At 39.0% G+C, this 144,179-nt stretch overlaps 1 protein-coding gene across 1 annotated transcript; it reads right to left on the reverse strand.

Annotated features, from left to right (window-relative positions):
- Positions 1-8,746: 8,746 nt before the first annotated feature.
- Lin28b (lin-28 homolog B) lies at positions 8,747-108,462 on the reverse strand. The gene is made up of 5 exons (XM_040733245.1): positions 108,106-108,462; positions 101,052-101,233; positions 69,133-69,317; positions 67,490-67,561; positions 8,747-13,320 (listed from the first exon to the last, which is right to left on the reverse strand). The coding sequence occupies exons 1-5, from the start codon at positions 108,140-108,142 to the stop codon at positions 12,963-12,965; spliced, it is 834 nt and encodes a 277-aa protein (XP_040589179.1). The 5' UTR covers positions 108,143-108,462; the 3' UTR covers positions 8,747-12,962.
- Between the last annotated feature and the right edge of the window lie 35,717 nt (positions 108,463-144,179).

Raw genomic sequence — 144,179 nt, forward strand, 5'->3', positions numbered from 1 at the left:
AGAAAATCCTCTGTAGAAATTTTATCTATATCCCTGATCTGTTTAAATGTAGTTGTATGACCTAATACAGTATTTATACCAAAGTGTGTTTGTCATTTAGAATATTTTGAAAGTCCTCAGAACTTTCTGTTTATAAAACAGCACAGATATAATGCAGATCCACAGTCCTATTTCTCTATCTTACACTAGTCATAATGGGTGCTATGCTACCTTTCTAGTACTTTCTGAAGTCCCACTTCTCCCTGTCACCTTCTTACACTAACTGTTGGGCACTGCTTGTCCTCAGCTAGTCCCTGTGTGTCAGAGATTCACCAGTGTATTAGAAGAGTTTGTGTTTTTTTCTGTTTGTTTTTTATCTCAGTGCCATCAGGTTCTGCTTCCTGCTCCCTAAACATGCTTTTGGATGCTGGAAAAGTCTTTAGGAAAAGCTGTTGGGACCTGCATATTTCTATGTCCCAGTGTGCCTAGGCTGAGGCATATCCTCTAAGAAAGATCCCAAGCTAGAAGGTGGTGGCTCTCAGCCTCCCAGACCCTCCTTTAGGGTTTGGTGGTCCCACAGACTCCCAGGGTGCTGCTCTTAGGGTTCAATTTTTATTGAAATCCATTTGTTTGGTCATTTCTACAACTGCTCTAAGGAGACCTTTGACCCTGCTGTGTCTGTTTGCTTTCCTTCCCTTTCCTTCCTGGCTCCCTACTTGTCTGTCACCAAACCAGAGTGACTGGAATTTGCACCTATGCATCTCTGTCTCCAGGGTTTTATAGCTCTGCTGCTCCTAGGACAACCCTGTCACTGGCAGAGCCATATTTTATTTCACAGCCGCGCGAAATGCCTTGGGGATGACATAGTGTAGGTGTTATAATGTAAGAAAGCTGATTGTGAGTGCCATTTATAGGTTTTCTGGTAAATCTTCCTGCTAGTTTTAAGCTGAATTTCATGAATGCTTTACACAGACACATTGCAGGGAACTTTTCAGGTGCCATTTTCATTAACATTTACTTTATATTGAAGGTGTATGTCTGAGTGTAGTGTTACTATGCAATTCACTTCATACACTGTCATTCTACCAAATAAATTTCTCCTTAGAAAAATGTGTGTTTTCTGTTTCATGCCTCCTGCACTTAGGGCTTAGTCTTAACTAAATGCCCATAAGCATGAGTTGGCCTGGTTAACTAGGAGGGTAGGGAGCCTCTCTGCTGAGCAGCCTTGAGAGGTAGTGCTATGGTTTGGTTTTGTTAAGGGACCCAGCATCTGCTGTCTTGACTCCCTTTGACCAGGACAAGAGAATGCTTCGAGGCAATGCCAAGAGTTGACTGGACACAACTCCAAAGCTTTTGCAGTTTCCTTTCTAGGACAGAGACTCACATCTGAGCATCCCTTTTAGTTCCAAAAGGTCCAACAATTTAAGGCTCTCTCCAAAGAGTCAGAGGCACCTGCACCTGTCCTGGGACTGTGAGGACATTTTGTTCTCAGAAACCCACAGTTTCACCATGTCTGCATGTGTGTGCACCAAGTGCATGCCTGCTGCCCACGAAGGACAGAAGAGGGTGTTAGATACCTGGAATGGAATTACAGACACTTCTGAGTCTTATGGACACAGAGAACTGAACCCGGGTTCCCTGCAAGAGCAGCCAGTGCTCTTAACTACTGAACCATCTCTCCAGGTCCAATTTTAGTTTTAGTGAAATAATAAATACCCTAATTCTCTGCTCTGCATCTCCTGTATCAGAACAAGCATAGGCTCATGTAGTTAATGTCCATGCTGCTATCCAAATGTGGGGAGCAGATTAAGTACCGAGTGCATGGATATTGTTGACATTCACATAACCATAGCCAGTGCTTCAGGCCCATGGAGATTTGCAAAGCCTTTCTCTGGTACAAGTACAAGTGTTGAGAAAGGATTGACCAGTGTATACGAAACTGTCAATCACAGCCTCCTCCTGGATGACTGCAACCTGCCACTGTTTCCCTAAAGGCACCTCCTGAGGAGACTAGCTAAAGCTGCCTTCTTCTTGTTGAGTGTACACCACAGACCTGCTCCTTGTTCAGCTGACTACAGAAACGAAACTCCTCTACTCAGATATATAAAATAAACGAGATAAACTTCAAGCTTGCTGCTGTTGTGTCTATCACAGCACAGGGACCACCCAAGCTCATCTCCTCTGTACACATGTTGGGTGTCTTTCCTCATCATACCAGTCAGGACAGTCCCTGAGCCTCGAAGACCCTGGCAGCAAAGTAATTGGAAAATTTGCAAGCTGAGATAAAAACTGGTCTGACGAGACCTCTTTACCTGCAGAAAAAGCTAATGGTTTCTTTTTACTTATTTCTTTTGATGTGCACGAGTGTTTTGTCTGCATGTATGACTGTGCACCATGTGCACACCTGGTGCCTGCTGAGAGGTCAGAAGAGGATGTCATGTCCCCTGGGACTGGGGTTACAGATGGTTGTGAGCTGCCATGTGGGTGCTGGGAATTGAACCCAGGTCCTCTGGAAAAGAAGTTAGTGCTTTTAACCTCAAGCTGTCCTTCCAGTCAGTGACCCAAAGCTGGCATTGTTAACCTTCAAGGCCCTTCCTACACCCAGTTACTTCTACCCTATACCTCAGCCAGGGCACAGTAACCACCTCCAGCTGCCATGTCTGTGTTTTGTCTCCAGTGGGTCCCTCACAGTAAGCAGTTACATCTTGCTGCTGCCATTTGTATCCCCTCTGAAGACGAATGTGCTCTTGCTTGTCACCCTTTGCTGTCAAGGGTTCACACACAATGACTGGTTGTAGTTGGCACCGTATCTATGAAGCCAGCCAATTCTGAATCAAAAACATTGAGGCTGGATGTGGTGGCGCATGCCCTCAACCCTTATGCTTGGGAGGCAGAGGCAGGTGGAGACCCTGCCAGTCTGACCTCCATAGTGAGTTCCCAAACCAAACAGAGTCACACAGTGACACTATCAGTTTTCTAAACAGGAGGAAATTATGTCTCTATTAACCTGTGAAGGCTTTCCCACATTTCATCAGCCCCTAAGACACAGTGTAACGGCTTCTTACACAGCATTTGCTTTGTGTTAGGCATTTAATGATGCCCATTAAAGTACCTGGGGGACTACAGAGTTTTGGTGGCTTTTTTTTTTCCATAAGAAACTTGAACATCTGCTGGGGTTCTAGAATCAAAACTTGCCAGATAACAATTAGAAAATGATATAAGCAGGTTTGTTAGAAATATGAAATATTTAGATATTCAAATTGCAGTGAGACTATACACTCACTTCAGAGTGTGGGAAGTGTGCCCTCTGCTGCTGCCACTGAGGTACAGCATGGCCTCCAGTCAGAAAGGCAAGTCTGGCCATGCATTTTTCCCTCCCCCTTCTTCTCTTTTGTTTTGAAACAGGTTTGCTAGTCAATCCAAGTTGGCCTCCAGCCTCCTGCCTCAGCTTCCTGAGTGCTTGGATTGAAGACCTACAGTACCACCCCACATACAGCCTTTTCCAGTTTCTTAAGTCAGTTTTCTTTTTTTTTTAATTTATTTTTCAGTTTAAATTTAGATAAGAAACAAGGTTGCTTCACAAGTCAGTTCCAGGTCCCTCTCCCTTTCCCTCCCCTCCTCCCATGCCCTCCCCCCAACCCCCCCCCCATTATCCCCTCATTTCCCCAGGGAGGGGGAGGCCCTCCATGGGGGTGTCCATAGTCTGTCATTTCATATAGGTCAGGGCCTAGACCCTTCCCCAAGAGTTCAGGGTGAGAGTGCACCTCACATTGTTCTATTGGAGTCCAAAGTCCGTGTGTATACTTGGGATGGGTACTGATCTGCTGCCCAAGGCTCAATAGATTACCTAGGCCTCCTCATTGACACCCAGATTCAGGGGGTCTTGATCAGTCCCATGCTGGATTCCCAGGCTGATGCCTGGGATTCAAGAGTTAACCTTTGTCAGGTCAGCTGTTTATGGGGGTTAAACCAGCCCAGTCTTAATCCCTTTGGTCATCAGTCCTCCCTCTCTGTTACTGGCTTTCTTGAGTTCAGCTCAGTACTTAACCGAGGGAGTCTCCCTCTTCTTCGATCAGCCACTAAATGAAGTTTCTGTTTCCCAGACTCTCTGGCCATGGGATTGTAGGCTGGCACTCCCCAGATCTATGTCTAAAATCCATATATGAGAGAGTACATGCCATGCTTGTCTTTTTGTGACTGGGTTACCTCACTCAGGATGGTTTCTTCTAGTGTCATCCATTTGCCTGAGAATCTCAAGATTCCATTGTTTTTTTCTGCTGAATAGTACTCCATTGTGTAAATGTACCACATTTTCTCTATCCACTCTTCGGGTGAGGGACATCTAGGTTGCTTCCAAGTTCTGGCTATTACAAATAATGCTGCTATGAACATAGTGGAACAGACATCTTTGTTGTATGAATGGGCATCTTTTGGATATATGCCTAAGAGTGGAGTTGCTGGGTCTTGTGGTAGGTTTATTCCCATTTTTCTGAGGAATCTGCATACTGATTTCCAAAGTGGCTGAACCAGTTGGCACTCCCACCAGCAATGGAGGAGTCAGTTTTCTTTTATCTATGTGATCTGTTGTGTGTGTGCATTGTATTAATATTTTAAGTTAGTTTTTAATTAAGTTTTTATTCATCTTATGTGCTGAGGAGTGCAACTGCCCACATGTGGAGGTCAGAGGACAACCTGTGAGTCAGCTCTCTTTCCACCATGTGAGATAGAAGGGTATGGAACTCTGCTCATCAAATTTGCCATCAAGTGTCTTCACCCAATGAGCCATCTGACTAACCTGAAATATATACCTTAAAATTGTTGCCTCTAGGTATCCTGTGGGACAGTGCAGAACTTCTCACTGTTGACTACATATTGTGGACCATCTTCTCCCCATTTCCATACCCTAAAAGGAACTTTTCACTTCCAGAGACCTACAGAAAATGGACTGCTTTAAGACACACTTTTCTGTGTGGCATGATTTAGGTCATATTCCCCATACTTCCTCAAGAAAAGCTTCATGCCGGATAGTAATGGTGCATGCCTTTAATCTCAGCAATAAGGAGGCAGAGGAAGGTGGATCTGTGAGTTTGAGGCCAACCAGGTCTACAAGAGTGAGTTCCAGGACAGCCAGGACTACACATAGAAACCCTGTCTCAAAAAAGCAAAAGAAGAAAAGAAAGAAGCTCCATGGGGAACAGGTTCCATTTTTGAAGAATTCCTAAGTGAAAACAGTGTCGGTTATTAATGTGTGCTTCTAAGAAGTGGGATCTCCAAGTGTGAATGTGGCTCATTGGTGTGGTTTGTTTGCATTAGAGGATGGCTCTGGGGAACTTGCAATGTACCGTATCAAGCATATATGTTTGATGTTTCCCCTTCAGATGGGCCTAGCTTCCTTGATTTCTGTTAGGGCTTGACACAAGAGAGTCCATTTTGGGTCTGACAGTTTCCACAGTGCACTAGAAAGGCAGAGAGGCACATAATGCAGACACAGCTCCAAGGACCGAGGCTTCTGGACTTCCTGTTAGAAAGCAAACACTAATTACAGGGCCGTGCTAGCCTGCCCATTCTAGCAAATTCTCCTGTCACATACACATCACACCATCAAATTTGCCGCAGAGTAGTTCTCTGGAGGGGACAGAGTGGCCATACTTTTCTCCATCAGGTGGGAGGTGCCACAGTCTGGTTGCACATTTCTAGTAAAAGTTCAGACCTTCCCATCACTTTTCAGTCAGGGTCTGGAGAATTTCATTCAGACACCAAAGTTATTTATTTCTATTTCTAGTTATATTTATTTGTGTATCAACATACACAAACCCTGATAGTTCCCTGTGTGTGCCCTCCCACCCCACATGCAGGCTACTGAAGCCAAAGCTGCGAAGCCCCTTCATACTAACTGACCACATACACAGGGCTCTTCCTCTCTCACGGCTTCCTGCTTTCCTTCCCAGGTCTACTCAGGACTAAAGCATGTTCCCTTCTGTGGAGTGTCTATTCTCGTTTGCTCTTGGAGTCACTTGAGTTCCAACGCACAATGAGGATTTGGAAGAGACACCCATACGCAAGAAGAGCCAAGTGCACAGGCCCAGTGAGCTTGTAGCTAACGGCTCAGCCACAAACTATGGGGGAAGTAAACTGGGATGTTATGGAAACACAGCTGGTGCAGCAACTTACTGTTTCCACAGTCATTGGTTCTTTTTCATGCATTTTTTTCCCTAAAGAAATAATAGTAAACAAAAAAGCAAGGGCAGAAGAGGGCCTGGGATGCAGATGGCTGTGAGCCCTGGTGTGGGTGCTGAGAACCGAACTTGAGCCCGTCTTGAGAACTCTTGATGCCTGTTTCCAGTGACTCCACTGTTTTCCTTTGTCCTCCCTTTTCAAGTGAACGCTTGTGTTGGTCTTCCAAGCTCCTGCTAGTGCTTTAATATATACTGCGCCGTTCAACATTCTCTAGCATCTGGATCCATCGTACTCACCCATCTTCCTGTGCCCTTAGTTTTGTTTGTAGCCTGTTAACCTCATCTGTTGAATTATTTTCAGACATGGTAAGTTTTGTGTCATCTCTCTTATGTTTATTACTTAGTGCAATTCTCATTTATTTTAATGTAGCTCACTTTTATTTATAGAGATGTAGGGGTGAAATGGATATCAAATCCCTTGGAGCTAGAGTTCAAATGGTTGAGTCATTTGACCTGGGCAGGAAACCAGAGCCCTCTGAAAGAGCAGCAAGCGTTCCTGACCACTGGCCCATCTTTCTAGTTCTTCTACCAAGTCTTAAGATTCAGTCATTGTCTTAAAAACAAAACCAAACCTTCAAGCTAAACGTGCTTTCATCAACAGTGTATTTCCAAACAATTTACTTAAGTTAAAACAACGTGTACAGGTGTTTTACCTGCATGTGTGTCTGTGTACTACACGTGTGCCTGGTACTTGTACAGGCCAAAACCAAAAGAGAGTATTGGATCCCCTGAAGCTGGACGTGGCTCAGTGGCTAAGAGCACTAGCTGCTCCAACAGAAGACGTAGGTTTGTTTCCCAGCACTCAAGTGGTAGCTCACAACCCATCTATAACTTGAGTTCCAGGGGATCCAGTACCCTCGTTTGTCTTCTGAGGGTGCCAGGCACAAACAAGACATGCATACATACTACGTGCACACAAATATTTTTTTAAAAATCTATAATAAAATGGTTGTGAGCCACCATGTGAATTCTGGTAATCAAACCCAGCTCCTCTGGAAGAACAGCTGGTGTTCTTCACTGTTGAGGCACCCATCTCTCCAGGCCGCTGAAGAACTTTTATTTGTACAACAAAACAATGTATGACAAATGACAAATGAAACTTCCAAACTATAGCTAATGCCAAGTAAATGTCAAATGTCAAGTAAAGCTCCAAACTTACCTAATGTAGATATGTAGGACCCTATGTGTGTGTATGCGTGCACATCTGTCTAACATAAGAACATTAACAAAATGTTAATAGGTTATTTCGTGATCATAGGACTATCTTAGAAATTTGTTCACATTTTAAAATCAAGACAAGTATTATTAGTTATTTGAATGTAACGGTATTATATATTTTATTTCATATTTTTCTATTTAATATTTATTTTTGCATATGAGGATGAGGTTTTTTTTTGCCTTCAGTATGTGTACCTCATTTGTACCTAGCACCCACAGAGGATGGAGGAGGGCACTTGATACCCTCGAACTGGAGTTATAGATGGTTGTAAGCCTCCATGTGGGTGCTGGAAACTAAACCCAGGTCCTCTACAGGAGCAGACAGTGCTCTTAATCACTGATATCTCTCCATTCCCTATATTTTTCTTTTTAAAAAACATTTTTTCAGATTTTCTAAAGTACAATACTACATTTTTAAATAAAAGTTTGTATAACAAAAAGCTCTTCCTAACCCAAAAGAAGTGAATCTATTCACTGATCCATGAGCACATGAGCACATGAGCGGGTTCAAACTGTGGAAGTAGTCACTTAAAACGGCCAAGGTTCATAAACAAACAAAACAAAACCCATGAGCTGGAGAGAAGGTTCACTGGACACTGGGTAAGAATGAGCACTGCTCTTGCAGAGAACCTCAGTTGTTGCCAGCACCCACATCAGGAGTCTCTCAACGCCCTGGAACCCCAGCTCCAAGAGACCCAATGCTTCTGCTCTCCAAGGGTATCTGCACTCACACGCACACAGTCACATACACATATTTAAAAGATGTTCTTAACTACTGAATATAAATAATGTAGGGGTCATAGAACAACAAATAAGGAAGTCAATCATCTAGGAATGGAGTGGAAATGAGTTTAATTATGGGACTGGGCAGTATAGAGAACAGTGTAAGCAATTTATTTTGTCAGTGCATGGCCACTCCACACAGTCTGGTCAATTTACACTAACATTTTAAATATTTGGTACTGGGGTGTCCTAGTTTGTTCCTTCCAAATCCTCCATGATTAGGCAAAACCTGTTAAGAATATTCTAAAATGATTTCTCCAAAAGGTTTTGCAAGTTTCATAACATTCTTTCTGACCACACAAAGGATACGTCTTGATTTAAAAGTTTGTACAGTCTCTTCTGGGTAATACTGGACAACCCTGATGAAGACATGCCCCCAAAGAAAGACTTCCATGTTTACACTACTAACAGACCCCACTGAAACCTTAAATCATCCCCACCTTGGTGTAAATACCTCCTAAAGGGCTCTTTATCCATTTACTTAATTTCTCAATCATACAAAGCAACACAAAAAACCTCCAGACCAATCATAAATGCATTATATCTTTTATTTTCTATCATGTAATTTTAAACCTCAAAACATCAATAGCTAACAGAGTAAGACATCTGGCATGAAAAGCCAATACTAAGCTCATGTCTGCAGAGCAGTCCATTGAGGTGACATTCTAATATCAACTCCTCTTTTGTTCTTTGTAATCACAGTTCAAGTGTATTTTCAAGATTTTTCACTTGTAAACAACATGAATCAAAATGGACTATCAGGTATTCTAAGCACTACAAGATAATTTCAAATTACTAGATAAAACACTGTATTAAAGACATAGAAATCAGGGTTCACTTTGGTCTTTATATGGCTAGAGTTGTTATCGCCACAAAATCAACACATATGAATTAAAGCCAGCTTGATGGTGGGTACCTGTGGTTGATAAACATAGAAGAGGTAGTCAACAGCATCATTTTCAAGCTGGGAACTTACTGATAAGCGGTAAGCCACAGGTGTATTAAGTATTGTAATACTTTCTCACAGTACAGTACTTTGTTCCAAGCATAAGATCCACACCCTCTCACTCTAACTGAACAACTAGGTCACAGCACACACAGGCACATCTCAAGAGGCTGTTGACTGTGTAAGACAGAACTGGATGCTCTCAACAAGTTGTTCTTTCTCTAAGACAAAGAAATCTCATCAAGACATCTAGAAAATTAAAGTCGGTGCAGCTGCACTTGAACAGAATTTCCTAGGTTTTACCACAAAGGTGAATTACATATATATTTTAAGATAAACATTTCTTAGAGAAAACAGATAAATTAATTTAAATTAACTTTAAGACTTAATGAGATTCCCCACATCCTGACTAATTCATCTTACAGTGAATGTTACAAAGTCTATTAACACTTTGGGGCTTCTATTCACAAACTACATACACCCAGCAGCAACTCAGGCGTGCACTGGTGCAAACTAAATCTGAGCCAGAGTATAAAAATAATTGGAATAAAAACCATCCAATATTTGGGAGGTGGACTGATGCTAATAACGCGATGTCTTTTATCTTTTCCTTTAGGTTGCACACGAAAGTTTCTAAGTTATAAGCAGATTAAAAATCCTCCTAAATCTTTCATTTGTAAAAATACATCCAAATACTAGAAATGCAAGTATAAAAATGTCTCCACTATGACCTGCTGTGTAGACAATGAATAGTTCACATGCTAAAAGACTGGTAGAGCATCCTTTTTAGGAATTACATCTGTGTTGATATGAGCGGAAGGTCAAGAGGTGGCTCAATTCATAGACCCTCACCCCACTATTAGGAACCTCTGAAAAAATGGTGCTCCACAGACCCCTTTCCCTCCTGGCTCAGAGTGGCACCACACTTTAAGTCCCTCCATGGCAGGCTGGCACTGGCTAGTTACATGCCTGGGGCTTGTATGCTGCAGTGTGCTTTCCTCAGGACAGTGCAGGGGTAGGAATATTTAATACCACTTGTCAGCAAAGCACAGACACCACTTTTGCTTCTGTTAGCCCTCCTGCCCCCAGCCCTGGGCTACAGAGCTATTTTTGAGATTGTTTCTGTGTTGTTTGCTTAGGATAAAGAGTGCCTATCTTCCCTAAACTCAATACATGATAACTCTGAGGAAATGCTTGGAGACTGCTCTCTAACATGAGAGGTCCTATTATTCGCAGGCATTTCTGGAAACCATCTATGCTACAGATTAAAGTGTCTGTACCACAGAATGAGCAGCAGCTTACAAGGCTGCAGCAGCAGCAAGGTTGTGCTATGTAGTAGCTAGGAGGTAGCTGTTCGCTGTAAACAGAGTGTTTCACTCGTGTGAATCAACAATGTGCTCATATCAGAGACTTCACATCTGCAAGGAGGGGAGGAGTTTGGCTTTACAAGACTTTTCACATGAAATAAAAACAGGAGGACCAATATCTGATATTCAGAATTATGATCAATGTCAAACTCAGAGGTAGTTACCAACAAGGACATGCATGTACAGAAAGACCTAATTTATTTGGCTTGTTTGGAATAAGCTGGACTATAGACGAGTCTGTAAAGAAACAGTAAAAACATTATATTGTATGTTCCCTGAGCAAAGTTCTTTGTCCTGAGCATGTAATAGTGACAATATATTCATATAAAAAATAAACCCCAACTTTTAACCATAAGATAGGTTTGGTATGTGCTCTTAGTAATTCAGTCTGGTCAGATGCGGAAAAATGCCAACTGCATCCATAAGGTTCATAGTTCAAGTGTTTCAGAATTTTCTATTTTTAGTTTTAAAAATGATCTCAGCTCTGAATTTTCATATGTAAACAGAATTTCCAATTTTCAAGTCCTTAATTTCCTATTTCTATAGTCAAGGAACTTTGGTTTGACTTTCAAAGTGACCTACCATATTTTGCTTGTACAACTGTTCCTTTGTTCATTATACTCGGGTGACATTTTGATTTGTCTACATAATTTACATAAGCTTGCCACCCTCATGTAAGGCAAGGCAGTGCTTCTCTATGGCTACATCACATTCAATATCGTCAACAGTAAGCTCTGCATTGCAGCACATGATACGTCAATAAAACACTACGGAAATTCTCATAAATACTGTCAAGAAATTCAAGCTAACCTGGAAAGGACTGGCACACAGGAGGAAGGAACTCCTCAGTAGATTGCATCTCTTTTGAGTCAGGATGCTTTCTTGTTTGATTATCTGAGCTTATACCAACAGGTCCATATAAAATTATATTTATTGCCAAAATGATGCACTGCAATTCTTGGTACCTTGGAGATGTTTCAAAAGTTTGCTCTCATCACATTTAGAACCAGGCTAAATCCATTTTTTTAACATGATGGAAAACAGACCTATACTCTGATCAGTCCCTAAACTATCTGTGAGCAAACTGAGAACCCATCTGAGAAGATTCTCATCAATAGCCCTGAATGCTCACCCTGAATCCATAACTAGGTTATGTCAGCTTCTATACTCAAGATAACTGCCATGGCATCAATGTTATCATAGAAAGTATTTCTAGCTACATGGCAGTAGGGGACTTGGTAACTCAGCTCTAGGCTTGTCATTCTAGCTGCCTGTTACCAAACACTATTCTTTTGAGTATCAATCACGGGCTATATCTGTCAGGCAATTGTGAGCATCTACTTAATTTTCATTCTAAGCCCCACTATTTTCTTCATTCCAATGGTGCTTTGTTTGTTTTAGAAATAGTCTGAGGAGTCTATGGGGGGAATAAAAACAGCCACCAAAATATACTTGAATAATGAGTTTTCTTCTAAGGCTTCAGTAGTAAGTAAGGAGACCTTCCTGTTCTCAGTGATGGCTCAGAAGCTATTTAGTCAAGGGAAGCTTATGCTGCCATAGCCCCTTAAACACATCAGACACTTGTAAAAGGCTGGTATCAAAACACTCCTGGAAAGTGTCACAGCACATATTTATACATTACCCTCCCCTTCTTACTAGGCATGTAAATTACATAAAAAAAAACAGGATAAAAGATACTGAAATATCAGTCCAGAAACTTCACATTCATAGTCTTTTTCTGGAGTTATGTATCCAAAAATTAAAAGCTTACGGCAGTCAGAGGCATTAGAATTAAGTTACCACCTTCAAACAGAAGGCAAATAACAGCAACAGCAAAACACTCCATCAGCACCAGGCCACAGTGATGAATCCAGACTTGGGAGGCACCAAGTAGCCCCAAACCCTTTAGTACCATTTGACTGGCAGTCTGACATCTGAAGCATGCTTTGGTTCACATGAAAGGTAACAGTAGGATGTTACTTTTTACAATATAAAAGAAGTGGTATTTAGGAAAAAATTCAAGGGTTAATTCTGAAACCATCTCAAATGTTTCACATGGACGTTCAATGATTGGAGATGCTCAATTATCTGTGGGATAGTATGTGCTTTTATCTCCATACATACGTGTATAAAGACAGGCATATACATACATATATGTATGTATTGCCTGCACTCCTATGTGAAATCCTCACACATACATGCACTCACATCTTCCCTTTCACTTATACACATACTATATATATAGTATCTCAAGTCTGTAAAACATGACACCCCGCTTAAATGTAATCTGCTTAAGAGTGATTTATCTGATTAAAAATTCCCACTTCCTTGGCAGTAGTTAGAATCCTAGTCAGCTGCTCTCTGTGGAATGCCATTCCCCTGTGCTTGTGTGAGGTAGACTTCCCAACCCGGTGAAGAGAAGGTTGACAAGTATTAGGTTTTCTTCCGCTTTTGAATTGAAGGCCCCTTTTTGTTTTGCTCTTCTGGTGCCTTCACGGAAGAAACTTCCTGGGGTGACCTGTCTGAAAGCTCTGCCAGCTCTGACCTCGCCTCCTGAGGAAATGTTGATGTGCAGCCATGGGCCCCTCCCACTTCTCTCGGCAAAGCAGAAGTGCACGGTTGGGATTCTGCCTCCTGTCTTCCCTGAGAGCTGGCAGGCAGCTGTGCGACATTTCTGTGTGGGCAGTTTGCCACCATGTGCATGATGCTCTGACAGTAATGGCACTTCTTTGGCTGAGGAGGTAGACTACATTCTTTAGCATGATGGTCAAGGCCACCACAGTTGTAGCATCTGCAAATAAATATGAGAAAAATATATTAAAAGCAGGCAAAGTGCATAATTAATGAAAAACAGTGATTATTAAAATAATTTACATAGACATCAATTTTAATTACCAAAGATCAAATTCTCTCAAATAGATCAGTTTATTTGAATGTGACATAATATCTATACTGTTTATACCGATTGCTTCAAGAGTCATCATCACCAAAATGTTCCAGCAACTTTACAAATCAGTTGTGTTAAACACAACAGCCAGCAAAAACAAAGGAACACAGACATGGCAACTATTTCCACACAGAAATGAGTCACTCAAATTTAGTGGGCTATTGTGAAAGAATAGTTTAACCCACTAGATGGCAGTCAACAATAAACCAAAAAACACTAGCTGGCTTTAAAAATGAGTGTAAAAACAGAGCTGTGTGCCATGATAGGAATTAGCTTGCTCAGCATTTAGAAAAATTATAGACTGAATTAAGTTTTATGACTTAAAGACTTCAGTGTTCATTATTTTATTCATAGAAGTTAATAGAGCTGAAATAACTTTTTGCCACTGTGTAAAATTTACAAGGAAATTTGATACCTAAACTAGTAAAAAAAAAAAGTGTTCAGTGAATTATTCAGTGTGAGGTAAGACAGCGAGAGCCCAGACCAGAACAGTGCAGCAAAGAAGCCTCTGATAGAGGAGACAAATCAGTTTGGTCTGATGCTTGTTGGTGACTGGAAAAGTTGACTTTTAACTAATTTTCCTTAGAGTAAACTTTCCTAAATTGAAGTAAGCATAAGCTGTATTTCTATTTGTTATTTAGATCTGAAGGTAAACTGGGGACATGGGCAGGGTTACATATTGGATGCTGGAAAATCCAACACTAAAACTTGAGTAAAGAAATTAATTTGCTCAATTTCAATCATAATTTCCCTTTTAAAAACACAGTTTTAAAATGGAGACAGGGGGCTAGAGATATGTCTTGGTGGTTAAAAGCACTAACTGTTCTTCCAGATTCCCAGCACCCACATGACTGCTCACAACTGTCTGTAACTCTAGTTCCCAGGAATCCAACACCCTCCCACAGACATATACACAAACAAAACACCAATGCACATAAAAAATAAAAAGGAATTAGCAAAAAATGAAGACACTAAGAAGCACTTGTATTTTAAAAAGTTTTTATTTGTGTCTTAAAGATAGAATTTGCTCACTGATTTGTTTCCAAATCAACTGTTTTAAGATTTTTATATTATATTACTTTACAAGTACACTTATAATTCCATAATTCTCATTATAAAATGTGGTAAATATAAAAAGTAGTTTAAGACCATATTACAACAAAAATCATGACTAATTATATTTTTTATGTTTGAGAACATGAAGTTTAGTAACTTAATTATTTTACATTTCAAAGACAAACTAATTACTAGTAAAATAAAAAGCACTGTATGTGTTTTATTTTCTAGAATCAGTTATAAAGAATGAATTTTTTCAATTAGCGGAACTTAAGGTTAACCATCGTCTGCTTCTCCATTCGTCAACATGAGCATTTATTTATTTATTTGATGTATATCCATGCTTTACATGTATGTATGACCTTATGTCAGAAGAGGGCATCAGATCCCACCATAGATGGCTGAGAGTAGCCATGTGGTTGCTGGGGAATTGAACTCAGGTCCTCTGGAAGAGCAACCAGTGCTGAGCCATCTCTTCACCTCCCTGTCAATATTATCTTTCAGAACAAACAAGATGGGATTCTATTCTTTATAATAATCAATAGGCATTTATTTAATAGACTGTACCATATTTCCAAAAAGGGGAAAAGTCAAGAAATAAGTAATCTAGTTACTTGCTGCTCAAATACACATACCATAGTAAATTAACAAGTACTGCAATTCAGATACAAGTACCCCACACATGACCTAAGAGGAAATGATGAAAATTACCAGCCAATCTTGAAATTCAGGCCCTCAAAACAGACTGGAAAAATGTCACCTATAAATATGACCACATTACTTACTGAACTGTTTTCCCATATAGTTTTCTTCTATAAGGAGTAGAGAAATTCTCAAATTAAATTTGCCTTTGCCCACCTGAAAGATTTTTTTCTTTTCATTACATTCATGTCTCTGAGGCCAAAGTACAGCCAGGAGTTCATTTTCAAAGACAAAGAACAGCCCGCCTCCTGCATGCACAGCAGTCTCAGTCACTGTGGTATGCACGCCCTTCTCCAATTCAGGGAGCCATTCTGCCCACTCAATGAACAAGGGCCTGGATGCCACAGAACAGCTGGAGTCTTAGATCATCATGTTTTGTGTGCCTGATTATAACAGTTATTTTGAAGAAAGATACACCGTTTAGTTTCCCTGCATTTCAATGTGCATGTTTACCTGTTGGGTTTTTCAGGTGTGTGTTAACATTAGGCTCCACTGCCTTTCACACTGGTGATGAGCATTCACTGTATATGTGCGTAGCAACAGCAACTGCTCTTACTGAGTGCAGATCACAGCCCATATGAAACCCTTCCATCTCAATGACAACAGAATTAATGCTCAGTTGCCTTTCGGGTCATAGATGGTACCATAGCCAATGTGTGAAACATGCTATATGTGGGTCTAGACCCCCTTGTTCACATTTTATACTTCTCCAAGTCAGTTTGTTTCTGCTAATTAGAATAGATTTTATATTATGATATGGGTATCAAAATAGTTAAGTGTACCACAACAGCTACAAACCTAACAAATACAGGGGCAGAAAGTGTCCTGATCAAAGGCTATACAAAGAAAACTATAGTCATACTTTGTTATAAATTCTAATAGCCTGACCTAAAAACTAAAATGATCTGTTTGTATAGCATGCAGGAGGCTTTGGAGAAGATCCCGAGCAGTGTTAAAAAAGAATTAGGCCAAATAAGTCACCTATGTTCAGTATGTTATAAAATGTTGAGCCAATGGCACCAGGTAGACTTTCTTGTACATTAAGCATCTTTAATCTTCATTAACAAAATTCCAGTTTAATTTTAGAACATTATTCTTTGTGGAATCATTAGGTAGCACACATTTTAGAAGTATTACTGGGCTGGAGAGATGGCTCAGAGGTTAAGAGCACAACCATCTGTAATGGGATCTGGTGTCGGCTTGCAGACAGACATGGAGGCAGGATGTTGTATTCATAATAAATAAATAAATCTTAAAAAAGTATTACTATAGTTTAGAAGATCTTAAAGATGGAAGATAAATAACAGTCAATATTTTTAAGACTGCCAAATTAAGATTAAAATTTCTAATTGAAAGGAGAATTTCATCAGTAGATAGAACAGAAGACCTAACATGGCAAAATTAAACAAACAAAAAATTCACAAATCTCTTAAGACTTTCAAATTATTTAATTTACTGCATTAGGAAATAAGCAATTGCACACAAACACACACACACACATATCTGGTGATTCTGTTTTTTTAAAAATGAAAACATTGATTTGGAAATCAGAATTTAGAAGTAACTTACTCTTAGGGAATCTATCTTAATCAAATAAATGAGACAGTAATTTTTTAAAGAAAAGATTGATTTTTGGGACTGCAGAGATGGGTCAGTGGTTAAGAGCATACTACTCTTGCAGACGATCCAAGTTCAAGCCTGCATAATCATGGTGGGAGGTTCACAGCCTCCTGTTACTCCAGTTCCAGAATGGTGGGACACTTAGACCCACGCATACACACATAACAAGTAATAAAATCTTCAGAAAGATTTGCTTTTATTTATGTGTATGAATGTGTGCCTGCATGAGTTTATATGGACCATGTGTGTGCAGTTGCCCACAAAGGCCAGATGTCAGATCCACTGAGCCAGAGTTGCAGGCAGTCATGAGCCACTTGACGTGGGTACTGAGGACAGAACCTAGGTCCTTTAGAAGGTCAGCAAGCGCTCTTAACTGCTAAACCATCTCTCCAGCCCAATAAATTGTTCTTCCAAATGATATCAGCCATAATGATTAGAACTGAGCTAAACTAGGGGTATTACATTAAAAAGCTCTTTTGTTAATAACACACTGATGCCTATAAAGGCAGTTGTATGTTTTCCTTTGGCTCCTAAATTCATAAAAAAAATCAGGGAGTAGTCATACTGTAGACAACCTGTGACTGTAGAAAAATATTATGGAGAAACCACATTGGAATGGTTCCCAATGTTTGGAAATAAGGATTTACATAGAAATTGAAATCCCTGTTTAAGAATGTTATGAGAGCACAGACAGAGAAGAAGGACAAATGTTTGAAAGAAAGAGGTATAGGAAAGGCATAGATAGGTATAGATAGAACTCCCAGAAAAGGAAGATGAGAAGAACCAATGAACGGCCCCGCTGGCCAGAGAACTTAAGGAAACCAGACTGGAAGGCACTTCAGGGACTCAACTGCAGAAAGCTCTATAAAGGGACCCTTTCCCATTTTCATTTTGATCATAGTTAAATGAGATCCACCAACAGGGTCAGAGGCCCTGAATTCAATTCCCAACAAGCAACACACACACACACACACACACACACACACACACACACACACACGCATGTGCGCACACACACACACACAGGGGGAGAGAGAGAGAGAGACATAGATACACACACACACACATATACACAGAGAAGGGCGGAGGGAGAGAGAGGATACTAACATTTCTCAGCTCTCTTGTTTTCTGTTTAATATGTTAGAACATGGGTTTTAATTCAATTATCTGTTAATCACGTCATCATGGTAGTGGTGAGAAATGGATGGGTTGAAGCCAAGAGAGCTGAGAGGTCAAAGACTGAGAAAGTAGCTTTTGTTCAAGAGAACACTTTCAGAACCTGTCTGTCCCCTGTAAGATGAGAGAGGCAGGCTGTGACAGAAAGTCTCCCAACAGCTTCTGGCTCGTAAGTTGCTGTTCTGGGGCTCACTTATTCTCTACAGGATCTGTCTTGAAAGGTTCTAACAGAGTCATGAAACTTGAGTAAACCACACAGCCAGAGAGGCCCTTTACCAGTGCACTCATTTCCTAACTTCTCTCAAAGCAGCCATAATACAATTGTTTTTGAAATTTCATTAGTTTTTATATCCAAGTTCCTCTTTAAATGTTTATGTATATGAATGTTTTGTCTGCATATATGCCTGTATCACATGTATGAGTAGTGTCCAAAGAGTCCAGAAGAGAGCACCAGATCCCCTGAAACTAGAGTGACAGATAGCTAACAGCCTCCATGTGGCTGCTAGAATCAGACCCAGGCCCTCCCGAAGAACAGTGGGTGCTCTTAACCCCTGAGCCACCTCTCAAGCCCATATCCAAATTTCTAACAATGCATGGTAATTAAGTAAAACATTCTGACAAAGTTCATTTTTAATTTCCAAAAATATTAGTGGTGGTAAAACCTCCTAGAGAACAAATGTACATTTAACACCAGGAAAAAAATTTCATTAGTATCTTATAAATTCAGACATCAGTATCCACCTCCTCTATTACTTATTTAATGTGTGTACTGGTGTGTGCATATGCAAGCAGGCGTGTGTATTTACATGTGTGCAAATAGCTGCAGAGGCAAGAAAAGTCTTTCGAGTCCCTGATGTTGAAAAATGAACTCAACTCCTCTGCAAGAGTAACTGGTACTCTAGTTAGCTCAGCCATCTCTCCAGCCCTTTATTATTTTAACACACACACACACACACACACACACACACACACACACACACACACACACACACGATTTGAAGCCGACCTTCCCTGAGATATGGGCTTCTCTTTATGCTTTTTTCTACAAAATGAAAGGCTGTGTTTCAGTCTAGTCTAGACTTTTCCCTAACAAGGGCAGGCTTTATTTCATATTTCAATATTCACATGTTGACAAAGTTTTTTCATTTGGAATAGAGTTTTTCCATTCACTTTAATCACCTGTTTAAGACTGTAAGTCAAGTAGTCAGTAGTGCTGATGCACGACTTTAACCCCAGCACTCTGGAGGCAGAGGGAGGTGGATTTCTGTGAGTCCACGGAACAGAGGGAGTTCCAGGACAGCCAGGGATGTTACACAGAGAAACCCTGTCTTGGGGATGGGGGATGGGGACTGCAAGTCAGTCAAAAGTTTAGGTAGATGTGCTGCTTGACTGACTCAGCAGTTCTGGTCAGAAGTTAAAAGACAAACATGATTCTGTGATGCCTGCAGGAGCAGCAACTAGATTCTGATGGCTAGAGTGAACAGAAATTGGGATTGACTCTCTTGGAGAGCAATTTGACAGCAAATTTCAAAATTAACACATATACCCTGAGATAGCAGCTGTAGCTGTAGGCACTGACCCCATGTTCACCATGGCATGAGCACAAAGATTATGGGCACAAATAATTGAACTAAAGCTTTATCCACACTGGTAAAAAAATTAGAAAAGTAAACAACAACAAATAATTATAATGCACCTAGGTGGTGTGGCTAGAATCTGTATCTTTACAACTAAGCTATAAATATATAAAACTGAAAAATAAAGCTCACAAATACCAAGAAATATTTTTCAGATATTAATGGGAATAAAGGAAAGAAATATTTAGATACAAAGGTAGATCTAGATACACTAATAAGGAAAAAACTCTGAGATAAATTATTCATTAAAAAGTGTGTGCAAGCCAATAAAATATACTGACCTTTATGCTTCAAGGACACTATACATAGTTAAATAATTTAATATACTTTTAAATGTATGGCAAAGCTGGTGGAGGATAAATGGTTAGCAAATAGTGCTAGAGTCAGTAAACTGGCGTTTCATTCTTCCATAAGACACTACAGCTCCTTCTCAAAATAATCAAAGAATCAATTGCTGTTTATATAGTGAAGAAAGAAAGCAATTGTAACTATAGAAAATTTATTTCCACTCTATAATTTGACTTTCACTGTTATTCCCAGTGGTATGACAGAACTACTGTATAACAGTAATTCTAAAGCACTTCTTAAAACATTAACTTCAGGGTATAGACCTATCACTGTTTTGTGTTCAAAGCTTTCCAGGAGTGCTTAGGTGCACAGTCTCTACTCCGGAGTCTTAGCAAGGGACACTGTCAATGAATGTGCGAGGAGCAGAGCGGATCTCTAAGGACACTGTTTCAACAGCACTGAGGTCTCAGGAGGGAGAGATGGGAGAGACGGGAAAAGAAGAAAGGCAAGAATGAGGGACGTGCTTGTAACTTGGTTCTTTCATGGAACATAACACTGACTCCCTGTTTCTGGTTGTGGTAGTTGAAAAGCTTTTGATTTGTTACCATCACAGATCTTGGCTTACTTAAGAAAGGAAATACTATATAAAACTCCTGAGTTTAACTTTAGAACTGGCTTTTCTGCTCTGAGGCCATTATTCAATTAGAAGTGTATCAATCAGTAATGGATTCAAAGTGTGGGTACTTGGGTCGTCAAAATGGATGAGGGCTTCCTTAATCAATTGCTATTTTTCCTTAAGTTCATCTCCATTACAAATTAACATTTACTGACCTTAATAAGATTTCCTATAGTAACTCTTAATTTGCTATCTTTAGTTGCTTAAATATAATCTTGAAATGCATGTACATTTGTTAGGTGTATGTATCAGTCACTTTTTGTTGCTGTGATAAAACACCTTGACCAAACTGATTTGAGCTTCATGGTTCCAGACGGAGGGTGTGCAGCGGTGAGGGGAGCACAGTGTGGGACGCTCAATCAGGAACTGAAAGGTGGTCTCTCTACACTATGGAAGCAGAGAGAGTGAACTGCAAATGAGACAAGGCTATGAGCTCTCAGTCTCCTCCACATCTGCCCGTAACACACCTCCTCCATCGAAGGTAAAGCTCCTAACCTTCACAATCAGCGCCACCAACCAGATCACCACAGTTTATAGTCTTGCAAACTTGATTGATTTTTAATAGAAAATTTACATTCCAAACTGTTTTTAAAAATGACATTTCTCTAATATTTAAGCTGTATATTTTCTAAAATAATATCTTTAAATAACAATATCCCACTTTTTATTTTTCTTCTTAGGCCACTCATTTAGATTCCCAGCATTATCAAAAACAAAGTGAAGTTCCAACAACATAATTTGCCAGTCAACTCTGCATAATAAAATGTAGGTGTTTAGATGGCTGTGTTTCCTAGTTCTCGGTGGTATGGACACAAAGTGGAATTTGAAACTAAAGCTTCTGGCAGTAGAAATGAATTTTTTTGTCTTCTAATCTCAGTTTCAGACTATTTAAGGTGAGATTTGTAAGAAGTTGAAAGGGGAGTTTCTTACTTGTCAACTACTCTACAGACCTTTTTTATTAGTTGGTTATATGATGAGGAATTATCTCTACCTCTTAGTGGGTTCAATGGTTTATAATACCCATCCAATCACTGCCCTAAAAGAAAGAGAATACTTAAAAATATACACTATGTGCAAAACTTTATACTAGACCCTAAATGACAGGTATGGTGATAATTAGCTGGATAATAAAGTTTACATGTTTATGTTGTCAGCTTATTTAATGTCTTCTATCTTTTGAACTGCCTCAGGTTTATTAGCTTTTTGGATCTGATTAATGATGTGGTCTGGCTTGTAACAGCAACTAAAAATGTACCAAAGTACCTTGGAAACCAGCTAAAACACACCAACAGCTCTTCTCAAAAGCCTTTCATCATCCCTAAAGACAACAAGATGATGGAAAAGGAGGGACAAAAATAAGACAAATGGCAGTTGAGGTCACTGAAAAGTAGAGATGGAAAATGTTGTGGTGGGTTTAAAAGAGAAGGGGAGTGAAACCATCAGAGGCATGGGGGAGGGTAGAGGGGGGCAAAGGGAGCCTTTTTGTGTCAGCACAATTCACTCAGGCACAGTTATAAACCAGGTACTTTGGGGTTTGTCTCATTAAATTTAAAAGCACTTGGTAGATTCTGCAGCAACTGTGTGAAACAATAATCGTTTGTTCAGAGTTATCTATGTTGTATCACACTGGAAGAGCAAAATAATGAATTCTAGGTCACAAGTTCCATCTTCATTTGAAATAAATGTTATCTTTCTTGGTGACAAGCAGCATCTCAGACAGGTACTCTGTTCTGGCTAATGGAAAAGGAAAGATGTGCTCAAACACAGATAACTTAATGCATTCCACTTTCTTGGGAGTAAAAGCAGCTTGTTATTAAATAGGGCCAAATCCCACCCACAGTGGCCCTTCTGCCAGTACCAGACAATGAAGAGATGAAGAGGGAGTGTCTGGGTCAGAAGTGACTTCCGCTCATGCACGCACACAAGCCAGATGCCTTTCTGCAGCAGCCAAACTCTTCAAATGGCACACTTCGATTCTGCTCTGAAGCTTTCAGTTTTTCTTTATTATTTGGTCACATTTATTTTTAGGAATAAAGCATTTTGTTATTTTGTATACAGGAAGGACATACATTGAACTTCGCTCAAAATTGTTAAAATAGGAGGTGTCTGCTTCGATAGATGACCATGAGAGTAATGTTTAGTTACTGATACTGTTTGCTCATTTGCTTATTTCAGTAGCTTGGCTGGAAAGGTAAGTCTCGAAGTGCTTTTCATGGACGCATTCCCAAACCTATAGGGTCAGAGATGCCACATGGCTCTGCTGAAAGGAACAGTTCCACCAGAGCTGTGTCAACTTATTTGTTTTCTCTTTCTCATCACTAATTTCCTTTACGTTTTGGTGTGACTACACTAAAATTGTCTTCAATGAGTAATGAAATTTATTTTAGTATTAAGCACTGTCATGGATGCCAATTATGAAGGCAAATACCTGTAATCCCAGGATTTGTGAGGCAAAGGCAGGAGGATAGTTCATGAGTTCTAGGCCACTCTGGTCCAAATAATGAGTTCCAGGCATGCCAGGACTGCATAGTGAGAACCTGTTTCAAAAGAAGTTTACATAATAAATATATAAACATACTAGACTGGAGCATGAGAACTTTTAAAGTAAGAGTTTCATCATTTTTTGATAAAGTAATAAATTATAATCTACCAAGCAGATGTATACATTAAACAATGTATAAAAGAATTTAAATAACACAATAAAAATACCCTAAAAACATTAGGTATATAAAACAAGAATTTCAAATGTGACCAGGTCACACACTTGAATGCCCCTTAAAATAGAAGCAGACAGCATGAAATTTCTGAGGAAAGAACAATATACAAAAGTCACACAAATCAAGTTTGGTGATACGACTTCATAACTGTGTAGCCTGTCTGCAAGTCAGTGCCCATAGTAAACAAATTAAAGGTTATCATTCTGGGATTCAAAAGTGTACCTGCTGTGTCATGCAGAACTTTGACATCACAATGAAGACAGAGCTACTTTTGATACAAATATAATGTTGAAAAGATCTGAGTTTTATGAAGAAAATATTAACAACCCCTCCCCTACTGTTAAGTTTTATTACAGAATTTGTAAGGATATTCATAAGTTCATTTTACAAAAGCAACATTTATTTATAGAGTGTTAATGGTCTTAGGAACATGTTGCATGGGGTGATTTATTTAAATGTGCCTGTGGGAACAACTTATGTGTGAGATAACTATGTTGCAACCAGAAAAGAGTTTGGGCTAGAGAGATGGCTCAGAGGTTAAGAATGCTTCCTGCTCTTCTAGAATTCCTTAGTTTGGTTCCCAGTACCCAAATCTGGCCACTGTCAACTGCCTATAACTAACTACACCTCTAGAGGAGTCAACATCTTTTGAGCTCTGCTGGCATCTGAATTCACATGGGCACCCTCCATATACACATCTGTACTCATTCACATGGGCACCCTCCATATACACATCTGTACTCATTCACATGGGCACCTTCCATATACACATCTGCACTCATTCACATGGGCACCCTCCAAATACACATCTGCACTCATTCACATGGGCACCCTCCATATACACACAAATAACAAATAAAAACAAACTCTTTGAAAGAAAGAAAAGACAGGATATAAACTGTTTTGGCTTCTAGTGATCAGTGAGTTTAATCTTTCATTCCAGCCCAGTTATTGCCTAGGTAAATAACAAAGAAGAGATCAGAAGTAAATAATCTCTGTTAACTTCTCTTATGACAGATGGATATTATCCTTTGTCAAGAATCAGCATTCTGATCTTTGGGAGCCCATTCCAAATAGTGGGATGCTCTCTCAGCCTGGACACATGGGAAAGGGCCTAGGTCTTGCCCTGGATGAAATGACAAACTTTAGAGATACCCCCAAGGAGGGTGGGGGGCTGGAGGGCTGGTGGAGGGACAAAGGAGGAGGGGTGGGAGAGGGATCTGGGATTGACATGTGAAGAATTCATGTTTCTAATTTAAATAAAAACATTATATATATGTAAATAATCAGCATTCTACAATTCCTCACCATGTAGGCAGGTGAAAATTGAGCAAGTTCACTTCTACAAGATTAAGATAGCCTCTGTATAATGAGCTATTTTCTTCTATGTGGTAGGTCTCATCATAAAAATTAAGAGCTGAAGATGAAGCCATGAACGATTTCTTGCCCACAGCACTTCTCTTTCTTGATCTTGCAGGGATGCTTTATACCAGGAAGGTAAACATGGGAGTAAGCGTGATGTAGCTGAACACACCTGCAATCCTTTCTTTGATCACTCATCACTTAAAGAAATGCGTCTCGTCTCAGGACTTGAACAATAGCTCAGCAGGTTGGAGCAGGTACTAGTCTAGCAGAGGATCTGGGTTCCTTTCCCAGCGCCACACCAGGTGACTCATAACACTCATAACTCCAGTTCCATTGATCTGACATCCTTTTCTGGCCTCTTCAAGCACTGGCATAGGGTGCACATATATACATGTAAGTGCACATGAAGAATTATGTCTCACTATTTGGCCCTGTGAAGACATGGTCACTGATATAAGGAAAAATGGCTTTCTAATGAGGACAGCTACCCAGATATCAGGATGAATTGGGATTCTTTGTTTGTTTTGCAAAACAGGATTTTTTTGTATAGTCCTGTCTGTCCTGGAACTTGCTTTGTAGATCAGGCTAGCCTGGAACTCACAGAGATACACATACCCCTTCCTCTGCCTCCTGAGTGCTGGGACTAAAAGCATCTGCCACCACAGCCAGCTAGATTGAGCTTTTTTGCTGGGATCATTGTATAGATTTGGCTGATGGAAATTTACAAAAAGAAACAAAACCACTACATATATTTAGTTAATCTTGTGGTTGTAATAAAAGAAAGTAAACTTCTTAACACAATACAAATAATATTTATTTCATAAAACAAATATTTTAAAATATGATAGCTATAATATTTACAATACCTAGATTATGGAAACTATGTATGTGTTCAACAACAGAGGCCACAGATAAAGAAAATCAATTTTGTATACATGATAGAATTTTTTAAACATGAAAAGGAGTAACTAAAAATAATCATAATCATATTGAGTTAACACAGCCTCAGAAAGACTAATATTTTGTTTCTCTCATTAGTGGTTTTTACATTTTACATAGATACAGAGAATCATGTATGTACATATGACACAGAAGCAGAAGTGAAACTGTCTAGGGGTTAGTGGGAGAGAGGGAAATCGGTAGGAAAATATGGGAGGAATATGAACAACATGCAGTATGCACCTGTGTGAAAACAGTCTTATGTAACACAGAATCACATGCTAGTTACATATACAATTAAATTTTTAATGTGATAGCTACAGTGTGATGGCTGAATAAGAAATGTCTCCATGTTAGGCATTTGAACACCTGGTCTCTGGTTGGTTGTGCTATTTGGGAAGGTTTAGGTGCTTCAGCCTGGTGGAGGATGTATGTCACTGGGGGCAGGCTTTGAGAGGAAAACAACTTAACTACTTCTAGTTTACTATCTCTATTTTGTGCTTGTGGGTCAGAATGTGAGGCCTCAGTTTCCGCTTCTGCCACCATGCCTGCCACCTGCAGTCACGCTATCCCCACCTTCATGGACTCCAAACCCTCTAGAGCTCTAAGCCCAATCAACTCTTTCTTCGAGAAATTGTCTCAGTCATGGTGTTTTATCATGTGTAGCCAGGTGTGGTGGTGTATATGTTATAATCCCAGGACTGGAAAGGTTGAGACAGGAGGATGGTGATTAAAACAAGATAAGGTACAAGTAACTTTACATAAGAGCAGTAAGAAACAAATAAACCAACTTCAAATGGCAAAGTGTCAGTCCTTTACCATAATGAATGTGAAATTCTCTTCACATAGTTAACTTTTATGATCTGAATGACTATAATGTATGTGCAAGGGAAAAGCTGAGCTTCACTTGGAAGCTGGTCTAGTCTAGGTCTATGGCACATGCCTCTAGATGACCTAGTTCTGATTCCATAAAGTCTATCTTACATGACTTCGCTATTCTGCCTTGGCTAATGGAAGGAAGTTCAATTGATTCCCCTTCCTTACTGCTAGTGTCGCATCTGCATCCACTAGCATATTCACATCAGTACTCCTAGTCTCCAAATGCAGCAGCTGTTTGGAGTCTCCTTTAAACCACTTATAACATCTGCCCAGGTCTCATTTAATTGGGTTAAATGAAATGTTTAATGCTTATTGTTTTGGTATATGTGTAACTCACACTATTGTTGTTTTTAAATTATCTCTTACTATACAATAATTATATTGTATAGTAATAATTACTGTACCATGGAAGGTACTATATGAGATGCAAAAATTGCCTTTGTCAAAGCCTGTATCTCTTTAGCACATCAATGCTAGACACAAGATAAGGCCAACTAACTTTATCTCCTTGGATATTGGACCCAATTTTAGATTTTGTCCCTATGATCCTACTTTTTCAATTTTGAAACACCTTGTTTTTAATATTCCTGTGAATTATTTCCAACATGCTAAAGGAAACTATAAAAATGATTTATGATGTTTATAATGCTAATAAGATATAAATAAAGTTCTTATGATATAATCAAAACACTAATAATGTAAGAAGATGTTAAGGAAAGACAGAAATAAGAAAAGATGATGCAGCCACCTAGAGGGTAACCCAGAAGCAAATCAAGTTTCATTCTCTCATTCATATCTTGAAGCACTCTCTGATTTTCTAAGAATGTGTAAAACCTTCCACTAAACATACTTAAGAATTTAAAATCCTTCAATTTTTGTTCATTAGAGACTTCACTAAAGATGTTCAGAATTGTTAGACAAACAAGAGCAAATGCAAATAGAGAACTGTCCTTCACAATAACAATATGGTGATAATAACTATAAGACAAAAACAATTATATCTTTATGCGTTTTTGGAGGGGGGAGGAGTTCGAGACAGGGTTTCTCTGTAGCTTTAGAGCCTCTTCTGAAACTCACTCTGTAGATCAGGCTGGCCTCACAGAGATTTGCCTGCTTCTGGCTCCTGAGTGCTGGGATTAAAGGTGTGTGTCACCAATGCCCGGCTTTCCAAGAACCGTCATGGTGGAAAGAAAGAACAAACTCCTACGAGCTGACTCTATCCTCTATGTGTGTATGCTGCAAATAAATGAATAAGTAATACATCTTTTCCTAAAGGTGGAGAATAAAAGAAAGAAATATGCGTAAATTACAGTTTTAAGGACAGAGATTTCAGTTCTCCCTTTTTTGTTTTGACTTCTAGGATGCTTTATTATACTGATTTCTTTTCATTTTACTGGTATTTTCTTTTCCCAGATAGAAAACTTACGTTTGTCTATCATCTCCCTTTTGAAAATGCAATGCATCTCCTTCAAACTATCTCCTGCAGGCTACAGAACTAAATAGAGAATTCTCAATAGAGGAGTCTAAAATGGCTGAGAGGCACTTGAGAAAGTGCTCAACATCCTTAGTCATCCCGGAAATGCAAATCAAAACAACTCTGAGATACCATCTCACTCCTGTCAGAATGGCTAAAATCAAAAACACCAACGACAATTTGTGCTGGAGAGGTTGTGGTGAAAGGGGAACACTCTTCCACTGCTGGTGGGAGTGCCAACTTGTACAGCCACTTTGGAAATCAGTATGGAGATTCCTCAGGAAAATGGGAATAAACCTACCACAAGACCCAGCAACACCACTCTTAAAGCATATATCCAAAAGATGCCCATTCATACAATAAGGACATCTGTCCCACTATGTTCATAGCAGCACTATTTGTAATAGCCAGAACTTGGAAGCAACCTAGATGCCACTCAACTGAAGAGTGGATAGAGAAAATGTGGTACATTTACACAATGGAGTACTACTCAGAGGCAAAAAAACAATGGAATCCTGAAATTTGCAGGCAAATGGATGGCACTAGAAGAAACCATCCTGAGTGAGGTAACCCAGTCACAAAAAGAGACATGTCATGTACTCTCTCATATATGGACTTTAGACATAGATCTGGGGAGTGCCAGCCTACAATCCCATGGCCAGAGAGTCTGGGAAACAGAACCTTCATTCAATGGCTGATGGAAGCAAAGGCAGACTCCCACAGCTAAACACTGAGCTGAAATCAAGGAATCCAGTGACAGAGAGGGAGAACTGATGAGCAAAGGGATTAAGACTTGGCTGGTTTAACCCCCATAAACAGCTGACCTGACAAGGGTTAGCTCTTGAATCCCAGACTGATGGCTGGGAATCCAGCATGGGACTGATCAAGACCCCCTGAATGTGGGTGTCAATGAGGAGGCCTAGGTAATCTATTGAGCCTTGGGTAGTAGATCAGTATTCATCCCAGGTATACAAATGGACTTTGGACTCCCATCCAACAATGAGAGATGCACTGTCACCCTGGACTCTTTGGGGAGGGCCTAGGCCCTGGATGAAATGACAGACTATGGACACCCTCATGGAGGGCCTCACCCTCCCTGGGGAAATTAGGGGATATTAGAGGGGTTGGTGGGAGGGCATGGGAGGAGGGGAGGGAAAGGGAGAGAGACCTGGAATTGACATGTGAAGCAACCTTGTTTCTAATTTAAGTTTAAAAATAATATATATGTACATATATATTAAATAAATACATGGCCAGAGTAAAAAAATTATAGAACACAAGAGCTCGGCTGTGTTCTAGTGGATGATCTCACACCCACGAGCATATGGGTGGCAAAAATATTGGACTCAACTAGTTATTGAAAACAAAACAAAAACACAGTTTAAGATGGCAGGAAGGAGTCATGGAAAGAAGTTTAAGGATTAATATGATCAAAATACATTGCATAATATTCTCAAAGAATTACTAAAATATATACAAATTAAAGAGAAACAGAAATAAGATCTCAGTGACATATCGGGCAATCATAAAATAGTCTGATACATGTCATTAGAAATGGGAAAGTGAGCCCCCCGTTGGAGACCCTTAACCGAGGCACGTCGACCTTCTCACGCACTGAATCCCTAGACACATGAGGACAGGCCCAAACCATCCAGCACTGCATCTGCCTCCACCAGACCCTATGCCCTGCCCCCATAGGGAGAGAAAGTCCAGAGACCTGGTGACACCCTCCCCATACCCAAAACCATCCAGCACTGCTAGCACCATTGGACCCTTGGCCCGAACCCCACAGGAAGAGGAAAATTAATCACCTAATCCACGGGCCCCAACTACACCTATTGGAGAAAAAGAGGTCCCTTGAATCACAGGCCCCACCTGCACCCACTGAAGGAAGAGATAGGTAGACTAGAGTATAAGAACACATTCAACGACATAAAGAGTAACATGACACCACCAGAGACTAGGTGTTCTACATCAGCAAGACCTGAACATCCCAACGCAGATGAAGCAGAAGGAAAATGCCTTAAAAATAAATTTATGAAGATGATAGAGGCCCTTAAAGAGGAAATGAGAAACTGGATTAAAGAAAGGGAGTCAAAGACAAACAAAAAACAATGGAAGAAATGGAGGAAAAGACAAACCAAAAAGTGCAAGAAACCAACAAGTCTCTTAAAGACAGCAAGGAAAGCCAAGAAATAATAATCAAAGAGGTGAAGGAAAATTTTCAAACAGTTCAAGACTTGAAAACTGAAATACAGGTAAAAAAGAAAACACAAACTGAGGGAATGCTAAAAATGGAAATCTGGGTAAATGATCAGAAACGACATATACAAGCAAAAGCAACAGAATACAAGAGATGGAAAATAGAATCTGAGGTGTTGAATATACACTAGAGGAAATAGATTCATCGACCAAAGAAAATCTGAAGTCCAATACATGCTTCACACAAAATATCCAGGAAATATGGGACATCATGAAACAAACAAGCCTAAGAGTAATAGGCGAAGAGGCCCAGCTCAAAGGTGCAGAAAACATACTCAACATATCATAGAAGAAAACTTTCCCAACTTAAAGAAGGACATGCCTATGAGAAGCTTACAGAACACCAAACAGAAATCAGAAACACCAATGACAGTTTATGCTGGAGAGGATATGGAGAAAGGGGGACATTCCTCCATTGCTGGTGGGAGTGCAAACTTGTACAGCCACTTTGGAAATCAGTGTGGCCATTTCTCAGGAAAATGGGAATCAGTCTACCTCAAGATCCACCAATTCCACTCTTAGGCATATACCCAAAGGATGTACACTCATACCACAAGGTCATCTGTTCAACTATGTTCATAGCAGCATTATTTGTAATAGCAACCTAGATGCCCCTCAACTGAAGAATGGATAAAGAAAATGTGGTACATTTACACAATGGAGTTCTACTCAGCAGAAAAAAGCAATGACATTTTGAAACTCGAAGGCAAATGGATGGAACTAGAAGAAACCATCCTGAGTTGAGGTAACCCAGTCACAAAAAGACAAACAAGGCATGTACGCACTCATAAAGAGCAAAGGACAACCAGCATACAATCCACAACCCCACAGAAGCTAGGAAACAAGGAGTACCCTAAGAGAGACATAAATGGAACCACAAGAAGGGGAAGGGACAAGATCTCCTGAGTAAAATGGGAGAGTGGAGGGGACAGGAGAGGTAGGAGAGAGAGGAGGTGAGAAGGGGAACTGGGAGGAGAAATTAAGAGATTAGAAAAGCCAAGTTGGGGGAAGAACAGAGGAGAGCAAGCAAAGAGGGAGCCATTATGGGCTTAATGCAAAACATGGCACTAGGGAAATTCCCAGGAATCCACAAGGATGACCCCAACTAAGAATCTAAGCAATAGTGGAGAGGCTACTTTAAATATCCATCCTCTATAATGAGATTGATGACTACCTTATATGCCATCATTGAGCCTTCATCTAGTAGCTGATGGAAACAGAAACAGAAAGATTCACAGTGAACAAACTCCTGAAATCCACCTGTAGAGAGGGAGGAGTGATGAGCAAAGGGGTAAAGACCATGCTAGGGAAACCCACAGAAACAGCTGATCAAAAGTGAGAGTTCATGGACTCCAGACTGATAGCTGAGAAACCAGCATAGGACCGACCCAGACCCCCTGAATGTGGGTGTCAGTTAGGTGGCTTGGGCAATCTATGGGGTCTCTGGTAATCAATCAGTATTTATCCCTAGTATACTAAAGAGGAATATTCCCTCAGGCTAGACACACACACACACAGACACACACACACACACACAGACACAAGGGGGAGGTGAGGGGGATGGAGATGGTGGGAGGTTGGGGGGTAGGGAGGCGTCTAGGCCCTGCTCCAAATGATATGACAGGCTTTCAAGATCCCCATGGAAGGCCTCATCCTCCCAGGGGAGCAGAAAGGGGATGGGATAGGGGTTGGTGGGGGGCAGGGGAGGAGGGGAAGGAGAGGGAACTGGGATTGATATGTAAAACAAGATTGTTTTTAATTTAAATAGAAAAGGGGGGAAATCCTGCATATTATTTTTCTCAGAAGTAATGGGAGCAAGATGACAAGGGAGCAAACACGAAAAAGGGCCAGCAGACAAAAGCATTCCTAACCCGTGCCAGCAGATTTATGTTAATAGAAGCAGTAATCACCTGGGAAGATGGGACCTCAACTAAGAAAGCCTCTCCATAAGACCAGGCAATAGGCAAGCCTGCAGAGCATTGTCTTGATTGACAGTTGATGTCAGAGGGCCCAGCTCACTGTGGTGCTGCCACCCTTCAACTGGGGGCCTGGGTGTTGTAAGACAATAGGCTTAGCAAGCCATAAACAGGGAGCAAGTCAGCAGTAGTTCTGCATGGCTTCTGCCTCATCTCTTGCTGCTCCAAATTCCTGCCCAGACATCCTGCCCTGGATGCTGCACTATAAACTGTAAGATAAAATAAACCCTCTTCTTGCCAAGCTGATTTGGTTATTGTGTTTTAGCATAGCAACAGAAAACCTAACAAATACATAACTTTTTTCAGGGTCAGAGTGGGTGTGTGGACTTGGTTATTTGTCATGTTGCTGGAAAGAAAATCCAGAGAGAGCTTCATAATTGCTGAGCAAAGCAAATACTAAATTAGTTAAAATATCTTTTTGTTTTGTTTTGCTTTTTTTTTTTTTTGAGACAGGGTTTCTCTATGTAACAGCCCTGGCTGTCCCAGAACTCACTTTGTAGATTAGAATGACCTTGAACTCACAGAGATCTGCCTGCCTCAGCCTCCTGAGGGCTGGGATTAAAGGCGTGCACCACCACTGCCCTGAAAAATATCTTTTAAAATAAGGATAAAATATCTCAATGAATTTTTGCCCCAGGAAAAACAAAGATTCAAAAGATGTGTTGCTTCATGAACATTTAGACCTACAGACAGGAGGGATGAATTAGAAGTGACAGATGTGAATACAGGGAGGGGGCTGGCCAAGCACAACATGACATGGGTGAGTAGAACTGTATTTCTGTAAAATTCTCAAACAGAATAATATTAACTAAAATAAGCAGAGAAAATGAGTAAGAGAGGGGAAAAACATCAGAAAAATGTCATCAGTAAAATGATAGATTTGAATCTAACAGTATCAATAACTTATACAGTGGCTTGTCTCTGTACACACTAAATTGAAAGGCAGAGATGGTCAGGTTTTTGGAGTAGAAATTTTAAAAAAGCTAATAATATCTAAGCTATTATCAAAGTTGGTAAACATTAAAGAATACTTAAAAGTAAGATTAATTACCAGGATGTGGGAGACAAAATGTGGGTTGAATATATTCAGGTATCATGAATAAATTAAAATATACTTAAAAGAAATTACAGGAGAAATGAAATATTTCACAAATGTAAAGACCAATCAGCGGAGACATAAAACTCCCAAATATGGAATGCAACAAATGTGCTGTTGATGGAGTGTTCAAACACAAAACAAACACTCTTAGCTCAAAGGAAAGAGCAGTAATCACAGAAGAAAAGAAGTATCCCTTTTTGCTAACTAATAAAAAAGGAGACATAGCACAGTAAGATAGAAATTTGGCTGCACTAAAAAAATATTATCTAACTAACCCCACAAAATAAAACACCCAATATTTGATGAATATGCATTCTTTTCAAGTACACATACAACACTGCCCATGACAGACCACATCTGGAGACAAAAATTAATGTCAACAAATTTCAGAAAAATGAAATCTCACCAGAACATGTTTTCTGACTCCACCAAAATTAAATCATAAATAAACAAGACACACAGAAGTTCCAAAGTATATAAACATTATACATTCTAACAGGTATTAAAAAAGAAAATATAAGAGAAATTAAAATTAAAATTTGTAAGATATTCCTGAAACAGCATGTAGAACCTTAAATGTTTATAACTGAAAAGATCAAAACATTAAAAATCAGTAGTTTAAGTTTTACTTAGAGAAGTTAGAGAGATAATAGCAAAAGAAATTCAAACTAAGTAAAATAAATAAGAACAGAAACAAATGATGTGGAAAAACTAGAAAATTAAAGAAAGGGTCATTAAAGTCCTATGGAAATGGAGTAGAAGTAAGAACGAGAGAAGGGAAAAAAATCACCATTATCAGAAATGAAAACATGAACTATTATTTATCTTACAGACATTAAAAGGACAGCAAGGGCTGAGGAGTTGAGTTCTTGGAAATCACAAGGCCCAAAGTTCAATGCCCAGAACTGGTATGTGTGAGAGGAGGGTGTGTGTGTGTGTGTGTGTGTGTGTGTGTGTGTGTGTGTGTGTGTGTGTGTGTGTGTAAAAGAATGCAATGTTTAAGTCAGTTTGTTAACTCCACCTGATGTAGAATCATCTAGCAAACAAGCCTGTGAAGAATTACTCTAGATTAGGTTATTTTATGGCATGCCTGTGAAAAATAATGCAGATTAGATTAATTGAAGTGAGAAGACCCACCTTAGCTATGGGTGGCACAGTTCTATAAGCTATGTGGACTTTAAGGTTGTACTGAATGCATTTTGCATTGTGAGATAGCCATGATCCTATGAAGATATGGGGTGGAAGGTCATAATTAATGTGATGCATTTGGGTGTCGAGCTGTCAAAGAGTAGATGGTTAATTTTGATGTCAACGTGATGGGATCTAAAATCAGTGTGATGGGATACAGGCCTGTAAGTATGACTGTGAGGAATTCCCTAGATTAGACTGAGGTGGAACGACCTTGCCCACTGTGGGCAAAGCCATTTCAAGCTGAACTACAAGAAGGGAACTCGAGCAGCAGCATCCATCTCTCCCTGCTACCCGACTACAGATGTGACGTGAGGAAGTGTTGCAAGCTCCTACTACTGTGACTTCTCCACCATAAAGGACTGTATCCTTGGACTGTGAGCCAACATAAACTCTTCCTTCTGTGAGTTGCTTTTGTCAGGTATTTTGTTATAGCAATGAGGCTAGTAACTGATAAAAGGGATATAATGAACAATCTTATGCACCAGCCCCCAAAACCACAAATTATATACTGAAGATGCACTTGGAGAAAAGCACACCAAGATAAGAATGTAGCACAAATTCTAATTGTTCTTAAAAATAAAACCCCAAAAAACCATATATTTGGGTTAAAGAAGCAAATAGGTCAGCCACTAGAAAGTTCTCACCTCCACCAATGCTCAAACCAAAAGAGTGATCCTGTCCTCAGATTGTATCTCCAGACTGCACAGTTCTCCACCAAATCTCAGACTGCACTGAGCTCCAGTGTACTCCCACCTTATATTCCTCTCTAGTGCTGAGATTAAAGGCATAGGATCACCTTTGTGTGAGCTCTGTTTCTCTTTGAGACTTTTAGACTGAATTAATTTCGTGTAGTTCAGGGTGGTCTTGAACTAAAAGATATCCATCTGCCTCTGTCTCCCTGGTGCTAGGATTAAAGGTGTGTACCACCAATGCCTGACCTTCATGGCTGACTAGTGTGGCTAGCTTTGCTCCCTGATCTTCAGGCAAGCTTTACTTATTAGATCATATACAAAATATCACCACATAAGAAGACAAACACAAGAACAGAAAGGCTGAATTTCCTTCATGCTTTCATTTTTCAGGCCACATTAATTAGCTTTCAGACATTGGTTTAGATGTTTGTGTGAATTTAAGATTTAGATATAATTGACACTTAAAAAACAGATATGTCTTAAAAGCCAATGACTAAGGTGTCCTGAGGAAGAACAAATCTGTCCCTCAGAACACCTGAGGCTTAAAGCTGTACATCATCTACTCCTCCAGGCCTTTATGTCTGCAGAGGTCTATCCTACCAGCCTGCAGGAATTCTGCCTCGAAACCACAGGATTCCAGTAACAACATCAACTCTCATCAGGATCTCTACCCAGCAGACACAAAACAACTTCCAAATATAATCTAGCTGAAGAGTAGAGATGAGTTTTCCACTGTGCAGAGTTGATGAGATGAGGTCTCTACCTTGCCTGTTTGTCGTACATACTGCAGATTGTGAGCCATTAAACCAAACAAAGCCACTTTCCCTCCTTTCTCTGCCTCTCTCACCTTCTACTTTTTTCTTTCTCTGCTTGCAGGCTGTTTGTTCCTGGAGAACATGCTCATATTTTGTTTGTTCTTGGAGAACAAACTAATGTCTTACTAATATACTTGCTGTCTAAATACATATACTTAGATTTAATAACAAAGGCTGATGATGTGTAGTAGTTTCCTTCAAGATGCAAACAGTTTGTCCAGAAGAGACAATCCTTAGCACAGAAGGTATGCAGCTAAAAATAGCTTCAGGAAATCCATGAAACTGGATGGATTCATTAGGTCCCTACCTCCCACAAGTAAGCAATAATGATGTTGAGAGCTGTTCTAAGAGAAACCAAGATGTGAATAAGATTGAGACTAGCCCAGATGCTTGGAAGAATCAAGAGATTAAGGGAGCTGCCTGAAGAGGTTTACACCATCTGAGCCACCTAGAAAGGAAATGCACCTGTCTATCTGCCTGAAGTGTTCTCCAGGTTTCCAGAGTTCACAAGATGTAACTCCTACTGGGTTGGGCATTGGTAATGTACCTGCTGTGAATAATTTATGTTCCTGCAAGTAACCCAGCAATCATACTCCTGTAAGTAACCCCAATAAAACTCACCAGTTAGCTGGGTGATGGTAGCACCTGCCTTCAATCCCAGGTAGAAGCAGAGGCAGAAGATCTCAGTGTTCCAAGCCTGCCTGGTCTACAGAGCAAGTTCCAGGAAAGTCAGGGAAACAAACAAACCCAAAGAATCACTGGCTCACCAAGTTAGACTTTGGTGGTGTGCTGGCTAGTATATGTCAACTTCACACACGCTGGAGTAGTGGAGAAGAGGGAACCTCAATTAAGAAAATCCTCTATAATATTGGACTGTAGGAAAGCTTATAGGTTATTTTCTTATTAGTTACTAGTGGATGAGGGCACAGCCTATTGTGGGTGGTGCTACCCCTGTACTCATGGTCCTGGGTTCTATAAAAAAGCAAGTTTAGCTAGCCATGAGGAACAAGCCATTAAACACACCCTCCATGGTCTCTGCCTCAGCTCCTGCCTTGTTTTATTTCCTGTCCTGACTTGCCTTGATAACCGACTGTGATGTGGTAGTATAAGTCAAATACATCATTTCCTTCCCAACTTATTTTGCTCATAGTGTTTCATCACAGCAGTAGTAACCCTAACTAAAACAGGCACTCCCTATCTGGAATGAGTAGGTGTGAGTGTGTGTGAGTGTGTGTGTGTGTGAGAGAGAGAGAGAGAGACAGAAAGAGACAGAGAGAGACAGAGACAGAGACAGACAGACAGACAGACAGACAACCAGGGACAGAGACAGAGAGAGAGAAGAGACCTAAAGAAGAGACCTAAAAGTTGTCCTTTGACTTCTAAAGACTCCCTAAAGGATGCAAGTGCCTATGCACACTACATACATTTCACAATCACACACACACACACACACACACACACACACACACACACACACTGAACTTTTTTTCCCTGTTTTTCGAGACAGGGTTTCCTTGTGTAGCCCTAGCTGTCATGGAACTAGCTCTGTAGATCAGGCCTGCCTCTGCCTCCCAAGTGCTGGGATTAAAGGACTGCTGAACCAGTGCCTATCAAACGTTTTTTTTTTTTTTTTTTTTTTTAAAGAAAGCTCCAAATTCAGATGGCTTTACAGTGAAGTTTAACAATCACCAAGATACCCAAACTATCAATTCAATTCTTACCAAATTACTGTAGGTTAATAAATGCTGATCTATGCTACATAAGTTCATTTATAATTTATGTACAATTATAAATGACCTTTACTATCCATGGCACTGTTGAAAAGGAAACTTAAGATTGAAGGATTAACAATATTTAATTTCAAGAGTATCGCAGGGCTTTTTAATTTGGTACTACAATATTTGAGGTCAGATAATTCTACTCATAGGAGATTGTCATGCGCATTATTAGATGCTTAGCAATATCCTTACTGTCTCTACCCATTTAATGCAAACGGTATCACCTCTTCACAACTTCAGATACTGTCAAATACTCTTTATAAGACAAACTATCCTCAGCTGAGAATCTCTGATGGAGACAAAGTACAGTACAGCACTATGATGAAAAAGAAGTTAGTGTACAGGATAAATTAACAATCCTGATACTTGGATGTGGCCAAAGATTTCCAACAAAAACAGTAACTCAATGAGAAATAAAAAGGAACTCTATAAATGGTGGCAGAGAACTGGGGGTTTTGCTTAGTTTGTAGAGTGCTTGCTAAAATTCACAGGACTTGAACACCCAGCCCCACATAAAGTTATGGGTGGCTACACAGACCTATAATCACACCACTCAGGAGGTAAAGACAGGAGGATCAGAAATAAAAGGTCATTCGCCATTATACAGCAAGTTAAAGGCCAACATGAAGTACATAGGGAAACATACAACACACACACACACACACACACACACCTAGGATAGCTAAAACAATCTTGAAGAATAAAAGAACTGTTGGAGGTCTCACCATTCCATATTTCAAGTTTTACTACAGAGCTATAGTAATAAAAACCGCATGACATTTTTATTAAAACAAACAAGTTGATCAACGGTATGGAATTAAAGACCTAGACATAAGTCTACATACCTATTAACACTGATAATTGATCAAGAAATAAAAAATACAGAGTATTTTCAAAAAGGGTGCAGGTCAAGATGGCTGCATGTAAAAGAATGAAAATAGATCACCCTGCACAAAACTGAACTCCAAATGGATCAAGGAACTCATGATATGCCATATACCCTGAATCTGATAGAAGAGAAAGTAGGGAGTCATTGTGAACTGATTGACATAGGAAGGAACTCTCTGAACAGCACAGTGAAACAAAAGCCTTAAGACCAACAACTTATAAATGGGACCTGAAAAGCTTCTGTACAGCAAAGACAACATCAACCAGCAAAGCAGTAGCCTGCAAGATGAGGAAAATACCTTACCAATTATACATCTGACAGAGGTTAGTATCTAGAATATATAAAGAATTTTAATTTTTAATTAAAAAATCAATAAAACAGGTAACACTGGGCAGTGGTGGTGGCACACGCTTTTAATACCAGCACTCAGGAGGCAGAGGAAGGTGGATCTCTGGGAGTTCACAGTCAGCTTGGTTTACAGAGTAAGTTCATGGACAGCTAGGGCTGTTACACAGAGAAACCTATCTCAAAACAATAAACAAATAAAATATAAAAAAAGAAGGAAAAGAAAAACCAAATAACCTGATTTTAAAATGGGATATAAAACTAAACAGGAAGTTCTCAAAAGAAGCCACCAGGGAATTGCAAATTAAAACCACCTTGAGATTTTCTGACATTAGTCAGAATGGTCAAGAGTAATAAAACAAATGGCAGCACAGACTGGTGAGGGTGCAAGAAAGAGGGAGTGCAAACTGGTAGAGCCTCTATGAAAGCTAGAGTGGCGGTTCCCCAGAAAGGTGAGAAGGGATGCCCACAGGATCCAGCTATGTCACTCGGGCATATCTGAAGGACTCTAATGTTACTACAGAGATATGTACATGTGAATGGTCATTGCTGTTCTATATATTATAGCTAGAAATTTGAAACAGTACATAAACCGATAAATGGCCAATGAAAATATGGGACATTTATACAATGGAATATTATTCAACTGTTAAGAAAAAAGAAACCATGAAATTTTTAAGTAAATGGATATAGAAACAATCATCCAAAGTGAGGTAACCCAGACCCAAAAGACAAACATTGCTTTTCAGCTTTAGATATATGGGTTTTAATCACAATAACCACAGATGTTAGATTGTTAATAAGGGGCAGGATGCAGGGGAAAGGTGGGGGGAGGGAGCAATGGACTCTTCCAATGCAGGGCAAGGAAAATGTGGTACTAAAAAGAGATAAAGGAAAATTGGATAGAAGGATTAAATAGGGAGGAGAGGGAGGCATAGTAAGAGAGGGACTATGGAGAGGGACAAGTCACACTAACAGCCTTTTAAAGAGTGACATGGAAACCTACTCTTGTAGAGGCTTGCTAAAACATATACATATATGAAAAATTATAAGGAATCACCATGTAATGGGATAGACAAAACCTTATTCCACCAATTTAAACCTCCAGTACCAGGAATGGGTTACATCATGTTGATTCATTGGCCAAAGTGATTCCATCAACATGCAACACCCAAATATCACAGGCTGTTCAAAAGCTATTGGTTACTCCCTATTGTTGAAGACACATCTAACTTATGTTGCTGGATATAGAAAAAAAATTAAGCTGATGCTAAACTAGAAGCTTCACCCTACTGACTAACCATTCATGGCATTGGAAACTACTCTGCATACAACTAGAGAAGAAATATAACATTTCACCCAGCTACAAACCCTTTGACTTCTAACAGAGGCCTGCATGGAACATATACTGGTAGAACAGTGGCATGAATAGAAGTAACCACTGTTTGATTGAGTTTTAAAGCCCACTCCATGAGATGCAACTCATATATAATACTGCAAAAATGGCCAAGAGCTCAGACCAGATAGGTATAGATCTACTCTGTTAAGTGAACATAGATTACTCTGTTAAATGAACATAGCAATAAAATCACCACTAATTATATATTGCTATACCCACAGAACAGAGCATCACTCAACAAGAGAGAAGTTTCTTACATAAGTGACCTGAAAAACTCTTCCAGGGAACTCCTACAGCTGTTAAATACCTTCAGCCAAGTGGCAGGATACAAGGTTAACTAAAAAAAAAAAAAACTTATTATATACAAACCATAAATGGGCTGAAGAAATCAGAGAAACATTACCTTTTACAATAGCCCCAAACAACATACAATAGCTGGGGATAACACTAACTAAACAAGTGAAAGACATGTATAGCAAGAACTTTGAGTCTTTAAAGAAAGAAATTAAAGAAGACACCAGAAAATGGAAACATGTCCAATGCTCTTAGACTGGTATGATCAACATAGTAAAAATGGTAATATTGCCAAAAGCAATCTACAGATACAATGCAATCCCCATCAAAATACCTGCACAATACTTAGCACACCTTGAAAGAACAATACTCAACTTTATATGGAAAAAACAAAAGACCCAGGATAGACAAAACAATCCTGTACAATAAAGGAACTTCTGGAGGCATCACCATCCTTGACTTCAGGCTATAGTCCTGAAAACAGCTTGGTATTGATGCAAAAATAGACAGGTAGATCAACGGAATAGAATTGAAAACCTTGATATTAACCCACATACCTATGAACACTTGATTTTTTTTCCTTTTTGTTTAATTTAGGTTAGAAACAAGTTTGTTTCACATGTCAATACCAGCTCCTTCTCCCTCCCCTCCTTCCCATCCCTCTCCACCAGGCCTCCCAGACCCCACCCAATATCTACTCTAATCCCCAGGGTGGGTGAGGCCATCCAGGGTGGATCTCCAGAGTCTGTCATGTCATCCAGGATAGGGTCTAGGCCCTCCTTCAAGAGTCCAGGCTGAGAGAGCATCCCTTACTGTGAGATGGGCACTCAAACTATTTGTACGCCAGGGATAAATAATACCCAAAGTCCCATAGTTTATTTAGGCCTCCTCAATGACACCCACATTCAGGAGGTCTGGGTCAGTCCCATGCTTTCCACACAGCCATCAATCTGGGGTCAAAGAGCTCCCCCTTGTTCAGGTCAACTGTTTCTGTGGGTTAAACCAGCCCAGTCTTAACTCCTTTGTCCATCAGGTATCCCTTTCTGTCACTGGATTCCAGTTCATTTCAGTGTTTATCTGTGGATATCTGCCTCTGCTTTCATCAGTCGCTGGATGAAGGATCTGTTTCCCAGAGAACAATTGATTTTTGAAAAAGAAGCTAAAATTATACAATGGAAAAAAAAACAGCAACTTCAACAAACAGTGCTAGCATAACTAGATGCTGGCATGTAGAAGACTGCAGATAGATCCATGTTTATCGCCATGCACAAAACTTAAATTCAAATGGATCAAAGACCTCAACATAAATCCAGCCATATTGACCCTCTTAGAAGAGAAAGTGGGACACCACTTCCTGAACATAACACCAGTAGCACAGACACTGACATCGACAATTAACCAATGGGACCCCCTGAAACTAAGAACCTTCTGTAAGGCAAAAAGGACACAGACAACAAGACAAAAAGGCAGCCCACAGAATGGGAAAAGATATTCACTAATCCCACATCTGACAGAGGGCTTATCTCCAAAATTTACAAAGAACTCAAGAAGCAAGTCTCCAAAACACCAAAGGATCCAATTAAAAAGTGGGCTACAGAACTAAATAGAGAATTTTTCAATAGAGGAGTCTAAAATGACTGAGAGGCACTTGAGAAAGTGCTCAACATCCTTAGCCATCTGGGAAACGCAAATCAAAACAAGTCTGAGATACCATCTCACTCCTGTCAGCATGGCTAAAATCAAAAACACCAACGATAATTTGTGCTGGAGAGGTTGTAGTGAAAGGGGAACACTCTTCCACTGCTGGTGAGAGTGCCAACTTGTACAGCCATTTTGGAAATCAGTATGGAGATTCCTCAGAAAAATGGGAATAAACCTACCACAAGACCCAGCAACTCCACTCTTAGGCAAATGTCCAAAAGATTCACATTCATACAACAAGGATGTCTGTTCCACTATGTTCATAGCAGCATTATTTGTAATAGCCAGAACTTGGAAGCAACCTAGATGCCACTAAACTGAAGAGTGGATAGAGAAAATAGGGTACATTTACACAATGGAGTCCTACTCAGAGGCAAAAAAACAATGAAATCCTGAAATTTGCAGGCAAATGGATGGCACTAGAAGAAACCATCCTGAGTGAGGTAACCCAGTCACAAAAAGACAAGCATGGTATGTACTCACTCATATATGGATTTAAGGCATGAAACAGGAGAGTGCTAGCCTGAGAGAGATATGCATGGTACCCCCAAAAAAGGGGAATGGGACAGAATCTTCTGAGGAGATTGGGAGCATAGGAGGGGGGGAAAGCTTGGAGAAAAAGAGGGGGTGAAGACGAGGGGAGAGGAGGACATGGGAGAGCAGGAAGGTTGAGTCAGGAGAAGAATAGAGGATAGCAGGGTGAGAGATACCATAAGCAAAAGAGCCATGCCGGGTGGTGGTGGCGCACGCCTTTAATCCCAGCACTCGGGAGGCAGAGGCAGGCGGGTCTCTGTGAGTTCGAGGCCAGGCGGGACCGACAGCCTCCAAAACAATACAGAGAAACCCTGTCTCGTAAAAACCAAAAAAAAAAAAAAAAAAAAAAAAAAAAGAGAGAGCTTTGCCGGATATAGTAGTCTGGGCTGGCATCCATGGTCTCTTAGTGTAGGTAGATTATCTATCCAGGACCTTCTGGCTTTCAGAGTTTCCATGGAGAAATCAGGTGTAATTCTGATAGGTCTGCCTTTATATGTTACTTGACCTTTTTCCTTAGCTGCTCTTAATATTCTTTCTTTATTCTGTATGTTTGGGGTCTTTATTATTATGTGGTAAGGGGATTTTTTTTTTTTGTGGTCCACTCTATTTGGTGTTCTCTAGGCTTCTTGTACCTTCATTGGCATGTCTTTCTTAAGGTTGGAAAGTTTTCTTCTATGATTTTGTTGAATATGCCTTCTGCCCCTTTGAGGTGGATTTCTTCTCCTTCTTCTGTACCTATTATTCTTCGGTTTGGTCTTTTCATGGTGTCCCATATTTCCTGGATGTTTTGTGTTAAGGATTTGTTGGATTTAAGGTTTTCTTTGGTTGATAAATCCATTTCTCCTAGTGTATCTTCAACACTTGAGATTCTCTCTTCCATCTCTTCTATTCTGTTGGTAATGCTTGTATCGGTAGTACCTGTCTGTTTGTCCAGCTTTTCTATTTTCTGCCTTTCTTCAGATTGTGTTTTTTTTAATGTCTCTATTTCAGTTTTCAACCCTTGCAGTGTTTGCATTGCTTCTTGCAATTTTCTGTTTATCTTTTTGTCCATTTGTTGCCTTTTATGAATTTTTTTGTTTGTTTTTTCTTCCATTTCTTGCATTTTTTGGTTTGCTTTTTGTTCCATTTCTCGCATTTTGTGCTTTGTTTCTTCTTCCATTTCCTGCCTTTTTTGGTTTGTTTCTTCTTCCATTTTTTTCATTTTTTGCTTTGTTTTTTCTACCATTTCTTGCATTTTTTGCTTTGTTTCTTCTTCCATTTCCTGCCTTTTTTGGTATGTTTCTTCTTCCAATTCTTGCATTTTTTGCTTTGTTTTTTTCTTCCATTTCTTGCATTTTTTGCTTTGTTTCTTCTTCCATTTCCTGCCTTTTTTGGTTTGTTTTTTCTTCCAATTCTTGCATTTTTTGGTTTGTTTTTTCTCCCATTTCTTTGAGGGATTTTCCTATATCCTCTTTTAGGGCCTCTAAAACAAGATATTCCATGACAAAACTAGATTCAAGCAAAATGTGTCCACTAACCCAGCCCTACAGAAAATTTTGGAAGGAAAACTCCAACCCAAGGAAGCTAACTACAACCAGAAAAACATAGACATTAGAGATTCCCTCTCTACCAACAGCCAAAAGAACAAAGGGGTGAAATTCCACACATAATTCCACCAACAACAACCATTGCAAATCGAAAAAGGATGAGCAATCAATGGTCATTAATATCCCTCAATATTAATGGCCTTAACTCACCCATAAAAAGACACAGACTAGCAGAATGGATTCGAAAACAGAACCCTTCCTTCTGCTGCATACAAGAAACACACCTCACCCTCAAAAACAGACATTACCTGAGAGTTAAAGGTTGGGAAAAAGTTTTTCAATCAAATGGACCCAAGAAACAAGCAGGGGTAGCAATCCTAATATCTAACAAACTAGACTTTAAAATAAAATCAATCAAAAGAGATGAATGAGGACATTACATACTCATCACAGGTGAAACCCACCAAGATGAAGTGTCTATCCTGAACATCTATGCCCCAAATACTAAGGCATCCACATTCGTAAAAGAAACATTATTAGAATTTAAATCTCATCTAAAGCCCCACACAATTATAGTGGGAGATTTCAACACACCACTCTCACCACTAGACAGGAATACCAGACAGAAACTCAACAAAGAAGCAAAGGGTCTAATAGAAGTAATGACCCAACTGGGATTAACAGATATCTATAGAACATTTCATCCACATACAAAAGAATATACCTTCTTCTCACCACCACATGGAACCTTCTCAAAAATCGACCACATACTTGGCAACATATCAAACCTCAGCAGCTACAAAAAAAAATTGAGATAACTCCATGCATCTTATCAGACCACCATGATTTAAAATTAGAATTCAACAACCCAACACAAATTGCAGAAAACCTACAAACTCATGGAAATTGAATAATGCTCAACTGCACCATCCCTGGGTCAAAGAGGAAATAAAAAAAGAAATTAAAGACTTCCTTGAATTCAATGAGAATGAAGACACAACATACCCAAACCTATGGGACACTTTGAAAGCAGTGCTACAGGGGAAGTTCATAGCACTAAGTGCTCACATGAAGAAACAGGAGAACAGTTATACCAGAGAATTAACATCACAGCTGAAAGCTCTAGAACACAAAGAAGCAAACTCCCCCAGGAGGAGTAGACGCCAGGAAATAATCAAATTGAGGGCTGAAATCAATAAAGTAGAAACCAGGAAAACAATACAAAGAATCAATGCAACGAAGAGTTGGTTCTTTGAGAAAATCAACAAGATAGACAAACCTTTGTACAAACTTACCAAATAGCAGAGAGTGAACACGCAAATTAACAAAATCAGAAATGAAAAGGGGGACATAACAACAGACTCTGAGGAAATCCAGAGAATCATTAGGTCATACTTTGAAAACCTGTACTCCACAAAATTCGAAAATTTAAAGGAAATGGATGACTTCCTGGATAGCTATCACTTGCCAAAACTAAATCAAGAACAGATAAGCAATTTAAATAGACCTATAACCCCTATGGAAATAGAAGCAGTCATCAAAAGTCTCCCAACCAAAAAAAGTCCAGGTCCAGATGGCCTCAGTGCAGAATTCTATCAGAAATTCAAAGAACAGCTTATACCAATTCTTCTCAAAGTGTTCCACACAATAGAAGCAGAAGGGTCTTTGCCAAACTCTTTCTATGAGGCTTCAATAACCTTGATCCCCAAGCCACACAAAGATACAACTAAGAAAGAGAACTTCAGACCAATATCCCTCATGAATATTGATGCAAAAATACACAATAAAATACTGGCAAATCGGATCCAAGAACACATCAAAACAATCATTCACCACGATCAAGTAGGTTTCATCCCAGGGATGCAGGGATGGTTCAACATACGAAAATCCATCAACGTAATCCACCATATAAACAAGCTGAAAAACAAAAATCACATGATCATCTCACTAGATGCTGAAAAAGCCTTTGACAAAACCCAACACCCCTTCATGATAAAGGTCTTGGAGAGATCTGGGATAACAGGGACATACTTAAACATAATAAAAGCTATATACAGTAAACCAACAGCCAACATCAAACTAAATGGACAGAAACTCAACGCAATTCCTCTAAAATCAGGAACAAAACAAGGCTGTCCACTCTCTCCATACCTTTTCAACATGGTACTTGAAGTTCTAGCTATTGCCATACGACAACAAAGGGGGATCAAGGGGATACAAATTGGGAAGGAAGAGGTCAAACTTTCACTGTTTGCAGATGATATGATAGTTTACATCAATGACCCAAAGAACTCTACCAGGGAACTCTTACAGCTGATTAACACCTTCAGCAAAGTGGCAGGCTACAAGATCAACTCAAGAAAATCAGTAGCCCTACTAGATACAGATGATAAAAGGGCTGAAAAAGAAATCAGAGAAACATCACCCTTTACAATTGCCACAAACAACATAAAATACCTTGGGGTAACGCTAACCAAACAAGTGAAAGACCTGTATCGCAAGAACTTTGAATCTTTAAAGAAAGAAATTAAAGCCCTCAGAAAATGGAAAGATCTCCCATGCTCTTGGATAGGTAGGATCAATGTAGTAAAAATGGCAATCCTGCCAAAAGCAATCCCCATTAAAATCCCAGCACAATTCTTCACAGACCTTGAAAGACCAATAATCAATTTTGTATGGAAAAACAAAAGACCCAGGATAGCCAAAACAACCCTGTTCAACAAGGCAACGTCCGGGGGGCATCACCATCCCTGACCTCAAGCTCTATTATAGAACTATAGTCCTAAAAACAGCTTGGTATTGGCACAAAAATAGACAGGTAGACCAATGGAATCGAATTGAAAATCCGGGTATTAACCCACACACGTACGAACATCTGATCTTTGACAAAAAAGCTAAATATATACAATGGAATAAAGAAAGCATCTTCAACAAATGGTGCTGGCATAACTGGAGACTGGCATGTAGAAGAATGCGGATCGATCCTTGTTTATCGCCATGCACAAAACTTAAGTCCAAATGGATCAGAGAACTCAACATAAATCCAGCCACACTGAAGCTCTTAGAAGAGAAAGTGGGTGGTACCCTTGAACGAATTGGTACAGGAGACAGCTTCCTGAACATAACACCAGTAGCACAGACAGTGAGATCAACAATTAATAAATGGGACCTACTGAAACTGAGAAGCTTCTCTAAGGCAAAGGACAGAGTCAGCAAGACAAAAAGGCAGCCCACAGAATGGGAAAAAAATACTCACTAATCCCACATCTGACAGAGGGTTGATCTCCAAAATTTACAAAGAACTCAAGAAGCAAGTCTCCAAAACATCAAAGGACCCAATTAAAAAGTGGGCTGCAGAACTAAATAGAGAGTTTTCAATAGAGGACTCTAAAATGGCTGAGAGGCACTTGAGAAAGTGCTCAACATCCTTAGCCATCCAGGAACTACAAATCAAAACAACTCTGAGATACCATCTCACTCCTGTCAGAATGGCTAAAATCAAAAACACCAATGACAATTTATGCTGGAGAGGATGTGGTGAAAGGGGGACACTCCTCCATTGCTGGTGGGAGTGCCAACTGGTTCAGCCACTTTGGAAATCAGTATGGAGATTCCTCAGGAAAATGGGAATAAACCTACCACAAGACCCAGCAACACCACTCTTAAAGCATATATCCAAAAGATGCCCATTCATACAATAAGGACATCTGTCCCACTATGTTCATAGCAGCACTATTTGTAATAGCCAGAACTTGGAAGCAACCTAGATGTCCCTCACCCGAAGAGTGGATAGAGAAAATGTGGTACATTTATACAATGGAGTACTATTCAGCAGAAAAAAAACAATGGAATCATGAGATTCGCAGGCAAATGGATGACACTAGAAGAAACCATCCTGAGTGAGGTAACCCAGTCACAAAAAGAGAAACATGGCATGTACTCTCTCATATATGGATTTTAGACATAGATCTGGGGAGTGCCAGCCTACAATCCTATGGCCAGAGAGTCTGGGAAACAGAAACTTCATTTAGTGGCTGATCGAAGAAGAGGCAGACTCCTTTCGTTAAGTACTGAGCTGAACTCAAGAAAGCCAGTAACAGAGAGGGAGGACTGATGATCAAAGGGATTAAGACTGGGCTGGTTTAACCCCCAGAAACAGCTGACCAGACAAAGGTTAACTCTTGAATCCCAGGCATCAGCCTGGGAATCCAGCATGGGACTGATCAAGACCCCCTGAATCTGGGTGTCAGTGAGGAGGCCTAGGTAATCTATTGAGCCTTGGGCAGCAGATCAGTACCCATCCCGAGTATACATGGACTTTGGACTCCCATAGAACAATGTGAGGTGCACTGTCACCCTGAACTCTTGGGGAAGGGTCTAGGCCCTGCCCTATATGAAATGACAGACTATGGACACCCCCATGGAGGGCCTCATCCTCCCTGGGGGAATGAGGGGATAACGGGGGGGGGGGGTTTGGGGGGAGGGTACGGGAGGAGGGGAGGGAATGGGAGAGGGACCTGGAACTGACTTGTGAAGCAACCTTGTTTCTTATCTAAATTTAAACTGGAAAAAAAAAAGCAGAATGGGTCAGATACAACGTAACAGCTGGATGCACTAGGGACAACACTTAAGGGCTCCCGTTATTTGGGGATTTCCTGTTATGAGGTTCAAGGAAAAGAGACATTCATTTGCTAAGGGGCAGAATTTGGATGCCTATTTTGATTGACAGATTAAATTGTTTCATAACCCCCTTCAAAAAAAAAAGAGAGAAAGAGCCATTATAGGTTTGAAGAGAGATCTGGTACTAGTGAGACATCCAGTGATCTACAAGGATGGCACCAAATGGCAATCTAACCAATGTGGAGAGGCTACCTTAAATGCCCTTCCCCATTATTGTGATTGATGACTTCCTTGTATGTCATCCTAGAGCCTTCATCCAGTGGCTGAAGGAAGCAGAGGCAGACACCCACAGCTGAACACTGAACTGAACTCCTGGAACCCAGTTGTAGAGGGATGAGTGATGAGCAAAGAGGTTAAGACTTGGTGGGTGAAACCCACAGAAACAGCTGACCTTAACAAGTGGGAGCATATGGGCCCCAGACTGATACCTGAGAGGCCAGCATGGGACTGATCCAGACCCACTGAACCTGGGTGTCAGTGAGGAGTCCTTGGCATTGTTTGGGACCTTGGGCAATACATCAGCATTTATCCATGGCATCCAGATGAACTTTGGGAGCCCATTCCACGTGGAGGGATTCTGTCTCAGCCTGGACACCTGTGGAGGCCCTAGGCCCTACCCCAGATGATATGTCAGACTTTGGAGATCCTCCATTAAGGGCCTTACCCTCCTTGGAGAGTGGAGTGGAGATTGGGTGGGGGGTTGGGAGAGGGTTGAAAAGGATGTGGGAGGAGGGAAGGGAGGGGGGAGCTGGGATTGACATGTGAAGCAAGCTTATTTCTAAGTTAAATTTAAAAAAATAAAAAATTGCAAAAAAAGAAAAAAGAAGTTTCTTCTAGCTGTAGACAGTGATTAACAAAGAGAGCCACAACTGGACAATGGGCAGAGAGCAGAAGACTTTGGAGCACTCATTCCTAAACAGAATTTCTTTATGAAACTCCTCACGCCAAGGCTCAGGGGCCTATGAAGAAGAGGAGTAAAGACTGTAAAAGCTAGAGGTGGTATGTGACTCCAAAGAGGCAGTATTTTCCAGATGCAACAGGAATGAACCTAGAGACCATGACAATACACACAAGACCTGCACATATTCAAATCAGACAAAAGCCCAGCACTGAGAAGTAGACATACTTTCCATCCCAGAAGCTCTTTGTAATAGATAACTGCTGGGAAGGGAGCCTCAGTTGTGTCCAATCAAGTGTCACTGAGTATACTAACCACACCCCATGGCAGACCCATGCCCAAGAGTAGTTGGACAACATCAAGTGGACTCCATGGCTCGTTTTATTGTGTGTGCTGCTTGTTTTGCATTAATGATTTTCCTTATTTTAGATTTTTAATTTTTATTTTCATTTGAGTATTTTTTGTTGTTTTTCGAGCATGAAGTTGGATGTTGGAGGTGGTGAGCATCCAGAAGTAGTTAGTAGAGGGAAAAGAATATAATCAAAATATATTATTTAAAAATTTAAAAGGAAAATGTAAAAGATTTTTAAAGTTGTTTAACTGAGACACATAAAACATAAAGACATAAAAAGAATCTGAAAAGGAAAACAGAAGTAATCAGTTTGTGCTTCTCATACCATGCAGAGTCCCAGTCCTAGTGTGACAAATGTCTAATACAATATGTATTTAATAAGAAGAGGAGAGACACTAACTAAGGTTGTGTGTGGTCAGAGAAAAAGCATATGAGAATATATACAAGCAGTAGGAAGCAAGTCATGCATACACACATCAAGGAGACCCAACCCTGCCTGGATATCCATTGTCCACAACTGTGGGAAAACAAATTTCTGTTGGAAAAGAAGAACTATAATGAGTCCAATTTTTTTTCTGTTTTAAAATGTGTATTATTCAAAATGACAAAATTGGTATGTACTCAGTCATATATGGATTTCAGACATAGAGCAAAGGAGTAGCACCGACAGAGAAGCTGGGAAACAGAGGGGAAAAGGGACAAGTTCTCCTGAGCTAATTGGGAGCATGGGGGGAGGGGAGAGGGAGTTAGAAGAAAGAGAATGGGAGAAGAGGAGGGGAGAGGAGGACATGAGAAAGCAGGAAGATCGAGTCAGGGGAAGAATAGAGGAGAGCAAGAAAAGAGATACCATATTAGAGGGAATCATTATAGATTTAAAGAGAAACCTGGCATTAGGGAAATGTCCACAGATCTACAAGGATGACCCTCACTACCAATCTAAGCAATAGTCTGAGAGACTACCTTAAAAGCCCTTCCCTGATAATGAGATTGATGACTACCTTATATGCCATCCTAGAGCCTTCATCCAGTAGCTGATGGATGCAGAAGCAGGCACCCACAGCTAAACTCTGAGCTGAACTCTGGAATCCAGTTGTAGAGAGGGAGTAGTGATGAGTAAAAGGATCAAGACCAGGCTGGAGGAACCCACAGAAACAGCTGACCTGAACAAGCTCATGAACCCTAGACTGATACCTGGGAAACCAGCATAGGACTGTTCCAGACCCCCTGAATGAGGATGTCAGTTTGGAGACTCTGGTAGTGGATCAGTATTTATCCCTAATACACAATGGACTTTGGGGGCCCAATCCATATAGAGGATTACTCTCTCATTCTAGACACACAGGGTAGGGTCTAGGCCCTGCTCCAAATGATATGATAGACTTTGAAGATCTCCCATGGAAGGCCTTACCCTCCCTGGGAAGTAGAAAGGGGATGGGCTAGGGGGCCAGTGGGGTGCAGGGGAGGAGGGGAGGGAGAGGGAACTTGGATTGACATGTAAAAGAAGTTTGTTTCTAATTTAAATAAAAAATAAAAATATAAAATGTGTATTATTTTCAAGTTTTATAAAATATTCTTATATTACTTCTATAATAATAAAGATACCTTTGGATAAACAAACTGAAAGAGAGGGAAGGAGCCAAATAGTATATTAAGATACATATGAAAAATACAGTTTAAGTCAATTTTATGTACACTTAAAACTGCAATAACAAGAACTTGATAGTTCCTGAATTTTTATCTCCAGCCCTTTCCTCTATCTTGAACTTCAGAAAAGCTCAGCTAAATGCAGATCTGACAACCTTAACACCCCATGTATCTTTTGGACTTCATAATTCTACATCCCTGACTACTTCTATCCAAATCTCAGTAGACTGCACCATCTTTTACACAAACTGCACTATGTGTCCTAGACTATCCTCAGATCCACAGCCCCCTCACAGTTCAGCTTCCCAAATGCTGCAACAACAGCTCTCACGTGAGAATGTGCATTTCTGCTAGGATTCTGAAGGTGCCGCTGCTCCAGGAAACATACTTCCTTAGTTCGGCGCATTTCAGACATCATTCTTCACCATATTTTCTACCATTATTTCTATTAGTAGTGCTGAAATGTTTATCAATTTCATTAAGGTTATTAACACCTATGTTTCCCTCCTATAGATGTGTCCAGGCTAGAACCACCAAGAGAAAACTTCATGAAGGTTTTAAGGGGGCAATTGCAGATGTTATTGCTCTTAAAGGAATTGCATGGTCAGGTGTGGAAACTGACTGGACACATTTAGTAGCTTCTGGCTGTTTCCCCTCTCTCTTGTGTTCTGTGCCTAGACTGTCTCCGACTATTGGATCTGTTAGTCAACAGGGCCCTTCACCAGTCCTTATCAACCATCCCCAGAGGTGACAACCAAAGGCAGTGGTCTGCAGGGTCCTTTCTAGGGACCTTAGTCAGGTCCCCTCATTAGTGAGAAGTATGTCTCTTTCTGGCTTCACAGAAGACTGAGTCTGTCCAGCCCAGCACTTCCCATCTTCTAAGAAGAAACGCATTTCCATACATGGTCCCAGTATTTTACTTGACATTGGCTAAGTAAAAATTAATTACACTTACATACTTAATTTATCTTATTAGCATTTTGAGCAGAATTATATTGAACTTACAATTATTGGGAGATTAGCTTCTTTAAAATACTGAGTTTAAAGAACATAACTCAGGGGTAAAATGCTTACCAAGGTTCAATCCCAGGACACACACACACAAACACATACCATGAACAAACAAGAAAGAGAACAGAGAAGAAAAACACAAAAAGATGAATATGAGTCTTGGACAAGAAACATAGCTCAGGGTGGAGTCATAATTCATCATGGACCATATTTGGGGGTTCAATTTAATTCCAAGTGCCAAAAAATTACTTGTTCATTTTTTAAATAATAAAATATAATAAAACACAAAAACTAACACATTAGAATAGGACAAAACAAGCAAACAGAAAGAAAAGACCAAGAAAAGGCACAACCGATACAGAGACCCACTCACTCACTTGCATACTCAAAATTCCATAAAAACGCCTTTAATGCCAGCACTCGGGAGGCAGAGGCAGGAGGATCTCTGTGAGTTCGCGACCAGCCTGGACTACCAAGCGAGTTCCAGGACAGCCTCCAAAGCCACAGAGATACCCTGTCTCAAAAAACCAAAAAAAAAAAAATTCCATAAAAACACAAAACTAGAAAATGTAATATATATATATGTAAAAGACCTGTAAGATACACAAAGACAAAAATATATTTTATATTTATGTACATATTTTATTTATATTATGTTTTGTAAAGTATATCTATATTTTGGTATATTTATATTATATCTGTTATATTTCTATATATAAAAAATAAAAATTAAAAAAACCCTGACACACATTATGAGATAAGGCAGAGAGTGAGAAAGACTGTGGAAGACTCAAACTAAAGGGGATGTTACCATCAAATCCCTCCCCTCCATGATTAGGAAACCCTGCAGAAGAAGAGGCAGAAAATCTAAGAGTTCTGGCAACCAACACGATTAGACCTCATGAACTCACAGACACCCAGGCAGTATGCCTAGCGCCTATGTGGGTTGTACCACATGAGGTCTTAAAGCTGAAAGAAGTGGACACATGTCCCCAGAACTCAGGAGCTAGATCCAATTGCAAATGAAAAGTTAGCTTTCTACATGGCAGTCTCACTGGGGAAACAAACTACTCTTCAGGGCAGTCTGCATGCCCAGCAGTAGATGGCCAACAGAAAATAAATTCAACACTATCATTCACTCACTTTACGGAAAACAGAGTTTAAAAAAATCTAGTTAATCATGAACAAGGTCTGCTCCCATATGTAATGTGCCTTTATCACTTTCTTCAGGCAGTCTTTCTCCATTCTATCAGGTTCACTTTTAGGTAGCTTGAATTCCAATTGCAAAATGGACCATTTTTTCTAGAAGCCAATAACTAAACTCAGGACATCACACTTGTTGTGCATTTATTTTAGCCCTAAGCTGTGCCCCCACACTCCTAAATGAACATTTTTGTATTAAAGCAAGTAAGAATTCTAATTGTAAGTTCTCAGAATATGAAGTATGTCCTTACATTCCTTATATAAGTGGTGGGGTGGGGGAAAGGAGGGCTTCGTAGGAGGAGGGTAGGGAGTGGGAACTGGGATTGGTATGTAAAATGAAAAAAGATTGTTTTCAAAAAACAATGGCAAAAAGGATGTTCTTAGTTCAATTTGTGTATTGAATTTATAATAAAAAGCAATCTTTAATTTGTCTTAAGTATTCCAATTACTGTTCCAGCAATGTATGTGCAGGCAGCCTCAGATGTAACACCATTATGTATGTAAATAGCAAACAACAACATGTATGTATGTAAACTGTTCTTTTTGTTTTTCCTTCTCTCATTGTATTGATAGTATTTCTAGTATGCTACAAATTGCTCCTGAAAAAATACAAAAAGGAGAGTCTATTAATTACCTAGGAGATAAGATAGGCTTACAGAAAATTCAACCATAGAACGTACAAATCAGGAGAGATGAATTACAAACTCTTAATGATTTTCAAAAATTGCTAGGCGATATTAACTGACTATGGCCCACAACTGGATTGACAACTCAAGAATTACTTAATTTATTTCAAATCTTACAAGGTGATAAGGACTTAAAGAGTCCAAGAGAATTATCAGCTGAGTTTGGGAGGGAATTGGCTTTGGTAGAAGAAAAATTACAGGATGCACATATGGATCATTTTGGATTCAAAGCTTAACTGCATTCTGGTTATTTTACCTGCTACACATTTTCCCACAGGAATTCTTATGCAGAGAGAAGATAATATCTTAGAATGACAATTTTTATCAAATAAACAGAGTTAAAAATTAAAGACCTATGTTGAAAAGGTTTCTGAATTGATTTTAAGAGGAAAATTGAGACTTTATCAATTAACAGTACTAGACACAACAGAAACTATGGTAACTTATACTAATGCTGAAATTTCCTCATTATGTGCAGAAAACGAACACTGACAAAGAGCTTGCAGTAATTTCTTGGAAGATATTAGCAAAAAATATCCTAAAAACAAGAGAATTCAGTTTATAAAGTGAACTAGATGGATCCTTCCTCACATTGTTGAGGGAACACCAATCTCTGGAGCCCCTACATTTTATACTGATGTACACAAATCAGGAAAAGCAGGTTATAAGTCAGGAAGTTTAGGGAAAGTGGCCCAAAGCTCTTATGATTCTGTTCAAAAGTCTTCCTGAACCTCTTAATATACTTAATGACTGTCAATATGCAAAGAGTTGTCTTACTTAGTGAAACCCCTGAAATTATTCCACATGATTCAAAATTAACTTTGTTATTTAGCCAATTAGAAGAAATATTCAGAGATAGAAATTATCCCTTGTATATAATACATATTAGATCCCATGCAGGTCTACCAAGCCTTTTGGCACAAGGAAATGATAAAATTGATAAGCTATTGGTAGGAAATGTGCTAGAAGCCTCAGAATTTCATAAGAAACACGCCAATAGCAAAGATTTAAAGAAAGATCTTTCTATCACTTGGCAACAAGGCAAGACAATCATAAGGAAATGTCTTAATTTTTCTTTGTATAACTGAACTCCATTACCTACAGAAAATAACCCAAAAGGTAATCAAAGAAATGCAATTTGGCAAATGAAAGTGTTTCAATTTGCAGAGTTTGGAAAACTAAAATATATGCACCATACAAGAGATACATATTCAGGACTTTTGCTTTAACTTCTTAAAAGCCTGATTCTGTAATCACACTTCTATTACAAGTTATGGCCATTGTAAGAATACCTGTAAAAATTAAGACAGACAATGCTCCAGAAAGTCTCTAGTAAAAGGAAACAGTTTTTAAAATATAGTACAGCATAAAGCATACTATATAATTCTACAGGATAAGCAGCTATAGAAAGATCTAATTGAACTCTAAAATATATGCTTACTAAACAGAAGGGGTAATATAAATACACAGAAATATACTAAACAATGCTTTATTAACTTTAAACTTTCTAAATGCAAATGAGAAAGGAACAACAGCTTCAGAGAGACATTGTATAGTAGAAAAACTGCTGAATTAAATCAGCCTATACACTTGAAAGATATGCTGACTTCAGAATGGAAACAAGGATATGTGTTATATTGGAGATGAGGTTTTCCTTTTGTTTCTACAGGAAAAGAAAAGAAATGGATACCATCAAAATTGATAAGATTAGATTCAAACAGGAGAGACCTCTTGATTAGGAGAGGTGATGATTCACCAAACAGTGTAGCCATTCAATCTAAACTAACTTATAAGACCAACAAATTCCTTTCATTTGATCAGATAAATCCTGCTGAAAAGGAATCTCCCCAAAGTTAGGGCTGGGACAGGATTTTATTTTGTCTTTCCAGGAAAATGAAGGCATCCATCTAAGGAATCTGAAGACCACTGGACAAATGAAGAAGAAGGAAGAATCATCAAGAGAAAATGTCTCAAGAAAAACAGTAAATTGGCCCATTGGTATAAGCACACTTCCAACAGGGTAAAATTTCATAAATCTTCCCAAATGATTATTTCTGCTGTTCTCTACCGTCATATAAGACAAATTTTTGTTTTTGTTTTTCTGTTTGTTTGTTTTTGTAGTCCCAATTAAAAGTTAAAGCTGGCTTTGGAATTAGAGTGTAGATCCCTCCATCTCTAAACCAAGCACACTGCCACTAATCTCATAATCTTCTAGTTTTATTTTGACTCTGCAAAACTTTTCTTGATTTAAGATTTATATATATATATATATATTTAAACGTGTCATGATATTAATGGTCATATAGAGTACTAATTCTAGAAATAGGCTTCAGCAAGTTTCCTATACACAATTTTGGAGTGTGAAGCAGGTAACTAAGAATTAAGTTTGTGGACCCTGGGTGTACTTAATAAATTGTAACCTCTTTGAGATCTGCTGACATGACATTTAAAATGTTTAAGTTTTCTACAGTGACCCATGACCATGCATTGCAATGACCTTTGAAGTCTCTAAAAGGATGTTGGTGCCCCACAAGATGATTTCACATGGATTGTGGTAAGGTCAGTAAGCTGACAAACACCACCCAAAGATTTTCAAACACTTCAGAAATCAACAGAATATCGCATTTAAGATGCTTTAATAACATAGGCTTTTCATCACAATGAAACATGTTTGCTCCTGGTAGCACCAATTTAACTTCAGAGAAGATGAGGGGCATGGAACAACCAACGTATGGAGTTTTCTTTCATTGTGGCAAAGCTAGTCACTGGGCAAGAAACTGCCCTTGCCTTGACTGCTGACAGTATGCTGTCCAAATTGGACACACAGGACTCAAAAGAAGGTGACTGCTGATCTTTGCTAAGAAAAGATAGGACACTCCTTCAAAATTTCTTTTTCCCAGAAAATTCTGTTAGATATTTTAGACCTGTAGGCCAAAGATAGATGCCCCAAGGTTAGAGAGAAAACTTGGGTGTTCAGGCAGTCAGATGTCTTTGTTTCTGTCACTTCTATACTTCCTGTTTACTCAGGTAATATTATATCCTTCTTGGGTCTTTGTCGGTGTTGAAGACTAGATAGCTAGAGTTAGTTTTCCTTGTTACCAAATTCAGAAAAGGCACTCACAAAAAGTATAAAGTGTATTAGGTTGGGAGACATAAAAGCTTAAATTGTTTATCTAAGAAAATGTTTTGAGGTTTAAAAAGACAGCTTTGTGTTGGAAATACAAGTTAGGATAGAAAGTTCAAAATATTGGACTCACCAACAGAAGATAGATAATGTAATATTTTCTCTGAATTTGCAAATGCAAACAGGTTGGACACTGCAAATGTAATTCTTACCTGATAATTATCCTTATTGAATACAGTTTTACAGTGTTAGAGTTAAAACCTTCCCTTTTTATCTAGACAAAAAGGGGGAAATGTTGCAGGATATTTTGATTGTATGCTGATACACCAAAGATTGGCAATAAAGTTCACTTTGAATCAGAGCTAACTAATGACTGAACAAAATTAGTCATACAGATTTTGGAGAACCATGAACACATAGAGAGACACAGAAGTAGCAGGGTAGAGCTTAGAAAGTTTCTTATTCCTTCTAGAGAGAGAGAGACAGAGACAGACAGAGACAGAGACAGAGAGACAGACAGAGACACAGAGACAAGAGAGGAGGTCACTGGTTGCTTCTCTGCTGAATCAGGTTCTTACCCCAATATCTGACTCCCCAGTTTTTATTGATAAAAAATATTTAAATGATTCCAAAGCAGAAGTACGTTAAACACACAAGGATTCTGTTTTTTAATATGCTACCAAATGGAAGCCTTTATTATCTATGATATAGAATGGCTAACGAGGAGAAGGTTCAAACTCAAGGCAAATGAGCCCCTTGAAGGATGAACATATCTTGCTTTATCTTTTCATAAATATGGTTATGTAATTCAATTTTCCTTAGTATAAAATGCTCAGAAAACAGTCTTAACTTTCTACTCAGATTTCCAGTTGTAAAGGAGAGAAACCAGGTTACAAATGGTACAATGACTGCATTTTTAGAGAACTTATACAAATATTTTTTTCTAATTTTTAGAGATTTTGGGCTGTGTGTGAGTGTGTGTGTGTGTGTGTGTGTGTGTGTGTGTGTGTGTGTGTGTGTACACATGCCACAAAGGATAGCCTCTAATGTCAGCCTCTGTCTTTCATCTTCCTTAAAACGATAGTGCCCAGGCTAGCTAGTTAGCATACAGGCTCCTGAGTTTATTCTCCAGTTCCCACCTCTCTGTCTCACTGTGGAAGTACTAGAGCTCTACTGTGCGAGTATCATGAGGGCTCTGCAGATCCAACCCTATCCCCTGGGCCTTCTCCACAGGCCCCAACTCTAAGCCCTTTTCTATCTTCTAGTCAACAAGGGACTTTCCTAAAAGCAAGGGGAATGTCTGATTTTTTCCCTTACTGACCCAGTTTAAAATAACAACCATTGAAGACTCAACAAAGCACTTCAAAATGAATAATCTTGAATTCTTCCTTGAGTTTTTTGAGACTTAAAATAGTCATAAGAGCATTTCTTTCCTCTCGATTTTTTTTCCCCGATTTAGTACTTGCCTTTGGTCACATTAACTGTACCAACAATTTATACATGCATCTGAATTCATGTCCAAGTGTGTGAAGCTAGAATGTGTGTTGAAGGCAGAAGTCAAGCTCAACCACCTTTCTTTAGCTACCACCTACCTTATTTTCTTTGTGTGTAGGTGTGTGTGTGTGCATATGTGTGTGGTGTGTGTGCACCAGAACGCACTCACACACAGGTGCATGTATAACACAGCACATGTATGGAAGTCAGAGATCAACTTTGCAGGATTAGGTTATCTCCTTCTACCACATGGGTTCTGGGTATCAAACTCAGTCTGTCAGATTTATAGGCAGGTACATTTACTTGCTGAGCCATGTTAATGCCCCAGTGACAACTTGCAGAGCTGGTTTTCACCTTCTATTTTGCTGAGTCAGGGTCTCTCCTGCTTCTGCTGCCATACTCTGTGTACTCCAGGATAACTGGCTCTGTTATTCTCCTGTCTCTGCCTCCCAACTGCAGGGATTACATTTGCACACTTCAGAAACAACCTTTTTGCTTGAGTCACAGAGATCCCAGCTAGTACTTTTTAGCTATGGACCAAACTCTGCAGCCCCCTACCTTGGTGTCTCAAGGCTTTCACAGGTCTGGAAATCCCTAAGGATGCCAGACCATCATTCGACTAGTTAGTCCCAGGGATTTGTTTGCTTGTCTCTAACTCCCTGGAATTAGGAACACACAGCCACATATAATTTTGTATGTTGGTTCTGGAAATCAAACTCAAGTAAGTCCTCAGGGTTACAAGGCAAGTACTCTACTATCTAAGCTTTCTGCCTAGCCCTAAAAGTACCCTAATTAAAAAAAATCTGACATGTAAAAATGCATTTTTCTAAATAAATAATTGTATGGAAGTTTACTACTCATAAATCTGATTTTAGAAAACAGCAGTCTGTTTTATCTAATTACTACTTCTGAGAAGTACATGAAGATATTTCATGTTGGGTACCATAAATTATTAATATAAAGTTATCTTATTATGGCAACAAAAATAACATTTTCTTTGAGAGTAGTACATGTTCTTAACCTATTTAACCAAACTGAAAATGTTAAGTTCTAGTATAAATGAGGAAAAATCTTTGAAAGAATTTCAGCTTCATGAGGACAGAACTAGCTTTGTCTCTTATTAACAGAGCTTCAGCTATTCCTTTGTGTTTCTACAAGTTAAAGTAGAAGACTAGTATTTCAGTGAAGGGTTTTAACAGCATAAATATGGAAATTTGTTTATTAATATTCAAGTTGACCACACTTTAGTCTGTTCTCACAGGGAAAAACCACAACGATGTGATATGATACATAAGAATTTATGATTAAATTTAAAACATTTAAACAAATGTGGTAATTTGAACACCACAATGATGTGATATGATACATAAGAATTTATGATTAAATTTAAAACATTTAAACAAATGTGATAATTTAAACAATACCATAATGCTATTTTAAAAACATACCTAAGGCTAGTCCAGTGGTAGGAGGCTATCATCCATGTGGTAAACATATACACAATTAATATTAGAGGCTAACTAGATTTCCTATTTTGTAAGGATTCCATACTTTAAAATACCCATCTCTCACTAGAACTTTACATTAAAATCATGTAATCCATATTATGCTTGTAATATTAGAGTTGCTTCCAATTGTTTTCCTTAGAGATATTATGCATTTATAGCACTTAAAATAGATGATGATCAGAGAATCAACCTAAAATTCTGCTTACTTGCCACTTGGCAACCGACCATTCCCATTAGACATCTGGGGAGACCTATACAACACCAAGATGAAGCTCAGTCCCACACAGTGTCTGGCAGAGGGTGATGAGAATGGCACATTGTCTGCTTGGTCTGAACAGGGGTCACAGCAGGGAGAGCATCTGCTAAGATAATGTGAATGGAGGAAACAACTATAATTGCCTCATTAAAAGATCTCTGGACAAATAATCACAAGAAGAAAGGACTAGGAAAACCACCCGAAAATTAGGTCTATAATATGGAAATTAGGGGGTAGAATTCTAAAAAGTGCAGAAAAAGAGAGAGACTTTTGTATGCTATTGGTTTTACTTACTTCCTTAGGTGCTAGCTACATAAATTAGCAAAATCTTGGAAGCAAAAATTCAGTTCTCCAGCTGTATCCCTTAGCTGTGGTTCAAAAGTAAGGATGCAAACCCCCAGCTACCCAGGATGCAAATGTGCAGTGAAGGGCTGTGTGCAACATCTAACAAAGGACCAACACAGGAATTAGAAAGGCACACCTACTGCTCTAAATTTGGAATCACTGTATGAAAAGCATGTAATTAGAAAGCATAAGAAAGATTGTTTTAAGAGGCAGGATGTAAAACTTTAAAGAGCAAAGTCTCAAAAGACAAACCAGAGGAAAAGAACCAACTGTCTGTACCTGATCAATGCCTTTTCTTCTGCTTTCTACCTTCACCTTTTAAAAAGTCTGCTTCCCTTGCAATTCAACAGTGTATACTTCGAGTTAGTTTGGTCACTTCAAACTATGAGACAGTAGCAGCACTTGTATTTTATTAAACATTAATATGTCTTTCATAATAAATATTAGGAATTTTTTTCAAAGTAGGTAAGTATTAGAACTGGTCACAGATTATAATGTATCGATACTGAGAGAAATTATTTTGCATTTCCTGACATTCTGAGGTTAAACTGTTTGAATGTAACCTATATAATACACTTAAAATATATTATGATTTAACAGTATCCTAAAGTTAAACTTTTTTTTTCTGAATCCAACAGACATGGTAAAATTAGCTTGTTACAACCATAAGCCTGGTTTAAAATAAGCAAGCTATTTGATGACTTTGATGTTTTGCACCCAAAATGTGCTGGCTAATTTTTCCATTCCATTTACCATTCCAGTCTTTAAACTGCCTTAATCTCCTGCCCTCAGATGTTGATCTTGTAAGAATAGGGGTCATAGGTCAGGATAGACAGACCTCAAAGGATCTGGCCTATCAATTCATGCCTGAAAGATTTCTCTGCCACAATGGGAACCTACTAAACAGCAAATTCCTAAATCTAATCACACAAGTATCAGGGTGAAACAGTTATTTATTGGAATTCATCAATTTACATTTTTTTCAAACACCTCCAGTAAACAGCATTTTAATTTTCTTTTGGAAACAAGTTCTGGGATATAGTAAAAATGAAAATAATTCCACCAAAGGACTTCTTAAAGTAAAACAGCAAAGCCTAAGCATAGGCTTATTATTTTCAGGAATGCTATTAAGATTTCAAAAGACACAGCACTAGATTCCCACATAAAGTAACTGGAAACCGCCGGATCATACAATGGAGACAATGAATGGAGAAGGCTGCTGAGCACAGAAGTGGGGTGAAGGAAGAACTACCAGTATCCAATTTGTAGCTGTCCTGTCTGCAGGGTGAACAAGGCCATCGTGGAAACATTCTTCACAGATAAAGAAAACATACAGCTCTTCACTAAGCAACACTTGACGATTTTTCTAACACAAATCTCTTACAAATCTTTCTTACAAATGTAAAATAATTTGAGTCCACAAAATTATAGTTTCGTAAAAATTAACTATCATGAATCTCATATAAAAACCAGGGTTATTGTGTCTTTCTTACAAATGTAAAATAATTCGAGTCCACAAAATTATAGTTTCGTAAAAATTAACTATCATGAATCTCATATAAAAACCAGGGTGACAGATAGTGTGTGTGTGTGTGTGTGTGTGTGTGTGTGTGTGTGTGTGTGTGTGTAACTCATGAGTTGAGTTTAAACCAGATGCCATAATTAGATTCTATTTATACTTACCCTGGTCTTTTTGGCCATAAAGATAGCATTATCACAATGTGTCATTTCAATATTGGACTACCAGGAATGTCAAACTCAGAATAAGTATAAATAAAAACCATCTAGGACTAAAGTCTCTTTAATAGTACCACATAATGGAACTTCCACTCAAAAAAAAAAAAAACAATCAAAAAAACCTTAGCAATTAACATTCTTTAGAAACAAAATACTACTTTAAGTTATATTTAAAAAAGTACTACTATAGTTTACAAAATTAAATATTGCACCAAATTAATTGGAAGCACTAGAATATACTCTCAGTTACTTTTAAAAATCTAAATTATTTTTTAAAAATTCAAGTCACCACTGTTACAAAAGGCCTTCCATTATTATCAGGGTGTGTGGTTGGGTCAGAAGATGTGGAAGGTTAAGGAGAACAAAGACAACAGTCACTACACTGGGGAAGCAGAATTATAAGAGGGAAGAAGAGAAACTGTAAATAGACAAGTCCCAGAACCAGATATCTATCCCACAGATACATCTTTCATACGTGAATCAATTACAGATGTTCTTAAAAGTTACACACATTTCATTTACTAAGTAGTAGCAGTATCACTCCATCGGTACAAAGATTTCTAGGCCATTAGTCTCACTGCAAATCTGTTTAGTCATTCCAAATATCTGCATGTATAAATTAAAATTTCATAATGAAAGTTAATTCCATAATATAATCTGACATTATTAATTATGTAAATACAGTGATAGACAAAATTATCATTTTATTAGTCTATCTCAAATTTAAGTGTTAAAATTTATTTTTTCATAGTAAACTGTGTTCTTTAGAGAAAGGTACCAAGAATGGCCTAGTTTTTTAGAAAAAACTATCAGCTACCTTCATTTTATAAAGAAGAAAGTTACAAAGGTTTTTTTGTCTCCTTACTCTTCTGAAGATGAACATAAAACAGACTAAACAGTAAGTACAAAACTATTTCATCTAAAATTGTAAGAAATCTTTACTAACATGGAAGACTCAACTTTACAGAATGAACACTCTTCATTTTAACAGACAGTATCTAAACAATTCATATGATTCATAAAGAAAATGAATCAGCCTAAATGTTACACCAGATACACAGCTAACTCTAATTGGATAATTGAACTAATACAAAACATATAACAATAGGAATTAAAAAAAAAAGCAAGTCAGGCAGCGGTGGTACATGCCTTTAATCCCAGCACTTGGGAGGCAGAGGCAGGCAGATCTCTGTGTGTTCAATGCCAGCCTGGTTTACTGAGAGAGTTCCAGAACATCCTCCAAAGCTACAGAGAAACCCTGTCTTGAAAAAACAAAAAACAAAAAGCATCCTACCAGAGAGACATGGAAGAAATACTGTGATCTGGTTGGTAAGCAAACAATTCTCTTATTTATTTATTTATTTATTTATTTATTTATTTATTATGGGAAACAGTGCTTCTCTTATAGCCCTGGCTATTATAGAACTCACTCCCTATAGCTGGGTCCAAATTCAGACATCGCCTGTCTCAACCATCCATGTGCTACGATTAAAGAGGGGAGCCACCAAGCCCATCTTGTAAGCAAATGATTCTTAAACATGACACCAAGCAAAGGTTAAATAAACTATCCTTATCAAAATAAAAAATTTTCACACTACAAGATTATTTACAGGAAAGGAAAACAGGATATCAAATAGAAGAAAATATTTGGAAAAGTTCATCTGGAAAATGCCCTGTATCACAATGTATATTAAAAGCACAAGAAAATAAAGATCTCAGTTAAAAAAAAAAGACATGGTTCACCAGAGGACAAAGATAGCAGCATCAAAATGCCTTGAACAATATAGCCATGACAATATACCGCAATTACCATGACCATTATATATATGGGTAGCTAGGCTTATGTCCAGTTGGAAAACATCAATTACTGGCAAAAATGCATAGCAGGTGGCTGGAACACTGCTGACAGAAACGCAGGAGAATGTGACTCCAAGGTAAACACATACCCATGACCACAGTATATAGCTGTTCAATTCTAAAACCAAAGACTAATGTGGGCAAACTCACACCTGAGTCTTTGTAGATGATGTTCATAACTGCCACACCTGGAAAATACCCAAATCCCTCAACAGATGAATTAGATAGGCACTGTTATAGCTTAATAATAGAATATTACCCAACAGTATAAGAGAATGAACTACTGACACATTCAACACTGCAGATAAATTTCAAAAGCACAATAATGAAAGAAAAATGGAAAATTTCAAAAGGTTGTGAAACAAATAAATGTATTCATATGCCACCAACAAAAACAAAGCCAATCATAAGATGAAGGAATATGTTACTGGTTGCCAAGGTGATACATTAGGTGTGGGTAGCATAAAAGGTCATGAGAAGTTGTTTGCTGGGGGTGGTAACTGACTGTTCTGTGTAATTCATAATGGTGAGGGGGTAATGTATGCATGTGAGAATGCATAGAACTGTGAATAAAAATGCAAATTGTTATGACAATTTGGTAAATAAAATAAATATTCCAAACAAGGAAAACATACAAAAATGAGCCAATGTTAATTTTTCTGTTAAAGAGGAATTAACTGGAACTCTGCCTTTTTCATGCTTCATTGAACTAATCATTACTATCATTTTTTTTAACCATCCAGTGTTAAGACCAAGGTTTTACATATACCAAGGCAAGAGATTCCCCATGAATCCATATTCTCAACCCTAACACCATTATTTTCAATATTTTATAAGCTTTAAGTTCAAAGGGGCTTATTCCAGTATCCAACTCTCTTCAGTGTGCTTCTCTTCCACAATAACCCTTATACATTAGGGTTATTGTGCTAAATTTTTTGAAAGTTGAATCTAACCACATCCTTTCTGTTTACCTTTACACTTAAAAGCATAGAAGACTAAGAATTGTGTGTTTTGAAACACTGGGATGAATTGAGGTTGTCATTTGTTTTGTGCGCTGATCTCTTAAATTAGATGGAGGTTATTCATCTTCAGCAAGGCTGTCATGGAAGTAAGGCTGTGCAGTATTCTGTAATCAGATACCATACACTTTAAGTCTTCCCATTACTGATCATTTTTATCTCTGACTATGTGATCAAGATGTTATGGGCCAAAGTTCTCTATTCATTTACTTTTGAAATGAGTAAGCATTGTGTTGGAGGAGATGTCTTAAGTAATTCATTCCTTATCACACTGAAAATTTTTCCTTTCTTTAGTCAGAGCCATTTGTTTCTCCCCTTGATTTATAATCTATAGAATTGCTATTGACTTCAGTGCTCAAATTTCCACTCCTAGCAACATGTCCTAGACAGCTTCCACATTGTTTGTCAGGTCCCTATCATTGTTTTAGATACTGCTCATCATCTAACTCCATCTTCATGTATGCTAAGAGTAAACCACTCCCCATCACAGTCAGACCTCAGAGCTGTGCTTTCAGTTTCATCTTTAACCCAAGGAATCACTGCAACCACCATCTCCTCTCTCCTGCATGTTGACGCTTCCTTTTCTATTAAACCATTCCCCAGCAACACATACACATTCTGTAATTTCTTAACCTTTAGAAAATGCCCCCATCCTGTTGCTGCTTCTGCTTCCTCTCCTGTCATTCTCAGCTGAACAAGATGCACATGCTTTCACTCCCACCAGTCTGCAGAGCTATTCTTATCATGCCCATTAGTCACTTCTGTGTGGCTAAGCTGTTGGCATCTCAGTGGTCATTGTGATCATGTATCATCAGAATCTTTGAACGGTTTTGGTGCCTACCTCCTTGATTTCTCTTTCCCAGTCTTCCAAAACAAAACCTTTCTGTTCCCATTGCTTCTGCATTTTCTTTCACTGCTACTTCTCAGTGCTAGAAAGATGCAGGGCAGATTCCTCTTTTCGTTATGTGTATAAATATCATTTCACTGACTACTGCTGAACTTTAATTTTCAGCCCAAGACCCTCCATGTCATGTACTTTTCCACCTAACTTGTAGCCCTCTTGCATTCATCATGCCCAGAGCAAGCTGTGGATGTATTGCTCCTTCTGCAGTTTTTCCCATCTTGGCAACTGGTCCCTCTATGTTTCTTGTTGCCCAGGCCAAACAAACCTTGGAATCATCCTGGACTCCTCTTCTCTCACAGTCCACATCTGATCCATCAGTAAGTCCTGCCGTCTCCACCTTCAAAACATATAGGAATTTTGCTCACCACTTCTTTGTCTACCACCCACTTCTCCAAACCACACCATCTCTTTCTGGCATACTGGAAAAGCATCTCTGATTCATTTCTCAGTTTCCATCCTTGCTTCTCCAAATTAACTAAAGTGACAGCTGTCAGGAGACACTTTATGGAATGTCATGATTTAGATCTAAATGCTTCTGAAGAGCTCAAGTTAAAGGCTTGGCCTCCAGGAAGCAGGGCCTTTGGGAAATGGTTTACTTTAGTAACATCAATGGGTTCATAGCTTAACAGGAAATTGGGTTTAAGAAGGTGGGATCTAGTTGGCAAAAACAGATTTCTGAGGATGTACCTTCAGGGCCTCTGCCAACTCTCTCTTCTTTCCAATAGTCATGAAGTGAGAAAAATTAATTTTTCCTCTTTTAAGTTAATTTTTCCAAGTATTTTGTGATGGCAAGAAGAGAGGTAAACTGGATTGTGAGATTATGTTGCTTTTTAAACTAATTCTAATGATGCTCTATTTTTTCTATATCAAAGTTCATATATGCAGCAGTCAAATGCTACAAAAGACAAAAACCATTGAGGTCCACAGCTATGTAATTAGAAAAACCTAAATAACATTCAGAAAGCCATGTCGATTTTGTTTTTTTTTTCTCTAATTATTTTAGGCAGCAGTTTAGTACCAGGTGCCAAAAACTTTCAGTACATAATTTTTGGTCTACATTTTCAGTAGTAAATATTTATTCTAAGAATATAATCAGACAATATTTTTAAAGTGTACACATAAGAATTGATACCATAGCTGGGCTTTGGTGGCACACGCCTTTAATCCCAGCACTCGGGAGGCAGAGGCAGGAGGATCTCTGTGAGTTCGAGGCCAGCCTGGTCTACAGAGCAAGTTCCAGGACATCCTCCAAAACAATACAGAGAAACACTGTTTTGAGAAACCAAAAAAAAAAAAAAAAAAAAGGAATTGATACCATGGTGTTGACTTCAAAGCACAAAAAACAGACTCAATGGCCCTGACAGCATTGCTTGTAAATTCTGGCAGATTCATAAAGTGAGAATGTATGCAAGTGTTCATTAATGACATCCAAGAGTTGGTTTTAAAAAAACAAAAACAACATATAGTTTATGTCTTCTACCTGCATTTGGGATTTCTAGTGACTTTTCCCACTAATGTCAGTTTTTTAATGTTTAGATTTTCAAAGTGTGAGTCGTCATTTTAAAAACAAAGCAGTAAGTATACTCTCATTGGAAAAAGCAAGTGGAGAATCAGAAAACTGTACAGAGAGGCATTTCTTGTGTAAGAATCTCAGCTCCTCCTGTCTTCCGGTAGTATAGGGAATGGTAATCATAGCACTATACCACACTTCATGCTAACTGTGGCTCAGTACTCTGAAGATAGTGCAAACTGTAAGACAAGACTGTCTTTTTTACAAGTCTACCTCAGCTATACAGTGAACACGTTTTCTTTTGTGTAGGCTCCATAAAATCCCTAAGGAGAGTGATGAGAAAATTTTACATATATTTTCCAAATACAATACACTTGTAAGTCAGACAAGTTCCTTACCTATCTCCCTTTGGTTTTCTTCTTTGCTGTGTCTTCCCTTTAGGTCTTCTTTCACTTCCTAAGCAGGGGCTCCCACCTGGGCCTGTTACCCTTATTGATTCAAGGCCTTTGGGTGACTTTTTAAATGTAAATTCCACTGGCTCTCCTTCTTTCAAGCTCCTAAATCCTTCCATGAATAGTTTGCTCTGCAAAGAGGAGGGAAAAGAGACAGATAATGATTGACACTGCTTTATAAATTATCTGTATAATTTTGAGATTATCAAGGAATTCTGTTATCCATTACAAAAGCATAGGTTTTTTTAAATTTTATTGAAGTTTGATAAATGTTTCAATGCTGGCAATTGAAAGCCTATATCACTGTGTAAAAAGCAATTTTGTGATACAGAAATATAAATGTACATACACATTCTAGTCCCATCCATTCAATCGACCACAAATGTTCTAGTATGGAACCAAAGCGATGCCACCATCCTGACCCGAACTCAGTCCCCAGGACCACATAGGAAAGGAAAGAACTGACTCCAAGCTGACCTCTGACCTCCACATGTGTACCATATCCATACACACCTGTGCGTGCACACACGTACACACGCACTAAATGCAATGACACTTTTAAAAAGATCCTACTATATATAAACTCACATAGAGATTCATTTTTTAAGCAACTACCACACTGTCTGATTAAAGAAATTATATCAGCCTCAACAACATATATGTGTGTATGTATATGTGTGCATATATATATGTATATATATATATAATGGATATACTATTTAGTGGTATATCACTGAATATAACCTGCCCAGTCTGTATAATGTTGATCATATGCATGTTTTTAGGGATAGTCATTTGATACGGGGTCAAAATATAGTTTTTAAAGACTATTTTTGTAGAGATGGAGTACAGAGCAATACACTAAATAGCCACTTTCTCTACTCTGCTGTAAAGCAAAAAGTTTTCTATATGATACCTGATTGTGTTTTGGGAGTATTTTATTTTATTATTTATTTATTTATTTATTTTGTTTTTTTGAGACAGGGTTTCTCTGTCTGTCCTGGAACTAGCTCTTGTAGACTAGTCTGGTCTCGAACTCACAGAGATCCACCTGTCTCTGCCTCCTGAGTACTGGGATTAAAGGCATGTGTCACCACCACCTGGCTTGGGAGCATTTTATACTAGAACAACGGACTTATATAACTTATTTAAATTTTTTTCTTAATTATAAAATTATAACCTGGGTTTCAAATATTCTTTCTCTCTTTTAATATTACTTTTTCTGTCAAGGTGAACATGCTGATTCAAAATGTACTAAGATAGTTAATCTTTGTTTTTTTATTTACCTGTCTAGATTCCTTTTTGTGTATTTCCCAAATCCAACTCAAAAGACCTCGTAGTCTGTAAGGACTGTTCTGTTCTAATGTGGAGACTGTGCAGTCTGTAAGGACTTTTCTGATTTGTCTGGTAAAGAAAAGAAGCAGTTATTGTCTTTTCTGTTGATGCATAAACCCAGGCACTTTGTTCTTAGTAACTACAAATCTGAAAAAGAAACTGTGAGTGCAGGGTTTGTTCCAGTGGCTGTGAAAAATGCTGTTTCTCCTAGGAACAGCCACCTTATCATATTAGTATCAGAATTGTCCTCCCCTTCCCAACTATCTCCAGTGTGAAAAATCTTAATGCTGTTCAATCCAGCAATATCCTGACTTAGATGATCAGAGACCAGAAAAATCATTAAAGTTCACAACCCTAAAACCATCTGCCAGGGTTTAGACATGTATTGCACCTGTCCCCAAATATTCACAGCTCCCAAGTTGGGAAATAGTGTGCAGTTTTCCAGGGTCTGGGTCTACTAGGAGGCCCAAAGGTCAACTGGACTAGTGCTTTCTAAAGAGACTGGACTGAATGAAGTCCCTGACTTCATGCTTTGTAATGTAATCTCTTGCACCATGATGCTGCCTGTCCACTGGGTCTTTCCACAGGCAGAAACAATGCCCTGCAAACCTCCTCAACTGTGAACCACACAAGTCTCTCCTATGTGTAAAACTTGTCTTCAGTACAGTAACAGTAAACTGACTGCTAGATACAGGAGTCCCCTTTTCCCCTTTTGCTACCTACCTTCCAAGGTAACTAATTAGAAAATATTAAATGACAACATTCAGAAATAACTGATAAGCATGATGAAATTTCTGGCACCCCACCTGATCCCAAGGATGAATCATCCCTTCAGTATTCTGTGTATGTACTTCCTACCTGATCATTAGTGACTAGGCATCATGGCTATCAAACCAACCTGGAGGTAGTGAGAGGTAGTACGCCACTTCTGTTTAAGCCATCCTTACCTAACTGAAAAATGGCCCCTAAGGAAAATAGTACTGTTGACAATGCAGTTATACTAGAATGATGCTACAGAGTCCTTTAAGTTAAAAGGTGAAAGGTCATGACTTAATAAGGGCAAAAAAACACAGCCACAAAAAATCAGGAATTAGGATAGGTTTACCACCACTGATTCTACATTAAAAAGTATAGTAGAACATGATGAATTTTTTAATATGCCAGTAAAATAACAACTTAGAAAAATGATCAAGTCTTTGAAAAATAAGACAAGATTTCATACATTGTCTCTGGCTCACAATTCCCACCGCCATTATTATTTCCTTATGTGATGAGAATGATATTGGTGTGTTTCAGACCTTAGAACCCCAAAGTTCTTCCCCTCTGACCTTCTCCTCTTTCCTTTAACCTGTTCTCTTGTTTTCCACAAGGAAGATCAGAGAGATTTAAAACACTCTACTCTCTATTTACCTTGGAGCTTTCAGCCATTAAGAAAATCCCTGACCTAGTTATCTTGTCTGGCAGTCCACTCAGAAATGGCCATCTATCTCCCCAAAGGAGGAAAACCATTAACTGTGGTGATATCTTGCTTGTGCAAATAAAGCCTGTCTGAAGGTCAGAGAATGGAATTTGTCATTAGCTAACCATAGAGGTCTGTAGGTCTGTACAGACAGACAGGAAGTGAGATGGATGGGAAGAAACAGGAAGTGAGATGGCTGGGCGGAGAGAGGATATGAGCAGGATCAACACCAGTATACAAGAAAGGCTCAACATAGCCAAATCAATAAGCACAATAGACCATATCAAAGGAATGGGAGAACAAAACAAATTATCTCAGTAAAACACAGAAAGGACAACTGATTAAATTCAACATGATGAAAATTCAGCACAAAACTACAGAAGGAACATACTTATATACAACAAAAGGCATTTCTAGTAAATCAACAGTTAACATTACACCAAAGAAAAGTTAAATGAGTCCTCGGTAAGAAACAGAACAAAACAAGCACATCTACTTTCATCACTTTTATTCAATACTGGGAGTCCTAGCCAGACAATCAGACAACAGAAAGAAAAGTGGGAAGAGAAAGTCAAATCATAACATTTTGAAGATGACCTGATCTTACATGTGGAAAACTCCAGAGAGTCTATGAAAAACAATTCATAAGAACTACTGAATGAACAAAGTTGCAAAACATAAAATGAACATGAAAATCAGTACTGGTGAATGGCAATAGCAAATTATTTAAAATAGAGATAAATCTCAAACAAAAAATATACTATCCAGGAATAAGGAGGTGAAAGAGCTCTATAAAATTGTAAGGCACTAAAAATGAAACTGAAGACAATATACAAATTATGGAGAGAGTATCCACTTTCATTAATTAGAAGAAATAACATTAAAATGTCCATATTGACAAAAAATGATCTCTACCAAAATATCAATGACATTTTAAAAAAACGTTTTTAAACTATTTTGTGAATTTTATACCATGTTTTGGTCATATTCTTCCCCCCCTCCCAACTCATCCTAGGCCCACCCCCCATCTCCCTTCATCCTCTTTCTCTTGGGAGTCCAGTTAGTGTTGACTAACAATGATTGCAGATGGGACCTGCTCTAGTGTGGCTGATATACGGTGTCACTTGGTTGAAAAAAAACCTCTGCTTTCCCCTCTCACAACAGCTAACAGTTATGATCAGCTTCCTGGCTGGGGACGTGACTTAGTACCCACTTCACCTCCTCTAACGCAGGAGTTTGTCTCGAAGATAAGCAGGTTCTACACTTTGTATAGAAACACAAAACAACTTCCAAGTAGCTAAACCAAAAGAACAGAAGACATTACACCACCTGACTTCAAAGTATAATACAAAGACAAAAAAGTACAGCAGGCATGACAGTACAGTTCTGTAATCCCAAAAGCAGAGGGTAGGTGGATCTCTGAGTTTGGGGCCAGTGTGATCTGCATAGTGAGTTCTAGGATGACCAGGGTTGCACAGTGAGACCTTGTCTCAAAATACAAAGAAAATAAATAAATTAAAAAAAAGAAAGGAACAAAGGAACAAAAGAAGGCAAAAAGAATAGCTGTTTGAATGGGAAGGGGGAGGAGACAAGCCTTTTCTGTAGAGGTAGTCCAGTGATAGGTTAACTTCAAGAGGAACCTGAAGGATCTTGATGTTAAAATGTCCATGTGGTTCTCTATTCTCTACTAAGTTCAACTTGTGTCAAGTTGACATAAAATAGACAACACAGGGACCAAACCAAAGGCCACAAACATAGTTCTAACTACCGAGTTATGTTCATTCCTAAAAGCTATTTGAAAAGGAATAATCAGTCACAGCATATTATAATTGTGCTGTGAAGCATAATTGTGCAGCTAAAATAACTATGAAATGTTACTTTTTTTTTTTTTTTTTGGTTTTTCGAGACAGGGTTTCTCTGCGGCTTTGGAGGCTGTCCTAGAACTAGCTCTTGTAGACCAGAGCTGGTCTCGAACTCACAGAGATCCACCTGCCTATGCCTCCCGAGTGCTGGTATTAAAGGTGTGCGCCACCACCACCCGACAAAAAATGTTACTTTTAAAAAGATATTACTTCTCATTATTTTAAACACACACACACACACACACACACATAGAGAGAGAGGAGAGTATGTGTGTGCACACACATGATATTCACAGAGGCCAAAGCCATGAGATACCCCTTTAGCTGGAGATGGTTGTGAAAAGCCCAACATGGGTATGGAGAACTGGACTCAGGTCCTCTGCAATAGTAGTAATGCTCTCAATCACTGAGCTATCTCTCCAGCACCTTAAAGGTTTACTTAACCAAAAATTCTGCTGCTTGTGCTTGTTTGGGATAGCTATTAGAAGAGATGACCATTTTGCAGTAGAAGTCTGCTGATTATATGGAGGATAAAGAAAAAGGCACTATGACTGCAAATTCCAAAACCAGCACCTATATAATGTACCCTTCGTGGCAGGACAGAGGCACTGTTTGGATGCTTATAGTTCTTTGTCCATAGGAGGGGGCCCATGAGATTTCTCCCTTCATTTTTAGCTTGTCTACTGGTGATGTATTTCTTCAGGTCTTGTTTAGGCATATTGTCGCCATAACATGGGTGAAGCTTCACAGTCATTTTTAGGAGATATAATCTCACAGCAAACTCCCTATTGCCCTAGCTCTTACAATCCTTGTGCTCCTTCTTCCACGAGCCTTAGGTGCAGGAGTTGTGTTGTGAATGTATCAATCAGGGCTGAGCACCCCACATTCACTTGTTCTGTGAATTTTGACTAGTTTAGATTTTCTGTAATGGCCTCCTTTTTTGCAAAGAAAAGGTTCTCTGGTGAGGAGCGAGAGGCACAGTTCCATGTGGTTAAAAAGATATTTAAACTCTGCTGGGAACTGCAACAGTTTAATAAAACAGCAGTAGTAAGTTCTCCAATAACGTTCATGACCTCACTAACCCTCGGTGATTGACTAGTAGAACATTTTCTTACTTGCTGATTGGTGTGGAAGAGTTCCGCCTACTGTGGGCTATACCATTCCTGATATTGAGATATATAAGAAGGCGAACTGAGCAAGTCAGATGGAGTAAGTCAGTAAACAGCACCGCTCCATGCGCTCTGCTTCAGTTCATACTCAAGGCTCCTGCCTTGATCCTGCCCTGGTTTGCCCTTCAAGACTGATTTTTTTTAAGGCTATGAGAATATCCCCTTCAGCAGGTCCCACACCTCAGACATTCACAGTAGCATGCTTCCCTGCACTTACCAATCCTTGTCCTTTCTAGCCATTCTTTCATGTGGGGATCTTACTAATATCTCTTCCTATCTCTTGCACATTGTCCCTTTACCCTAGAGCACTGTTTTCTGTCATCCATCAAACCTTTTAGCTATGCACTTCCTGTTACTGAAACAAAGACTATGCACAGAAATCATTGGTCTACGCATGCAACTCAGACTTCTCTGAGAGTTCTCAGAGATGTGAATAAAACAATATGTGGATGGTTCAACAAACAGTTACCTTAATAAATAAATCAACCACAGATTCATGGAAAGTAGGAAGTCTGGATTAGGATATATTACAAAAAGATTCTATTTTCAAGTATTAAAATATGATTTGTGCACATTCTAAAGACAAATAATTTAAACAGATTCCACAGGTAAAGCAGGAAGACACTGGACAAAGAAGCATAAGTGCAACAATTGGCTGCTTTAAAGGTATTTAGTAACGCAAAGCTAGGGCTACCTATCCAGTAGGATCTCAACAATTTGAAAGAATAGACATCTGATCGACGTTGATTATTGTTATTTATTATCTGTCACCGCTCAGCTGTGGCTTGTCTTCTAAGAAAGAGTTCATGCAATGGCTCTTAGAAGGAGGAAGTGGAACTTTCAGCATAAGTCAGGTGAATACTTGGTTCCACAGCATTTGAGCCCTGCCTCTAAATGGATTAAGATAGTTGTCATGGAACATGAGTTAGCTCTTTCAAGTTGTCCTAAAGGCAAACCTCTTCCTCTTTGTTTGAGTTTCCTGTTTGGAGATGTGTTTTCTTGTTTCTATATACTCCTGCCATTGTGGTGTCACATGACATGAGGCCTGTACCAGAGCCAAGCAGTTATCAGCACTATGCCCTTAAGCTTCCACGATTTTTACTTACACCATGTTCTTTATAAAGTTACCTAGCTTCAGCTATTTCATTTTAGTCCTAATAAACAAATGCTTTCTGAGTATATGATGACAGCAAAAAGTAAAACAGAAATCATTCACAGGCTTTTAACAGAATGAATCTGAAAACAGAAAATAAGGTAGAAAAACAGGATAACACCCAGTATTGATGTGTGGGCATATGTGTTCACAAGCCCACATATGCACGCATGCATGCACATGCGCGCACCCACACACACACACACACGACAAAGCCACAGTTGATGAAGAATGGACAAGTGGTCAGTTAACTCTCCTCTTTCTCAGAGGCCCTCAACACAATGCCAAGGAAAACAAAAGGGCTAATGAACAGTTTTAAAATCTATTTAAGAACTTCATGTTTAAATTGGTTACCTAGTCTTCTATTTAACTGATATTCATGTATGTTTACTAATTTCTAAGTCTTAGCTATGATAAAAAGTAACAACTTTTTTTTTTGCTTGTTGGATTTTCAAGACATGGTTATCCACTGCCTCTGGGTCTACCTATGAACAAGTAATGATAATCCCATGAATGTTTTAATGGCATATTTGACATTAACGACAAAATAAAATAACAAAACTGAAGACATGTCAGAATTTTATTTGCTTGAGAATGTTCCGCAGCAATTTCTTTGCTGAAGTGACTAAAGGTCTTGAATACTATAAAATAGTCTATATATTTTTGTGCTAATTAGAGAATGGAGAGATGGCTCAAGAACAGTCTTAAGATGGCTTAAGAACATGCTTAAGAACAGTCTTAAGATGGCTCTTCCGGAGGACTCAGGTTCAATTCCCATCACCCACATAGTGGTCCAATGCAAGCAGGACATGTACATGGTGTACAGACATACATGTAGGCAAACACTAATACACATAAAAATATAGAAAATGTAAAAAATTAAATGTATGCTATTTCTAATGCAAGGGTGATAGACAAAACACATTATTAAATTTAATCTGAAACATTAACTTTCTAAGTAGACCAGTGAACAAAACAGTGAAACAAGCCATGATTTGTAGTATATTCCAATCATGGCCAGTGTTGATATTGTGATATCAGTTAGATACCACTCCACAAGGGTAAACTGTAGATGTAGAGAAAAAATTCTCAGATGAAAAAAGACAAGCTGAAAAATAGAAAACATAGAAATAAAGCTTGAATGTATAGAATAAAGCGTGTATGGTATAAAAGCATGTACAAGAAAATGAAAACTAGTTAAGCATAACTTTTTATACTGGGTTTGATAAAGAGTAAAAAGCTGTGAAAACCAATTACAGCAAAGGGGGAATTCAATCAAATATAGTGATCTAGGAAAACTGAGCAAGGACTCTTCTGATGCTTCTCACTATATTTTAATTGATTGGCCTTTACTGATTTGCAAGAGTACTTTACATATTCTCGCTAGTTGATGAATTTTCTTTCTTCTTCAGGAACTATTTATCCCAGACTGCCTTTGAACATGCAGGCTTCCTCACTCAGCCTTCCCAGAGTTTGGGTCACAGGTGTAGCCTTCAATGCCCAGCAACTCGGGTATACACCTATTTCATTTGGAATTTAAAAACGTATTTCCGTATTATATATGCCTGCATACATACATGAACTGTGTGCATATTCATATGCCACAGCTCACATGTGGAGGTCAAAAGACAACTGTGTACTGCTGATTCTTTCCTTCTACCTGTAACTTCCAGGGATCAAACTAGTATTACCACGCTTGCACCACAGGTACTTTCACCCACTAAGCTGTCTCTGACCCTTTGATTTTAAGTTTTGAGACAGGCTCTCACCTCATAAGCCAGAATGTTAACATTCAGGCATTATGCTGCCCCCTCCCCCATCACTACCCATCACTCCCCATCACTAGGCAGGATGCACTTGTCAGTACTCAGGCAGTACTCTGACCTGCTCAGGGTCCTGACATCTTCAGCTTTGTCTTAGGAACAGCCTGCTCTCTCTCTCTCTCTTCTTATTCTTTTTCTTCTTTCTTCCCCTCTCCCCAGACTCCTCCCAACCATCTCTCTCTCTCTCTCTCTCTCTCTCTCTCTCTCTCTCTCTCTCTCTCTCTCTCTCTCCCTCCCTCCTTTCCTCTCTCCCTCCCCTCTCTCTCTGCCTCTCTGTCTCTGTTTCTGTCTCTTGGTGACTCTCTCTCTCTGCCTCGCTGTCACTCTCTTCCCACAAGGCTATTCTGTGCTCCCTCTTCCACCCCAATAAACAAACTTCCATGTGAGCCCTGTTTTTTAAATTATAACACAGACAGTTCTGGATATAGCCCAAACTGGCCATGAACTTGTAACAATCATCCTGCCTCACCCTCTCAAGTACTGAAATTACACACATGAGCATGACACCAGCTTGCAGTATATCCTTGTAAATTTCCCATCTTCTGCACATTCACAGAAAATAGCATCTCCCAATCTGTGGATTGCCTTTTTAATTTCTTAGTGGGAAATGAAAAAAAGTTTACGTTTTTGATAATGTACAATTTGTCCTATCTTCCTTTTGTAGTTAGTATTTTATTTGTATCTACTGAAGATGGGTTTGTATTCCCAAAGGCTGTGACATCCTCCTTTGTTTTCCTTAAAATGTTTAATAGGTTTAGTTTCACATTTATGTCTACAACCCACATCAAAAATATTCAAATACATTCTATCCCATTTTATACAGAGTCTCATCAGTTCTTATAACCTTATTAGTTTTTGGTTAATTTGACAGCTCAAACTTGCCCATAGTCTAAAGACAAATTCTGTAACAGTGTGACACGATTTTGAACACTTTTTCTGAAAGAGACAGGATATCCCCTGTTTTCCTGCAGGTTAATGTTCTACTTCTTTGGCAGCACAATTCTTCCAAGCATGTTGGAATTGCTTTCCCTAGATTTTACCTGAAAATCAACAGCAATTATCAAAAAAATTACATTCATTTTGATTTGCACTTATGTCTTTTGAATAGGTATATAAGCTAAATTATACAAATACTCAAATTGGCTAGAACCACTAAGGATACATGACTTACAATGAAATAGTTTTTCATCCTCTACTACATGAAATTAATTGAAAGTCAAAAGTTAAGTTTACAACAAAAAGGTAAAGTAATAGGGGAGAAGCTGGGTGTATGCAAGCAGAGCAGCACTGGGAAAATGACAGAAATTTCAGGTTAGGGATCATTTGTTAAAGGAAGTTTCTCCACAAGAGAAACATTGATTAATCAGAGAATCTGATAAGGATCACAGGAACATCGTCAATTCCTCTTAGCCGACAGCACCAGTGTTAAAAGACTTTGAAACAGAAAGACACTGATTATCAATTTCCTACAGAAGCTCTTTACACCAGAGAAAGGGAATAGGGGTGTCATTAAGCGTGGGGGATGGGAGTTGGGGAAGCAAAGTGTGTACGGAACAAAAATGAAAGGAAGAAAATTAAATAACAGTGTTTCAGAAGAAATGGAAAATGACAGCACAAAGCAAACAATGGCTGGGCTATGCTTATAATGTGGACAGCTATATCCTCCTCTCTTTGTGAAGCCATATTTTACTACCAAAAATAAACACTCCAGAGCCTGCTGTTCTATCCAGTCTCAAGTGTATCTGGCATTATCTCAGGAATGGGACAAATTCACAGGAGAATAAAGGAAATACATAGTATGAAACATATAGCAAAGACTTGATAGATTTTGGCATGTATTTGAATACATGGTAAGAACAAAATTAAGAACCATAGGTAATAGATTGTTCCTAGTGGCTGTGTTGAGAAAATAAACATCTAAATGGGCAGCATTATGAAAAGATCAATCCAGTCCGTGTGCAGAGGGGGAAATATCAGTGTGCCATAGAGAAGATGCAAGTCTAACAGGTAATGAATACACATGAATAGGATGAACACATCATGAATTAATCACTGTGGTGAAAGGAACATTTTAAAACAGCATAAATGTGATTTCCTTTAATATTAAGAAAACTATCTTTCAACAGATTTTGAAATTCTACATTGCAGGGCACAAAATAATCTATACTTGCAACCTACAATCAGACCAGCATAGGGCCTTCCAGTCATGGAAAAGATTACATATGTTTGTATTTCTTTGAAACCAATTTAGGAAGATAAAGTTGACAATGGCTTCTGGAAATTCCTCCATGTCATAAAATTTGCAAGATCAAAAAAACTGTTTCTACCTTACAATGTTTGTATCATTTCCCCTACTTGTTCAATGGTCATATAAAATTTCTCTTTCTCTCAATGCAAATGACAACTGCGAGATACTTACGTTGTCTTGGTTATATTCATAGACTCATCAAGTCATATAAGCCTAGCAACAATTACTTCACAATATTTTATTGAATCCAAAACTGTATTATAGAGCTTGAAACATGTTAATAACTAAAGTAATCTATAAAGATAGCAGAATTTAATTCTTATTAGCTAGGAGAAAAATATTAACTTGCCAATAGAACTTATAAGCTAGCTGCAGATTTAGACCTCAACATTTATTGTAAATAAGTACACCCAAAATATTCCTGTGAAAATAAAGAGACTAGTGGGTGGGTATAGCTCACATGGCCTCCTGAAGCACAGAAGGAGAGAAGGTGAGGGAGGGACATTAACTAATGTTTGTTGATATTTTTCTCAAGCCTCATGATTATTAGCCATGGAATTAAATTCAATAAGATAACATATGGCTCACATATTTCAGAATAGTGAACCTGAAAAAAAAGAAAGAAGGGAGGGAAGGAGGGAGGGAGACAGAGAGAAAAAGGGAGGGAGGGAAAGGAGGGAGGGTGAGAGGTAGGGAGGGAGAGAGGGAGGAGGGAGAGAGAGAGAAAGCATGAATTTGAATGAAAGAGCAAAGAAGGATATATGGAAAGATTTGGAGGGAAGAAAGGAAAAGGAGAAATGTGATTGGCTATAATCTCAAAAAAGTTTAAAAAATATAAAAATATTTCAACATTAAAATCCCACTTCCCAATGCTCTGATGTATATGTCACTATTTTTATTTAAAGAATTGTCTTTAAACAATACTTTAGAGGCTGAAGAGATGGCTCAGTGGTAAAGAGACTGTTCTTCCAGAAGACTTGGATTCAATTGCCAGCTTCCACTTGGCAGCTCACAACTGTCTGTAATTCCAGTTCTAAGGGACCAGACACCCATGGCAAAACGCACGCACACACACACACACACACACACACACACACACACACACACACACTGCCTTTAGAATAAAAAAAACAATTTTTAAAAATACAAAAAGAAAAACAAAGAATCAACTATGTAATAAAGAAACAAGAAAATAAAACAGGAAGCTACAAGAAATGTCACAATATTTACAGAGCTTTGAGTTTGTAAGAAGGAAGCAAGCAGTTCCAGACAAATAAATATCTGTAATAAAGGGCTTGGCTCATGCCCCAGCCTGTCCTGGCTCTGAAGGATAAGAGCCACTCAGGAAGAAACTGAAGGCTGATGCAGTGCTGCCTGGTACAAACGGAAGAGGTGGCTCACAAGATGGCAGATCTTATTCCAACAATAAAAGCAGTTTAAATAAGAACTATGGGGTGGGGAGGCATTGCATAAATTGAGTACATGACCCATGACCACTCCAAGGCCCCGCTAAGGGGAAGGTTTTTACTGCAGATATGAGGAGAGTACAGCCAGAGGCATTGGGAAGAGTTCAGAGCAGAGAGGGAAAGTGACACACTGAACATGGCCAGCAGACCACACAGGCATGGGAGGAATTGGGGAGAGAACAAGGGAGGAAGACAGAGAGAATGAAGGCAAAGGAGACTAAGAGAGAGAGAGTCAAGAGAGGAAGACAAAGGGGAGAGCATAGCCAAATCCCAGGGTTCTAAGAAGCTGAGGAAGGGAAACTTCTGAGCCAGAGAAGTTAGGGTAAGAGAGAAGGCTAGAACAGCTAGACACTTGTGACACTGAAGGAGCCTGCAGGCCAGCATGCACTCTGGTATGCTAACAAGCACCACAGAGAGCCATTTATCCCTTGTGACAGTGATAAGGAAAGGTCCCCTTTGGTAGAGGGGAGCTAGTGCCAGAATTTGGGGGAGTGGAGTTTCATTTGGACCTGACAAGCACTTAAAGCAAAAGATTGAATCAGAGCATAGTGTGGCTAAGTCTAGATTTTACTCAAGAAACAAATGGCAATGACGCTTTAAGAACAACGAATCCTTTAAAGAGATCTACACACAGCAAATACTCACCATGAAGGGCCAGAAAAAGGAGAAACCTGTCTGCTCACAAACTAGCCTTCAGTGCTTAAACTTCATTTTTTCCACCACACCCCCTCTCTCATGCTCTCCCACACGGCCTGAGTTGCCCAGACACACATTGGCCCTCTTGGTACACTAGCAATGTAGAATACTCTTCCAAATGACACATCCTAGAAATTGCAGTCATCTCAAAAAGATTACCTTCCCTTGTAAAACAGCCTTCCTTGCTACTAAGAATGTACACAATCATGATGCAATGCTCTTAGCCTGACCCTTAGTCTGCTGTACCCACTGCTTTTAAAGACAGGGCCTAGCTACCACCAACTTACAGAACTTAGTGTTCTGTAAAGCTTATATTCAATAAAGCCTCTACTCACAACTCTTTCCTTTGCTTGTTTTCCTTTTTTCTTCATCCCTCATCACAAATATTATGCCCCCAAAAGATTTTCTTGCTGATACCGTCACACATGTCTTTAATCCCAGCATTCAGGAGGCAGTGTTCAAAACCAGTCTGGTCTCGCCATCCAGGGCTACAGTGAAACTCTACTTCAAAAAACAAACAACAAAAAAGTCTTCTTTTTTCTTTTTCAGTTTTTCAAGACAGGGTTTCTCTGTGTACTTTTAGAGCCTGTCCTGGAACTTTCTCTGTAGACCAGGCTGGTCTTGAACTCACAGAGATCTGTCTGCCTCTGTCTCCAGAGTGCTGGGATTAAAGGCTTGCATCACCACCGCCCAGTCAAAAAAGTTTTTCTTAAGCGAAGACTAGTTTAGGGCCCTCACCATCCTACTCTCAGAGGATAGTCTTTCCTCATCAAGCTATAGCAGTTTTAACTTTTTTGTACTGTGATTGAATTATCTACCTCTCTACTCTTTTAGATCCTTAAGAAACTATGGAGGAGGGGCTATGCGTGCATGGGTGCACACAGAAGGTCAGCATCAAGAGTCTTCCTCAGTAGCTGTCTACCCTATGTTTTTGAAAATAGAGTTGTCAAGTCTGGAACTCACAGACAGCTAGACTGGCTAGCAGTGAGTTCCTAGGGTCTGCTTCTCTCCCAGCCTCTTACAGGCATTATCAGTGCATGTGCCACAGTTGACTTTTTCTGTGGGGGCTAGGAACCCAAAATCAGACCTTCAGGCATAGCAAACGTTTACTTCCTGAGCCATCTTCCTCCCTGCTTTGTGCTCACAACTGAACCTCCAAAACCTGTCACAAAGGGAGCACATTACCATAAAATTAAAACTTTTAAACACAGTGGGAATCCAGAGATTTAAGAGTTTTGTTCTGAAATCATACCACTGACAGAACTGTGTGAAATCAGGCAATTGACAATTCTGTGATTACTTTTTTTTACTGGCAAAAATGGACAATAACTACAACTATGTTATAAAATACATTGTACTTGTATACCTAAGCACTCTATAAAGTTACATGGTTCACTATTATCCAATTATTCATCATTGACGTGATTATCAACATTACTCCAATACTGAATGTAGTTTAAGGGTGTCTCACTGACACAACAGATGCCAAATCAGAAGGTTACACACATGGTTAAGACACACTTGCCATTTGGTAGCAAAGTGGGATTTATACATAGGGATCTGCAATTGTGACAATTTAGTGCCAACAAACAGCAAAAATTAGTCTTGGTAATTGGGGGGTAGAAGCAAGTTGTGAGCTCTGGGAGCTCAAGGCAAGCCTAGCGTATATAACGAATTCCTGACTAACCTTAGCCACTAATGGGACCCCATCTTCAAATAAACAAGCAAACCACAGGGATGGTTTGGTAGGTGACAGAAACTTGCCGCCAAGCCTAACAACCTGAGTTCAAAACCCAGGACCAACATGGTAGAAGGGAAAGAACCAAGGTCGATAAGAATAGCAGCTCTAACATCCTGAAAGTTGTTCTCTGACCTCACACAGACAGGTGCTATGGCCCAAGCGCCTACACTCTGTCCCACGAACAAAAAGACTTTTTTAAATAGCTAAAACAAGAAATATAAATGTTAGTATGGAAAAGGTCTGGGACCAAAAGTGAAGAACACGGGTATACAGTCTGCTTTTTTATTTAGAATTCTATTAAAAGATTACTCATACACTTATACTACTTAAATCTACTCAGCTATTTATTACTTTTATCTATAGGCAGATATTTTAAATTGTTTAAATGTTTTAGCAAACATACAGACTGTTAAGGATGAACACCTTCCTGATGTTAGCTCAAGACCCTATCTACTGTTTCTCTGGTGACATTAGAAAGGCAAACATCACTTTTGCCACTCCTTGAGTGGGGAAATGCCTATGGGCCTGGATAGAGCCAGGACATTCTGATCAACTCCAAAGATTAGAAGATAACTGAGGTCTCCTCCTAAGAGTACTCCAGCTGGGCTTGTTAATGGCCTGGTCTAGAGTCTACTCACCACATGAAAGGTGGTTCACCTAAAAACATGCTAAGGAGATGGGAGGAATAGTTATCCCCTTAATGACACAGTGGTACTTACCCTCCCCATAAACCCTCTTTCTAGAAACCCCCAGCAAAGATCCCAGCAAGCACTTCAGAGTCTCCTCACTTTTCTGATTCAGAAAGTCTAGCTTTCTCTTTGTTTCCTTTGGATCTTTCTTTGGATGTGGTCATGCTTCCCTAACACTTTGGACTTTTCACTCTTCTCCTCAGCTCTCCCTCACTTCTACCATGTGGTTGCCTGCTGACCTCCACTACTGAACCTTCCTGTTTCTAGAACCCTAAGATAAAAGGCATAGCTTTCTCTCTCCTGTTATTCATCTCCCTCTTCCTGGCAGTGGTCATGATTTACAGCTTGCTTGCCTTGTTGTTTTTCTCTCAAATTCTAATAAAATTGTCCTCAAGTTTTCAAGACAGTTTCTAAATTCTTTATTAACAAGACTAAACCAAAACAAGAGAGGAAAATCCCAATATCCTTAGTAATAAAATAAATAAGTACGCATTATGTAATCACTTATTTCTTGGATAAAATTATGACATCAAAAATATTGTTTCGTTTAATTGTAAAATTACAAGACCATACTACTTAAGTTCTTCAAACTACTTAAGCTCTTCAAACTACTGTCAACAAAGACAACATACCTAACTAAACACATCTGGATGTCTGTGAGAAGACATGCTTAGCAAAAATATCTACAGCACAATAGAAGAAATGAGGGCCTTTCAGAAGTCTTACACCATGGTTACCATATGTATGCTTCATGACACTGAATCTATATTTTCTTACTCATCCTGAAAAGAAAAAGGCAATGTCATAAACAGTCTGTATAAGAAAGTAGCTGATCCTTATCTGTTTCTTATAACTCTATAGTTTCAAAGCCTTGCTGATAAAAATATGCTAAACCCACAAACATTATCTTTAGGGGACCAATGATGAGGGCACAGAGTAAAGCACTCATTAACTATTTTCTTTGAGAATTAAGGAAATAGCAGCGTACAGAAATGTTGAAAGTATCTGGTCATCCAATGAACTTATTTAGAACAAACCCTTCTCTTTGATGTTAAGGAAATCACTGACCACAGCCTTTAAATAAAGAAATCAAATATTTAACTAACTTACGAGGAAAGAAGGAAATACCAGATTTGAGTTCACAGGGCTAAAAAATACAAAATAGATTTTTTTCCTAACAGCAATAACAAGTTATATCAAAAATAAATTATAAATCCCAGGACTCAAGAGACAGGTGGAGATGGATCTCTGTGAGTTTGAGGCCAGTCTGGCCTACACAGAGAGTTCTAGAACAGGCAACATTACCCAGAGGAACCCTGTCTCAAATAACAAGTAAATAAATAAATAAATGCATTCTGCGTGACTTTGGAATTCAAAGCTTCCTGTTGCCTGCTGTTACCTCTCCTCTAAGGAATGGCACACATGCTGAAACAGACACTTGCTGCTGACATCACTTTTCCTAATATCTCTTAATAGTCAGGACCTCAGACTTCCTTCTCCAAATAAATTGAGAGTAGGGAAAAGAGAAGACTAAGGAAGACATCACTCAGGACTGTAATGATTCCTGGTGGCAGAACACATCATAACAATAGAGTAGGGAACAATTGGGAGACAGAAAATGAAGTAATAACTTGGACAATTCCTTTAACTTACAATTTAAACCCTGAAAACATAAATTAAAATAGTCAGTTTTTCTGTATAAAATCTACTCTAAGCTTTTGCAGAGGACCCAAGTTCAGTTTTTAGCAAACACATCACATAGCTCACAAGCACTTATGGTTTTGGCAGGCTCTTACGTGCTTGTGGAACACACAAATTCATGCAGCCACAAAGACATACAACCCATAATTTATTTTTAACCATTACATTCTACTCTAAAAGCATTGTTCCATTATGAAATTTTGAATATATATTTAACATCAAATCTCACAAATTCTGGATTATTTTCAGGAACACAATGGTGTGACAGTGACCAGAAGACAGGATGGAAAAGCAGTCATCAGCTAACAAAGAATCTCCTAAACATCCCTTGTTCCCAAGTCATGACTTCTCCATCTTAAAATCATGTATTATCTTGGAATACTCACCCATTTGGGGAAAGATATAAAAGTAAGCAATTCTGTTTCCCAGATTCATGAACATCCTCATCAGATGAAATCAGGAGTCCAGTCTTTCTATAGCAGCCAGTTTGATTATGAAAATACAACACAGAACCCGTCTGCCTCTATCAAACACAGCCTAATTACTCATTCTCATATCCATATTTATATCCTCTTCTCCACTCCCCTCTCCTTCACTAAAACCTTTTTAATAGCACTTAACAGAAAATGCTAACTTTCTTTTTTAAGACTGATTGTGTGTGTGTGGGTGTGTGCATGCATGCGTGCCTGCCTGCCTGCCTGCCTACAGTGGTCAGAAGAGGTCATCAGATACACGAGAGCTGGAATTATTAGGTGGTTGTGAGAGCCACCCAACATGGGTACTAGGGACTGAATGTGGCTCCCAAAACTAAATTTTTTTTCAAGATTAAAATTAGGAAAAAAAAAAGCCACCACATTGTGGCTGAAAAGATGGCTCGATAGCTCAGAGGTCAAGAGTACTTGCTGCTCTTTCCGAGAACCAGAGTTCAGGGTCATCTCTAATGCCAGTTCTTGAGGATCTGACACCGTCTTCTGGGCTCCATGGGCACTGCATGCACATGGTACAGACATGCATGCAAGCAAAACACCTCTACACATGAAATAAACAAATCAACCAAAGGAAGTTAATTATATGAAGATATAATTAATAGAAGCTGAAGCACTGTTACAAGTCCACCAAAAAGCTGATCATTTAATGTGAATTTTAATATGGATAGAATCATGAACTAATTAACACATTAATTACAAGCTCTACCCCAGATCCTAGTTTTTAAGAACTGATAATCCATTTGTTAACAGACACTGAAACAACCTCTCTGTGTAATATAACAATCTTTCATTCAACTTCTAAGGTGGTTTTTATCTTTTATCACAAAAACATATTACTAAAAATAAGTTTTTTTCTTTCCTACTTATCCTAATAGCACAACACAAACACACACACAAAAATCATATTTACAATGTGGTTAGCTAAGTATGGACTGGTAACAAAATCACACAATCAAATATAATTGCCTTGTAACATCTACAAGTCTATAAAAATGCTAGTTTAGAATATTTCACTGAGATAAAAAACACAAAATGCACAATCAACTTTAAAATGCTATAATTCTTGGAAGTCTTTAAAACTACCCAGTTACATAGAAATTATCAATGAACAACACATCTTAAAAATCAATCAATGCACATCTTATAAAATTATTGTTTTGGGGATGAAGAAATGGCTCAGCAGTTAAGAGCACTGGTTGCTCTTCCAGAACTTTGATTCAATTCCCAGCACACACAGAGCAGTGCACAACTGTCTGTAACTCACATTCCAGTGGATCCGACTCCCTCAAACAGACATACACACAGGCCAAATACCAACACACATAGAAATTAAATGAATTTAAAAAAACTGATTAAAAAAAAGAGGGAAATTCTTGTTTCACAGCCGTGCAGTGGTAGTCCATGCCTTTATTCTCAGCACTTGGGAGAGACAGGTGTATCTCTGAGTTCGAGGCCAGTCTGGTCTACAGAGTAAGTTCCAGGAAAACCAAGGCTACATCAACACAACAAAACAAAAACAAAACAACAAAAAAAAGAAATTACTGTTTTACAAATTTCATTCACTATACAACTCAAGTATCTAAACTATAAATACAAAATAAGTAGCTTCAAAGTCTAAATATTTAACAGCATTCAACAAACTATAGATCATAAATAAGCCACCACATTAGGGTTAGCAGTTATTCTCTTTTAACTCCATAATAAAATGATGTTGAAATAGATGTATTATCTCAAATATATGGTTACACTAACTTACAGTAATAAAAAGACTGTAAGAAATACAGACATATGGCTAATATACCTTTACATTTGTATCAAATTGTCATTTTTTTCATTTATTGTCTTACATTTTTAGTTCTGAGAAATAAGTTACAATTTTAGACACTTGAAATAATGCCAAAAGATAACTGGTAGAAAAATGGATGTGCTAGTATCGATTAAAAAGTATTATTTTACGGCCCAACAAGTTAGTTCAGCAGGCAAAGGCCCTTGCCACATAAGCCAGGCTACCTGAGTTTGAGCCCAGGAATCTATATAAATGTAGAAAAAGAAAACAGATTCATTCTCCGCCCTCCACACACTAACTACTTCACCCACTCTATGTCTCTCTCTCTCTCTCTCTCTCTCTCTCTCTCTCTCTCTCTCTCTCTCTCTCTCTCTCTCTCTCTCGCACACACACACACACACACACACACAAATGGTAATAAATATTTTAAGTGTTTCTTTAAGGAATCTATTCAGTAATAAATATTTTGGCCTCCTAAAAAGTATAAATCAACTAAGAGGCCCATATCATTAAACATTTCCTATAAACTTAAAGCTGACATCTCATTCATGCTGAGATTCACTTCAGTGCTATCAGTGACTGGCTAACAAAGAAATTATTAAACTCAAGCAATTAAAAAGAAGAGTTTTCATTGTTTTCTGCAGGAAGAAACAAAAATTTGGTATTAACTCAAGGCCAACGGACAGGCTTACAAGCTAGAAAGCTGTGAGGTTTGAGGTTACAAGTAGTCCACTCACAGTAAGCTTTGAAAGCACAAAAAAAAAAAATGAATACAGCAAACTCTGACATAGCAAGCATTTCATATAAATTTTACATTTTATGCAATGCTGGTGCTTCTGTTGGGGTAAAATCATCTATAACCGTGGTTCCCTGCACAGACACACACCCATCCCCCACTGCACACAGCCACTTCACAAACCTCTTGAGTAAATAGGAGTATCCAATGTCCAGGGTGATGGGTGGTCCTGAGGTCTGGAACCAGAGCTGTATACTTTTAGGGGATACTAAGATAAGAACAAAGTGTATTGTGTTTGTTTAAATCTGAGTCTAGATGTAAAATCTTTGCACCACTGTTGGCACAGTTCTAAACTCAATGACTAGGTAAAGTTGAAAGAGTCAGGATAAATGTTAGAAATTAAATACATCACAAAAATATTGAGCCTTCTTATAATCCACATTAACTAACTGAATTGTCTCAAAAGTTGTCACTACATTTCAGAGATGCAAATATCCTACAACATGTTTTTAACTGCCAACAGGAGTTATTTAAATAAAATTATATATATATATATATCAAAGAAACTGCAAATCAATGAAAGAAGACAGCAAAATTAATTCACATGACATCACAATGAAGCATCAACTACTACTTAACACTAAGGCTCTCTATAAATCCAATAGAAAGAGTGGGTTTTATGTTTGTTTTCACTTTATCTCTCCTAGAATAGAAAACAGGATTTACAAGTAGCCCCAAAAAAGATAAGCAAAGAATAGTCCTGACAGATGCTTCCCTGACTCATTCAAGAGGGCCTGCAACCTGAGCCAAAGGACACAAATTCCTCACCATTCAAAACCTTCAATGATATGAGAGAGGAAACAGATAAAAGGGAGAAATGTGCAATTCCTAGATTTAGTAACCAAGTAAATTCATCAAATACCCAATAAGTTAACACTAACAATTAATTTTTGCTATAGTTTTAACAATTCTAAAAAGGAATCTTTTTTTAAAAAAATAGAACTAATTTTAACATTTATGATTTACAGTAAACCAACTATGTCAGCTATGTGTCTATAAGACTGGATCTAATTAAAGTAGTTTTGCAAAAGCATAATAACTTTGCAATCACCAGTTTTTCTATATTTCATTAAAATCATACTTAGGAAAAGTTTATATAAACTTATCACTGATCTAAGTATTTAAAGGGTAGACACAACTACGTTGCCACACCTTCATTACTGACTGACCTAAAAAAATTCATTTGATGTATGTTAAGATGAAAGAATTTAGGTACTGCAAGACCTATAAACATCTTAGTCATCATTGTTAATAATTGAAGGACTCCATTGCTAAGTGAAGGAAAGAAAAGTCTAGCCAAAGTTAAAGCCATTTGAAATTTTACATGAAATCTTTATAACCCTATAACACAAACTATAAATATAAATAAAAATCTTACAGTGATTAGGAAATTAATATTTTAAATAAAGTACAACTTTAAGATTAACAAAAGTCACAAATTTATGCTAAATTTGATATTTAAAAGTAAAATGTCATAACAAAATACTTAGAAGGCAACTGGTAAAAACAAGGTATATTGTTAGTGCCACAACAGATTGGCAAGAGCAAGTTTCTCTGAATGAAATCTAAAATCTATACTTTAAAAGACTATTAAGAACAGTATATTTAACTCAGTATTTGTGTCTGTGTGTGTGTGTGTGTTTGATTTCAAGTGCCTGGAGTCCAGATCCATCACAGCTCCTGAAACTAAAAGAAGTAGTGAGCTGCCATGTGGGTGCTGGGAATTAATTTGAGTCCTCTGGAAGAACAATAGTGTTCATAACCACTGAGCCATCTCATCTCTCCAGCCCCTTAACCTAGCTTAAAAATAATTTTTAAAGGTTTTTTGCAGGGTTTTACTCTGTAACCCAAACTAGCCTGGAACTCACTAAGTACCATCTCAGGGTAGCCAGAAATTCATGTATCCAAAACAGGCCTGGAACTTGGTGATCTTCCTGCCTCAGTGTTGGGATTATAGGCATGAATTAATTGATATGCATATCCTAAGATTTGCTTGTTTTCTATTAGTTATAGCCAAATACAATAGTACAACCTTTTAATTTGACTTTGTAAATAACAAAATGAATGATAAACAAGAAAAATAAACCCTTTGCCTTTTATAAGGAATGATAATAAAAAAATCCTATTGAAAAGTTTGCCAAATGTGTGTGAAGTATGTATGAACATATTAAGGCAAGAAAAGGACCTGAGGTGTCCTGCTATGTCAGTGTCCTCCTTATCTGAGACAGAGTCATTCTCTGAACCTGGAGCAAGGCTGGTAGCCAGGAAGACTCAGTGTGACACTCTACAGGTACACATGACTGTGCCTGGCTTTATAAGTGTGTGCTGAGATCAGAACTCAGGTCCTCAAGCAAGCACTCTTGTCTACTAACCCACCTCTCCAGCCCCAAAGTATGCCAAAACTTAATGAGTAAATAAATAAAAATAGAGAAAGCCAGGGAACAGAATCTTCTAATATATTACCCAACAGTGAATGCTTCATACTTAGTAATTAGTAAAGATTATGGAAACAGAAAAAAATTAAAGAACCAAAATTTTTTAACATACTATTCACTGTAATATTGCTATGAATTGACTCGATGACCAAAGCAACTCATAAAAAATAAAGCATTTAATTAGAGGCTTGCTTATAGTTCAGAGGTTTAGTTCACTATTATCATGGTGGGCAGCATGAACACATGGCACTGGAATAGCACCTAAGAGACACATCCTGATCCAACATATGAGAAAGAGACACTGAACTGGGCATGGGCTTCTGAGACCTCAAAGCCAACCCCCAGGGACACACTTCCTCCAACATGACCACACCTCCTAATCCTTTGAATCCTTTCACATCATGACACTCCCTGGGGACTAAGCATTCAAATATTTGAGCCTATGGGGCAATTCTTACTCAAACCACCACAAGTACCACAATGTTCTGAATTCAGTATGAATAGGCCTATTCATAACCTGAGTCATGTTACTGAGGTAATCTATGAGTTTATACTGTACGGAGAAGGGTTATAAGTTAGTTAAGAGGAAGATAAGTAAAATGCATACAAACTGAGCTCTCTTTTCCCTCATGTGATGGTAATTTCCAGGCAGGTTGAAATTACTAAAGAAAAATACCTATGGGAAAAAAAGGAAGTCAATATGGATTTTATTTGACAAAGGATATTGAACTATAAATAGTATAATTTGAGACAGGTTAAAGGAACCTGGTAGGTTAAGCCAGTTAAGACAACATAGAGAGGGCTGCAGAGATGGCTCAGAGGTTGAAAGCACTGACTGCACTTCTAAAGGACCTAGGTTCAATTCCCAGCACCCACATGGCAACTCACAACTGTCTGTAACTCTGAGATCTGGCACCCTCACAGAGATATACATGAAGGCAAAACACCAATGTACATAAAATAAAAACAAATAACTTATTTTTTAAAATAAAAAACAGATCAATAATTGGTCAGTTGACTGTCTCCAAGAGAGTATAAATGGACAAAAGAGGACTCCCTGAAATGATTACAATATTCCACACTATGAAGAGAGTAGTGGTTATACAATTTGTCAAACCTCATTTAAACGTGTGTGTGGGGTGGGATCCACAAATGCTAGTGAATACATAAACTGTAATTCAAAAACAGTGATGAAACAAAAATATAAAATTCATGACACAAGTCTTTTGAAAATCATAGTGCTCAAATAAATATCAAAACTATCATCTGGCATTGTTTAAAAGCTTTACTTTCATAGATACGACTCAACTTTAGTGGAATTAATCTTACCTGTCTAAAACAGGAAACTGTACCAACTACATTTAACCTTGTGAACAATGAAGCTATTAGACTGACTAACCAAAAGATTGAAGCCCACCAAGTGGCACTCAAGACTCTCAAACCCAAAGACCCTCCCTCACTATACCACACAACAAACAATGAATGCTGAGTCCTTTTCATCTGCCTTACTACTAAAACTTTCATATGTGGTAACATTATAACACTGAATCTGCACAATATCCCAATACAAAGTGCTACATTAGTGTCCCTACTTATCTACACTGACAAATAACTTCTTCCCCTCCCAAATATCCAATAAGATAGGATTAAATGTTGGGTTTATTTAATCAGAATTCACACCATTCTATTAGTCTATGTTCCTATCACACACATAATTAAATAATTAACAGCATTATCAAAACAGATTAAAATGGTATCTTTCCTTAGCTTATACTGAAAAATAATAATCTCATTATACACACCTGAAAAACAGGTAAAAATTCCACATAACAACAAATTATTAAAACAAAAACACCTAGATGCCAAGTTGTTTCCAAACTTCAGTTTATACCCTGATCTTTCCAAAAGTTTATGTACATTTTGGGTAAGGTCTCATTCTGTTGCCTGGGTTAGACCTGAAATTCTAGGTCCCAGTGATCTTCTTAGTTTAGCCTCTCAAGCTGCTAGGACTATAGGTTTGTTATACATGAAACAATATTACTTAACATACATTAAACAGTATTACTTATTTTAAAACTATGATTAAAATTTTAGAGTTCACTATCAATTAATTAAGCTACCAATAGAATGCAATATATTTTACTAAATGGTAAAGAATGTTCAGTTTTAAGAAAGACCAATTTGGAAGCTGGAGGAATGGTTCTTCACATCCTTTGAGACCTGAGTATAGTGTCAACAGCATGAATCTCCATGCTATGCAAAAGATTTATTTTTAACTATTATATTGAACATAGGCTAGGAAGTTTTATGAAATCCAAAAGCTCAGAGGTACATGAAATGTATATTAGACAACTAGATAAAGTGGGTTATCTATTTATTTAAAAAAAGTATATGGATATTAGACATCAAGCAAAGGATTACCAGCCTACAATCCACACCTCCAGAGAAGGTAGGAAACAAGGAAGACCCCAAGAAGACATACATGGTCCCCCTTAGAACGGGAAAGTGACAAGAGCTCCTGAGCAAGGTAGGAGCATGAGGGGGAGGGGAGAACAATAGGGATCAGGAACATTGAGTCAAGGGAAGAATAGAGGAAAGCAAGAAAAGAAACACCTTAATAGAGGGAGCCATTATAGATTTAAATGAAATCTGGCACTAGGGAAATGTCCAGAGATTCACAAAGATGGCCACAATTAAGAATCTAAGGAATAATGGAGAGGCTACCTTAAATGCCCTTCCCCTATAATGGGACTTCAGACTACCTTAAATATCTTCCTAGTGCCTTCATCCAATAGCTGATGGAAGCAGAAGCAGATATCCACAGCTAAGCACTGAGCTGAACTCCTGGAATCTAGTTGTAGAGAAGGAGGAGTGAAGAGCAAAGGAGTCAAGACCATGCTAGAGAAACCCACAGAAACAGCTCACCTGACCAAGTGGGAGCACAGGGACCCCAGTCATAAAACTGGGGAAGTAGCAGTGGACCAAGCCTTCTGAATGTGGGTGTCAGTAGGAGACCTGGGCAGTCTATGGGGCCTCTGACAATGGAACCAGTATTTATCCCTAGTGCAGAAATGGACTTTGGGAGCCCATTCCCCATGGAGGGATACTCTCTCAGCCTACATACAAGGGGGAGGGTAGGCCCTCCTCCAAATGATATGACAGACTTTGATGATCCCCCATTTAAGGCCTCACCCTCCCTCCAGATTGTATAGGGGGTGGGATGGATGGGTCGGTGGGAGGTATGGGAGGATGGGAGGGGGAGGGAACTGGGATTGATATGTAAACTAAAATTGTTTCTAAATAAAAAAAATAAAAAATAACATTGCTTTCATTAGTTTTGAACAGTCGTTTGGAACCAGAGCATACAATACTAAGAGCTGAGCCTCATATCAGTTCCTGGGGGTTAAAGGCAGCGTGGGCTCATCAGGTGTTAGCACAGACAGCACTGTACACTGTACAGGTCATCAGGTGTTAGCACAGACAGCACTGTACACTGTACAGGTCATCAGGTGTTAGCACAGACAGCACTGTACACTGTACAGGTCATCAGGTGTTAGCACAGACAGCACTGTACACTGTACAGGTGGTGGAGATGACTCACATGTGGGTAAAGGAGGGATGTGTGAAAAGTCTTGTACTTTCCTCCTAGTTTTGCTGTGAACCTGAGGAACTGTAAACAAACTCAGGGTCCTCAGAGCTGGCAGGTACAAGGCTCTGGATTCACTGAAAAGGGGAAAGAACAGAAGGGAAAGTGGAAAGACAAGGAGCAAAGGAGGAAAACAGGGAAAAAAAATCTAAGAAAAGCAAAGGACATTTTAAATAGGTATCCAATTTGCTTCTAAATTTAAATGAGAATAGCCAATTTTTACAAATTTCAAGTGTATTTCAAAAATCAAAAAGGAAGTATTCAGTGTCTTTCATGTTACATTAGAAAACTTGCCAAATGCTGCTTTAAATGTCCACCCAGCCCTTAAGGATTGTAGTTTACCTCAATTTTCAGAATTGCTGAACTAAGAAAATGTATCCTAAAGTTCTGAAAACTCTCTTTTTTTTCTGACAGTTTGACTATGTAGTTGGAATCTGACCTCAAGCTTAAGATCACTCTTTCTCAGCTCTGGGATCACAAGCCGCCACATTCAGCTAATGTTTTTAAAACTGGTATTGAGGGCTTCGGAGTTAACTCTGTGGTAGAGTTTGTTAGAGTGCCAAGGGCCAGGGTTTGAGCCTTCACATCAGGAGGGAAAGGGGCATGTTAAATAGCCTTAAAAACAGTAATTACATATATTCAGCATGTGAAAAATGTAATCATGCCGATGTATGTATTACATTACCAATATAATATCATATTACCAATATAATATTAAGAAAAAGTCCTGAAATATGAAAACATTGAAGTGAATGTCTTCATATATTATTAATATCAACTATGTTTGTTTGTTTTGATACAGGATTTCACTATACAGTGTTGGCTGGGGTCCAAGTCAGAGACTCTCTTGCTTCTGAGATCAAAAGTGTGCATCACCATGTCAGACTCAAATATCTTTAATCCTTTCAGATGTTTTTGAGTTTTTTAAAAGATGTATTTATTTATTTACATTTATATATGCATGCCAGGAGGCAAAAAGACAATGTGTGATCCCCTGAAGCTAGAATTAAAAATGGGATGTAAGCTACCCCATGTGGGTACTGATAATAAACTCCTAGTGCTCCTGCTTCCACACCCCTAGATTTCAGGCATGCATCAGTATGCTCAGTCATAATTACTTTTAATTTTTATTTCCATTAATGAGATGTTCCTCAAACCAAGTAAAAAGAGGAACATGAAACATATAAAACCTCTGTAATGCAAATATTTGCATTATTTGTACAGATATATAAATAAAATTGTACAGATATATAAATAAGAAATAGACTATAAAAGAAAAACACTAGTAATTGAAAAGAACTCAGGACCTGGAGAGCAGTCAGTGCTCTTCACTGCTGAGCCATCTCTCCAGGCCAGAAAATGTGCTTCTGTTGTGTTTTGGCTTGTTTTTTTGTCTTTTCAAAGGTGTCCAATCCTCTTGGAATGAGACTCACAGGCAGTTGTGAGCTGCCTGATGTAGGTATTGGTAACACAACCCAGGTTCTTTTTACAAGTTCTCTATAAGAAACAAAAATGTTCTTAACCTTTGAGCCATGCTTCAGGCTTAAAAATAATTTTACATTAAAAATTTTATGTCATATTCAGTGGCAAAGAATCCCAGACATAGCCGGGCAGTGGTGGCACACACCTTTAATCCCAGCACTTGGGAGGCAGAGGCAGGCAGATCTCTGAGTTCAGGACCAGTCTGGTCTACAATGACTAGTTCCAGGACAGGCTCCAAAGCTACACAGGGAAACCCTGTCTCAAAAAAACAAAAAAAGAATCCCAAACATACTAACACACAACATGAAAAGCATCAGTTTTGAAGAGGTCACTAAAAATTGTCTGTTATATCCAATTGATCTTGCTTTTGTAAGTGAGAAAAGTATTTGGAAGGCAGTATCAAAATTTATATAAAGAATAATGTACATATCAATATCAAATTACTTATCATGAAATTCCTCTAAGATCTTCCATTGTAATTAACTCTCATTGAAACCTTGTATTTAGGAAAAACTGCCAGTGACCCTGTCCAAGCAAACAAAATGTTTCTCCCTACAGTCTGATCTTAGCTGGGATTTTTTTAACTTACTTGTATAAAGAAGCTGATAGGAGCATTAGCTATCAGCACTTAAAGATAATTGTATTCTAGTTGATGAATTTTCTTGGTAAGACCCTTGACCGGGAATACTTGCTTCAGTTGAAACAAATCTTGGTACTTTGCATTAGATTCTTGAGCAATTCCTATGAGGTGGGGACATACAGAGCGCAGTAACAAAATGCTTGCCTAGCACACATAAGGTAAAACAAACGAAATGTGACAAAATTCACAAAGTTACACATTGTTAGTTCTTTATAAAGTGTGTTACTGAACATTATTGATTCATTATTAACATGAGTCAGAATACGTATGTCAATTTTCTAACCATAAAAACATGATCACTTAAAACACATGTTAACAGTAGAAATCACATAAAGATAGTCTTTTTAAACAACCAATGGTCACTATCTTCCAACAGTTGAATCCCACTCCTTTTACCTATCCTATCTAAAGTCAGGGGAAGCACAGCCCTATGTACATGTCCAATTCCAGGATTTGGATATCATAAGAACTGCAAGTCTCATTACAGTAATGCCAACAGATTTGAATACAATTATATAACAAATCTACAGAGCTATATATAAAATTTACTACAAAGAACTATCTATTAAAACAACTCAATTGTTATGAAATAGATGATATGCAGTTCTTTATAGGAAATATCTCTAAGAAAAAGAATTATTGGGTTCCTTGGCATCAGTTTTAAAGATTAAAGACCCTTAAAATCATTTATTTATTCTTCAAATATGCACCATTATAAATGTGCTCAGAATACTATATACTTTGGGATAGAAACAAGACTAGCAAGATAGCGCAACAGGAAAAGCACTTGTTCCTCAAGCCAAGTAAGCTCAACACCTTCTCTCACTTGTGGAGTGAAAGAACCAACTCCACAAGGGCACTGCAACACACACAACCATGCACACATCACCTACAGACACACAAACTATCTTAAAAAGCCAACCTGACATAATATTTTACAAACACTGGTCTAGCTGAATATTACATTTTCTAACTATGATTCAAACACATTCTTATATAGCAAACTAGTATAAAAACATAAAGGAGGAAATTTGACATAAAAAACTGCATAGTTCTTTTATATATTAAAGTTAATAGCTAGATTAAAAGGCATTTTTAAAATGTTATATAATAGTCCTGAACCACAATCGGATTGACTATCCAGTAATGTTCACAATTCCTTAAATACTCCATTTACAACCATATAACCTTTACTTTGACTAAAATCAGTAGGAATTCTGCCTTCTTCAATGTAATAACTCACATTATGTATAAATTATTTGTCAATCTCAATTTTAAAAGCTAAGGACCTTCATTTAAGCACTGTCCTTTTACATGTACAGAGCTATATGAGGGAAATGTTAAGAATCAATGTTTAAACTATTTAATAGATATGTGATTAACATTCCTATGTACATTGAATTCAAAATATGTAGCTGGGAGACTTCTTATATCTAGCAGTTTCTATAGAATAATGTAAATGAATGCTTCATAGGTCTAAGCACTAACACAGCATAATAAAATTGCTAGTATTTTAACATAGCTCTATTTCTTTTTAAAATATATTCTAAGCTAGGTGGTGGTGACACACGCCTTTAATTCCAGCACTTGGGAGGCAGAGGCAGGTGAATCTATGTGAGTTTGAGGCCAGCCTGGTCTACAGAATGAGCGCCAGGACAGTCTCCAAAGTTATACAGAGAAACACTGTCTTGAAAAACAAAAACAAAAAATTATTTATATACATATGTATATATATATATATCCAAACAAATAAAACCAAATTATAACAAGGTGTGATCAAAGAAAAAAGTGCTATTTTTTCATTTATCATCTATAAAACAAATTTATGACATCATAAAGAACAAATTAACAACCTAAAAATGGTTCAAAAGGGAAGAAGAGTCCAAGAAAATAGATTTATCAACTTTACTTATTCAATATAAGAAAATTTTAAAAAGAAAAATACACCAGAATATGCAACATAAATTTAGTAGGCTATATCCAGGCATCTATTTATTATTTATATTGTCTCATTTCACAGATTATGTCATGTTTCCACTGTGGACAGCCAGCAGTAACAACCAGGCCTTTAGGAAACAGAAATACAACCAGACAGTCAAGTCAGAAAGTACCAGAACACAGCACGTTAAACAGAATGGTTCCTATGTTATAGCTGCCATTTAAAATGATCTTCTTCGGTGAGTATGGTATAAAGAACGAGAACAAATAACACAGTATCAAACTTTTTAGCAGAGAAACCAGTATTTCAGACATGATTCTATGCCAGTCAACATGCAATATAAAATCCATTATTTCCTTTAAACTTAGATGGTAAAGCCAATAAACCCCTTTCCTCATAGCCTCTTTCTGTCCATGACCTACCTCACTAGAGAATTTTTATTTCCTTTACTGAAAACTATAAACTCTTCTCAACTCTGAAGCAATCAGTTAATGGAAAGGAATTTACGAGAAATAGGTATTTATTGTTTCCTGGGGAAATGTTTTTTAAATGGGAAACAATGATCTTCCATTTGGTATTTAAACATTTTTAAAATCTATAACACAAGTGTAGAAATTTACTATGTACCAAGTATCAGGCTTTAAACAGCCTTTGGCTGCCTTTTTTTCTTTTCTTTTTTTTTTTTTTTAAGTTCACTCTCTTAAAGAGACAGTATCCCTGGATCAATGAACTAAGAGGAACAGTTCTTAAAGGTTTAGGTACGAAAAATCTTTTCTGGTTTGTCTTTAAACCCACTCTTCATTATTGGTTTTCTACTTCATTTTACTATAAAACCAAATTATTTTGCAAATGCCTATAGAAGATAAAACAGTATAAATGGTACTGTCATTAGAAGTATCTAAATATAGTGTGCTCCATACTTTCTTCCAACAAGCTTATTGTTTGGCTTTTTAAAAACTTTCAAGGATCCACGGTGCTTCTTCCTGAACTTCCCATTCATTCATTAGGCACAGGCAATCTGAAGCCAATAATACTGGATGCTAGAATGCAATTTCATTGTTCAATGAAAGGAAGGTTTATTAAATCACATCAATGAGTGAAACATCAGACTTCACTTTTTATCTAGAAAAATATATCTTAGAAGGAACGTACACATGCCCTAAAAACTGTACATTAAAATCACCTGATTTTAATGAGTATTTTCATCTTTAAATATACTTCAGAGGGCATTTTTAATGTCTATTAACATAATCAGAGACCAGCTCCCACACATGTAACCAGGCAAAGAGGTGATTAAAAAGTCTGGCTTACTTGGTGTACAAATACATCCACTGGAATATCCAAGGGATCTCCCTCTCGGTTTATCATGGAGATGAATCCAAATCCCATGCGCACATTGAACCACTTACAGTGGCCAGTTCCGTGCAGAACCTGGGACTCCTCCTCGGCCGGCTCAGGCAGCTTTTTTGGCTCTTCACCTTTGCTTGCCCCTCCTGACATGGAATAGGACAAAAAGTCGGTTAGTCTGCATTTCTACACTGTGCTTAACCAAAAAGATAAAATAAAATAAAGTTTTTGCTTGTGAAAGAGTAAGAGAAGCAAGAACACAAAAAGTTGGTAAGTGTTTTCCTTCTTTAAAAAATGTCTAAAAGGAAAAGGGTTAAAAGCCAAGCCAGGGAGAGGAAGCCACACTGCTGCATGGCTCACACCAGCGTCCACGTTTCTGGACATCCGCAGACTTTTTGATCTATCTCCGTTGCTCCGTAACATTCTACAGTTACAGCCTGTGACACTTCACTCACATATTGCTGACCTAATACTATTCCAATTTACATTGAGTAATTTTTCAGCAAGGTTAGTTTTCCTAGCAAGCAGGAAGAGAAAAGAGAAATCCCTAGAATGGTTGGCTACTGGTTAATGCACATGCGGCAGACAGGAGTCCCGGGTTATTTGCAATGTGCATTCGTTCCCCTCCCCCTAACTTTCAATTAAAGTTAGGGTAGAATGGGGGAAGGGGCAGGTGTATGAAAGTTTTCTTGGGCTCACTAATTTAAACTGCGCGTAACCACACGCGCACAATTCAAACAATAGCCCCCTGAAAGCTTTTCAAGTTGTGAATCAGTGTGGGCGGTACAAAACATTTTGGAGATCTGTAACAATAGGTTTTTGCCGAATCCCCATGGCACTATGAGGGGGTGGGGAGGTAATGCCCAGTTATTAGGGTAAAGGGGGACAGGCGAGCAGGATTGAGAAACTGGGCAGTGAGGAGAAGCAGGGGAGAAAAGAAGAAAGAAATCACAGTAAAACAATAGAAAAGAAAATTAACCTTCGGCCATGTTGCCCCACCGGCCCTCAGCTTCAAACTCGAAAGATGAAAACTTTCCCTTTGGACCGGAGTGATCTTCAGCATCCGCCTAACATCTTGATTTTGTGCGATCACGAATTTAGTTCGCATGGTCTAATGTGCTTTCCTTCTTTTGATTTTTTTTTTTCTCTTCTCTCTCCAGTTTCTGGCCCCCTGAGCACACGTGACTTTGTCAATTACATGCTTTCTTGCTACTAATTTCACCTCGGATCCTTAAGGGGCTGGCAAGAGGAAGAGATAACCAATCGCCATTTCATCTGTGCTGACATCAAAATAATTTATGAATGAACACGGAAGACTCAAACATGTTCCCTTAAAGACAATTTGCGATGCTTCTTTACGATTAATCAGAATGCTAATTTTATACTATTTAAACACAACCAAGGGTCCTTGTGAATTGCTGGTTTAGAAAAGCGATAGTCGGTATTTGTGCACACGCGTGCTCCACATACAAGCCTCTCTAATCTCACAGGGGGAGCCATTTAAATGAAGAAACTGACGTTATGATTCCCGCACACACCACACGGGCAATCTTCTATTCCATAGCACCAAGCCACCTTAAGGACGTTAATTTAATATTTAATTCGTGGGGGAAAATATGTACTTCTTAAGTCCAAATTAAAAATTATGTTAACCATTAACTTCAGATGCTGGTAACATAAACCTACCAAAAGGCAAAAGCACACCTAATTACAACCTGAATTTTTCAAATTTAAAATAAAATTCTACTGAAAAAAATCGGTACTAATTTCCTATCAAATAGAGCTGTTCATTTCAGAATATTTTTGAGAGGTGTAGTAAGAAATTGTACTTCACAGGTTTCTCCGCCATCTCTTTCCGGGGGAGGAGATGTGATTAATGACTTCCTAAATAACAGCCCAGTTTTCCAGCCTAACATAGGGTGAACCTCAATCAGTGGTGATTGTTCCCCAAGAGCAGGAGACTCAGGCAGAGGGGGAGGGGAGAGGCGTGAGGAGGTGAAGAGAGATGTGATGCAGGAGAGGCGACTGTAGAAGAAACAAGCTTGCACTGCTGGGTGGGGACAGAGCACATTGGGGAAAGGTAAATCGGTGTAATATTAACTGGACCCTGACATCTTAGAAGTCTATTGCCAGCAAGCAGAACGGTCAAATTCTCGGTTCGTTCCGTCCCTTCCTGTTAGCCCCTGCATCAAAACACTTTTTGATTTTCAAATTGGATGTATTGTATTTATAATGATATTTTAACCACCTTACCGAAATTTCGAAAGATATTATATATGAAGAAACGTTTCGCTTCTTTAAGATATAAAACATTACCTGTTTTGAAACATTATAAGGCTTCCACCAGCCTTCTGCTGCCCCATCCCCCATTTTCTTAAACAAGCAGTTTACAGAAAAACTGTAGATACCACTTCCCTTCTTCAAAGCTACCAGCTGACCCTCCCCCACCATGCCCGCACCCCCTCACCCCCATCTCTCCAAGCAAGCCTACATTCTAACAATGCTTCACACAAGCTAAAATGTTGGGATTATGAAAAGGCCATACACCTATTAACATACTGAAAAACTAAAAATAAATTTAAACTAATTGGCCCAGATCTGAAAATAATCAGTACATAAAGAAATTATTTTCAGCTGTTTGTGATAAATGGTGTCAATTAAAACTGATCAATTTGGAAAGATTTTTTTTCATCTGTTTCTTTTGTCATTCTCAGGAAGGAGGCAAGCTTTTATTTGTTTGGAGAAGGATAACAATGTGCCAGCTGGTGGAGAGAAAAAAACCTAAAAATCCAAATGATTTTCCAAGTGTAACAAGTCTCACATTCTGAAGAGGTTGTTTGCTAACAAAGCATTTACTAAACAGCATTTTAATAATAGAAATGGATTGTTGCCAAGCTTGTTACAATATATAATTCTAAATGCTATTTTTTGTAATTTAAAGAATTATGTTTTAAAAAATCTAATATCAAATAACCTGAAGAGGTATTCAAGTAAATTGGGATAGCGCTATTATTTATGAAAAAGTACCGTAAAATTAACAGGCTTGTAAATTTTGGGTTGATTATGGTAAATTACATTTAATCTACAAGTTAGTTTACTAGTGAGAATGAAACAATAAGAAGGGGATTCTGAGTCCTTCCTTTCTTAAATTTGCCAAATTTCAGATATATTGGAGGTATATGTAACATAGGTACACCAGTGCTGAACCACACTGGATGGTACAGTATGGGATTCACAGTTGTGCCTGATTAGGGGCCTCCAGTATTCAAAGCATTAATTAAGGTAGGGTTCACCAGACTGGTCACTGGTGTCAGAGGTTATCAATTCATTCACTTCCTGAGAGGGACATCAGCCTTTCAAGTTATGTAGAGGCTTTTCCAACTAGGAACCCTGAGAAAACCTCTAAAATTCATTCACAAAGAATTTAAGGCACAGCCATTTACATACCTTGGGGGTGGGGAAAAGAGAGGGAAAGAGGCAAGAGAAAGAAACAGGAAGGAAGTGGGAAAGGGAGAGAAAAGAAGGAAACACAACCTCATCAACTCAGGACTAGGGCGCTGTCTTTTAAGTAGATTATTCTTGTCTGTCCCTTCCCAAATCTTTTGAGCCTTTTTATAAACTGACCATAAGCTCTTAAGGCTCAGAGTCCTTCTTTCTCATAAAATGGTTCTTACTGAGTCTCCTACAATGCTTTTCAATTTGTCACCTTCTCACGTCTTCTGGTTTTAATTTTTTTCTCATTTCCTACTTGTTTTTTAGTGCCAGAAAGACCTGCGTTTGACTAAAACGCATGTTTTAAACCTTCAAAAGCCAAATGTTTCACAGCTTGATTTATCATAGCTCTTCCAAAACGTCTTTAAAATTAGCTCAAGTCCTACACTCACTCCTCAACTCAACACAGGAGGGAGATGAAAAGCAATCTATTGCATGGCCTTTGCGTGTCACACTTAGGGTCCCAAGTTTTAAAAGGTGGTACACCCCGACAACATAATGAAGGACTGCCATCCTTGCTTCTGTTAGAAGCAACGTGTGACTCTATTAAAACATAAACACGGTTGAGTTCTTATGAAAACTATGAAGCAGTGCGCCACAGCTGAGACCTGTGCCAGCAAGGAGGAAAGGTCTCTAGCCCTAGCTCTGCCTCAGCAGCGAGCGCCTTCCGGTGGAGCTCCAGCCCCCAGGGTTCCCAAGCCCAATTCCTGAGCTGGCACATCTGCCCCTTCCTTCCCTTTTCTTCTAGCAACTTCCTCACCTTTCTGTCTCCTACCCTCTTTTCCCCTTTATCCCTTATTACACCATCTTCCTTCTAGAAATCCAGTCATTGCAAAGAAGGCTGTTGATGTCTTACTAAGGCACTTTTAAACATTTGTCGGCTTGCTCTTCAAAACAAACAAAATTCTTATCATCACCCCTAGGATAAAACATTAGCCCCAATCTAGACTTTTTACCTAATTTATGCATGTATTATTTATAATTTGACCTCTTTATCTATGAGACGCCAGAACGTTCTAACTTAAGCAAGGTCCAGTGCAGAGTCATGAAAAACTCGGAAAGTGACTGCCCCCGCCCCCGCCGGCCATGCTTAAAATGAGCAAACTGCAGAGGCTGCAGTTGGAGCTGGCAAGTAGTGAACACATCCACAAGTTCTCAGCGCCTTCTCAGGAGGATATGGAAACCAGGAGGGCGGAGGGGACTCCAGGTCTGTGTATTTGGGGGCCCCCATGTGCCCCCGCGAGATCTTCACGGGCAGCTTGGCTATCGACTTGCCCACAGGAAAACCGATCCGATTCTACCCTGTGCCCGCGTCGCAGCAAAGTGCTGGGAGTAACACCAGTGGATTAACACAGGGAGTCAGAGGGAACCAGCCCACAACTGAGTGGGTCAGGAGAGGCACCCCAAAACCTGAGGCGTTTGTTTTTGTTTCCAAAGGCAAAATTCCGGTCTCGTTCAGTTTTTTGTTGTTGGTGGTGTGGGGTTTTTTTTTTAAACCGGGAGACAAAAATGGCCTGACTTCAAGCAACTTTTCTTTTTAGAGCTACTCACAATTGTCAAAAATCTCTTAAAATTTTTCTTTACTGACTCTTAACTATATTGCTCGGAGGCCATTGTGGAAACAGAGAAACTTATTACCATAAATCTTACGAATTTTATTCAAATTACTCTTATATTTCAAAAACAAGGTACTAGTAAATGTTTTTATGGTCAGATACTTTTTAAGTAAACAAAATTTAGAATAATAAATTTCACAAATGGGGCATTATTTTAAAGTCACCATTGTGTAAAATCTTATTTTGAAAAACTATCATTATAGTGACATTTTCTCTTGCAATAAAAAAATGGAGCATTCTTTTTCTCACATATTTTCTAAGCTTTGCTCAACACTTTTTGAAATTATGTTTGTTAAAATGATAACTTTGTGAACAATCCTCTAGTAATAAATTAGCTTTCCATAACTATTAAGAATAGCACAAAAGAACTTTAATTGAAAAAAGTGACAGGCACTATTTTCCACATGTACATGTATGCTTCATAATTCTAAGACCATTTTACAGTAAATAGAAATGTCTGAGTCTATAAGATGAAAAACACAATATGCACATATTTATTCTCTCTCCCCTAAAATAATTTACAAGTTAATTATTTAAAGCCTCATCTACAAAAACAAATGATCAGCTGCAAAGAGGATGGTGTACCTCTTAGGAGTATTTCAATATTTACTCTGAAGAGTTTACTTAGCACAGCAGGGTTAGGAGATGGAGAAAGGTGGGGATAAAACCTGAGAACAGTGAGAAGCAAACCCGGAGAAAAACCAGCCAGCTAACATCTGAGGCTGAAGCTTCGGTCCCACCAACCTGGCAGCCTCTGGCCACTCACTAAATTGTTGGGGCTTCAGTTTCCCCATCAACTGCTTGAAACCTTGTCTCATTGGCAGTCAAAGCCTTTCTGTTTAAAGCCCAGCCTTCAGGACACCCTCCCTTTAGGGAAAGCAGTACCTCATTTCCAACTCCCTTTTTCATCAAGAGAAAACAGGCAAGAAACTTTATTGCAGTCACTTAACACATTGGTGGGAACTTTTTTTCCAAACAGAAACATGCCAGTTTACCTCCAGGAAAACCCCACAATCAATATTAAGATAGGAAATGATATATTAACATTTTGTAGCAAATTTTAGCAGTGTTCTTCTCATAAAACTCATTTAGGGCATCATCAACATGTTAACTTTTGGCGAACACAAAAGTAGTGCTTGCCAAAAGGCAGCAGTACTATGTATGCAGGCACACACATTTAATTCCAGCACTCACAGCAGAGACAGGCACATTTCTGTGTGGTCTATGTCAGCCTCATTTACTAAGCAAGTTTCAGGACAGGCAGGGTTAGGGTTTAGGGCCACATAGTAAGACCCTCTCTCAAAAACAAGACAAGAAAAACAAATTAACGAATCTCAGACAGGATTTTAATTCATTAGGGAATATGCCAGGGTAACATTACCAAATAATAGTATTACTGAAAAAATAATGTAAGAAAATAAAATTTCATGTCTTAAGTCTGGGTTTAACTTTAACTAATCCCATTTTACAATAGGATAATAAGCAGACTTTGGTATCTAAAATAAAGAGCAAAATAAATGAAGCTCCCTGGATTAGTGAAATGAAAGAAACTTCCTCAGAAAGTCTACTTTACATACAATGAATTATTTGAAAACATGCCATATCTGAGCTTTAATTCAATAGATATCTGGTAGCATATATTGGGAATTCCAGAAATTAATAACCAATGGATTTGTCTCCATAAGTGTTATGTTATCTGTCTTGCTCAACTTATGGAGAAAAAAGACACAAAACCAAACACTGTCAAACAGAAGGTGGGGCAAGCAGAACATGCCACCAGCCACCCAACTGGATGGAGTATACAGGATCTGATGCCAATCCTCCCAAGCAGTAAAGTCCTCTCATGTGCCTCTGCTGCTCTTTCAAGGCATGAGGTTAGGTAAAACATTGAATTTCAAAAACGGACTAACCTGGGGCTGCTGAAACCTGGTTGAATGACCTCATCATCTTCTGAAGAACCTAAAATCAGAGAGCTCAAGTCAGTACTACAGTAGCAATCTATTCTACCTCTGCAACTTAATAACTCAAATTAGAAACAATAAATGTCCATATTTTAACTCTGGGAACTAACCTACAAACTGATCTTTACAAAGTCACCTCCCTGACTGAGTTGGATAACCACTTGCCATAAACTTATCTGTAAACCTCTATCAAAGTATACACTTCAAAAAATAAAATGAGCATTCAGATGTAATTGTCACAATTTTATGAATGTATCTTTAAATTTTTTGTTTGTCAGTTTGGCTTTGTTTTTTTGAGACACAGCTTCCCTGACCATCCTGATACTCTCTTTGTAGATCAGGCTGACCTCAAACTCAGAAAGATCCACCTGCCTCTGCCTCCCAAGTTCTAGTATTAAATGTGTAAGCACTCACTATTTTTCAGTTAAAAAATATACCTAATTTACAATACCATGTTTCTCAATAAATTTGACTATTCAGATGTATTTTAGAAGAATAATCATGAGAAATTAGTCATGTTCCTGAAAAACTAATTATAATCCTATACCACTGATTACTAGATCTATTGTTACAAACACTGTTTTTCTAATTTTTTGAGACAGGGTCTCAACTATGTACCCCAGGATAAGGTCAAACGCAGAGTAATCCTTTGCCTCAGTCCCCCAAATCCTAGGATTACAGACAAATTCTGGGATTACAGGCATGACTCACTGTGCCTAGCTTCAAATATTTTGGGGGAGGGGCAGCAAGGTCTCTCTCTGTAGTCCTGGCTGTCCTAGAACTCCTAATGTAAGCTAGGCTGGACATGCACTCAAGAGATCCGTATGCCTCTGGAGGATTGCTTGCCACCACACCCAGCTTTCAAATACATTTTAAAGATAAAAATACTTGAATAATAATATATTTAATTAATAATTAACTATATTTAAAGATGTAAAATACTATATTTAAAGATGTAAAATACATATTAACCCAAATTTTAAAAGTTAAAAGCTCTTCATTTTAAAAATTTAAGTATTAAACTAGGTGTGGTGGCACACACCTTTTCCAGTTACTCCAGATGCAGGGGCAGGTAGATCTAAGTTTGAGGTCTACCTGGTCTATAAAACAATTTCCAAGACAGTCAGGGCTACGCAGGCACCCTACCTTGAAAAATCAATGGATGGATGGATGGATGGATATAAATTAAGTATTGATGTTTCTAGCATAGCTGTTAACAAATGCTACAACACAATGAAATTTGCAATGAATATGCCACACAAGTAATAGCACTCAGAAGAGAACATCCTGTTGGCTATTGAGTTATCATTCAGTTACTAAAGTTGGAACAACAGATCGGTTTGAACATGCATTTAATCACCTAATACAGTCAATGTATTTTCTTACCTTGGTTTTAGACTCTGTATCTGATATATATTCACACATACATTCTTTATCTGATATATATTCATACACAGAGAGAGAGAGAGAGAGAGAGAGAGAGAGAGACAAACACAAAATATATTAGATGCTAATACTTTAGTTGCAATCTAATGCCTTCTCAAAAGGAAATGGAGGCTTTCCCAGGTAGTGAGATCCACTGTGTTGACTCTGGTTTTGTTTTTGTTTTATTTTGTTTTGTTTTTACAAAAGAACAAACCAAGACCAACTAACATCTAAAACAATAAAAGAATGTAAAAAAAAAAAAAAAGACACATGAACTTCTATACATTAACTCCTTCAGCTATCCTGTGTTTATAACAAAAATAAACAAGATAATGACAGGCCATAACTTTAGCAAAGCTCAGTAAATGTTACTCAAATAAGCTCTCTTTCACATTAGGTGCATCTCAAGTCTTTTTTTCTCAACTAATTTATGAGTGTGTCTATTATAAATTACCTCAGTAGGGTCTTGATTTATACTTTTAACAGCCTACAGACAATACTTAGTCCCCGCTATCTGTTTATGTGTGTGTCAATTATAACTTATCTCAGTAACACCTAATTTATAACAACCCACAGTCTATACTTGGTCCCCTCCATTTGCTTACACTCACAAAAAAGTTCAAATTAGTGATTTTAAAGATGTATAAATATAGAAAATGAGGTTAATTTTTTAATTTTCTAATAATAAAGTCAAAATCATTATCACAGAACTGACTAAACACTGTTATTTAAGTCAGGAGTTGTAACAATAGCCAGCCATGATGGCAAATGTCTTAATCCTAGCACTCAGGAGGCTGCCCAGGGTGGACCCTGATGGGCCAGCCTAGAATAAGACCCTATTTATTTTTCTTTTTATGTATGTGACTGCATGTAGGTGTGTACATTTTACATGCAGGATCCCAAAGTGGCAAAAGAGGGTGTCAGACTCTGGAGCTGGAGTTACAGGCAGTTATGAACTACCAGACATTCATGAGAGAGAGAGAGACATGGAGAGACAGAGAGAACACCAGAGAGAGCACAGGGTATAGTGCCCAATGTCTTAATCCCAGCACTTAGAAGGTAGAGGCAAGCAGAACTCTGTGTACATTCAAGGCCAGCTACTCAGCCAGCTCCGGGCCAATCAAGGCTACATAGTGAGACACTGTGTCAAAAACAAACAAGAATTTCCCTCCCTCCCCTTTGGTTTCTCAAGATTAGGTTTCTCTGTGTAGCTCTGGCTGTCCTGGAATTTGCTCTGTAGACCAGACTGGTCTCAAACTCAGAGATCTGCCTGTTGCTCACTGCCTCATGAGTGCTGGAATTAAAGGCATGTGCCACCACTCCCTGGCTCAAAAATTCGTAATTATAAAGGAAGGATCCAGACTTCAAAGTATCCAAGAAAGAAAGAAAAAAAAAATCCAAGCAACTTGAATAATACTCATATATTTAAATTATCAACTGAATTTCAGAGTAATTTTCAATTGTACAAACTCATATAAGATATTTTACATTATTAGGATCTTATATTAGCATTCTTTTCAACAGAAAATAAAATTAAATTATTACACAGAATTCACATATTTGACTAATGCTTGGGTCTTATTTGTTTGCTGGACTAGAACCAAGACCTTGAACAAGGCACTACATGAACCTACATGACTCCAATTTTCCTATTTTATTTTCTTTCCTTTGGTTTCTGAAGACAGGATATCTCTCTTTAGTTCAGGCTAGTCTCAAACTCACCATCCTCTTGACACAGTCTGCTGGGATTACAAATATGTCATACCGGTTTTTCAAATTAAAAGTTACCAAATAGAATCAAGTTTTAAAATGGATTATAATCAATCCATACACTATTACTGAATGACTACAGTTGGAATTAGGTAGATATTATATGTAATTACTTAAAATTCATTTTCATTGGGGCAGTCACAACAAATGTGTCTTTAATCCCAGCACTTGGAAGGCAGCCTGGTCTACAGAGCAAGTTCCAGGACAGCAAATTCCAGGGCTGCACAGAGAAATCTTGTCTTGAAAAATAAAAAAAAGTAAATGAATAAAATAAAATTCATTTTCAAAAGAAAATAATTACTTAAATGCATACAAATATTAGTAGTACAAAAACAGCTACTTATATTTTATATGTGGACATTTTTATTTAATATTCTAATTATCCTAAACTACTTCATATAGCACTCGTTAACTTTGCTTAAAGTTAAATGAAAACTATACATTTCTCTGCCACACCACTAGACTAACCCCTGTTCCCCTGTTCATCATTTAGACTTCTACTTGCAGTGCATCTTTATACTTTTACACAGTTCAGTGCTTCTGCCATGTAATAACGGTTTTAATTTACTGTAATAGCCTTGTGAAGATGTTCTTTCTCCCAACTTCACTGGGCTCTATGTATGGCAGCAAAGATTGTAGTATACTTAGTTCATTATGGTTATCCTGCATTTTCCTTCTTTCCTTCCTTCCTTCCTTCCTTCCTTCCTTCCTTCCTTCCTTTCTTTCTTTCTCTCTTTATTTGGTTTTTTCAAGACAGGGTTTCTCTATGTAGCCCTGGCTTGGCTGGCTACCCTGTAACTCACAATATAGCCTAGCTTTGAAACTTATTTTAAAAGATAATTCCTGTGGCCAGGCGGTAAGTGATGCACACCTTTAATCCCAGCACTTGAGAGGCAGACGCAGGTGGATCTCTGTGAGTTCAAGGCCAACCTGGTCTACAGAGTAAGTTCCAGCTACACAAAGAAACTCTTGTCTCAAAGAACTAAAACAGGAAAAACAATTCCCTAGTCTTCTACAAAAGGAGAAAAAAAACTTTACACAAGTGAGTTGATTATTGAGTATTGAACCTATAAAGTACATACATAATTTCAATTTTAGCTTCTTTAAATATATAAAGGCTGAGAATGTAGCTTAGATGGTAGGCTTCTAGCATGCATGAGTTACTGGATTCAATCTGCAGCATGGTATACATAAGATATAGACAAACGTACAGACACATACATGCACACAAACACACATCACTTCTGTTTTAGAGCTGCTACCTTACATATAATCACTATGAATTACAAACATTCCTAAATGTAATGCTTTTCATTAAAATACAGAAAAATATTTGTTATATGTTGTTAAAGCCCATTATGGTAACTAACTGCATAGGAAAATGATTCTCACTTTGAATTAAGTCATTCAAACACTGACAAACTGTTATGCCTACAAAACTGAGTAATGAATTTAAAAATACTAGTATATTTCATATTATTCTGAATTTTGTTTAACTTTTATTTCTAATATTAACAAAAGGGAAGCTAGCTTTATGTCAGCAAAAGTGATAGCAATCAAAAATAATATTCACCACAGAAGGATTATTCCACAATTCCCCAGCCTTTTAAGAGATATTAAATATGTTTAATTATCAGTACAGACTAAACTTAATATAAAGATATTGACTTAGAAAATATTCAACCTACAGCTTACAACAAAAATTAGTCTATTTCTAATACATCTTAAATATTACTATATCAAATACATTTCTGGAAAGTAAAGTAGGCAACAATGTACAATGCATTCTTTTTTTTTTTCTTTTTGGTTTTTTTGTTTGTCTGTTTGTTTTGGTTTTTTTGAGACAGGGTTTCTCTGTGTAGCCCTGGCTGTCTTGGAACTAGCTCTGTAGACCAAGCTGGCCTTGAACTCACAGAAATCTACCTGCCTTTGCTTCCTGAGTGCTGGGATTAAAGGCATGTGCTGCCACTACCCAGCTAATGATTTTTCTTAAAATAGCTCAGAAAGTTTTAAAAAGAAACTAGTTAAAAAGCATGGAACAAATAGCAAATAAGTAACATCAGGGAAAATCTAAAGCACCATACATACTTACACTGACAATAACTTAAAATATAACATACACATATAAACAAAATATTAGATGTAGAATTTTAATAATTTTATTAAAATGTACTTCTATCAAAATGTTCTTAAACTACGCTCTAAAAATGTTTGATAGTAATTAAAATCATATTGTAATCATTTGATACAAATTTAGTTAGCAGACTAAATTCAAATCCTACCTAAAATCAGAATAAATTACCTTGTAACTCAACTAAACATCCTACTGTAATTTTAGCAATAATTGGATACATTATTTATGTTGTATCTGAACCATACAAAGGTAAAGACCTTACATAATGTACAAGTTAAACACAAATACATGCAGTTTTACAATTTAAAAAAATCTTAGGTTATGAGAATTTTAAGACAAGAAAATGTTATGAAACATTTAAAAATTAAGATGAGAACAGAATTTTATGTTACCTTTGAAAAAATCAAAGTCAAAAATTATTTTTATATATAAAAGCATGTGAGTTAACTTACAATACATTATAAGAGGGCAATATTTATAATATTGCAAATCAGAAAGATATATTTAACTTTTCAGTCAATTTGCAATCTGAAATTTTACTGGCTTCATGTCTACCAACTCTTCATATGCTGTAAACAAATAATTCCTTGTAGAAAATAAAACTTCAGACAACTAGCATACTGTCAAGACTGCACAGAGGTAAAGAGCATGGAACAAATGTTAATTGCTAAACACAACTCTTTAAATTTACACAATACAGTTGAATTACAATACAGATGAGATACAGCATAATGGTTTTTCTAACACAAATGTCTGTACTTTCTAACAGATGAAATAATAGTTATATATAACTAAAGTCAGTCACATTTAAGAGTAGAAAAAATGGCAAAATTAGTTTTAGATCAAAAAGAAAATCAAACAGTGGCAAACTTTTTATCTTTATAAAGCTAATCACAAGACTGTTGAAGGCTCTCACAGAACTTTAAAATACCTTCTTATGGAGTAAATGAAGTGATTCCAAGTGAAACTAAATGGCTATAATAATTACAATGTTAACATTTTATTTGACATATTTTAGTTTTAATATACATTGTTAATGCTTAAGTGTTTATATTATCAGAGGCAGAAGTAAATAAATAACAGAACTTTTAGCACATTCCAAATAGTTTTAATACACAGTTTTAAAACATTTTAATTTAATAAAAACAATGCTTGTGATCACATCACTGACAATGACCACTGTAATATCATGTTATATAAAAATCAATAGCATTTTAATTAAGAGGGGTGAATTCTTCAGAACTATTTCTTCATTTATAGATTTCTTCTCTAAAATTTTAAATCTACCATAAAATATTTTTAACCCTCACATGTAGCCTAGAATATGGCATTGAAAAGTTTTGAAAGAATTTAAACCACTGTTTGTATAAAGGGATTATCTGAAATTCAAAAAACTTGCAGCACATCACTGGCATTTATTAACATGTAAAAAACAAAACCAAACAAACAACTAAAAGCACTGATTTGAAATATCTGGACAATTTGAACCACCTTCCTCTTCTTCCATCATTGGAACTAGTCATTCCACACTAGGTCTTCTTTCTATATAATTAAGTTTTTTTCAAACATGGAAAAAACTAGAAACTGAATGCCTAAAAAGAGCTACAAGCTCTTTGTCTTGGTTTGTCACCTTTGGCCCTTAATTGATGATCTGAATGTCAATTCACTCTATTTTTAGAAAACAATGTCAAAGTTCTATGTTTAAAATAGTACTTCTCTTGCTAAAATAGCCAATGTGTTCACTAACACAATTGTCTTCAGATAATTTCTACAATGCGTTCTACTGAGTTCTGTTTCCCACCAGTGCTGCCGTCACGCAGCAGAGAGCACAATGCACCAATCACTATGAGCACTCACATCCGCATGTTTATCTTGCCTCAAAGAACAGAAAATTAATTTCTCCAAAGTGCTAACTTAAGACTATTTCAAAATTTCTATTCTTTTGGAAACTGCTCACATCTCTATTTCTCAATAGAATTTATTTAGAGTTTATAATTTGGTATTTGGTAACTACACATTTTGATGCTGATTTTGATGGTGTTAGAATGCAAACCTCAATCAAAACTTGCAAACAAAAATTCATGTACAATCTTGCATTTTCATTAACTAAAATCATGCTCTTTTTAGTTAATTCACTGGCTGATTAAACTAGTTTTAAAATTCTGTCACAGGAAGCAACAGCTTTCAAAGAATGAGAAACCTCTAGCATTGATCCTATTGACTTCACACATATTATTCAAAATCAATACTGAACAGTAAATTAATATACTTTAGGGATAAAACTTCTATATCACATCTTCTGGATGAGTACAATACTAGTGGGTGAAGAACTAATTAAATGACATTCCATATAAAACACACATATACAATTTTTGTGTAGTTTCCAGTTAGACTGAATAGGGACCAATATGGCTGTCTTGATTCAGCACTGTGGTCAGCGACTTTGTAGAGTCATCCCGGCAGAGAAATTCAGCATAATACCATTAAGTATATATGCATGGTACATGACTAATGTAATCCTATAAATCATATTTTAGATATGTATAAACAAATAAATTTAAGTATCCGGATATAAAGAATTTCCATTGTTCTCCTTGTCAAGCTAGAAATTCTTGCTTACAAAAACGGTGATTGTTTATAAAGAAAATGCATTACTTTGACTAGTTTTAAAGCATTTAAATACAACAAAATAATCCTTTACCTAATGAAATATTTTAATGTTCCTTTCATGATCAGTAGCTTTAATTACTTCTAAGTTTACCATCTCCATATTCCTATTTCTCTTTTATCTTAATCAACTACGAATTAAGATGTTTATAAATCATCTCATCAGAGCTTGGGGAACTGTGGTATCACTTCAATTATTTTAAAGACACCAGCCCTTTCACCTGACGAATATCATGTATATATGTTTTATTCGGGAGTATATTTTCTCCTCTATGAATTGCACAGTATTATAGCAATGTGTTACAATGACAAGATGAGATACCAACCATTATTAAAGTTTCAAACAGGTAATACACCCACCTCTTCTCTCATTAGGGTCAACACAAAAATAAAACTTTATTCAAAGTTTGGTGGGTTTGGGTACTTAATATGTGCAACACCCTTTAAAATAAGTCATCTGAAAACGAAGCATAAGCATTTTAAATCTCAGTCTACTTCATTTACAAAGACCTCCAACCCAGTATGGTTTGGTTTGGGTTTTTGTTTTTTGATTTTTTTTTTATTGAACTCGAATTTAATTTCACAACAAATTTTTCATGCTTTCTCAAAGAAGTTGGGTCATAGAACATATATAAAAATACACTAATTATTTGAAAAGGTTAAGTGGTAATATAATCACCGGATCATATAGCTTCAAATCTATTGCAAAGTATCTCTAAGCTGATCATTCATATCAGCAATCTGCACTAAATATGTTTAATTCCTTAAACACTTAAGCTATTTTATTATTAAAAAACAATCAGCTGATCTTACACGAAAAATTGGAAGGTCTAAAACTCCTTAGTCATGGGAATCTTCTCCCTTCCTCTTGTACTAAAAAGAAGCCCATGGCAGTTTAATTCCTAAAGCTCTTTAAGAAACCAGGCACATTAGACTTCAGTAGTTCATACACATAAAGACAACTCAATATTAATATTTAATAAAAGTAAATTTCTTTGAGAACTGTCTCAAGATGAACATATTACTAATTTGCTAATTAGTAACTTAAATGGATTGTTATGCCATATTCCTTTGTTAACTTACAATGTAATTCATACACTGTAGGAAGATGTCATGTCACAAATTTACATTTACTAGAATTACAAAAAGTGACACACATTTCAGATAACTCAATTTTAACTGTTAAAGCTTTCTTTGAAAGATCTGATAAAGTCGTGATATTTTATAATTTACTAGTGGGCTTTTACACATTTTTGTTTTAAAAGGCTTTTACCTTTTTGTTTTAAAAAGATGTTTTCCATTATTGTTCAACTGTTAGTCTTCACACACTTGAAAATGAAAGATAACTTCCTGATCAGTGAAGAAAAATCACTTTAAGTTTTCTAGCAGTACTGTAAAATGTTTCAAATCACTGTAATACTAGATGGCATACCACCTTCACTCCCACAGTATTTTTTACCAAGAAATAACACCTACAATAAAAGAGGAACTCCACGTATTCCTCTCTTGCGTATACAATTATAAGCATGAAAATCTTTCCGGGAGAAACGATGTCAGTGAATACTAATATTACACGACAACCTTAAGAGCCTACATATGAAAAACGCTGGCACCTAAGACTTCACCCCAGCATGAAACAATCCAAAATGGCCGACTTACTATTACTTACATTTAAGGTATTTGCGCAATAAGGGGACTAAATACATATCGCAAGATGTTACTCGGAAACTCAGTATTTATCAACGTTCAGATAATCAAAAGTCCTCGGACTGCAAATCCTCATGAAGAGCCCGCCTCCGGGACCCGCAGTCAGCCAGGGCTGCTGCACTTCTTCCGGGCTTCTATCCTCTATCAAACACCACCGACATCTGTCTTCCTGGGCTCTCTTCAAACCCCCAACTCGAAATCGCGAACGGACGCCACCCAGCCCGGCTCCCCGACGCCGCGCCTACACAGCGGCCGGCGGCGCGGCGTCTCCCCCCTGGCGGGCGTCCCGCGTCCTGGGAGCCCGCACCGCGGCACGAGCGAGCCGCGAGACCCCGCGCCCGGCCGCCCGCCCGGCCGCCCGCTCCGAGCCCGCCCGAGCCGCGCACGGCGAGCCCGGGCGGCCACGCTGACTGCACCGCGCCCGCCCGCCCGCCCGCCCGGCAAAGCCTCGGAGGTGTGAACCCGGAAGTACATGGGCGGCTCGCCCGCGGCTCGGGCGGGAGAGCGGGCGTCCGGCGGGGGGTCAGCGGCGCTCCCTCCCGCACGGCCGCCCGCCGCGGGGCCCGCCGCGCCCGCGCCTCCGCGCCGCCCTCCCCGTGCTCGCGCCTCCGCGCCCGGCTCCGCTCGACGCCGCCGCTCACGTGCTAGACCCGCACCCGCGCGCACCGCGCCCAGCCCGCGCCCAACCCGCGCCCGCGCCGCTGGCCGCTCACCTCCGCGGCCTCATGGCCGCGCCGCCCGCGAGCCTGTCACTTCCTGAGGGAGCCCGGCCGCGGGGACCCGCACATCGCGAGCCGCAGGGCCACGCCGAGTCCCGGGGACGAGGGCCGGGCGCCGTGAGCCCGAGCCGCTGGACCCGAGCCCTGCGTCAGGCGGAGGCTCGCACACACCTGCCTGCCGCCGCGCCGAGCCGCGTCATTGGCTGCCCGCGCCGAGCGCGCCAGATTGAACCTTCCATTCATTCCTGGGCCGGCGTGCGCGCGCCGCCCGCCGCCACCGGACTCTCCCGCGCGCGCGCGCCGCCGCGGGCACGCGCCTCCCCGCCGTCCCCGCCGCCCTCCCACTCCCTCCCCAACACCACCCCCCTCCCCCCGGCGCGGCCCCGCTAGTCTTCGGGCGGCTGCGAGGGCCCCGGCCTTTCGGCTCCTCAGCCCCGCGCTCCGGGCTGCGGTGACTACCGAGCTGGGTCAGCCATGGGCGAGCGGCCCCAGCTCACCGCAGTCAGGACAAAGTGCGTGTGACTCCAGCCAGCGGCTGCTATGCCTAAAAAAAAAAAAAAAAAGAAAAAACGCGTGCTCGACCCAAATGCGGGAGACTTACTAATTATCACATAAAAAGCCGTGAGGTCTGTGGCCAGGCTTGAGGCTGTGTGTGGTCGCGGGGTGGCTCCCCACGTCAGTTCTGAGAATTTCGGGATTCTTTTCTTGTCATTCCTTTCCCGCAGTGATGGGCAGCCGGCTGCAAAACTCATGCACGACCGTGTTGCCTGGTGAGTTGCCTGTTGGTGGCAATTGATAAGAAGCAGTTAAATGTTTCAGCGAATAAAGCCAGATTTGTTCAAAAGTACAAGCACAGGGTCTAAAGGCAAACTCAAATTGTAAAACTTTGAAAATGACCAAAGCAAGCCAGCTAGATGCACAGTCTCACTTAAAGGGCGAGTCACTGGACCGCTGCTATGTAAGAACTACAGTCCCCCAATTTCTGGATAGAATCCAGAACCCAGTTCAGCTGTCCGCAGCGCTGCCTTCCAGGAAAGGGCTTTTCTGGCTGAAGGGGTGAGAGAAATCAGAGAGCTGATGAGAATCAAAATGCATTGTGATTCCCCTAAGAATTAACCAACTGGCTCCTTTGAACTCGTGTCCAAGATGGCTGCCCGCTTCTCCATTGAGCCAGAGGGGAATGTGATCGACGTTAAAGATACTTTTTCATTGGCAAATACATAAAGTATTTCTTACATAGTTTACTGAGCAGCACAGTGTGTCTGTGTGTGTGTGTGTGTGTGTGTGTGTGTGTGTGTGGTGTCTGTGTGTCTGTGTGGTGTCTGTGTGTGTGTGTGTGTGTGTGTGTGTGTGTGTGTGTGTGTGTGTGTGTGTGTTCCAGCTTGTGTAGGTCAGAGGACACCCAGCAGCAGGTCTCTCCTTACACCGTGTGGGTGCCAGGAATCCATCTCACCTGCCTGAAAGGATTCTTTTAGATACTTATAGCCACTGTATCAATTAATTGTACGCGGTCTGCTATAATGCTACCTACCTTGCATTATGATTTTAAATATAATTTAGAGGAAATGATGCAGACATTAGTTACTAAAAAATGGAAAACAAAGCTATTAATTATGCATTACCGTTGAGATGTGGCATGCTGACTTAGTAATAGAGTAATTCTATTTAATGTGTGGTGTCTACAAATGGTATACATATAAGATGAACTTTGTTTATAAATAACTTTTAAAGTATAACACTTTCAGTATAATTTATGTGTGTTAGATATGTATGTAATATCTATTTCACCCTAAGAGGATTCCAACATAAACCAACAAATATTAAAATGTAACCCAGAGTTGGCCTCTTAAGCAGTCAACAAATCATTTTTTTTTACCTCAAATTAAATCATGGCATTGCACTGCCATCACAGAAATGATAGACTTTAGTATAAAACTTACTAACAAAAAATAATAACAGAAAACCCTACTTATGAATATTTTAACAATACCAAAGAAGATAAAATTTGGGCGACAGGACTCTGGCAATTTCTTTCTAAAAATGAATATTTCTACTTGGAGTTGTGGTGATAATTTGCTTTGCTCATAGAATGACATCTCATAATCATCCCCAAAGATTATCATTAGGTTCTCTTTTAGCCTTAGTATTGCATACCTGTAACAGTTTATGTAGGAATGCAAAAGAAACAGATATGTTTAAGTTACAGATTCGCTTGGACTACATTAAAACAACAACAACTCAGCAGGACATTTAAGAACTGGGAAATGCAGTGTGCTGCATCTCTTTCCGTAACTCCGTGTGACTGGCAAATAGAGAAGTAAATCCCAGACACCATGTCATTTTACTAATATAAGTACAAGTGTTGCTTTAATGTTGAAAGGCTAGGCTTTCTATGTGGTTTTCCTACTCTAACCAGTTTTAATAGGAGGATTTATGAATAATATTTTGTTAGTTAAGATTGCCATACAAAGTGCTACAAACAGAAATCTCACAATCACGGTAGCTAGCTGTCTGCAATAAAGGTGCACCCCATCAGTTCCTCCAGAGGACTTAAGATGACTCCATTCCCAGCCTCTCTCAGCTGCTGCAAGTGTTGCTTGGCATGCAAATAGCTTGTTCCGCTGTCACTCACCATATAGTCTCTCTGAACATATCTGTGTTATCTGCATTTCCCCCTTCAATGCAGATGCCAACATGTTAAATTAGGACCCATCTTCTTGATCTCAGCTAACCAAATAAGGTAACATAGTTACTTGAGTTAAGATTGCAACATACTTTCACAACAGAATGCAACCTATCACAAATATCATTGTTATAACTGGATGGTTTTGCCTCTTTAAAAATGAGCATATTTTCTACAAAGAACGGATTATATTTTTATAGCTATTATTCTATTTATCATAGTAAAAGGAGGAACTCAAGCCACAGAAGCTTGTTTTTAATCTATGTAACCATCAACTAATGTAAATTACCCCATTTTCAAACTTAAAAGTTAAAAGCTAACCAAACTATGGTTTTTGATTAGTGTTCCTGCATGTATGAAAGAGAAAAATGAATAATTGGCAGAACATTTAACAGTCATAAAAATCACTACAAACTTGTGTTTACCTACGGAATTGACAAAAAAAATCTTAAAGCAATTGTACGTTGATTCAGTGAATATAAAATCTCCTTTGTCCTACAATATTTAAGCATAAGAAGCCCAATGCCATCCAAGCATGGTGGTGCACACCTTTATTCCCAGCACTCAGGAAGCAGAGGCAGGTAGATTTCAGTGAGTTACACAGAGAAACTCTGTCTCAATTTTTGAGAAAAAAAAGCATTAAATTAAAATTAAAAGGAAGTCAAATGCCAAACAAATGCTATTTTTGTAGGAAGAATGTAGGGACAATGAGAATCTGCATATATGTTTATATTTGCATACAAGAACACTTGGAAGGACACTTAAGAAACTTCCAGGGAGCATATTCAGACAAGAGCCACAAATCAGAGTAGATGGGCATGGAAGCAGGAACAACATACGCTTGTTACATATTTTTGGTTTTTTAAAGATGATCAAATTTTTGTAAAACTAACAGAATATGATAAATGATTAATGCTACTTCTGTGGAAATTTTTGTAGATGCCTATTAGTTACTTTTCTATCGCAATGATGAAACATGTGACCAAAGCAAGAAGGAAGGGCTTATTTGGGCTTGTGGTTTTAGAGGGTAGGGAGCCAACAGGCATGGCAGCTGGAACAGCAAGATGAGAACTCACATTTTGACCAGAAAGCAAGAAACAGAGAGTAAACCGGGAATGATGCCTCACTTTGAAATCTCAAAGCCCTCTCTCTGTGACATATTTTCTCCAGCAAGGCCACACCTCTGAACCTACCCAGAGCCACAACTGGGGACCAAATCTTCAAACATCTGGACCTATGAGGAACATTAACATTTAAACAAACACAGTATGCATAATATGTGTACATGTGTGTATTCATGTTCACAAGCATATGTTATATACATACATGTGTGTATATGAGTGTGGAGCCCTGAAATTGAGGTTGAATGTCTTTCTCAGTCACAGCAGCATCTCTCAATAAACCTAGAGCTCACTGACTGATGCAAGCTACCGGAACTCTCCAGCTTGCCCCTAAGACCCTGTCCCTGCCTCATGAGCCCTGGGGATCCTAGCATCTGGTGTGCCCACTAACTTTTTAGATAGATTTTGAGGATCTGAACTCTTGTCATCACATGTGTGTAACAAGACTCTATCCACTGAGCCATCTTCCCCAGGCTTGGGAAATATTTTTTTTAGTCACATATTTTGAAATCTTGCTTTTTGTTTTGTTGTCTTGTTTTGTTTTACAGACAGTGTCTGACTCTGTAGCCCAGGTTGGCCCTATGGTTCATGGTGTTTTATCACTGCAATAGAAAAGCTACTCACTATATGGCTGTGGTTTTGTGGTTTATCCCACAGGGAGAAAAAAGCTGGGCAGGCACAGTGGCAGGTGCTTATAAGCTCCACTCTGGGAAAATAAGCCAATGCCTGGGGCTCTCTGGCCAGCCACATCAGTCTGCTTGAAAGAGCTCCAAGCCAGGGAGAAAGTATCCAAACACAAAACACAGTGCTCCTGAGAAATGACTTGCTCTAGTTAAGTTTGAGCAAAGACAACTGGGAGAGAAAAGAGTCCATTTGGCCTACAGGCTACAGCCCATCATCAAGGGAAGCAGAGTCAGAAGCTCAAGGCAGGAGCTTGGAAGCAGGAACTGAAACAGACACCTGAAGGAATGTTGCTCACTGGCTTTATCCCCTCCGGTTTGCCTGGCTATCTTTCTTATACAGCCCAGGCCCACCTGCCTGTGGATGATACCTTCCACAGTGGGCTAGCTCATCCCATATCAATCAGCAATCAAGGAACTGCCCCCACAAACTTATCTAATGGAGGCAGTTTTCAATTGAGGTTTCCTCTTCCCAGGTATTGTGTCAGGTTGACAAAAACCAACCAGCACACTACCCAAGGCTGTCCTTTGGCTTCCACATATGTTCACATACTTGCATGTACAAATGCACTATACACACAAGAATGCTCAAGAATACACAGTATAAAACAATTATTCCTGGCTGACAGGTATAGTGTGACCTGTGGATCCAGCACTCAGGAGGATGAGATGGGGCAATCAAGAGTTTGAGATCATCCTGGAGAGAATCTCAAAACAAAATAACTCAAAACATGGTTCATGGTACTATACGGTAGTTGGCGGGAAAGAGTGAAGCCTGTTTTGGTCAAGTAAGCTAAGCAAGGAAAAGAAAATGCTTCACAGGAAGGGTATTTTTATGTTTCATGGTGTTATATAGACTGACAGCCCCAACCTAAAACTCCAATGTCTTTTTTAAATACTGTTTTAGAGACGCTGCCTGCAAATCTTCTCTTCTCCCTCTGTTCCCCCAGATCAAGCCCTCCAGTCTCATTACCATCTCTGCAACATAATACCCGTGGCAGCCTTCCCTGGGCCACCCCTCCCCATCCCGGTCATCTCTGGATCCCACAGATCTTCCCCTTCTAACTGCTAACCCAAGAGCCACTCTTCCCAGGGCAACTAGGAGACTGAAGGCGGACCCACACCTCTCCTTCCGCGCCTCGACCCAATCCTCCAGCTTCATCTCCAGCTCATTAGCAGAAAACCTGATGCGGCCTCTCTTTCCTCTCTGACCCCATCCCCAGTGGATCACCAAGATCTTCTCCTCCAACCTTCATTCTCCCAGCTCACCACTGTATCCAATCCTCCAACAAAACACAGCTGAGCAGACCAGGGAAACAGATAAGCTAACTGAAGACCTTCACCATTCCCTCCTCTCCTCCAAACCCAATCCCCCAGTCTCATCCCTAGCTCTACAGCAACACCAGCTGCAGCCTTCCTTCCCCCCATGCCCACATCTCCTGTGTATGCCAGAGACCTTCTCCTAAGTACCTTCTCTGACTTGTTACTGTATCCCAGCCCCCAATTTCAGCAAACACTCCCTGCTAACCTCCAGGCCACTCCTGCCAGGGAAGCAGGGAGACTCTGTAGAGATCCCATCTCTTCCTCTAGATCCAATCCCTAGTCTCATCCCCAATAGCAGATCTTCCATGGTGACCCTTCCCGACTGTCTCCCCCGATTCTAAGGAGGTGAAAAAAGCAGGTCCTGGTTGAACGGTCTGCTCTCCTCCCTCCTTCAGACCCTTAGTCTGTCTCCCCATTCCTAAGTGTCAGCTCCCAATGCCCAGAAACACATTTTACCTGGAAGCCCAGTGGCCACGTCAAGTCCAAAGAAATATTCCTACCAGGTGCCATAAAGCCAAAAAGCACACAGCCCACTCTCAAAAAAACCCAGAGAGAAAGCAGAAACCAAGGAACAAAACACCCACCCAGCAAAGACAAATCCAGAAAGCAACACCTAGACCTATAATCATCCCAAATCCATATGTCTAGATGCCAGTGTAAAAACACAATTACGAGCCAGGGCACTATGTCTCTACCAGAGCCCAGCCATCGTATCAAGCTGACCCTGAATATTCCAACAGAGCAAACACACACACACACACACACACACACACACACACACACACACACACACACACACAATGAAGATGACAAAGGTTCTTAAAGAGGAAATGAGTAAATCACTTGAAGAAATTCAGAAAAACACAAGCAAACAATTGGAGGAAGTTAATAAATCCCTTAAAGAAATAAAAGAAAACAGAAGCAGACAGTGGAAGGAGACTGTCCAAGACCTGAAAAAGGAAACAAAGTCAACAAAGAAAACACAAACTGAGGGGATTCTGAAAATGAAAAATTTAGGAATTCAAACAGGAAATACAGATGCAAGCTTCACCAACAGAATATGAGAGGTGGAAAAAAGAACCTCGGGCATTGAAGATATGATAGAAAAAATAAATACATCCATCAAAGAAAATGTTAAATCTAAAAAGCTCCTAACACAAAACATCCAAGGAAATCTGGGACACTGTGAAAAGATCAAACCAAAGAATAACAGGAATAGAGGAAGGAGAAGAATCCAAGCTCAAAGGTTCAGAAAATATTTTCAACAAAATGTACAAGAAAATTCTTCTAAGTAGATGGATACAAAATTAACTCACAAAAATCAATAACCCTCCAAGATACAAATGACAAATACACTGAAAATAAATCAAGGAAATACCACCTTTCACAACAGCTTGGAATAATATGACGTAGTTTTGGGTAACTCTGACCAAGCAAGTAAAAGCTTTTTATGATTAAAAACTTCGAATCTTTAAAGAAATTGAAGAAGGTATCAGAAAATGGAAAGCTCACCACCCATGCTCATGGATTGGTAGCACTAACTTATTAAAATGCCATCCTACCAGAAACAATCTGCAGATTCAATGAAACCCCATCAAAATTCCAACACAATTTTTCACAGATCTTGAAAGGACAATTCTCAACTTCATTTGGAAAAACAAAAAGCTCAGGATAACCAAAACAATCCTGAATAATAAAAGAATTTTTGGAGGTCTCACCATCCTTGATTTCAAGTTGTACTGCAGAGCTATAATAATAAAAACCTTGTAATGTTGCCATAAAAACGGACATATAGGTCAAAAGAATTGAACTGAAGGCCTGGACATAAATCCATACATATATGGATACCCGATTTTTTGGTAAAGAATGCAGAAATACACTCTGAAAAAAGAAGACAGTATCTTCAGCAAATGGTGCTGGTTAATCTGGATGTCTACATGTAGAAGAATGCAAATATATCAACACTTATAACCCTGCACAAAACTCAAGTCCAAGTGGATCAAAGACCGCAACATAAAACCAGATACACTGGGGGCTGGAGAGATGGCTCAGCAGTTAAGATCACTGGCTGCTCTTCCAGAGGATTTGGGTTCAATTCTCAACACCCACATGGCAGCTCACAACCGTAACTCCAGTTCCAGAGGATCTGACACCCTCACACAAATTCACAAAACATAAAATTAAATAAATTATATTTTTAAATACACTGAACCTGATAGAAGAGAAAGCGGTGAATAGCCTTGGTCCAGGAGGATACATCCTGATTAGATCAACAATCAATAAATGGGATCTGAAACCAAAAAAACGTCTATAAGGCAAAGGACAATGTCTATTAACATGGAATGAGGAAAGACTTACCAACCCCATATCCAACAGAGGGCTAATATAAAAAATATGGAAAGAATTCAAGACACTAGACATCAACAAACCAAATGATTCGATTTAAAACTGAGATAGAGATTTAAAAATAGAACTCTCAACAAAGGAATCTCAAAGGTCGAGAAACACTTAAGGAAATGTTCAACACCCCTAGCTGTCAGGAAATTGCAAATCAAAACTACTTTGAGATTCCATCTTAAACCTGTCAGAATTGCCAGGTCAGAAACATTAGTAACAGCTCGTGCTGGTGAGGATGTGGAGTAAGGGGAACACTCTTCTATTGCTTGTGACAGTGCAAACTTATACAGATACTATGGAAATCAATATGGTGGCTCCTCAGTAAGTTGGAACTTTATCTCTTGCAAGATCCTGCTATACTACTCTAGGGAATTACCCAGATGCCCTTGGAATAATATGACATAGTTTTGGGTAACTCTGACCAAGCAAATAAAAGCTTTATATGATTAAAAACTTCGAATCTTTAAAGAAATTGAAGAAGATATCAGAAAATGGAAAGCTCACCACCCATGCTCATACTCACAAGGGCACATACTCAGACATGTTCATTGCTGCTCTGTTTATAATAGCCAGAAACTGGAAAAAACCTAGATATCCCACAACCAAAGAATGGATAAAGAAAACTGATATATTTACACAACGGAGTATTACGCAGCTGTTAGAAAATGTTATCATGAAAATCACGGGAAAATGGATGGGTAAAATCAAATTACTGGTCTAAAAAAATGAAGTAACCATAAAATGACTCCTAATGATATTCTGCTATACTTATAGATCAGTGTCTTTTCCAGTCATCATCAGAGAGGCTTCCTATAGGAGCAGATGGGAACAGATGTAGACACCCACAGACAGACAGCATGTGGAAAAAGAGTCTAAATTAGAAATCTACACCAAATTTTTCCCTTTGGAGCTCAGGGAAGCCTGAGGAAGAGGAGGCAGGAAAATTGTAAGAGCCTGTGGAGATAGAGGACACCAGAAAAACAAGACCCTCTCAATCAACTAAGAAAGGTGACCAAAGCAGCAAGCAAAGGGCCTGATACAGACACTAGTCTGTAGCAGGTCCTCTGCACATATTACGGCTATTAGCTTAGTATTCTTATGAGATTCCTGACTGTGAGGTCAAGTACGTCTCTGACTCTTGTCCCTGCTCTTGGCACTCTTTTCCTCCTGTTGGGTTGCTGTGTTCAACTTCTATATGATGGTTTTTGCTTTATCTTATTTTGTTTTGTCTTTGTTTTGTTGTTTTCTCCTAGAAGTCTGTTCTTTTCTAATGAGAGACAGAAAAGGAGTAGATCTGGAGGGGAGGCAAAGGAAGGTGGGGAGAAACTGTAAGGAGTAGAGGGAAGGGAAACTATACTCAGCATATATTATACAAGAAAATAATTTATTTTCAATAAAAGAAAAAAGAATTGAAGACTTAGACAAGAAAAATGTTTTTGATTTGCTTTATGTATATGAATACTTTGCCTGCATGTAAATAAGTATTCCATATGCATGCTTGTTTTTCACAAAGTTCAAAAAACAGTACCAAATACCTTGGAACACGAGTTACAGGTCTGAACTCACATGTGGGCACTGGGGACTGAACTCAGGTCCTTTACAAGAGTAACAAACACCGTTAACCTCTGAATCATCTTTCCACCCCCAATCAAATTTCTTCTTCCACCTCCAACTCCTACAGGAATTATGGTTCATTTTTAACTTCATTTTGTGTGTGAGAGAGAGAGGAAATATGATTCTAGGATTTGTGCCTACTAAGCATGTACTCTACTGAGCTTCCTCCCTGCCCCTTTCACTGTTATAATTTTAAGAACCCTGGTCTAAACAGAGTTTTATTGCTTCACTATCGGTAGAAATATTTCCTTTTGATCCTCTTAGGTCCATGTGCCAAGGTCCTGTAATTAGACAGACAAACAACAAAGCAAAAAAGAAGGGCTGTTCAAGGAGATGGGTCAGTGGGTGATTTTAATTCTGTGTCTTCTCTTCCTCGTTGGAAAGGCTTCTCTGCTCTTCTCACCTACTTGGAGACCACTGGCTTTAAACATTCTGTCATTAAAGATACTTGGGCCATGGAGAGTCCTGCTATTCCTTAAGAACATAATGAAACAAAAGTTTAGATTGACAGAAAATTTTCCCAACATCTGAAATACTGAAATCTAAAACTTAATACAAGAATATCACTAGAGTCATTTGCTTGCTTCACAATAATTTATTGCTGTGAGGACAGGTGTTTCTCTTGTTCTTAGAGACGTGGTATATAATAAGTAGTTGTTAAATAAATTAGTAGCTGAACTATTTGGTTTTTGTTGTTATTTGGGTATTTTTGTAGGTCTGTTTGTGTTTTGTTGTTGGGTTTTTTGTTTTGTTTTATTTTTAAAAACAGGTTCTTTCTATGTGGCCTTGGCTGTCCTAGACCTTTCTATGTAGACCAGGCTGACCTCTGACTCAGAAAGGTCTGATTGCCTCTGCCTCCTGAGTGCTGGAATTAAAGGCATACTCATTTTAGAGTCTTCATTTGAGGTTTATCAGCGAAAAGTTCCCATGATGACCTACCTAAAGTCACTTCTTCATAATTCTATGCCTTTTAATGGAACTAAGACACATTTTTAAAAATGTGCTTATTTTTATTTGTATCAGCCATGAGTAGATACATGGGTGGGCATGGAGGCAGAAGTCATCAGACCTCCTGAGGCTGGAGCTACAGGACAAGGCTCATTCAGTACCCGTGGCTCCTCTCAGGACTGCGCCCTATCCTAAACCTCTCAGCCAAGGCTTTCCTTTCCCTAGTTTGTCTCTCTCTCTCTCTCTCTCTCTCTCTCTCTCTCTCTCTCTCTCTCTCTCTCTCTCTCTCTCTCTCTCTCTCTCTCCTCTCTCTGCCCCCTTGCTGTCTTGGCTCTCTTCTCTCTCTGCTCTTCCTCTCTCACTGTCACTGTCTCCCTGTCTCTTTCCTCTTATGGTCTTGTTCAGTCTGTTGGCCGTGTTTACTCTACCACCTTTCCTTCCTCCCTTCTCTGGACAGTTCCAAATGCCTCTGGCTGCACTATCTCTGATATCTACAACGAAACCCCCAACCATACCTTGGAGTGGTCATTTCCTCATTTTCATTCAGGAATCTCCGTTACTGCTCTTGATATGAAATAGTGTCAGACAGCTCCAAGTAAAAGATTATTCTATCCGTGCAGAATTTAATTGGTAAAAGAGATGGAAACAGCATATTTTAAAAAATGAGAATAGGAGTGACAACAGCCTACATTTATTAGGTGTTTATCATATCCCATAGAATCCTAATGTAGGTATTAATATAATGCTCATAAATAGAGAAATTGAGATGGGTAGATGAAAGATGAGCATTAAATAATTTCTTCATGAACATGCAGAAAATTGATAACTTTTAAAGCTAGAATTTAAACTCAGAAGGACACTCATCTGAGGGAGGTGATTTAATGTGGTCAGTGCTAATTACCTTTCCTCAAAGGTGGTGGTGGTGGTGTGTGTGTGTGTGTGTGTGTGTGTGTGTGTGTGTGTGTATAATAGTCATAAGGAGCGTGTGAATCCAGAGTGGTGAAGTAGTTAGGATCTCATTTTATGTTGCAAGGTTCCCTCTGCTATTGTCCTGTCTGAAGAGAGGGGCCTTAGTAGCCACGCTCCAAAACAGGGAAGCAATGTCTGCCAAGTGAAAGAACTGCCAAAAATCCAAGTCTTAGAGATTAGGATGGATTCAGGCAGAGCTGGCTAAGGCAATTAAAATATGCAAGTAATTAGCTCAACCTAATTAACAGCAGACTTCTAGTATAAACTCTGAAAGCCCAAAGTTACAAAGCAGTTGAAACAATTAAACAAAGACCTTATGTATCAAAATTGTTCCCAAAGAACAGTGTACAAATTGAAGCCATAAAACATAATTATGAACTGGTCCCAAACAGGTGCAGGAGATCTCTGGTTTTTCTAAAGTCACTGAGAAGTGCTCTAATTTACTCTGACAGCAATGGGACTTGGCTTTTAAGAAGGACATTTCTTTTATCATTACAAAATGTTTTTCATTTTGTTCAAAGATCAGTAGTTAGATTTAAACTTCTTCTCAGACCTGAAAGAACTAACAAGAACTCAAAGGACTGTCATGAATATTGTGGGGTAGCCACTAAAGAATACTGCTTGGACATGAGTTTAAGTTAATAGAAAATCCTTATTAGCTGGTCAGCCAACTATACTGGGTATTTGGGATCTCAGCATAGCCCCGAGTCTTTCTCAGGATGAGCTTTTAAACATAAAATCCATGTCCTGGGTTGACATACTTCAGTTATCAAGAACAGTTGCCAGAAGCGGAACTACTGAAGCCCGAAAGCAAGCTTAGTACATTTGGAAACTTACAAAACTATGGACTTCCATAGATTATGTCTTCATTTTCATTTTGGCAGGTGGTGCTGTATACATGCTGAGTTCTATGGCCTATATCCATCATGGAGTCAGTTGTACTAAGGTCTGGGGGCCTGCCAAGTTCTGGGTACCTATTACAATGAACAGATGTAATTTGGAAGCTATGCTTCTAGGTCCTGATGCAACAAAGTAACATTAGCTTATATGGGGAACCATAAGAAATACCTATTGATCTTAGTGGGTATTGTGGTATACCTATAACCCTACCACTGGGCAAGTAGAGGCTTGAGGATTGCTGTAAATGTGAGGCCAGCCTGATATACATTGTATGTTCCACACCAGCCAGGGCTACATGGTAAGACCGTATCACAAAATCCAAACCAAACACATGCACATGACAAATATCTGTTGAATGAGAGGTACAGGTGTGTAGTAGAGTGCTCTTGCTTTTTAGCAGCTCACAAAACTTCTGCTTTGTCGAATCTTAAGATTTGGTGGATAAAGCTTTGGGACTGACAGCAAGGCCTATGTGTTAGGTCCCAAAGAAATGGCTAATGGAGGTGCCTATTAACATATCAAATCAGACACCAGTCACCAGGTACTCTCAGCATTGCAAGTAACACTTACAGCCCTGGCTCCTCACAGCTCTTCTCACCCAACCCCCCACCCCACCCTAAACCTCTACAGCCCCTGAGCTTCCCTTCCTCCAGCTTCTCTTTCCTATATAGCACAGCCTTTTGGACCACACTCTCTCTTGGTTGGTCTCCCTCTCATGGTCCCTCATCCAAGTTGCCCTTCTCTCTCTTCCTCTCTTGCTCACCCCTCTCCTCCCATCCCCCTATGTGGGCTGCTGGCCATATTCACCCTCTGCTCTGAACTCTTCCCAATGCCTCTGACTGTACTCTCCCCCATATCTACAATAAACACTTTCTCCTCAACCATACCTAAGCGTGGTTGATGGAAGGAGCTGAGACTTAGTGTATGAGGAAGGAATTCGCTGTCTGGTAAGACACATTCTTGCTTGTTAACAAGGACAGGGTTATTTTTTTGCTGCTGTTCAAGGGACAACCTGTGTTTGTCTGTCTTCAAGGGCGGTTCTGCCTGGTGATCTGTGCTCTGAGTTAATCCAATGAGGTGCTTTGCTGTGATTTTGTTTGTTTTGGTTGTTTAACTTGATTTAGTCTAGTTACTCTATTTTCCATTTTTATATTGATTTCTTTTTCACATCCTTTCTCCTCCTCCCTCCTTTCTTTTGAGATAGTCTCACTATGCAGTCCTGGCTGTCCTGGAACTTACTATGTAGAGCAGGCTAGCCTAAAATTCACAGGAATCTACCTGGCTCTACCTCCTGTATGCTGGGATTATAGGTGTAAGCTAACAGCTATTGATTCTTGAACTTCTATTTCTTTGATAAGGGCTTTTTCCATTTTTATTTAAATTAGAAACAATTTTATTTTATGTATCAATCCCAGTTCCCTCTCCCTCCCATCCTCCCATGCTCCCCAGTGACCCCCATCCCATCCATTTTCTGCTCCATAGAAAGGGTGAGGCCTTCTATGGGGGAATCATCAAAGTCTGTGTCAAGGCTGAGAGAGTATCCCTCGATGGGGAATGGGCTCCCAATGTCCATTCTTAAACTAGGGATAAATACTGCTCCATTACCAGGAGCCCCATAGACTGCCCAGGCCTCCTAACTGACATCCATCTGCAGGGGCCTGGTTCTATCCTATGCTGGTTTCTAAGATGTCAGTCTGGGGTCCATGAGCTCCCCTTTGTTCAGGTCAAGTGTTTCTGTGGGTTCCCCAGCATGGTCTTTGCTCATCACACCTCTCTTTCTACAACTGGATTCCAGGAATTCGGCTCAGTGCTTAGCTGTGGATCTCTCCTTCTGTTTCCATCAGCTATTGGATGAAGGCACTATGATGGCATGTAAGGTAGAGGTAACCATCAATCTCATTATAGGGGAAGGGCATTTAAGATAGGCTCTTGTCTATTGCTTAGATTCTTTGTTGGGGTCATCTCTGGACAATTCCTTAGTGCCAGATTTCTCTTTAAACCTATAATGGCTTCCTTTTTTAAGGTATCTCATTTCTTGGTCTCCTCTATTCTTCCCCTGACTCAAACTTCCCCGTCCCTCATGCCTTCCTCCCCAATCCTCTTCTCTTCTCTCTCCTCTTCACATGCTCCCAATTTGCTTAGGAGATCTTGTATCTTTCCACTTCTGCAGGGGACCATATATGTCTCTTAGAGTCTTTTTGTTTCCTAGCTTCTCTGGAGGTGTGGATGGTAGGCTGGGAATTCTTTGCTCTATGTCTAGTATGCATGTATGAATGAGTACATACTATGTTTTTCTTTTTGTGACTGGGTTACCTCATGCAGAATGGTTTCCTCTAGCTCCATCAATTAGCCTTCGAATTTCAAGATCCCATTATTTTTTCTGCTGAGTAATACTCCATTGTGTAAATGTATTTTCTTTATCCATTTTTCAGTTGAGGGGTATCTAGGTTGTTTCAAAGTTCTAGCTATTACAAATAATGCTGCTATAAACATGGTTGAACAGATGTCTTGTATGAATGTACATCCTTTGAGTAAAGGCCTAAGAGCATAATTGCTGGATGTTGTGGTAGACTGATTCCCATTTTCCTGAGGAATCTCCATACTGATTTCCAAAGTGGCTGTACAAGTTTGCACTCCCACAAGAAATGGAGGAGTATTCCCCATTTTCCACATCTTCTCCAGGATAAACTGGCATTGGTGATTTTTATTTTAGCCATTCTGACAGGAGCAAGATGGTGTCTCTCAGAATTGTTTTTATTTGCATTTCCCTGCTGGCTAGAGATATTGAGCACTTTCTTAAGTGTCTATCAGCCATTTTAGACTCCTCTATTAAGAATTCTCTATTTAGTTCTGTACCTCACTTTTTAATATTGTTTGATGTTTTGGTGACTAGTTTCTTGAGTTCTTTATATAATTAAAATCAGCCCTCTGTCAGATGTGGGGTTGGTGAATATCTTTTCCCATTCTGTGGGCTGCCTTTTTGTCTTGTTGAGTTTTTCAGGTCACTTATGTAGACTAACATATCATCTGCAAATAGTGAAAGTTTGACCTCTTCCTTTCCAATTTGTATCCCCTTGATCTCCTTTTGTTGTCTTATTGCTCTAGCTAGAACTTCAAGTACAACATTGAAGAGATATGGAGAGAGTGGACAGCCTTGGATTTTAGAGGAATCCAGTTGAGTTTCTTTCCATTTTGTTTGATGTTGGTTGTTGGTTTGCTCTATATTGCTTTTATTATGTTAAGGTCTGTTCCTGTTATCCCTGATCTTTCCAAATCCTTTATCATGAAGGGCAGTTGGAATTTGTCAAAGGCTTTTTTAGTGAGATGATCATGTGGTTTTTCTTTCTCAGTTTGTTTGTATGGTGGATTACACTGATAGATTTTCGTGTGTTGCATCCCTGCATCCCTGGGATGAAGTCTACTTGATCATGGCGAATGATTTTTCTGATGTATTCTTATTTACAATTTCCCAGTATTTTATTGAGTATTTTTGCATCAATGTTCATAAGGGATATTGGTCTGTAGTTCTCTATCTTGGTTGTGGTGTGTGCCTTAGATACCAAGGTTATTAAAGCCTAGTAAGAAGAGTTTGGCAATGAACCTTCTGCTTCTATTGTGTGGAACAATTTGAGGAGAATGGCTATTAGCTGTTCTTTGAATTTATGGTAGAATTCCATTCTGAAACCATCTGGTCCTGGGCTTTTTTTGGTTAAGAGACTTTTGATGAGTGCTTCTTTTTCATTAGGGTTTATAGGTCTGTTCAAATTGCTTATCTGTTCTTGATTTAATTTTGCTAAGTGATATCTATCCAGAAAAATTGTCCACTTCCTTTAAATTTTCCAATTTTGTGGAGTACATGTTTTCAAATTTTGATCTGAAGATTCTCTAAATTTCTTCAGTGTCCATTGTTATGTCTCCCTTTTCATTTCGGATTTTGCTAATTTTCATGTTCTCTCTCTGCCTTTTGGTTAGTTTGGACAAAGGTTTGTCCATCTTGTTGATTTTCTTGAAGAATCAACTATTTTTTACATTGATTGTTTGCATTGTTTTCTTTGTTTCTAGTTTATTGATTTCAGCCATCAATTTGAGTGTTTCTGGGGTCTACTCCTCCAGGGTGAGTTTGCTTCTTGTTCTTCTAGAACTTTCAGTTGTGCTGTTAATTCTCTAGTGTGACTATTCTCTAGTTCACTTAGTGCTATGAACTTTCCTCTTAGCATTGCTTTCAAAGTGTCCCATAAGTTTGGGTCTCTTGTGTCTTCAATCCCATTGAATTCTAAGAAGTCTTTAATTTCTTTTTTTTAAATTTCTTCCTTGACCCTGAAATGGTGAAATTGTGCATTGTTCAATTTCCATGAGTTTGTAGGGTTCTGCCATTTGTGTTGTTGCTAAATTCTAACTTTTAACCATGGTGATCTGATAAGGAACAGGGGGTTATTACAATTTTTTGTATCTGTTGAAGTTTGCTTTGTTGGAGTACATGGTCAATTTTAGAGAAGGTTCCATGTGGTGCTGAGAAGAAGGTATATTCTTTTGTGTTTGCATGGAATGTTCTATGGATGTCTGTTAAACTCAATTGAGTCATGACTTCTGTTAATTCCTTTGTTTCTTTGTTAAGTTTCTGTCTGATGGTCCTGTCTAGTTGTATTGAAGTCTCCCACTATAAGTGTGTGAGGTTTTATGTGTGATTTGAGTTTTAGTAATGTTTCTTTTACGAATATGGATGCCTTTGTATTTGGGGCATAGATGTTCAGAATTGAGACTTCATCTTGATGGATTTTTCCTGTGATGAATATGAAATGACCTTCTTCATCTCTTTTGATTGATTTGAGTTTGAAGTCTAGTTTGTTAGATATTAGGATTGCTACGCCAGCTTGTTTCTTGGGTCTATCTGATTGGAAAATCTTTTCCCAACCCTTAACTCTGAGGTAATGTCTGTCTTTGAAGTTGTAGTGTGTTTCTTGTATGCAGCAGAAGGATGATTTCTGTCTTTGTATTCATTCTGTTAACCTGTGCCTTTTTATAGAAAAGTTATAACCATTAATATTGAAGGATATTAATGACCAATGGTTGCTAATTCTTGTTTGTTTTGGATTTGTTGTTGTTGGTGGTGGTATTGTGTGTGGATCCCCCCCCCTTTTTTTCTTTTGGCTGTTGATAAAGTAGGATTATCTATTGCCTATGTTTTTGTGAGTGTAATTAACTTACTTGGGTTGGAGTTTTCCTTCAAGAACTTTCTTTAGGGCTGGATTAGTGGATATGTATTGTTTAAATCTGGTTTTATCATGGGATATCAGTTTTCTCCGTCTATAGTGATTGAAAGCTTTGCTGGGTATAGTATTCTGGACTGGCATCTGTGGTCTCTTAGTGTTGGTAGGCTATTTATCCAAGACCTTATGACATTCAGAGTTCCATGGAAAATTAAGGTGTAATTTTTATACGTTTGACTTTATATGTTACTTGGCCTTTTTCCTTTGTTGCTCTTAATATTCTTTCTTTATTTTGTATGTTTGGTGTTTTGATTATTATGTGATGAGGGCACTTTTTTGTGGTCCACTCTATTTGGTGTTCTGTAAACTTCTTGTATTTTTATTGGCATGTCTTTCTTTAGGTTGGGAAAATTTTCTTCTGTGATTTTTGTTGAATATGTTTTCTGCACCTTTCATTTGGGTTTCTTCACCTTCTTCTATACAATGTCCCATATTTCCTGGATATTTTGTGTTAGGGATTTGTTGGACTTAAGATTTTCTTTGGTAGATGAATCTATTTATCCTAGTGTATCTTCAATGCTTGAGATTCTCTCTTCCATCTCTTGTATTCTGTTGGTTATGCTTGAATCTGTGTTTTTTTTATTGTCTCTATTTCAGCTTTCAACTCTTGCACTGTTTGAATTTCTTGATTCACTTATTTGATTGTTTTTTCTTGGGTTTACTTATTTTCTTTAAAATATTTGTTTATTTCTTGCCATTTTTATTTGTTTTTTCCTCCATTTCTTGAATTATTTTTTTTCCATTTCTTTAAGGGATTTTCTCATTTCCTCTTCTGGAGGGTGTGGGGCCATGACTCCAATGGCTGTAGCTCTCTGAAGAATTGGTGGGCAGTATGGGTCTATGTGCCCCAGTTAGGAACTCCAACAGAGCAGGGGGTGGGAGGGCTGAGGGCAGGAGAAGGCCCAGCATTCACCCACCAGAAGAGAACCTTGGACCTGTACCCACCAGGAGAGTGAGAGACCCCACTGGCACCCAGTGGAAGAAGGGATGGGAAGACAACAGTATAAGAACACATTCAATGTGATTGGAGAGATGGCCCAGTGGTTAAGAGCATCAAATGCTCTTCCAAAGGACCTGGGTTCAATCGCAGCACCAACATGGCAGCTCACAACTGTCTATTCCTCCAAGATCTCACACCCTCACACAGACATACATGCAGGCAATGCACATAAGGTAAAAAAAATAAAAATTTTTGAGAAAGAAAATAGCATATTCAACAACAGAAAGATCAATATGACAGAGGCAGGTGGATATCTGTGAGTTTGAGGCCAGCCTGGTCTACAAAGTGAGTTCCAGGACAGCCAAGCCTATAGAGAGACCTGCCTTAAAAACAAACAAATAAAAACCCAAAAGACCTTTGTGTGTGTAGACATTTTACCTGTGTCTTTATGTATGTGAGCTATGTGTGTCCCTGGTGCTTGTGGAGGCTAGAAGGGGGCATCAGATCCCTTGGAACAGGAGCTTATAGATTCTTGGGAGCTGCCATGTGGGTGCTGCGAATTGCACCTGAGACCTCTGGAAGGGCAGCCAGTGCTCTTAACCTCACAGCCATTTCTCCAGCTCTTTCCTGATATTATTCCCTTCCCTCTGCTTACCCTTTCCTTCTCTGTCCTTTCCTGTTTGAACACAGGACCTCAGGAGACTCCTCCACTGAGTCATAGCCCATGGAATTTTCTGCTGTCTGCTGAACTCTTAAACTATAAGACATTCTGATTCCTGATTAATATTATAGTTTGGCAGACAATTGATCTTTTTAGGCTTAGCATGCATATCCAGGTGTGCTTATAAATTCCAAGAACAATTTAATTCTCAGAGCCTTTGTTGTGCTGTTTTGATCTGTTGAATTCTTGTGATGTCACTTGGGTTGCTGTGGTCCTGAAGTTTCCTCACACAGGTGTGAAAGGCATTTTCTCATTTTCTCTGCCATGCACAGTCCACCTGTACCTGTAGTTAGGAAAAGCTATCTCAGAGGTGAAAAGTGATTCCCTGCTATAGTTTGTTGTCAAAAGGATCTTTTATATTTCCAGTGCTATCTGGCCTGTCTGGAGGTATTGGCAGAAGTGCAGAAGTGTATTCAGTCTGGAGATAAATAAGCTTATGTAGGACATTTTCTAGTAGATAATGGTTCAGGAGAGCTGTGTGGGTTGCCTCTGTTGGTGGGCAGACCTTTGGATGCCTGACCCCTGTGCTCCTCCTCCTCTCTCCTGTGTGCTCCTCCTCCTCTCTCCTGTGTGCTCCTCCTCCTCCTCCCTGTGTGCTCCTCCTCTCTCTTGTGTGCTCCTCCTCCTCCCTGTGTGCTCCCCCTCCTCCTTCCTGTGTGCTCCTCCTCCTCCTCTCTCCTGTGTGCTCCTCCTCCTCCCTGTGTGCTCCTCCCCCTCCTTCCTGTGTGCTCCTCCTCCTCCCCGTGTGCTCCTTCTCCTCCCTGTGTGCTTCTCCTCCTTCCTGTGTGCTCCTCCTCCTCCTTCCTGTGTGCTCCCCCTCCTCCTTCCTGTGTGCTCCTCCTCCTTTTCTCTCCTGTGTGCTCCTCCTCCTCCTCCCTGTGTGCTCCTCCTCCTTCCTGTGTGCTCCCCCTCCTCCTTCCTGTGTGCTCCTCCTCCCTGTGTGCTCCTTCTCCTCTCTCCTGTGTGCTCTTCCTCCTCTCTCCTGTGTTCTCCTCCTCCTCCCTGTATGCTCCTCCTCCTCCTTCCTGTGTGCTCCCCCTCCTCCTTCCTGTGTGCTCCCCCTCCTCCTTCCTGTGTGCTCCTCCTCCTTACTGTGTGCTCCTCCTCCTTTCTGTGTGCTCCTCCTCCTTCCTGTGTGCTCCTCCTCCCTGTGTGCTCCTTCTCCTCTCTCCTGTGTGCTCTTCCTCCTCTCTCCTGTGTGCTCCTCCTCCTCCCTGTGTGCTCCTCCTCCTCCCTGTGTGCTCCTCCTCCTTCCTGTGTGCTCCTCCTTCCTGTGTGTTCCTCCTCCTCCTCCCTGTGTGCTCCTCCCCCTCCTTCCTGTGTGCTCCCCCTCCTCCTTCCTGTGTGCTTCTCCTCCTCTTTCCTGTGTGCTCCTCCTCCTTTCTGTGTGCTCCTCTTCCTCCTCCCTGTGTGCTCCTCCTCCTCCCTGTGTGCTCTTCCTCCTTCCTGTGTGCTCCTCCTCCTCCCTGTGTGCTCCTCCTCCTTCCTGTGTGCTCCTCCTCCTCCCCGTGTGCTCCTCCTCCTCCTCCCTGTGTGCTCCTCCTCCTCCCTGTGTGCTCCTCCTCCTCCCTGTGTGCTCCTCCTCCTCCCTGTGTGCTCCTCCTCCTCCCTGTGTGCTCCTCCTCCTCCCTGTGTGCTCCTCCTCCTCCCTGTGTGCTCTTCCTCCTTCCTGTGTGCTCCTCCTCCTCCCTGTGTGCTCCTCCCCCTCCTTCCTGTGTGCTCCCCCTCCTCCTTCCTGTGTGCTTCTCCTCCTCTTTCCTGTGTGCTCCTCCTCTTTCCTGTGTGCTCCTCCTCCTTTCTGTGTGCTCCTCTTCCTCCTCCCTGTGTGCTCCTCCTCCTCCCTGTGTGCTCCTCCTCCTTCCTGTGTGCTCCTCCTCCTCCCCGTGTGCTCCTCCTCCTCCTTCCTGTGTGCTCCTCCTCCTCCCTGTGTGCTCCTTCTCCTCTCTCCTGTGTGCTCCTCCTCCTCCCTGTGTGCCCCTCCTCCTCCTTCCTGTGTGCTCCTCCTTCTCTTCCTCTTTCCTATTCGTGGCCAGTCTGCCTCTCCCACTTTATCTTCAGTCTCCAGGGTTTATAGTTGTACCTAGTGGAATCAAGTGGAGATAGGCCCATGCCATTTTGTTTTGGGGAGGAACCACGCTATAAGAGTAACGGAATTCTCTAGCAGCCCCTGAGGGATTTCAAATATTGGTTGTATATATGTTATTGAACAAGAAAATATAACATTAGCTGGGTGTGGTGCCACACTTCTCTAGTCCCAGCGGGAGGGAGGGTGAGGTGGGAGAGTAGTAGTTGGGGAACAGCAGGACCTTGTCTCAAAACAAAGCATTCTCAAGTTATTCACACCATCTTAAAGACATTCTTGGACAATTTCATACATGTATGTAATGGATTCTGGTCATTTCCACCTGTATCATCCTTTCTGAAAGATGGTAAAAAATGAACTCTTCAAGAACGCTTTCTTCTTTAAGAGATTAAAGGAAAGAACTGAATTATACAGGACAGGATCAGTAGTATATAGTGAATGTGTTTAAAGAGAATTTAACTCTGGTAATTATGGCGAGGAAGCAGAAGGAGAATGTTGGTGCTAATGATAACCCTGCAACCTGCTAGTCTGGGAAAAATCTCAGAAAATGCAAACAAAAATTGGGAGAGTTAAGATGTTGGGGACAAGCAAGGGAAAGCAATATTAGTGCTTTTCTCACACAGTGTTAACCCCATGATATGATTTTATTGTTTGTTTTCATTAAAAATCAGAATAAAACTATACAGAATCAGAATAAAAATCATTTTTCTTATTCTAAAATAGAATTCAAGTGGAAGAAATGAGGCGACTCAGCTTCAGGGTGTTACAGATGTGGATGATATGGCTATCTAGGAAGTAACTAGTGGCTTAGCAAATTCTATTATTTCCTTTGACATCCTGATGAAAATGATGCCAGTCAGCTGAGCCAAACTGTATGACTTCCTAATGCGTCATTAAGCCACTAATTAGACTTGTGTTTCTTTCAGCCTCAGGCTCATAATCCCATCCTGTAGACACCTTTGCTCAAAATCACCACTCTCCACAGATCTGATGGAGAGTTGTATTTTAGAAAAAAGAATATATTTTAGGCATCCTGTCACTAATTTTGATTTGTTTTGCTGAAATTGTCTCAAAATAAGGTAGAATAGAACTTACTAGCTCCATTGCTGAAATCTAAAAAGGAAAGCCCGACTTGGAGGTGCATTTTTGCATTCCAGTCCGCTGGAGAGACTGAAGCCAGAGTTTGCCTGAGCCCAGCCTAGGCAGTAGAGCAAGTCCTGAATCGACAAAGAAAAAAAAACACTGATGAATGCTGTGTCTATAGTTAGTGGTGGAACTCTTGCCAAGCATGTGAATGCCCTAGATTCAGTGCACAATGCTGTCAACATGTGTTTTTAGTGGAGAAACTCTGGTACAGTTATCCACAAGAGGAAGAAACTGAAGAAATAGCTCCCACATGCATGGTCATGTGATTTTTTTTTTACGAAGAGGAATGTCTTGCTGTAGTGATATGAAGAATATTTCAAATTATAGATTACAAATCTACTTATTTGATTTTTCAGATGTTGAGGCCCTGCCTATGAAGAATCCTCCAGTGGAAAATTTTGCCTTGGATCTGTTATGACAAAGTATCCATTTGTGGATGGTGATTTAAGTTTCTTTTTTCTTAAAATTAAATCTAAGTTACCCTTTTTTCTTTTTACATTTGTTAATTCTATGTGTGTTTAATGGATGTGTGCATGCAGTACCACACATGAGGATGTTAGAAGACAATGTTTTTCTCGAGTTGGCAGACTTGGTGGCAAATGACTCTAGCCCAAGGTCTTTATCCTTATTATAAGAGTTGGATCCATGTGTGGTAGCACACATCTTTATTATTTTTTAAACTTTTTTAGAGTTTTTCTGTGTAGCCTGGCTGTCCTTTAACTCTCTCTGTAGATCAGACTGCCCTCCTGAGTGCTAGGATTAAAGGCTAGCACACACCTTTAATATCACAACTCAGGAGGCAAAAAGAAGTGGATCTCTGTGAGTTATAAGCCATCCAGAGATACATAGTAAATAATAAGACCCTGTGTAAAATGTAGTCTTTCCTGATGTCTCAGCCCCCAAATAACACACGAAACACTGTATTCATTATGAAGGTGTTGGTCGTTTGCTTGGTTTCTTACTGGCTATCTCTGACTTAATTATTAACCCATAACTGATAATCTGAGTATTTCCCCATGGTCTTCTCTTACCACAGAAAAGGGTCCAGACCTCTTACTCCTCTGGTGTCCTACATCATGACTGACTATGCCTCTGTTTCCCAGAATCCTCCTCCACTCCTAGTCCCACCTATCTTGCTTCCCTATTGGCCAACAGTGCTTTATTTAATCAACCAATAAGACAACATATAAACAGAAGGACCTCCCCATCAACTCTGTCTCAAAAATCAAATGAAAATCAAAACCCAAAAAAATTGTCATTGTAATTGTGTTCACTTTATTTATGTCTAAATATTTCATCTATTTCAAGTAACGTTTGCTTTCTAGCCTTTTAAAAAACATAGATCATTATTGTGATTTAGATCTGTTTATATTTTTATTGGTTATTTGGGGATTTCATACAATGTACCCTGATCACCCTTACTTCCCACTCCTCTCATGTCTGTCCCCCACCTTTGTGAACTCCCTACCTGCCAAAATGATTTTTAAAACGTCCATTTGTGTTGACTGGAGCATGGTCAAACTCCCCGTGGCCAACCCCTTAAAAAGTAAGTTCTTCCCCACTGTTGACATTTCTGGGGTCCCATGGCCAGGCACTTGGCCATCAGCACTCAGTCAAAATGCTTAGTCACTCCAGGTATTAGTATTTCCGGGTTAACTGCCCATGCCCTGTCATCATTCAGGCAAAATGCCTAGTCATCCAGAGCCTTAGATAACCTTCCCATAAAAACCACTAAATCTATTCACGTGTGTACTGTGGCTACCTAAGCCCCCATAAGCATGTGCTAAGTGACCTTTAAAGGCAGACATGGTGGACCAACTTCCTCTCTTACTACATATCTTCCAGACATTCCCTCCCATAATCCCTCTTCCCTTTCCCTGCTCTTTACTAATAAAACTCTTAAAGTGGGTTTTGCTGTGTATCTTGTGGTCCGTTCTCCCGCACAGTAAATAACACCCTCCACTATCCCCACCAGAAGCCTGCTCTTCAGCATCCTTATCACAATTTTAAGAGTTCTTTTTGATGGCTTTTTGTCTTGGTTGTTTCTTTTGGGGGATTGGGTGGGGGTTGTCACAGAAGCCTCTCTCTTTGTCTCTCTGTCTCTGTCTCTCTGTCTCTGTCTCTCTTTGTCCCTGTCTCTCTCTGTCTCTGTCTCTCTCTGTCTCTGTCTCTCTTTGTCCCTGTCTCTCTCTGTCTCTCTGTCTCTCTGTGTCTGTCTCTCTGTGTCTGTCTCTCTGTCTCTGTCTCTCTTTGTCCCTGTCTCTCTCTGTCTCTCTGTCTCTGTCTGTCTCTGTCTCTCTGTCTCTCTCTGTCTCTGTCTCTGTCTGTCTCTCTGTCTCTGTCTCTCTCTCAACTGTGAGTCTGCTGTCATGGATACTGCTGCAGGAGAAGCTTCCTTGTCCTTTATAGTCAGCAGGAGCATGGATCATGGACTTCCACATGGTCCCTGGCAGCAGCATGGACCTGGGATATCCAACATGGTGCCTGATGGCAGCCGGGCCCACAGACATCAACATGGTTTCAGACACAGCATAGACCCTGGACCGATTGGCCTTTGGTGGTACCTCAACCCGGTCTCCAGCTGTAGAAAGACTATAGAGCCAAACATTCCCGGGTATCTGCATGACTTTTGATGGTAACACAGGGTCCACACAGGCCACAGACACTGCAGCAGGACCATGGACCCAGACGTGGCTCTGGTAGCAGAATAACAGACACAAACATGAGGTCACAGGCACCAACTCGGCCTCTGGCGGCAATATAGGCCATGCACGTTGATGTAGTAATTCAGGCCACTGACATCGGCATG

The sequence above is a fragment of the Mesocricetus auratus genome, unplaced genomic scaffold (assembly GCF_017639785.1).
Source record: "Mesocricetus auratus isolate SY011 unplaced genomic scaffold, BCM_Maur_2.0 Super-Scaffold_100029, whole genome shotgun sequence".
In the NCBI taxonomy this organism is placed as follows: domain Eukaryota; kingdom Metazoa; phylum Chordata; class Mammalia; order Rodentia; family Cricetidae; genus Mesocricetus; species Mesocricetus auratus.

Bases quoted from the DNA above. Each gene is read 5' to 3' on its own strand.
- Lin28b (XM_040733245.1), bottom strand. From the start codon at position 108,142: ATGATGAGGTCATTCAACCAGGTTTCAGCAGCCCCAG. The intron at 101,234-108,105 runs GTTAGTCCGTTT...ATTCCATGTCAG, and splicing joins CCAGGTTTCAGCAGCCCCAG to GAGGGGCAAGCAAAGGTGAA. The intron at 13,321-67,489 runs GTTTGTTTGGCC...ATTTATTTGCAG, and splicing joins GAGTCCAGGATGATTCCAAG to ATGCTACAACTGTGGTGGCC.